The 121896-nt window shown below is 32.3% G+C and overlaps 10 protein-coding genes, 2 long non-coding RNA genes and 1 pseudogene across 17 annotated transcripts; 7 read left to right on the top strand and 6 right to left on the bottom strand.

Moving 5' to 3' along the window:
• Positions 1 to 989: 989 nt before the first annotated feature.
• On the bottom strand, positions 990 to 6655 carry LOC110621985 (leucine-rich repeat receptor protein kinase HPCA1). Of its 2 annotated transcripts, none has more exons than XM_021766306.2 (19): positions 6266 to 6655; positions 5749 to 5869; positions 5570 to 5641; positions 5348 to 5422; positions 5177 to 5248; positions 4922 to 5083; positions 4755 to 4829; positions 4568 to 4639; positions 4387 to 4458; positions 4219 to 4287; positions 4048 to 4122; positions 3880 to 3951; positions 3653 to 3787; positions 3106 to 3575; positions 2869 to 3021; positions 2631 to 2770; positions 2322 to 2541; positions 1868 to 2103; positions 990 to 1778 (listed from the first exon to the last, which is right to left on the bottom strand). In XM_021766306.2, the coding sequence occupies exons 1-19, from the start codon at positions 6348 to 6350 to the stop codon at positions 1272 to 1274; spliced, it is 2883 nt and encodes a 960-aa protein (XP_021621998.1). In that variant the 5' UTR covers positions 6351 to 6655; the 3' UTR covers positions 990 to 1271. The 2 variants fall into 2 exon arrangements, with proteins under 2 accessions (XP_021621998.1, XP_043816392.1); XM_043960457.1 differs by having other exon boundaries at positions 6422 to 6654.
• Positions 6656 to 10263: 3608 nt separating this feature from the next.
• Positions 10264 to 15437, top strand: LOC110623381. 2 transcript variants are annotated; one of them, XM_021768299.1, is made up of 4 exons: positions 10267 to 10690; positions 11099 to 11152; positions 12481 to 12606; positions 14889 to 15437. In XM_021768299.1, exons 1-4 carry the CDS (start codon positions 10352 to 10354, stop codon positions 15072 to 15074), a joined length of 705 nt encoding a protein of 234 aa, XP_021623991.1. In that variant the 5' UTR covers positions 10267 to 10351; the 3' UTR covers positions 15075 to 15437. The 2 variants fall into 2 exon arrangements, with proteins under 2 accessions (XP_043816200.1, XP_021623991.1); XM_043960265.1 differs by lacking the exon at positions 12481 to 12606 and having other exon boundaries at positions 10264 to 10690.
• Positions 15438 to 21937: 6500 nt separating this feature from the next.
• LOC110623527 (SWR1 complex subunit 2) lies at positions 21938 to 28386 on the top strand. Of its 2 annotated transcripts, none has more exons than XM_021768509.2 (12): positions 21938 to 22323; positions 22444 to 22560; positions 22667 to 22736; positions 23019 to 23090; positions 23222 to 23265; positions 23358 to 23613; positions 25004 to 25079; positions 25189 to 25308; positions 25428 to 25493; positions 26346 to 26388; positions 27153 to 27292; positions 27883 to 28018. In XM_021768509.2, the coding sequence occupies exons 2-12, from the start codon at positions 22490 to 22492 to the stop codon at positions 27885 to 27887; spliced, it is 963 nt and encodes a 320-aa protein (XP_021624201.1). In that variant the 5' UTR covers positions 21938 to 22323; positions 22444 to 22489; the 3' UTR covers positions 27888 to 28018. The 2 variants fall into 2 exon arrangements, with proteins under 2 accessions (XP_021624201.1, XP_021624200.1); XM_021768508.2 differs by having other exon boundaries at positions 21942 to 22323; positions 27153 to 27218; positions 27883 to 28386.
• A 1809-nt stretch (positions 28387 to 30195) lies between these two features.
• On the top strand, positions 30196 to 48246 carry LOC110622768 (5'-3' exoribonuclease 2 homolog). The gene is made up of 23 exons (XM_021767393.2): positions 30196 to 30515; positions 30597 to 30699; positions 30906 to 30982; positions 31081 to 31269; positions 31343 to 31462; positions 31551 to 31613; positions 31736 to 31897; positions 32387 to 32551; positions 33047 to 33124; positions 35407 to 35484; positions 35785 to 35979; positions 36125 to 36193; positions 36288 to 36383; positions 36660 to 36730; positions 37578 to 37706; positions 37779 to 37855; positions 37936 to 37976; positions 38167 to 38241; positions 39020 to 39159; positions 44084 to 44188; positions 44271 to 44346; positions 44436 to 44512; positions 45044 to 48246. Exons 1-23 carry the CDS (start codon positions 30312 to 30314, stop codon positions 47736 to 47738), a joined length of 5085 nt encoding a protein of 1694 aa, XP_021623085.1. The 5' UTR covers positions 30196 to 30311; the 3' UTR covers positions 47739 to 48246.
• Positions 48247 to 51520: 3274 nt separating this feature from the next.
• LOC110623660 (beta-hexosaminidase 2) lies at positions 51521 to 53712 on the bottom strand. Its single transcript, XM_021768662.2, has 2 exons — positions 52785 to 53712; positions 51521 to 52674 (listed from the first exon to the last, which is right to left on the bottom strand). Exons 1-2 carry the CDS (start codon positions 53695 to 53697, stop codon positions 51722 to 51724), a joined length of 1866 nt encoding a protein of 621 aa, XP_021624354.1. The 5' UTR covers positions 53698 to 53712; the 3' UTR covers positions 51521 to 51721.
• Positions 53713 to 57478: 3766 nt separating this feature from the next.
• On the bottom strand, positions 57479 to 58394 carry LOC110623572. The gene is made up of 2 exons (XM_021768567.2): positions 58199 to 58394; positions 57479 to 58111 (listed from the first exon to the last, which is right to left on the bottom strand). Exons 1-2 carry the CDS (start codon positions 58361 to 58363, stop codon positions 57611 to 57613), a joined length of 666 nt encoding a protein of 221 aa, XP_021624259.1. The 5' UTR covers positions 58364 to 58394; the 3' UTR covers positions 57479 to 57610.
• A 3352-nt stretch (positions 58395 to 61746) lies between these two features.
• LOC110623009 (transmembrane protein 87B) lies at positions 61747 to 65506 on the top strand. Its single transcript, XM_021767816.2, has 5 exons — positions 61747 to 62168; positions 62518 to 63451; positions 63672 to 63767; positions 63913 to 64049; positions 65067 to 65506. Exons 1-5 carry the CDS (start codon positions 61927 to 61929, stop codon positions 65197 to 65199), a joined length of 1542 nt encoding a protein of 513 aa, XP_021623508.1. The 5' UTR covers positions 61747 to 61926; the 3' UTR covers positions 65200 to 65506.
• Positions 65507 to 66806: 1300 nt separating this feature from the next.
• Positions 66807 to 67679, top strand: LOC110623397. Its single transcript, XR_002489259.2, has 2 exons — positions 66807 to 67120; positions 67299 to 67679. It is a non-coding gene; the product is annotated as an uncharacterized LOC110623397 (long non-coding RNA).
• A 4567-nt stretch (positions 67680 to 72246) lies between these two features.
• Positions 72247 to 74637, bottom strand: LOC122724521. Its single transcript, XR_006351963.1, has 2 exons — positions 74484 to 74637; positions 72247 to 74336 (listed from the first exon to the last, which is right to left on the bottom strand). It is a non-coding gene; the product is annotated as an uncharacterized LOC122724521 (long non-coding RNA).
• Positions 74638 to 76645: 2008 nt separating this feature from the next.
• Positions 76646 to 82917, top strand: LOC110622745 (vacuolar-sorting receptor 1). Of its 2 annotated transcripts, none has more exons than XM_021767356.2 (12): positions 76646 to 77428; positions 78484 to 79176; positions 79603 to 79691; positions 79792 to 79861; positions 79942 to 80025; positions 80312 to 80388; positions 80472 to 80553; positions 80996 to 81078; positions 81161 to 81227; positions 81546 to 81674; positions 82234 to 82340; positions 82629 to 82917. In XM_021767356.2, exons 1-12 carry the CDS (start codon positions 77134 to 77136, stop codon positions 82728 to 82730), a joined length of 1878 nt encoding a protein of 625 aa, XP_021623048.1. In that variant the 5' UTR covers positions 76646 to 77133; the 3' UTR covers positions 82731 to 82917. The 2 variants fall into 2 exon arrangements, with proteins under 2 accessions (XP_021623048.1, XP_021623047.1); XM_021767355.2 differs by having other exon boundaries at positions 80993 to 81078.
• A 5695-nt stretch (positions 82918 to 88612) lies between these two features.
• Positions 88613 to 92500, bottom strand: LOC110623091 (protein FATTY ACID EXPORT 3, chloroplastic). Of its 2 annotated transcripts, none has more exons than XM_021767962.1 (7): positions 92137 to 92500; positions 91466 to 91859; positions 91040 to 91210; positions 90401 to 90447; positions 90261 to 90298; positions 89416 to 89521; positions 88613 to 88923 (listed from the first exon to the last, which is right to left on the bottom strand). In XM_021767962.1, exons 1-6 carry the CDS (start codon positions 92383 to 92385, stop codon positions 89431 to 89433), a joined length of 990 nt encoding a protein of 329 aa, XP_021623654.1. In that variant the 5' UTR covers positions 92386 to 92500; the 3' UTR covers positions 88613 to 88923; positions 89416 to 89430. The 2 variants fall into 2 exon arrangements, with proteins under 2 accessions (XP_021623654.1, XP_021623655.1); XM_021767963.2 differs by having other exon boundaries at positions 91466 to 91856; positions 92137 to 92483.
• A 2693-nt stretch (positions 92501 to 95193) lies between these two features.
• On the bottom strand, positions 95194 to 98698 carry LOC110623306 (annotated as a pseudogene).
• A 17257-nt stretch (positions 98699 to 115955) lies between these two features.
• Positions 115956 to 120914, top strand: LOC110622103 (leucine-rich repeat receptor-like protein kinase PXC2). Its single transcript, XM_021766490.2, has 2 exons — positions 115956 to 118503; positions 119217 to 120914. Exons 1-2 carry the CDS (start codon positions 117050 to 117052, stop codon positions 120655 to 120657), a joined length of 2895 nt encoding a protein of 964 aa, XP_021622182.1. The 5' UTR covers positions 115956 to 117049; the 3' UTR covers positions 120658 to 120914.
• The last annotated feature ends 982 nt before the right edge of the window (positions 120915 to 121896 follow it).

Raw genomic sequence — 121896 nt, 5'->3', positions numbered from 1 at the left:
ATGTATTTTTAAACGACTAATTATTTAATTACTCCTATAAATTATAAGTATTTTAATAGTTTGCATTTCAAAATTATAGGGCGTAAATTAATTATATTATGAGATAATAAAAATTAATTCAAAATAATGACAATTTAGATATTTCATACATTAATATGGCTTAAATGAATTTAGAAACCGAATAATCTGCATTTTAGATAGATAAAAAATGCAATCCAAGACTTAGCCTGGTGGAAAGTGCATCCTGTAGTCTTGAAAAGTCGAACCTTCTGTAGTCTTGAAAAGTCTAAGGTTTGACTCTCCCAACCCCTATGTCAAAAAAAAAATAGATAAAAAATGATAAATTAAAATTGCGTTGGTTTACATTGTAATTTTTTGCTTTTTATTTTTTATTTTATAAAAAAATAAAAATTTTATTCAGTCATTTTCATTTTTATTTTAAAAGTATTTTTGAAATCGAAAAATTAAAAATCACAAATATTGATTATATTTTATAAATTCTATTAAATTATTATATTTTTTTACAATTTTTATTAAATTATTAGTAATAATTTCAAATTTTTATTTTTATTGATAAATTCATTTTTTAATATATATTTATTAAATTAATTTATAAAATATATTTTTATTTTATTACTGTAAAAAAAATTACTATTTAACTTTACTAAATAAAACTCATTAATTAGCTTATTAATTTTAAAAAATATATTAAAATATATTTAGAGTCTTAATAAATCTATTAATTAATTATTTTATTAATTTTAATTTTTAAATATTTTACTATTTAATTCCTATAATATAAAAAATTTACGAATTGATCTATTAATTTTTATATATTGAAGAAAAATTTCCTATTGGAGTTTCTCTCTTATTTTCAAGGTTGTAATTACAATACAAAATCTCAAACTTAATAATATAGCTATAATTAAAGAAAAAGATTATTACATATATTCAGTGTACTATCTCATTAATTCATCCAATCAAAATCATCACAACAAATCAATAATTTTATTTAAAAAATTAAAAAAAAACCTTAAAGTTGCCTTACATTGCCATGTATCTAATAATTTATCATTAAAAAAATACATATAAGGCATACTAATTGGGCATATTGAACAAATTCAAAAACAATTTTCATGAGGAATAAAAAAAAATTATAATGAAAAGTAGACCTAATGGTAATAGGACATAGTTTTATCCTAGCACAGTAGCACACATATATGTACATATGCGCAGAAAGAAGGAAAATTTCAATGGCAAAGCATGTGATGCTACTTGGGTTCCACTCTTGTGGGAGGTGAGTAACCTCCACTGTAATCAAAGCCATAGAAATCACTAACATCCTTCTTAGTCACATCATTGTAAGGGTGGCTAGGGGCTCCTCTTGCAGTTCCAAACTCAGTTGCAGATGAAGAAGCTGAGGCTGAGTTTGTGTTCATCCCATCATTTTGTAGTATAATTTCTATTGCCTTCACCACTTCACTCATTGTTGGACGTTCTGCAGCTGATTCTTCCACACATTGCATTGCCAACTCTAGAAACCTCCCAAACGCAACAAGATTTCCAGAGTTTCTAATCACTGGATCCATCATTCCCGTCAATCCATAGTGTTCTTCGTCATTCTTGTCTATTGACTTCCGTACTTCGCGAACAATGTATTTTCCTTTCACGATCGGTTGCTTAGCAGTTATCAGTTCGAGCATTACTACGCCGAAGCTGTAGACATCACTCTTTTCTGTTAACTGTTGGGTCATGTAATACTCAGGATCCAGGTAGCCCTGCAAATAAACAACATTTTGCATACGAACATTAATGTTGCTCAAAGTAAGAATTAAAGGGTATGTTTGGAAATGTTTCATTTACTAACCAGGGTGCCCTTAACTTGTGTTGAAACATGCCCCTTTGCACTGTCAGATACCAGCTTTGACAGGCCAAAATCTGCAACTTTTGCAGTTAAATTTTCATCCAGCAGAATGTTGGAGGACTTGATATCTCTGTGGATTATAGGAGGATCTGCAAGCTCGTGGAGGTATGATAGTCCTCTAGCTGAACCGAGAGCAATGCGCAGTCTCCTCTTCCAATCAAGATGAACCCCAGATCTCCCTACAGTGCATTTTGTGCAAATAATTTCATGTTAAATGTTGAATGGTATTATCAATTCAATATATATGTGATTATTAATGGAGCATTCCTGGAAATGAAACCACCATCTCTTTTCTTTTCTATATTACATAGCAATATTGTATATGAACTGCCAAAATAATGAAAATGTAGAGCTGTGTTCTCAATTTGGGGGCACAGCTGAATCAAAGTGGATATACCTGACAGGCTTTCCCTGAGTGTTCCATTGGCCATAAATTCATAAACCAGCATTTGTTCTCCTTGTTCAAAACAAAAACCTAAAAGACCAACAAGATTCTTGTGATGGACTCTGGATAGCAACTCAATTTCAGTCTTGAACTCAAGAGCGCTGTGCATTGATCCTTGCTGAGCTCTTTTGATTGCCACTACTTGCCCTTCAGGAAGCATTCCTCTATAAACCTGCAGAGGAAGTATAAAATAGGTAAATCAACAGCAGTAACTTAGAGCTAATTTTCATTTATCATGACAAAAATCTTAGAAATTTTTACCTTGCCATAGCCTCCAGAACCTATCTCATTATTTCCAGAGAAGTTGTTAGTGCACTTCTTAAGTTCAACATAAGAGAACCATCTTGCTCCCTTCAATTGTGGTGCTCCTCCACTGGCCTTTACACTTGGAGTCCAAGATGCTGGAATCCATAATATATATGTCAAGCTATTTCCTTTGGCAGGTGCACTAGTGCAACCTGTATTAAAGGCAATAATTAAGGTCTCAAGCATCACTTACAGAATGGTCTACTCAATCCGAGTGCTTTTTCTGCGCGTTTCTTTTGCCGAATTGCATATACCCCCACTCCAACAAGGCCCAGAACTAGAAGGGCACAGCCAATACCTATTCCAGCAACTGCAATAAAGCTGATAGAGGTTCCTCTATCTTCATCTGAAACACGTTTGTGTTGTCCTTATCAATGTAATGGTAGCACATACACTACAATCATAACCGACGAAGCGATGTACAAATTACCTGGGAAAGGATAAGGAGATGCAACAAAAAAATAGGGTCCAAACTCTCTGGGAGGCTTGTAGGTTTGATTACTCAAGTCAAACCCAATCCTCATAATTTCTGTCCTATTAAAATATTTTCCACTAGGCGGAAATAGTGCAAGCTGCACCTGAAGATAGTCATCAACATTGTAAAAGGGGTCCTGAAGCAAAACAGAACCAGGTGCGAGGCCCAATTTTACCCAAAGGCTCATCTCCAGCGATTGAAACCTTTTCACATCGGATGAGTCCTTGAAGTAGGGTGCTCTGAAGTAAAATGTCCCTGCATAAGGATAGGCACATTCACATCTCTGAGGACTGAGCTTCTGTCCACCAGGACATTGTGTTTTTCCACATTCAGCCAGGCTAGTGGAATAAGCCTTAGCAATTGGCTGCTGGAATTGACAGTAATTAGTATCTGGGAGAGCAGAGCACACTGGATTTCCTTCAAGTCTGATTACAGGATCTTGGTAAGTGGAAGACACAAACAGAAAAATTATTGCAAATTTTAGGTCCATGAGCTTTCTTACATTAGTTTACTCGTGTATTTAGTAGTTATTGTCACAGAGGAAATGTTATTGTTCTGCAGATCTACAAGTTGAAGTTTTGGACCAATGATTTCACCCATGTCTAGTTGGCCACTGAATGCATTGTTTTTCAGCAACCTGCCAAGGTTTTAAAATAAATTTATTTTTGCTACACTGAAATTTTGTTTAGCAAGCTCAATTAAATGCATTGTGCTCAAGATTAAACTCACACTTGCTCTATCTGCTGGTAACTGAAGATTGTTGATGGTAAAGGCCCTTGAAGGTTTCCGTGTTTTATAACCCTGCACACCATTTTGATAGCAGAATTTCTAAATGAGACTAAACATAACCTTACCATGTTTTTGGATGTTTCACTTTCTGACCTAATGAAGACTTACAATGTGGTCAGAAATGGTAAGGTTGAGAACCATGCAGGAGCTTCTGATGTGACAAAAAAGTTACTGCTAAGGTCTCTGAGAAGATGGTGTATTGAGCAAGATTCATTAATATGACAATGAATAAGTCGAAGACAATTAAACCGGAAGGTAACTTCTATGGTATTTACTCACACATAATTAAGCATATTCATTCCAGTTAAGTCCGGTAAAGGGCCTATCAGCTGATTATGTGCTAAATTCCTGGTAGAAAACATATTATATCAAGGGAGAAGTTAACCACAAACCAACCAAAATCCATGTCTTGTGCTAATGTGTATGCACTTTTGCACAAGTACTCACAATTCAACAAGGTTTGTGAGATGATTTAAATTTGTTGGAGCTTCTCCTGTTAAAGAATTCCTATCAAGTCGACTGCAGTAAATCAGATTAGTCAGCATCCCAGTAAATTCTATGGAAAATATAACTACTTGAAGAAAACGTTTAGCCAATGAAAGATGAAACCGGGGCTTATTTCACTCACAGAACCTCAAGGGTCTGAACTTCTCCTAATGAATCTGGGATAGTTCCATTAAGTTGATTTCCATCAAATAATCTGTTATTATAGAATCATAACAAATTTCAAAGTTAGAGCATACCCCCCTCCCTCCGGAAAAAAAAAAGGAGGAAGGGAGAGAGGAAAACAAAAATCTCTGGGTAGTCAAACTTACACATGTATTAGTATCATATCATGGCTGAAAAGTTCGGGGGGAATGGGGCCTGAAAGCTTGTTCTTGTTGAAATGGCTGCAAGTTCACAAAACTTTAGCTATTCATATGGTGCACATGAGTACAGTTGATTGGTCTCCACTGATAAAGGGCTGCAAAAGTGTACTTACAAGTGCTTAGCCTTTCGAAGGAGGTCAAGGCCTGGGGTGAAGGGCGTTGAAACTGGGATAGGTCCTGTCAATTGATTGTCTGCCAAGTCTAGCCAGTAGACTTTGGAGAGCTTTCCCAAAGATGGAGGGATATTGCCTGTGAAGTTGTTAGAGTTGAGGGCCCTGTAAAAAGTGGTGGTGTTAAATCAAACGAATTAAGCATAAAAATTTCCCTGTTGATTCACATGATTGTTTTACTACTTCTAAAACTCTTACAAGAAGTATAACTCAGCAAGATTGCCCAACTCATTTGGAATACTGCCAGTGAAGCCACAGCCAGCAAGGATTCTGAAAGATGAAAGAAAATATGCATACAGCAGTTTTAATCATGGAAGAATTCAGGTATGTGGAAAATTAGACCAAGAATTGTAAGTAAATGGATCTTACAGGATGTTCAAATTTTGCAGATCTCCTAACCGTGGAGTTAGAGATCCTGTGAGGTTTGGGTTAAATGACAGGTCCCTGTAATAAAATAGCCTCTCAGCTTGAACTTTCAGACAGAATATTGCTCAGTCATATAATAATCTAATTCAATTAAAGCCTGGAATCCTTCAACTTGTTCCTGTTATGTAATTTTTCAGTTCAAGGAAAAAGTAGAAAGGAACTCACAATGATATCAACTCGGTCAATCCCCCAATATCACCAGTTAGCTTCCCTTTAAGACCCATGGTTGACAACCCCCTAAAAGAGGAGGAAGAAAACATGATAATTATAGTGAAAATGATGAAAGAGAATGAGATCAAGAAGATCATGATTGATGAGAAAAATTTGAATTCTGTAAAACTCACAATGCAGTGACCCTTGAATCCTTGCATTTAACTCCTTCCCAGGGTGTTCCACATGGATCTCCACTGTCCCAGCTCGGTGGAACATTTTGCCAAGCATTTTTCAGAGACTGGAGAGCTGCAGCTGCATCACCAGAAAGAAAAAGAAATAAGGATCATGTAGATTTTCAAACAATCTGAAAATTTGTTAGTACTCCACATAAATATCCATTTTCAATGTGCCCCATGTCTGATGATGCTCTGTAAAAACAGAAAAATATTTTGATTTGGATAGTTTTCATAGAACACACAAGACCACCATAGCTTTCTCCTCCAAGTTACTGCAAGCCTGCAAAAGGCCATAGCTACGCCTACAAGACTATCACACTACCACGCTATTCATCAAAATTAAACTTTCCTGGGAAAATGCAATCACTCATAATAACAACAACAACAACGATGCACTCTTTTTATTCGGGTAAATTCCCAGTTGAGAAAAGAAAGCTACATTTGATTAAAACAAAGAAGATAGATCAACTACCGTCACGAGGGTCCGTAGATGAAAAGATGATATGAAACGCAGCAAAGAAAACTAGAAAGAATAGCAACAGGAAGGCTGTAGCCATAGCAGCAGGAATTTAGCTGCAGAATGCTAAAGGCACTCAACAAGCTAGAGACAGTGAAGCCAAAAAAGGACCTTTTACTCAAAGACTTGAACAAGAAATGCCAGCCCGCCTCATTTTCGTGGAAAATCTAGGTGGGTGAAGAAGGGAACAGGATTACTTGCAGGGTAATGAATTTGTTTTGTGTGTAAAGACAAATGTGTAAACGAACCAAAACGAACGTAAGTCTTGACTTGACCTGCTTGAGCTTCTTGCAATCAATGTTTCTTGTCTTAGAGGTGACTATAATAGCTATCCATTACCACTAATGCCACAATTAGCAAACTCACAACCACCATTGTTATTATTGTGGCCCTCATTATCATTAATCTCTTTTTGTCTTAATCAGACTTCACATACTTGAAAATATCATTGAGTTAAAATGTTAAAATGCTCATTTTTATTTACCATTAACTATATTATTTCCTATAATTTAATTACTCGATTGATCTGAAATACGAGATTAATTACATTTCGAAAATAACATATCAAATCGATTTGATTTAATTTTAATTTAATAGTTAAATTTTAAATTTTATTTTATTAATTATTAATAATTAATCTATACAATTATTATTTTTAAATAAATACATACGACTTTATGATTAAAAGTTGGCAAGATTAAAAATTTAAATGATAAAACTAAAATTTTCTTGAAAATAATTGGGTGCACTAAAAATAATGCTACACATGGGCACGCTATACATATGTTTCACACATAAAAGAATAAAAACATAATAATCAATTAAAAGTAAATCTTGAAATTGAGGAAGTAGGGCATGACAAAAATGAAAAAGCAAACAATAGGATCTATGCTGTAATGATCATTACCATTTACATGCAAAAAACAGAAATGGAATTGTTTTGTTCTATACTCCGTTCCAAAAAATATGTAGCAGACAAATCGGATTGATGAGATACTAGTTTAATTAATTCACTACAATAATATATTAAATGAGCAGCAGAATATGAATTTTGAAATAATATTATTAAGTTAGTTAATAATTATTTTTAAGAATTCGATATAAATTAACTAATAGCTAAAGAATTTTATGATTTCTATGAACACTTTTAAACCGGTTTTTGTTGAACCGGATTTATTAGGTAATATTATTTTGATTTTGTGATCAAATTAAAACCTTTGAGTATTTTAATTATGATAATGATGTGAACCAACAATAAATGCTAATATGTGATTTCAAGAGGTTTAATTAAAAAACAAATCGAGGAATCAGATTCGATCCGAAAGTAGGAAACGAAGGTAATAAATAAGAGTAAAGAAATCAACGTTTGGAGAGATTAAAGGTATTATGGCTGCAAACTGATGTTTTAAAGAGATGAAAAAAGATGATCATTCAGTTTGGTTTAGCAAAACTATGTATTTGATGCTGTACAAGGTAAATCTGTAGCATGTTCTATCAAATAAGATAAAATTGCTTTGATTTTGGACGGACGCAAAGATAATTAACTAATAAATGTTGAGTTAATTAAGTCACACTACACTCGATATATTATAACAACACTTACAACACGTCGAGATTATTGATATTCGATCTAATTTTTTATAGGTCATGTTCAATGGAAACCGATCATAATAAAAAAATTTTATTGAATCGAAATTAAATAATCGAGAACATATATTCAAATTTGAGCATAATTTATGTTTTATATGATATCAAAAATAAATAATATAAAATAAAATTTCAAATCCTTACTTTTAATGAAATTATTTACATAATTATTAAATTTCGAATTTTGAATCTCATTAAAATCGGTGCTGACCAAAAGAAAATTATTCACAAGCAAATTTGATGAGTAAGAAAAAAGAGAGATTTTTGAAAGTTTAAAACCTTTTTATAAATTTTACTTCCTTAAAAACCTCCCTTTCAAGCAACCCAAGTACTTTACAACCTCATATCTTATCATAAAAGAATTTCATCCCAAGTGTGAACATCTAAAGAACACTTTTTTTGAAAAAAAACAATAGCTAAAATTATGTTTTTTCATAAATATATTTTTCTATTTCAAATTCGGACTCATAATATAAATTACATTTTAAAAATTTAAAAATAAAATAATTATATTAGAGATTTAAAAACTTAAAAATTAAAATGAATTGATTAATAATTTATTTATTGTAAAAATTAAAAATTTAATTTTATAAAATATAGAAACATTTTAATTAAATAATATTGAAATAAAAATAAATTATTATTTTTTTAAAAATTTTAAGTACTTAAACAGTAATTCTCCTAATAAAGTTTGACAAAGATGGGCCAACTTCTTCACCTTGTACGATGTCAACATAAGCAAATCAGGTTGCTTCTCATTCACTTATCTTCTTCAAGCTGTCATCATGTCTGCAGGAATATATCCTTTTTCTTTCAAAACATGCAATTGTAAGTGCCAGTGTGCAACTGCCTCTGCTCGTTGGTGGACAACGGAAATAATAATAATAATAATAATAATAAAGAAAATCTTTTGAGATATTTTGATACGGTGAGTATCGATGTTCGGTTAAAATCAAATTGAATTATGTTAAATAAATTAAAAATTAAAATTTTAATATTTATAAAAATAAATTGAATTAATTTTAATTAAAAATTAAATTAAATTGAATCGATCTGATTTAATTTGATTCAGTTAAATTTAAATTTTTAATAAATTTTTTATTCTTTATATTTTATTTTAATATTTTAAAATTTAATTAAAATATTTTAATTTTAATATAATATAATCTTTATACTATTAAAAATAATATATTATTATTACTGATCGATTTGATTTGATTTTTTTAATTTTTTTTTATTAAAATTAAATTAAATCAAAATAATTGAAATTTTTTAAAATTAAAAATCAAACCGAATTAAAATAAATAAAAAATTAAATTAAAATTTTAAATTAATTCAGTTCGATTAATTTTTTTTATTTAAACCAAATACTGCACACTCTAACCTTTTATAATTTAGGTTGCATATGTAAATTCTCAAGCGAGAAATTGTATAATAAAATTGTGATAACATGCAAATTAACAAGATGAAGATATTCGTATAAAATAATTTTTTTATTAAAAAATTGTTAGTTATATTTTTCTTTAGAATTCATTGATTTACTTGTAGAATATATTATTTATTTATATATGCTATGATTATTGATTTGCTATTTTATGTAAAAATTACTCATATGAAATCACAATAATATAGTATAATTTAGATTCTGTTTGTTTTATAAAAAATAAAAAAATATTTTAAATATTTTTTTATATTCAGAATATTTAAAAAATTTAGTTAATAAAAAATAATTTTTTAATAAAAAATAAAATATTTTAAGAAAAATCACTTCATCTGTTATAAAGAGGATTCCGAGTGGTGCTTGCCTGCTTGGACATGAAAACTGATAGATAATTTAATGGGCCAAAACTTCGTGGATCAAGTTCAAGTTGACCAACGCTGGGGTCTGATCTAGGCCCGATTCAAATAGTCCATACAGTCTAAATAGAGGGCCTGGACTTGGACCTGGTTAAACACTTTAGATAATTTCTTATTAGATCCACATATTTTATTAAAATTAATTAATTAGTCTCTGTCTTTTATAATATAAATATTTTTTATTTTATAAAATTAAAAATTTTAATACTTTTTCAGATAAAAAATCAACCAACTTATTTTAATTTTAATTATTTTTACCATTCAATATTTTATAACAATGTTAAAAAATTAATTAATATTTGTTTTGATAAATATTTGACGAAGGAGCTAAACGTTAATTTTGTAAAATAATTTTTTTAATTGAATTTTTAAGAAATATTGATTTAAATAATTTTAATAAAACACAGACGGTCATTAATAAAGTTGGTTTTTATTTCCTTTTTATTTTTCTAAAAATCTTGAAAAGCAAAAACTAAAGAAGGCTCTTGCTTTAGCTTCGTGCTATCTCGGTTGTTTACTGTAACTTTTCCTGTGGTCATGACCACAACTCTGCCGTGGCGGCAGCCACTGCTCCCCTTGCGCCTCCATAGGCGCCCAATCCCCCTGTGTAACGCTGTCACTGTTCGTGCCTTTCAGCGCAGCGACTTCGACAGGTTCGCTAGAAATGCCTGGCGCACCGCTAACGACGGCTTCGAGCAGTTTATATTTGAGGCCAAGAAGACTGCAGAGCGTATTGATCGCAGATACTCCGTCTCCCGCCGCCTTAATTCTGTAGCACAATCTGCCGCTGACCGCTTCCGTGAGGTTGATAGGGAGATGGAGATTAGTGTTCGATGGCGCACATTTTCCATGGACTTTGTTAGAAATTGGCCTAGGGTTTGTTCTTTATGCTCTATGCTTTTGGTTTTAATACTGATTCCCTAAATTGTCTAAAATGTGGAATTTCTACTTAGGATTACGAGTTTTTTCTTGTTTTCTGAGAAAGGAAGTTAATTTTCATCCAATATCCATATAAAACTCATTCCTGATGATTTGCTATTGTGAATTTCTTCTTTATCCCAGAGATTCATTCCTCAATACTCTGCTGACTTTACAGGATTTCAAATTTGGTTTCCGTATATTATTATTTAAGAAAAAACAATTGTTTCTTACTCCTGGTGTTGCCAATTTATTGCGAAGTTCATTTCACCACCAAATGAAAGCAAAAGCAGAAATACTATTGCTTGAAAATTTAATACTCTATAGATGTCGTTTATCTTAACTTCATTGTTGTTATTCATGCAGTACAGGAGGCAGCTTAATGATTTTCTCGATACCCCATTAGGAAGGAGCTTTGCCGTGAGTATACGCTTTCTATAAGCTTCTGAAGAAAAAAGTTGCTCTCATTGGATATATCTTCATGATTGTGCATGATGTGTACTCTCATTTCTGAACTGTTCTAATGCCCGTCTGAACTATTGGTTAAATGATACGTTAACAAGCAACCTCAGCAGCATTTTCATAGTTGTGTATGAGTGTAACTAGTTTGTGTGAATTTCAAGATGGGAGCGTAGTGAATATAGATGTGACTTAGTGTTGCATCTTCTCTTATATGAATTTCATATAAATAATTTTGGTTTCAAAGTAGAAATAGTGCGTAACTGGTTTACAAAATCATGGATAAATTAAATTCTCAGAGGAAATGACAGGGAAACTATAGAGACCAATGGTGTGGAGTTTGATGTTCAAAATGACATTCCATGAAATGGTTAATTTCTTGCACCTCTATGATAAAACAAGAAGCTCGCAAAATTGAGAAAGTTGGAGTAAGATATTTCCTATGTTTCTGGTAGTAACTCTCATGTCAACAAATATATCACATGATTAAGACAAACCATTTTGGTGATCAAATTATGCCTGAGTTGCAGTATTATAGATACTTTGAATCTTTAGCTTTCTCATATGAGATAGAATATAATCATCAAAAAAATATTGTTACCTTTTTCTCCCATTTTGATACTTCCTACTCCAAAGCATAAAGGCAGTTATATGGTCACAGGAATGTGTTTTTGGAATGCTAATGAAGTCAAAAGCTAATTCGGAAGATGTTGGATTTCTGTATGACCTTGAAGATAAGGAGCATTATTGTAGAGGAGAAAATTTATTGCCTAAATGCTGATATTATAAGTAAAAAATTTTATCCTGTGCTAGGTAAAATTTGTCTGTTAATAGATGCATCATAGGTCAAATGAAGTTCTAGGATAGAGAACTAATGAATGGTTCTAAGATTGCTTATGTGGTTTAATAAGGTGATGCTCTCCAAATACTACATGAAATCTTGTATTTTATTGGAATTTGACTTAGGATTATGTATTTGGTTTTAGAGAAAAGGTCAGTGAGATGCAGACTGTCACAAGACTAAAGTTCCATCCATATCTTCAGTTGATTCTGATGTGCTAAGATTTACCTTCCTTTAATGGTTGTCACAGAGCATCTCATAATGTGAAATGATAGTTGTTTCACTTCTTAGACTTTAGCCACTTCTCTTTTGTGAATGCACTTTTTCTGGTATCTCCATGACGATCCAATGTAAAATGTTTTATTGATAAAGTTAGTAATTAATACCTTTAGTAGTCATATTAGCACCTGTTATGCGATTTAAGTTACCTGTTTATTTGCCTTTGTAGACTATTTTTTTCCTTTGGTTTGCGTTATCTGGGTGGTTGTTTCGCTTCTTGATATATGCTACGTGGATTCTACCATTTGCTGCACCTCTTCTCATCGGGACTGTGGCAAATAATCTTGTCATTAAGGTATACCCTTTTATTTGTACTTTGATGTGTTTTACTTTATTATGTTATATTAGTTTACCTTTTCTATTTATTTACATTGCTTGTGGATATGAGCTGTGTGGCAAATGGTATTGAAGTATTTGACTGTGTCGGAATGTGTGTAGATGCTTTTTTTCTTCTCTTTATCTGATTGGAGGTGCAATGGGCTTGGCTACAGAATGGATTGTAGGCCAATCCTTTTCCCCAACCCCGAACGTGTTCTTGTCCAATAATGCCACCAATATCTGGTGGATGGATGGACTTAAAACTCGGGATCCTCACCCGCCATAGTCTATAGAAGTGGGGAGATCAACTGAATCTGCTGTCAATAGAAATTTTAGAGAAGGTTATATTATTGTTTTATATGTATTTTAAATGATGGTATTAATGTCCATGTATATATTTCACACCCGTGGGAAAGTAATTTATCACTTTCCTCGCCTTTTATGGCATGTGAAAGTACTTTCTCATGTAGACAGGGAAGGTTAAGGTGGGACCTATAGATTTGAAATTAAGGGCCTACTCGCTTGTGGAAAATTGGAGCAATTTTTTGGAGAAGTTTTCTAAGAGACCTTGAACAGAAAGGAATCAAGTTGGAAGAGATATGAAAAAAAATAACACAAGCAAACTGAAATTATAGATTATAGGATGATGAATTGAAACTATATACAATCAACACGCTCCCTAAAAAGCAACTGGTGAGGACTAGAGGAGACCTTAGGAGATGGTGAAGTCATATTTCTGTCTTCAAGAACAATTGCAGCACATAAAAGGAGTTGAGCAGCACACAAGCAGCAGCAGCATTAGCAACAGTAAGTGACATGCAAGCAATGGCAACAAGAGAAGGAGGCAACTTAAGTATTTTGGCATTTCCCAGGCTCATTAGGCATGTATGGAGGGCTATAAGAACTGGCAACTCAGAGGGGATGACAAAGGTGAGTGGTGGAGTACGAGGAAGGGCTGAAGAGGAAGAGGGGAAGAAGAGCTCAAACCTAGCTGAGAGTGGAGGAGGCAAGATCGGAAGCAACTGATGGAGCATTTTGGGACTTAGGGTCTGTCAAATATGTGAACTGCAAAAATCAGAGCATGAAGCAGTGAACTGCAGTGAAAAATGTTAGGATTATATGGGAATGGAATATCACATTATAAATGTCAATAATTTGGTTGGTTGGTTCAGTTAAAAGAACCGAAAATTCTGAATTTGAATGGTTCGGTTTGGCTTCTTCGATTATGATAAAAAATTGTGTAGCCCTACCTCCAAGTAAAGTAATCCTTAAGCAACAAGAATTTTAAATAAGATTAATGAAGAAAACTGGACCTCTCCAGCAAGAATGTAGTTACAAAAATACCCTTGTGACTTAAATAGAGGACTAGTAGCCAGTAATAGACACATAAGTAAAACTAAAAAAGAACCATGAGTGTTCCATAATTTCCCTTGAAAACTCTTCAGTAAAATTGAACCATAACCCTAAGCTTCTCAAGTATTTGACTATGAAATTTACTGAATTCCTTGGCTGCATCATTAGTGCATAAGAAGAGAGTGAATGATGAACTATGCTTGATAGGATGTATACTTGTGGAGTTTTCAATTTTGTTCCATAAGCTGATAGCACAAGGACCTTGTTCAACTTTTTTTGCACATTTTCTTAAGGTCTGAAACTTTTTTTTCTCCATTGTTTACCTTTGATTACCACCTGTTACATTTCTCTCTCTCTCTCTCTCTCTCTCTCAACTTGAGTGGAAGTAGGTGAAAATGGAAGCTGAATTTTTGTGTTTCTTTCTCTTCTTTTTCATGGTAAATTAGTTTCTTAATTTCTGATTTTTGTGAAATATGCTTTTGATTTGGTTATATATATATATATATATACAGAGAGAGAGAGAGAGAGATGTAATGTCGTTTTATTTCTAGAAAATAAACATGGTATGATGTAAGTACCCTGAATCTGAAATTTAAATAATTCTGAAGTTTCATTTTTTTCTATTCTTCTCATGAGTTGGATGTTCTAGACCATCAAATTCCTCAGAACTTTTCTGGAGTCATAAGCACCTTTGAGATTGATATATATTGTGGAAGGATTTCACCTGCTACTTATTTCTGAATCAGATGGCTTAGTTTGATGGATGGATTGTTAAATTATGTTGAGAATACTGATGTTATCCTACAAATATATGTTCATATGTCTGCTGAGCGATGAGCTGCTTTATGCATCAACTTCTTTCAGTTTCTTATTGACAAATTGGCCTTTTACATTGAAATTTGGCAGGGGGCTTGTCCAGCATGTAAGAGGCAGTTTGTTGGTTACAAGAACCAAATAATTCGCTGTGGTAGCTGCGGTAACATTGTGTGGCAGCCAGAAGGAGACTTCTTCTCAAGAGGTGGTAGAGGTAGAGGGAGCTCTTCTTCGAAATCCGATCGTGATATTATTGATGTTGAATTTGAGGAGAAATGAACTGAGATGCTAGATCGAAAATGATGGTTCACCTCATGCAGACTCTGCACGGCATGCGGAAAATTAAAGAAGATAATGGGTGGTCTGAGGGGAGAGGAGGGATGGTGTTTGAGTGATGTGTAGACCTAAAAGTTAGTTTTATTCAAAGTTTGGTTTTCTCCAAATTGCGCCTGTCAGAATAGTTATCTTATACTATCTTTGTTACACTCAGTTTAGAAATGTACAATACCCTTTGTCCATAAATCGTAACAGAATAAATTTTTGCTAACACTGCAATGTGTGGCAAATTAGATAATAAACTCGGGAAATTCGTTGTATGCTAGTGTTTATATGGCATTAAGACGACTTGTTTTTCCCCCTGAAGCTATTTTTGATCCGATCATGTCAAATCTACATTAAAATTTCGCTTGTTTTAAAGAAAAATATTTTTAGGAAAAATATGTATGTATGTATTTTAGTTTTAAACGTTTGCATAACTTGATTAATAAAAGATGTTTTCTAGATGAAAAGAGAAAATTAAGTTGTGGTTTTGCATACTGGAAATTAAGTTGATTAATATAGATTTGAGAACTCATTAAACTTAATTTAATTGGTTTTGCATACTGAATTTCAATTTATAATTGATGCACCTAATATATCTAAAAGTTCTAAATTTCATTTTAATTTATATCTAAATTATTATTAATATACCAAAATAAATTTATCACTTATCCAGACTTAAAATAAACTAAATAATATGAATAATTAAAATTATATAAAAAAAAAAGAAATAATGAAAATTATAATAACTAAATAATATAAATATATAAATGGACGATAGAAAAAATCTAAAAATTCTAAACTTTTTTACTTTTAATAATTAAAATCAAACTATTTTTTTATAAATAAATTTATACTAAGTGTATTCTGCTGCTAATTTTTTATATTAAACTTAACACTTTTGCTATATAAACGTCCTAATTAATAAATTCTAATTTATTATAACTACAAATTAAACATTCTAACCCATATTATGTCGATTTTTTTAATTTTATTTTTTAGGCATATAAACATATATATTATTCAGATTTTTATTTTCATTTGTCAACGGTTTAAATGATTTAACTATTAGAAAAATTCTCATGAAATTAATATTAATAAATTTAAATTCTACTATAAGTATTTTTAAAATATAGATATTTACTGTGGGATTATAGTGTTTAATTCGAATTTTACAGTCTATGGTTGAAGCAGACTGAACTAATCGGGATCCAAACTCATCCGAGAGAACTCAACTCATTTGACGTGATGGAGAGTAGGAGAGTAATTGGCTACGCCATGACTCTATTAGTACGAGCATGATAAAAAAAATTAAATGATCGTCTGACGATAGTGTTATGCGCCATTAAAGTATAAAAAATTAATAATAATAAAAGAGAAAAATTAAAAACCATCACAGCCAAATTTATTTAATCATATCAAAATTTTACTTCTTTCTCAATCTCAAATTATCATGGAGCAAATATGTTAACTTTAACGTAAAAAAAAAAAGAACTTCAATTAAATATTTACCGTAATTTAAAGTAGATTTAGTTTAACATTTAGGTTCAAATTATTAAAGTGGGAAATTTTATTTTCACCATTATTCCATACTTAAGATTAAAACAAATGGATTAAAATAATATTTAATAGAGTTATTAAAGAGTTGAAATTTACAAAATAAATAAATTTTTTAGTACGAATTTTTAAAAAAATTAAATAATTAATTTTGACACATCACAACTTAGATATTAATTTACCCTTCCAAAATTTTTTTTTTCAACGATTTTTAAAATATTATGTCAAAATAAACAAAACCCAGATAGAAAAATAAAATTCACAATCTCAACCAAATCTTGTTGTAAAATAGATTATGGTATTTACAGTTTTGCTGAAAATATTTACTATAAACTAAATAATTTAAATTTTAAAATAAAGAGGCTGAATTATTATAGGTAATAAAATTTATTGATGAAATTAGTCGTGAGTATTCGATCGGTTTGATTTTTAACTAAACCGAATAAATTGAAAATTAAAATTTTAGTATTTATAAAAATCGAACTGATTTTAGTCAGAAATATAATTGAATTAAATCAAATCGGTATGATTCGATTCGGTTCGATTTGATCAATTTAAATTTTTTATTTTTTACATTTTATTTTTAATATTTTTAAATTTAATTAAAATATTTTAACTTTAATATATCTAATTATTTTTAATATTTTAAAATTTAATTGAAATATTTTAACTTTAATATATATAATATTTTTATATTATTGAAAATAATATACTATTATCATTAATCAATTTTTTCTGATTAAAATCAAACCGAACCGAAATAACTAAAATTTTTAAAATTAAAAACTGAACCGAATCAAAATGAATAAAAAAATCAAACTAAAAATTTAAATTAATTCAGTTCAATCGATTTTTTTCGATTTAAACCGAAACTCACGCATGAATGAAATAATAAAATTGCTTAGGTTAATATAAAATAAATTTATTTTTTGAGAAGTATAACAATAATAATTTTTCATTTCAAAAATAATAATAATAATAATTTAATAAAATTGCTCACTCTTATAATGCATGTTTTGGTCTCTATGTCCCTTTGCTCGGGATCGTTGGTTGCATACTGAGATAGGCCGGAACAGTTTAACTATATTTGAGTGGCTTTCCCTTGTGTTAGTTACAGCATTGTTGGAGCAAACTTGTGTGATTTTGATCACCCTTTTGACTATTTGGACACAACGTAACCAATTGATTTGGGAACGAGTATGAAAGTCTCATTTGCAAGTGATCTCCTTTCTTCCACATTTTCTTCAAGATTGGACTGTGGTACGAGCAAAGTCAACAAGTTTAAATGGAGACAACAAGTTTAAATGGAGACGTGACTTTAATACTGAATTGGGAAAAGTCTCATAGAGGTGTTTTAAAAATAAATAATATCAATATTGTGTACGGTGACTTGCAATAAGAGTTTATTTGTGCTAAGCAAATAGTGGTTTTTGTTGATGTTGAAGCAAAAATTGCAGAAATTTTAACCATTATAGAAGCTCTTAACATTGCAGAAATTTTAACCATTATAGAAGCTCTTAACTGGATTAAAAGTGAGGGATGATTCAATGTGATTGTAGAGTCAATGCTCAATTTAGCATTTTCACTATTAATTCAAGTTACATAGATTACTCGACTTTTGGTTCAATTATCTATGATTATAAATTTTTAATTGATGAGTCGAATAGTGTTAGTATTCGTTATATTTCTGAATCTCTACTAATAGCGTAGCACATGTATTTGTTAAGACTGTTCATTTTTGACAGATCAAATCAGGTGAAATAGGCGGTTTCACCTTCTATTTGTATTTTTTCTCTATTGAGACTTGACAGTGTTTAATAAAACTTATTTATATTTATTTAATGTATATATATATATATAATTTAATTATAATTAAAAATATATAACAAGTTTATTAATTTATTTAATACAATGTTTATAATAATTATTACGAGTAAAGATTTAAAGTATGCAACCCAAACGATCCTATTTATTATTAGCATATGCAAAATTGAAAAGGAAAAAAAAAAGGTTTAAATAAGTTTATTTCTAAAGTTTATTTAAATTTATTTATACTCTATTTCACCTCAATAACTTAATATTGGAAATAATATATCTCTTATTTTTAATAATAATATAAACTATTTTTAAAAAAATAAAGTCTATATATTTTAAGTAATTAATTAAAGATAAAAAAAATATTTTTTTATAGCACTACATGAGTTAGGACTTAGTTTTAAAAAACACAATAAAATATTTTTAAAATTTAAAACATAATCATATTGCTATTTTTTGTTAAGAATTAGAATTAGAAATCAAACCTTCAATTCTTTTATTTTTAGAAATTATATTTAAAATTAAATTTCATATGATTATAGGACGGTATAATTTTGATTTGATTTTCATTCTTATTTTAATATTTTTAACTTTAATTTTAATTTTAATTTAAATGTTGATTTTTGCAACTAAAATTGTAATACTATTACATTGATTTTAAAATATTAAATAATTAATATTGAAATAATAATAAAAATAATAAAATTAATATTTAAATAATAATAATATCAATATTAATATATATATTCTATATAATTTTCAATAAAAATATTATATTATTTTATATATAATCATTAATTATATATTTTTAATGCAAAAATAATGTATAATTAATATATAAAAATATATTATATTACTAATATATGATTCACTCATATAATATAATTAAAAATTATAAAGTGATTAATATATTTAAATTGAAATAATATATATATTTATATATAATATATTTAGATAGAATAAACTATAATTAACTAATTAAACTATTTAAATTATATTGTTATAAAATTTTCATCATTAATTAGATTATTTAATTATTTTTAAATATTTTTAATAACTATTTAATAGTTAAAAAAATTATATTTAAATTATATAAATAATTTAATTTATAAAAGTAATTAAATAATATTAAATATAAAAATAATCAAAAAATTGTGCATATACATAATAAAACATAATAAATTAAAATTTTATAAAATTTAGAATAATCATTATGTTTATATCTTTATTTATTTATAAAATTAAAATTAAAATTTATAATCTTATAATTTTAATAATATAAATTATAAGTAAAATTATATAATATAATCACAATATCATTAAAATTATTTAAAAAATATATATATAATATTAATTTTTTAGTAAATCGGTATAATTTTTATGATAAATTAAAATTAAATAATTAAATAAATTTAATTATTAAATAAATTCAATTTGATACAGTTAGATTGATTCTTTTTTATTTCGGTTCTTTAAATCAGTTCAATATCTTTAAAAATTATACACGATTTTAATTTTAATTAATAATTTATGATGACTTATTTATTCTATAAACATAAAATTTCTTTACATATCATTAACTAAACTCAATTTTTTTATCTTCTTCACACATGATAACTATTATTACTGTTATCATGACCAGGGGTGAGCAGTATTCGGTTCAAACTGAAAAAATCGATCGAATCGAATTGATTTAAAAATTTAGTTCGATTTTTTTATATATTTCGGTTTGGTTCGGTTCGGTTTTTAATTTTAGAAATTTTAGTTATTTCGGTTCGGTTCAATTTTGATAAAAAAAGATCGAAAAAACTGAACCGAACCAATTAGTGATAATAATATTTTTTTTAATAATATAGAGAAATTAAATCATATTAAGATTAAAAAATTTTAATTAAATTTTAAAATACTAAAAATAAAGTGTAAAAAATAAAAAAATTATTAAAAATCGAAACCGAACAAATCGAACCGAATCAGACCGGTTCGATTCGATTCGGTTTCTGATCAAAATCGGTTCAGTTCGGTTTTCATAAACATTAAAATTTCGGTTTTTGATTTATTCGATTCGATTCGATTTTGAACCGAACCAACCGAATGCTCGCCCCTAATCATGACATTGCAGTTTCAATTGAATTACTATATAATAGCGCAATAAAATTATTGATATAGTAACTAAAATTTCTTTTGTGAAATATTTTAGCTTTGACTATTCTTTGTTTTATAATTAGATTTATAGAAAAAAAATATTTATCATTTTTCAAATTTATATCCTAAATTTAAAATTTTAAATAATAAAATCAATTATTTTATATTTATTTTAATTTTAACCATTTACTTTAATTAATTTTAATAAAAAAAATTTAGTACAAATATTATAAGATTATTCTTAAAAGACCTGTTGAATAAAAAAATTAAAACGTTTATATTAATTTATATTAAACTTTCATTTTGTTTCGATTATAATAAAAAATAAAAAATTATAAAAAAATTAGAATATAGTCTTTAAAATTTTATTTAACTGATAAAATAATTTTTAAAATAAATATTTTTATTTCAACAATATTTTTTTTATTAATTTTATTATTTACTTTTTTATTATATAAAAATTTATAGTATAAAATATATAATATTTAATTTTATTTAATGCTATTAATACTATTTATAGTTTTTAATTAGATGAGTCAATAAATTAATATATGTCAACGTTTAGGTGAACGAAATAATTCATATGTTAAAATAATATATATTATGAGTATAAATATTTAATAAAATATTTTAATATATAATAATTATATGTGATATTTTATATATAAAAAATTATTTATAATAAATATTTATTTAATATTATATAGGATTAATATAAATTGACTTTCAATATAAAATTTAAATTAAAAAAATATATATTTATTAATATAAAATTTTATCGATTACATTATAGTTTATTATTAATTTTTTCAAATTCAATTTAATTTTTTTTATTATAATAGATAAATTAAAAAAATTAATTTTATTATTTAAACTTGAAATTTTTTTATATAAATATAAATTAACCTAAAAAATTTAAATTTTTTTATTTAATATTTCTTTTCAATAATAATTTTACTTGACTGGCATGATACATTGATTATAATTTTTTAATCAAAATTAATTAAAATAAACAGTTAAAATTAAAGAAAATATAAAAAATTAAAATATAAATATAAAAAATATTAAATATTTATTGTTTAAGATTAAAATATAAATGTAAACAAATATTAAATATTTAATTTTTTTTTATTGAATAGATCTTATAATTATTGTGGCGCTTTTTTTGCCTTCATAACTCATACAATTCATTCTTATAATGTTAAAAAATTTTTTTCTAAAAGTTGTAAAAATAATTTAATATATCTTCTAAAATGGGAAACAATTAATAGGTTTTTTATATCATACTAATTTTTCCTTAATTAAAAAGACAAATGATAAAATTAAAATAAATCAAACGCATAAAAATGAAGAACACCGATCCAGAAATCAGGAATCCAACTACAGAGCCACAGTTCCACAAACACTGGTTTGCACCGATTGAAATTCTGGGACTATCGGGTTCTTCCCAACGACAGATCAACACGTTTCGTGGTCCTTTGCAAAAACCCTTCTCTCTCCTGAGTTTCGGGTTTCGTTTGCATCGAAAGTGAAAGGTCACGTATACAAAACAAGCTTGATTGGTATCTGCATTTTGTTTTTAACATTTTTTATCACCGAGGGAAGTTGCTCTTCGACATCTGTTCAAGATCTAGGGTTCTTGTTCTTGTTCTTTCTGAGACGCTTACGACGCTGACGCCGGGGAGACGGCAAGAGAGTGAGCTTTATTACCTGATTTCTCACCTTTTTTTCCTCAAGATTTTCTCTTGTGTCGAAAATTAGGGTTTTGATTTTAGTCATAAGCATGTAGTTATTTGTTGTTAATTCCTTGGTACAGGGAAGCCGCTGGGCGTTTCAATTTCAGAAGAGAGAAGGTAGCAGCCATGGAGAGCTCTAAAGAAGAGGCACCGGTTGTGTTTCTCGATCGACTCTCTAGGTCAACCAGAGGAAAACGGTAAGCATGTTGAATGTACTGATTTTGTCCCAATTTATGTGTATTCTTAAAGGTGACATTTTTTAATGTACGTAAGAAACATCATTTTGTACCCCTTCTCTTATAGAATGAACAAGTTGCTTGGTGATGAAATTGAAGAGGACGACTTGTTCTGGAATCAGGATGCTCTGAAAGAGGTTCCTACTTTAATAGCCTGTATTTCATTTCTGTTTCTGGTTCACATTTATATTTCTAGTGCTGTGTATATATCCTTTTCTGGGGTTTGGTCTGAAGTTTGTCCTTTGTATAGTGTGCATTATTATTGTTATTTTTATGATTTTTAAAAAATTTTTAATATCACCTTTGCTTGGAAAATTATGTGGCTCATATTTTTGTCGAAAAAAAAAAATCAGATTAACAAATAAGATTATATTAACCATGTTCTGCTTCTTCTTCTCTTCTTGTTTATATCTTTCTAGGAAGAAAATGATAATAATTATGAAGAAGAGCCAGAAGTTGCTGATGAGTTTGATAGTGATTTTGACGATGATGTGAGTATTTTTGCCATTAGTATTTGCTTTTGTTTATACAATTATGCCTTCATCCCATGATCATCTTTTTAATGCGATGATTACTATTTCCAACTTTAGTAAGCGTGAATACCACCTTCTGTTGGTGCTAGGAGCCTGAACCGGAGGAAGAAGCGGAAACTGTTGCTGATGAAAGGTTTAGCATCTCTCATCTAAACCAAACTCTATCAGTTCATTTTATTTCGTTTTATTTCTTTTGCTTTTTTCTAATTATTGAGCTGTCTTTAGGACGCAGACAAAGAAACGGCTTATATTTCCTGGAAAGCCTTCAACGAAGAAGAAAAAGAAGAAGAAAGTCCTTTCCAAATTAGATAGGCCTTCCAGTGATGAAAAATCAGCTGAACAGTCTACTGCCCCAGAGCAACATGATGCCCCTGATGATGTTGAAGCAGAGAGAATAGTAAGGAAATCTACGAGAACATCAGTTATTGTTAGGCAAGCTGAGAGAGATGCAATACGCGCAGCTCTGCAGGCTACAATGAAGGTTAGTTCTTGTTTAGATAATAATAGTTCTTGCACTGAGGATTTGATCTTTTATTTTGCTTCTCATCATCAGTTTCTGGTTTTCATATGATTAAGATTAATTTATGCGAAGAAAGACTAGATTTGAGGACTTCATGATTTGGTAGTATACAATTTTGAGGACAGGAACACTGAGAGCTTGATTTACTCGATCTAGCTCTTGAGGAGTCTCCAGAACATGCAGTTTAAGGAGTCTTTTAGTTTTTGGTTGACTATCTCTTTTCTAGTAGTACACAGATAAGTATTTATTGGATTGCGAATTCTAATTATGCTTGGTCAAGTTTATTTAAATAGTATTAGCGTATAAGTACTAAGTGCTCATAAGTTATTTGAAGCTTATAAACATTTAAAAATTTTAAGTAATTATGTTGGTTAAAATGCTCATAAGTAGCTGATAAGCAATTCACATGTTTGGTAATAAATAGCTTATAATTACACTTATTATTAAAATTACTAAAAAAGGATATTAAATAAGATATTTGTTGAAGTTTTAAAATTAAAGGAGGGCAGTATAGTAACTTAGTTGGTCAAACCATCTTATAAGCACCAAAATGAAAAGTGGGTAACTCCCTGCTTATTCTTTTTAGCTTATAATATGAACTTATAAGCCCACAAAATGTTATAAAGAAATAGGTTATTTTATTTTTATGGCTTATAATCTAGTATTTTTAGTTTAAACAAACATCCCTTAAATTATTTAAATTGCTACTGTTACAAATTCTGTTATGACTTATAATAATAACACTATAACTATAATAAGTTTGTAGGGGCCCTGTATTACCCTGGTTGACGTATCTAGCTACCTTAATCTTTAATTGTTTTCAAAATTTTGCTACTATATATTTGTATGAATGATAAAACCTCTAAAATGAAAGTAGAAAATTCAAGGAAAATTAACTATTTAGTCCTTAGGATATGGCAAAACTTATTAGTTGGTCTCTCTATTTTGAAAAATGTATTGAAACGTTCTTGACATTTAAAAAATTTACGAATAGTTCATTCGTTAACTTTTGCCGTTAAGTATTATAAAATATTCTAACATGTCCCTATCACGGAGGGACTAATTAATAGATTTTTTTATAATCTGAAGGACTAAGTAATGAATTTTTTAAAATCATAAGAACTACATAGTAAAATATTTAACGGCTAAAATTAACGAAGGAATTAATTAGTTACTTTTTAAAATGTTAAGGATGTTTTAATGTATCTTTCACAATAGAGGGACCGACTAGTGGGTTTTGCCTTACCATAGGGACTAACAATTCTCCCAAAATTCAACCAAGTAGCTATCATTCATTTTTAAAACATTCAGTTCTGTTATGTAGTCAAACATTTGTTTGATCTTTCATCAGCCAATAAAGAGGAAAAAAGAAGGTGAAGAGAAGAGGATGACACAAGAAGAAATGCTTCTAGAAGCTGCTCAAACAGGTGCAGGCTGCTATGTTGACTGAAATTGTTATTACAGTTGTTTGAAGTTACAGTCTGGTTTCCTACTGAATTAGTTTCATGCTAAATGCTACATGTCATAATTCTGCAGAAATCATGAATTTGAGAAATTTAGAGCGTGTTTTGGCAAGGGAAGAGGAAGTTAAGAAAAGAGCAATTGTGCATAAAGCTGTCTACAATGGCCCTCAGATACGATATTTCTCTAAAGATGGTAAACTATTGTTCATAAGGGACTCGAGTCACCTTTTAGACCCCCAAGGATGGAGTGAGATCTATAACAGTGTTCATTGTTGTCTGGAACTGTTCATTTTATGGTTAAGTTTCTTGCAGGTTTGTCATATCTAGAATTCAGAGGAGTGTCATTTCAGTCAGAGATTTCAACCGCATCTGTTCCATGTAAGTTAAGCTTTAACTTATGTGCTTTCAGGTTTTCTCCCTGACAATGGTGATGGTTTCTGGAGAAAATCAGTTCAGACAATCATTACCCTCCAAGTTGATGGTCAATAGTTATTTTCTTTTTTCATTTTTATTTTAAAATTTTATCTTTAGGAATCAGTAATGAGCTTCTTGGTGTTAATACATCCTCTGGATGTAATCTTTGTTCCCGCTGCCACAGTATTTACTTGATCTGGTATGCATGAGCTTAATCAGTTAAAAGATGAAGATTTTATGAATAGGCAGTTGTATATGGACAGCAAGCTACATAAATTTTTGCAGCATTTAATGCATGTGTGCATGGTCTGGTATTATGTTTGTGCGTGATATGGAGAATTTCTATGTAATTGGCATTAACATCTTTCTGAATTTACATAAGCATGAGAAGAAACAAATCCTGTTAGTTGAATTGACTTTTTATACAAGGAATATAAGTTTTGAAGTTAGCAGTTCAAGCGAGCTGCAAACTATGATCAAGGTGCAAATAAAGGGTTCAGTACCACCCTTTCAAATTGTGCCCTATCTAGATTATTCATTAGGGCCTTGCCTGTTATATATAATTGGAAAATGAATGAGATATCATTGGGAGTTAGATTCATGAATCATGTCCCTGTTTTGTGGTCTTCAAAAGCTTTACCTTGTAAATTTTATAGGCTACAGGTTTAGACACGTTAAATTTTCTGTTTGAAGGTTTTGGCGTTCATTCATTTATATATGCTTAACATTTTTTTCTTGTAAATCCGGAGAGTTTTCTTGGCTAATTGTTCTTTACTACTTATTATGATTTTGATTTTTCATATTTATCTGTTACAGATCCAGAGAAAGCTGTGTGTGCTGTAACAGGTTTGCCTGCCAAGTAAGATTTATTTCATTTTGTTGGTGGTTGGTCATTGTATTCTTGAAATATCTGTTTAAGAAAACAATATGCTGAGAGGAAAAGAAACAAAGCTCTCAAATTTATTAATTCAAGTTGTCATATAATAAAACTCCGGAAAAAGACCTATTTATATAGTTATTTGTGGGTAACGAGTTGAATTTTCCTCGGCTGCATTAATGTGATACAGTTGCAGTTTTTGAATTGAGATGATATTTTATAAGCAACTGTAGTTTGTGAGTAAGTGGTTTCAGTTGGGTGCGCAAGTCCTTGAGTTTTGGCATGTGTGGTAATTAGTTAAATTAAATTAAATTAAATAAGAACAAATTAGAAGTTGATCAAGTTAACTATTGATCTATCTTGTCTTTGAACATTCTAGTTGAATTCAATAAAAACGGTGCCTGGTAGAAGAATGTATGAGTGGTAAACCAGAATTCTTTTCTTAAGTAAAGGAACATTTACTTCAATTGAGTGGTTGTTACACATCTTTGGTTATTTGCAACGTTCAGAAAATAAAAATTGGTTGTTTAGGCATTATTTCTTGCTAATGCACTAATAAGTAAGATTCAACTTAATAAAGTTACTGGAATTGGTTTCTTGCTGACGTGCTAAGCAGCCTTTCCATGTTGTCAATTTGTTTTCTCGTATTGAATTTAATGGTTGATATTTATTCTGACAAGTATACTTGCACTAACGCAACTATGCTTGATAGGTAACTTTTGTGTTTAAATTATTAATTGCTGTAGGTATCGTGATCCAAAGACAGGGCTACCTTATGCAACCAAGGAAGCTTTCGAAATTATTCGCCAGCGGTATTGCTTTTTTCTCTCTTTGGACTTCGTGGCTGATAACTTGGGAATTCATTGGTCATTTTGCATAAATCTAGGTCATATCTACATTATCCCCTCTTATCTGTTTTGTGAATAGTTTTAAGATTTGTATGAAGGTCATTTGAATTCAGTGGCAAAGTATCTAGTAGGTTCGTCATTTTTTAACAGTTCCACTTTCTCGATCTTTTATTGTTTCAAATCACTTAGTTTATTGAACTGCCTACATTTGTGTCATCTGGAGTAAAACCTATATGTAATGGTTTAGTTAATAGGAGTTCTCTTGCTTTCTTTCCCTAGCTTGTCATGGGGAGGGTACTTTCCTCTTATTAGGTCTGAAGGGGAGTCTAGCAGTGTTGGATGCTTGAAATTTTTCTTTAGGTGCTAGGTTCAAATCTTGATCACATCAAAAGATATTTTTTTGGGCACTCGACCATGTGTGCATGTAGAGCGTTGCTATGACTTCACATCATAATCAGTTAAACATACAGTATAAAGCATACTAGTGGCTAGATATTTGCATATATGACCTGCTATTCTTTTTATCTGCTTTTTCCTTCTTTTTGTTTTTGTTTTTGTTAATTAAAAAAAAAAAACGAGAAAAAGAAATGCTAAACCTAATGCTGTTTGTGGTTGGCTGATATTGCAGCTTAGCCGATGAAAATAACATGAAAAAGGAAATGGACATGGGGGCGTTATTTGATTCACTTAACGGGAAAGGATTCATGGGTAGAAGGAAGAGATCCCCTATATCCAATAGAAGCAAAATGCCAAATTTCTCCTACTTGTCTCAGTTTGGCAGGATTTCTAGTTCTACTATAGAAATTGACTCTTCGGACTAGGATTTTAATCTATAGCCTTGTACAACATTATCTTAGAAAAGGGTAAATTTTTTATTTTTTGAAAAAATTAATTTAAACTTTGCATTGATTGATTAGTGAGATGATGTTATTATCACATTAATCTAGGGCATAGTCCTTATTGTCTGTCCCAATTTTGTTGGTCATTTTTGCATAAGTAGTTGCTTCCATTGAAATCCTACTTCATGGAGGTAAAACATTATTTGGATAGGTCTCTTGTTCGTATGAGAGGTGTGCTTTCTTGTTCTTTATGAAGGTGTTTTGAGTATAATTACTTAGAGGAGAAACAAAAAGGACTGCATTCATTTCCGTTTTTATTTTATTTTTTATCTGCAATTAATATTGCATTAAAAGCCCAAACACACGGGCAAAGAGTTGCAAACAAAATACAGCCCAACCCTACTGAAAAAGTAAACATTGTTCTCCAAAAAAACAAATGCAGAGGAGTTGAACAGAACACGCTGCCTTCAAGTTGAGCAAGCGCATCAACGAAACCACCGGAGAAGAGAAGCTTCAAATCAAGAAATCTTTGCATGTCTGGAAAGAATCAGACTTAAAAACTCAGTCACCTATGGAAAGAAGAAACCAACAAAGAACCGCAAAAAGCAAACTCTAGCTTCAACAAAACATCACATGAAACCCCCAAGCACATGAACCCTGAAACCAAACAAACAACAACAGGAGAAGTGAAACTTGGCCATGGCAATCTCATTCTCACAATAGCCATGGAGGGGCCTTTTAACTGCTTTCGAGCATCGACCCTTTTGCCACCAGCCTTTGTAGGCCTCCTGTCATGGATGTCTAGAAAGAAAAAGTACGTCAGATTTTAAAAGAAAACCCTCACTGTTAACACCCAGATCTGGAAAATACAACACCACCAAACATATATATACATCAATCCATGATGATGGGGCCATTCAACACAAATGAGGAGCCAAAAAGGAGTCTTGCCCTGTTCTTTAGGACAGAAGAAGCAAAATAGACGAGACTCCACGACACTGAGAGAACGTAGAAAAGAGAAAGATCGAGAGAAAAATCTCCCTCTAGAAAAGTTAGAGAGAGATTAAAACGTGTTGTTGTTATTGTGTTTTTATGTTTTTACGGTGCTATGGATTGAATATAATCGAATTAAGTTTATGTCACTCACAAAAGTTAAATGGAAGAACAAAATAAAAAAAAACTTGTAAATTCATATATAACTTTAATTTATTTTAAAATGAGTTTTTTAAATTAAAGAAATTCAATTTATTTTTCATCTCATATATAAAATTTTAAAAAATTAATTGAATTAAATTTTTATGAATGTTTTTATTTTAATTAAAGCTATGAAAAAATTATAAAAAGAAATTTAGAATTTAATCTGCTTTATAGTCGTTTTCACCTTTTTCCTTCGATAAAGAAGAGATAATGATTAAACATTATAATTTTTTAAATCAAAATCTTCATTCGTTTTTTTTTTTTTTAATTTCATTTATTTTTTAAAATTTTAATTATTAAATTTTATTTTTTAACTGTTATATACAATTGATAATCGATTATACCTAATTTATATATAATATAAAAACATGATTGTTAATAAAATGAAATTTAATTTTTATGTTATATCTATTTTAATATAAAAAATAAATAAACATTATACCTAATATAGCAATTTTTATAATATTTACATTTATTTTATAAATACAAATAATTTATTAATATATATTAAAATTTAAGTTAATATGAAATTTTGTAATTAATAAATACTAAAAAAACATGATTTAAATAATAAATAAAGTCTCATTAATTATGATTTAATGAAAAAAAATATTTAAAATTGAGTTGATGTGTCTATCAATTATCAATTTTTTTTAATCACCTGAAAGAAAAATTAAACCAAACACCATCCTAGTTATTAATGGTTATTGATGAATTTATAATTACTGTTTATATTCATTATTAACAATTAAAAATTATTTAATTAAACATCAAGATTTTTAGCACTTTTTAATTAGTGACCATTAGTACTTAATCATAATAAAAATAAAAAACTAAAAAACAGTTTACCGGAGCTGACACGTCGGCCTTGGAGAACCGGCCTATTTAAGACGGCTACCTTCTATAGATGTTCCTCTTACGAAATCTGTTGTTCCAAGAACCCTAGCAACTAGCCGCACTCTACTACAGTTAATACTGCGATACTTGCACCTACTCATACTGGATTATCTTTGATTAGAGAATGGGAATTCCTTCTTTCTACAAATGGTTGACGGATAAGTATCCGGAGACGGTGGTGGACGCCATTGAAGAATCTCCGAGAGTGGTGAACGGCGTTGCTCTCCCAATCGACGTCTCTCGTCCCAATCCAAACGGCATGGAATTCGATAACCTCTATCTTGACATGAACGGCATCATCCACCCTTGCTTCCACCCTGAAGACCTGGTGTGTTTGTGTGTTTGTTTTTAATTTCTTATTTTGATTGATTATTATGTCTTCTCTGAGTTCTTTAGTTTCATGTCACAGCCAGCTCCCAAGACCTATGAGCAAGTCTTCAAATCCATTTTCAAGTACATTGATAAGATCTTCTCCGTAGTTAGGCCTCGCAAGCTTTTATTCTTGGCAATTGGTGAGTTTCTAGTATTTTCAACCTTTTTTTTAATATGTTGAACTGTTTGTATCTCTTTCTCATGAAATATGGAATCCGAGATGTTTGGGCTGTTTGGAGAAATACTGACCGACTTGCTTAGATGTGTCAGTTAATTGGGCATCAGTTGGCTTAGTTAAATCTTTCTTCCTTTTGCTGTCTTTTTCTTTTACCTTATTTTTTCACAGATGGTGTTGCTCCGCGAGCTAAGATGAATCAACAACGGTCAAGGCGTTTCAGGGCTGCTAAAGAAGCAGCTGAGAAAGTGAGTTTTACAGATTCTATATATATATATATATATATATATATATATATTTCCCTTTTGAAGATAAAGGAGAAGATTGAGATTCTGAGTGTTCTCAGGCCTTGAAAATGGAAGGTCTTAGTTGCGTTTCTGAATCAGAAGAAAAATCTACCCTTTCAGAGCAACTTAAGGAGATGGACTCCAATGTAATCACACCTGGAACTGAGTTCATGGCGTTATTGTCCTCTGCACTTAGATACTACATACGATTGAGGATGAATGGGGATTCAGCCTGGAGGGGAATAAAGGTAAAATGATAATTTTGAAGCATGGATCTTCCTTCTCTCTATCTTTTAATGTGTATGAATGTGGGTTTCTTAGGTAATTCTCTCTGATGCCAATGTACCTGGTGAAGGGGAGCACAAGATAATGTCTTACATTCGCTTGCAAAGAGATTTGCCAGGATTTGATCCAAATACACGGCATTGCTTGTATGGATTGGTAGATGCCTTTCCAATTCAATGTTCATACATAGTTCAAATCTAGGTATGGATAGTCTTCTAATGTTGTGATGAATATGTTACGATAGGATGCAGATCTTATCATGCTTGCATTGGCTGCCCATGAAGCACATTTCTCAATTCTAAGAGAGGTTTGTGTATAGAGAATGTAAATTAGCCTTCAACAAAGCTTGTTTCACTGGTCGCAAGCATTTGAATTAGAACATTCTTACTGTAACCTCTCTCTCTCACTCTCACTCTCTCTGCTACACAGTATGTCGACTGGGGAGGGAAAAAGGGTAAATTGAAGACTCAGTTTTTGAAGAATGGAAAAGCAAATCGGACTTGGAATTGGAAAAAGAGAAATGTAAATTTAGAGAAGAAGGGAAGGGTAGCTCAGAATCTAGATGATTACATCACGTGGTTGAATTTTCAGGTAATTTTCCCTGTTCTTTATAATTTCATTTATGATTTCTCATATTTTGTGATTTTATCCATTATATATGCAATCGTTTAACTGAAGTTGGTAATTCAATTAGAATTCAGTATTGAACAATGAACAATAAAATAATATCATTGTCACAGTCTGTTATATGATAATTTTCCCACAATTGATGTTCGTGCTTATAATATTTTAATATCCCTTCTCTATTTTGTTGATTTACTCTTTTTTATGTGTTGCAATTCAATCTGTGTGTGGATAATTATATTAGCTGGATCTCTTTTTTTTTTTTTTTGGGGGGAGTGGGGGTGGGGTTGTTGAAATTGTATAAATTTTATGGCCAAAAAGATTCTAGAAAGTTCTACTTCTGTGGCATTTTTTAAAAAAAATTTTATGGTGTCTGTTGTCTATTTAATGAGCAACAATCTAATGCTATGTACTGTCAATCACAAAATTAACTTATTAAACGTGCTGCATTTGCAGTTTCTCAACATATGGGTTTTGAGGGAGTATTTAGAGTATGATATGAGAATCCCAGGCTTAACATTTGAGGCAGACCTGGAGCGCCTGATTGATGATTTTGTCTTAATGTGCTTGTTTGTTGGGAATGATTTTCTGCCACATATACCAACTCTGTCAATATCTGAGGTATTCTCTCTCACTCTCTCTCTCTCTCTCTCATACATATATATTTATTTATTTATTTATTTTTTATCTCCGCAAGAAACAAACATCTATATAAATGATATCACTCTCTTTCTGCTGCTATATTTGTGTTGGAATTCAATTATGCTTTATGGTGTTTTATCTACTTCAGATGCGGTTTCTCCAATCCTCGTCACGCTATGTTCTTTCATATTGGTGGGGAAGATCATTTTTTTTTCTGCTTCTTTGTCACTGTCATTGGGGAATCATATATTTGACTTCTTATCACCACACTAGCAAGCAAACTCATTTATTCTAGAACTTGTCAATTACCCTAGCATAGTTATTCAGATTGTGGTTGAACATTCTTTGAGTTTTATTTAGTAAGGAATATGATGAAATGGTAAGTTCTTATTTTCATGTTGTATTCCATATATAGACTATAACATGATGTTATGTAATGGTTGCAAATCTGATGCTTATCCATCCCTATTGAAGGGGGCCATTGATTTGCTAATGATGGTGTACAAGAAGGAATTTGTGAAAATGGGTGGTTACTTGACAGACTCTTTTCAGGTGAGTAATTGAACTTTTCATTTGTTTCATATGACATGTTGAACGGGGCAAATTTCATAGCCTTTTGACTTGTATTTAGTTTTTCATTATAATAGATGTATACTTGATACATTAAGTAATATCATAATGTCATTTGCACCAGGAAATTTTTTTAAAAAATTCTTTTATTCTTTCATTAGTTGTTGTTAAATGCCCTATAGGTGATAGAAACCTAACTACATGGGAAGTATAACAACGCTGAATAAAGAAGTGAAAGAAAGAAAATAAAAGTCAGATCCTCTTCTCAAAAAAAGAAAAAAAAGTCAGGTCCTCGGTGAAACAATTCAGGACATCTATGAAATGCAACAAAGTATCAATGGAAGCAGTTTAAAATAACAATCCTATAAATATTCATCAATATCTCTGGAAGGATTTTTCTTTTCAACCTTGAAGTCTAGAGGCCTCTACTTTTTCTATGAACTAAAAAAATTTAAGCCTTTGGAAAAAGAAAAATTGAAGGACCTGACTATAGGGTATAGTTATTCTGTTCTATTATTTTTGAATCTGATATTCTGAGGTACAGCAGATGTTGCTTAGATTGATAGTTAGGATAGATTCCAGTGACGATATTTTCTAGGGTATTGCTTGGTGACCCTATTTGAGTTGTGGAGTCTACTCAGTGCTTCCAGCAATTTACTATACTTTTCAGTTTTATATGTCTGACCATTCTTTGAGTGTCTATCTTTCATTGACTGTAAGCTATCTTCTTTAGGTTTTTTCTTGATAGAGTGTGGAAAAGGTACAGAAATTTGAATGCTTGTATCTTGTAGGAAACTCGCATCTAGAATCAGCATTATTGTAGTGAAGTCCTCAAATTTTCCTTCAGGCCATTCATTTTAGTGGAAACAAAAATATAGAGATTCTCCAAAAGTTCTAGTTGTGAGAAGGGACTCCTAAAGAGTAATGGTGCTGAGTTAAATACATGCATTGGAAGTCTAGATTTTGTAGAAGGAATGAAGGGAGACTCAATTGGCTAAAATTTTAGCTCCAAAATGGAGCCAATTCATGTATTTATTTTCTATTATCTAGAAGAATGGAGTACTAGATGAGAATGTAACTCCTGTGATCAAAATAAGGTGGATGAAATGGAGGAGTGTGAGAGGTGTGCTGTAATATAGGAGATGATAAAGTGAAAGGTAAGTTCTATAAAATTATGGTTAAACGAGCTGTGTGTCATATGAGGGTGAATATTGTGCCTCTAAGTTACAACATACCCATGAATAAGATAGAAATGACATATGAGTGCGTATAGCACTCATTTGAGATAAAATTGGAGGGTTAATTAAGATGATCTAGTCATGTCAAAATGGAAGTGTTGTAAGTCATTGGTGGAAGCAGTGAGATACTGAGAATTTGTGGATGTTAATGTAGAATTAACGATGCTATTGGCAAAAAAAGGATTCTCATTGCTGACATTAACTAGTTTGAGATTAAGGCTTAATTATTATTGTTCTTTCTTTAAGAATATCAATCCAATAAAACCATTGGGCCTTAGCTTTTTTGTGTTTACTTTTTGCCATTAGTTTTCACAGTATTCTTAATACCTCAATGACTTTAGCATCTTTGTCCTTATTGTTTTCTTTTTCTTTCCCTTTTTCTTTTTTGGGATAAAAAATTGTTAGAGAGGTGGGGAGGTTTCAGGGTTTGGGTGAGGAAGGCAGGGTTTGAACTCCTAACAATTCGTACCATGAGTGGGGGAATTCAATCAATGGGCTATACTTTTTCATATTGTCAATCATGTCTGCACACACTTATTAAACCTGTCTATGAGCTTGTAAATACATATTACTGTTAGGAACTCTTAATATAAGTGCAATAACTATGTTAGTCTATGCTCTGCATTGCTAGCACAAACTATCTGAAAAAACTATACCTTTTTGTATATAAACCATTCATATAAACATCTAGCCTATGATCCTTTTTATAATATGTTACTTCTTTTGAGTCGTTTTCTTGATATAACTGATTGGATTCACAAGACTATAATGATATTTAGCAAATTCTTAATTTCTTTTTGACTATTTTGTTAATTTTGTAAAACCATTCACATAGCGTCTGATCTGTTAGTCTGTTTCCATTGTTGTTTAATGCAGTGATTCCTAGATATGTATCTTGTGTTTCATGTTCGTCAATCCAGTCACAATATCTATACTTGTTTGTATCGTCTGCACATTTGGCAAGCATTTAGTATTCTAGCTTAGGTATTTTTCTGTGTCCTATTGTTTTTCTCATTTAATGGGCAGATAAATTTTGCACGTGTGGAGCATTTTATACAAGCTCTGAGTTCACATGAAGGTGCCATCTTTAGGAAAAGGAACCAGGTATCCTATGTCATATTGCATTCTTTGTGTGATTTGAATTTTTTCCATTTGGATTCCATATTGGTTGCCATAACTTGTTATGTACTATTTGGTCACTTCATTTTCATTTCTGAAATATCCCTTCTGATGTTTGCCATTTTTAAATGGTAATAAGAGCTGTAAGAGTTATTGTAGTTAGATCAAAGTGGCTGGTGAGCCTAGCGGTAGGAGAGTATCTAGCTTGGTTCAGAGCAGCAATTGTTGTGCTTGATGGGTTGGATCTTGGGATTGTTTCTGTAAGTACTATCCATTGTTTCTCAGATAATGAAAGAGAAGAAACATTGCTCTTTAAAAAGGAAGCTTGCAAAATTGCTGCAGAATGATCCTAATACACATTCCACAAGTCATGGATCTTCTCTTTCAGTGGAAGAAGTACGGCACAAGCTTGCAGAATTGCTGCAGAATGATCCTAATATACATTCCACGAGTCATGGATCTTCTCTTTCATTGGAAGAAGTACGTCTCTGCCAACTTGCAGAAAATTTAAGTGCTTCATTTAGTCGGTCAAATTTTATTTGGTAATTTCATTGTAGTGTCTTGTTGAACATATTTTGAATAAGGAAACTGGAATTTACTTTTTTTTTAATCATCATCGAGGTAGGCTGGAGGCGTGGGTTTTGAAGGCTCGATCCGCCGTTTATACAAGGAAGCTGATATTTTAGCTGAGAAGGTTTGTTATTAGGTTTATGCATATCTCACTTTTAGCATTCAAGGTGAAAGCTTTTCTGCTTATCCTGTTAGGAACTTGTTTTACTTTTTAACAGATTAAACTGGGAGAAGATGATTGGAAAGAAAGATACTATGAAAAAAAGTTTGAGGCCAAGACCAAAGATGAGCAAGAGAGAGTTCGGAGGCATGCGGTGGGGATATCTAGTTATCATTTATGTTATCTGAGCAATATGGCTGGGATATGTTGTTTAACACATTGATATTTCTCTCTACATGTTAGCTAAAAATCTGTAAGCCAAAATTAACTTCAGTGTGACATTAGGAAAAATGAAAATGTAATGACACCAAGTGTGTTTTTGAAGTATTTCTAGCCTTTGAATAAGATGTCTTTTTTCTGCATGGATGTTATACATTGTAATCAAGTACTTCCTAAGATTTTGGTGCATCTCTCTTGCAAATTTATGCAGGTTGTTAAATACATAGAAGGGATTTGTTGGGTCATGAGGTACTACTATTTTGGAGTGTGCTCTTGGCAATGGTATGTGCTCTTTTTGTGCTTGTTATCCCTAAACATTGTCAGTGATGAGTCTAGAGAACCATACTTAATCTTGGTGTTTAATCTTGTTGGATGAAGAATAATGTCGTGGCAAGTTATCTTTATTTCTATTCGTTTGCAAAATTGAAAGAAAACACACCAAAAATGTCTTCTGTGAGAATTGAAATCTCATCTCTTTTCTGGAGGATTAATCGGAGATCTAGTTTTTATCAAATAGTTTCTTTCCCACAAAATTCTTTTTCTAGAAACAGTAACCAGCTTTTAGAGGGACTCAAAATAGCTTTGAAGGTTTGGAAGGATTCTACAATTTTGCTATTGTCTGCCAACATACAAATATGATTGTCACCTTTGAATAGAAGTCCTTAGTTTCTAAGAAATTTAGTTGACTGAAATCTAGGTGAGCGAACATTCTTGAAATGTCTTATTAACATTCAGGAGGTCCTTAGTTTCTAAGAAATTTAGTTGACTGAAATCTAGGTGAGCGAACATTCTTGAAATGTCTTATTAACATTCAGGAGGAGAGAGTGAACTGTTGTATGTGACATGGAAATGAATATTTAAGTTTATCGTATACATCTACTCTTAGTATGTGCCTGCTTGTGTGCACAGGTGCATGTGTTTACTCACAATCACACCTCTATTTTCAAAATCATTGACATAATTTTCATAATTTCACTTGAGATCAACTGTTGTTTTTTAGATTGAAATGCTGATGTTATAATTTAAATTTCGGAAATGGAATTTTACAGCTTCTTTTCTTTAGGTCTTCTTTCCCTGTAACATGTATATGTTGGATTGCTATTAATTGCATCAATAATTTTATGTGTAGGTTCTACCCTTATCATTATGCACCATTTGCATCAGATTTCTGTGGTCTTGATCAGTTGGAAATTCACTTCACACTTGGAGAACCTTTCAAGCCATTTGACCAATTAATGGCTGTATTGCCTGCTGCAAGGTTTTCTATCTGAACTTACTCCTGTTAATTATCTTTGTTAAAAAATGCTCGAGCTGATTTGTGTCCATGCAGTGCATCTGCTCTTCCTCCATTTTACAGGAAATTGATGACAGATGAATCGTCACCTATACTGGACTTCTATCCTTCTGGTACAGTTATTATCAGATGTGTAAGCTGACATTGTCTGTTCATTTTCTAGATGGTATCTGATTATTGAATTTACTGGCAGATTTTAGGCTTGATATGAATGGAAAACGTCGTAAGTGGCAGGTAGTGGTGGTTGATTCTTGATCCTCTGTCAACATGCATAAGCAAACCATTTGTTTTCTTATTCTCAAAATCCGGTTTGAATGCACAAAACTGGGTGAATTTTGCATGTTTATGAATTGCCTCTTCCCCACCCCCCCGCTGCGCTTCACAAATGTTTACTTGGGTTGAGCATTTTTCTTCTGATTTTCAGGCAATTTGCATTTTACCCTTCATTGAGGAGTCCCGTCTTCTTTCAGCAGTTGCTCAAGTTGAGCACACATTGACGGTAATATCAATGTCATATGTGGTTTGTTACGACAAGTCCTCGGTGGCATCTTTGTGTGTCTTTGTGTTTGATGGGGAGAGAGAGAGAAATGGAGATTTCCCATTTCTCCTTCAACTTCCATATCTTTAATACATATAATTATTAGTGTTTAAAACTAGTGTCTCAATTCCTTCCTAATTGTACTTGCATGGCCCAAATTAAATAAAACAAATTGAATCCAATTAAACAATTGAAATGCAACATGATAGTTAAGAGTTCTTATCTTAAATCATGTGGCATCATAATATTATTACATAGATTTGATGAGATAATGATGTGCATGGTTTACAGTTATGACTGGTTAAATCCACTAACTTTTGTGTGTGTGCGCGCGCGTGCATGTGTTGTATTGCAAAAGATGTTGAGAACATATTTCCCTTTAGGAACCCATTTTAGGTGGGTCTTGGCAACTTAACTAGCTAAACAGGTTACACATGGTGTGTCGTGTGTGCGGTCGGTGTTTTAGTCCAACATTATATGCAAATAACCGATCTTGTTGTGTTGGTGTTGTTAGACACTCTTATACTATCAGCATAGAACTAACAAGATATACTTACCTGAGTTGCCACCACTAGGTAAAGTAACATTAGAACTCCTGTCCCATTTATTTGACACGCTTGTTCTCGGGTGGAAGAATAGACATGTCTTTCAAGTTCTGTTCCATGTTATGTGGTGTAGATTTAATTTAAATAATGTTCCAAATTACTCCTGTCCCATTTATTTTTTTTTTACTTGACAGGATGAGGAAAAAAGAAGAAACAGTTTGGTTGTGGATATCCTATTTGTTCATGTTTCACATCCTCTGGCAGACATTGTAATTCCTTTCTCTAAGCAGAACTCTCATCCTAATATGTTGTTGGAAATTGACCCAAAAATCAGGTGCGTAATTTGGGCCTGATGAAATTTGTTTTTTATGATTATCATCATAGTCATCACCCTGATGTAAAGGTATTGTTGTATGTTTTTGGTATTCTTCATCGATAGTCTGGCATTGTCTCAACTTCATTATCATCCTTGTCTCCATCATAATCATTTGCTGCATCATTTTGGCCTATCCAATCCAATTTTGTTAGCTAATGATTGCCTTTTGTTCAAAGTTAAAGAAAAGATGGTATGGATACTTGAGTTATTCACAAGAGAAAATATGCGTTGATTCATTTTGCAATGGAGTGGTATATCAGTAATGGGGTAGCGCTTAAGAGGGAGAGAATCAACAAATTCCTCTTGGGGAGCAACCCATTCTTCGCAACCGCAGCATACAACTCTTCATTGTAATGCGCTCTCCAATTGTGCTTGTGTTATGCTTCCTTACCACAGAAAGTCTTTTTGAAATGGCTTCAATGAGAAGAAAAACAAGGTCTTAAGAGATCCTGCTAGCTCACCTTAGACACTTTAAAGGGGGGTTCTCTTAGTTCTTGGTTTGTGAAGATATGTGGTTAGGTGCTCCATCTTATTTTTCCCATTGAGGCTGAACCTAAACATTTGCTCAAGAGATAGTTGTCTAGACAACCAACCAACCTAGGAAAAGGTCTTTTCTTAACATCAAACATGTTGATACTAGATAAAATGTTAACTTCAACAGTTTCTTTGTCTTCAATCCTCATTAATTTATAGGAATTAGTCATTTCAACATGGATTTTTGTTGTTCCAATGGTCCAACCATTCCTCTTAGTCACAGTCGCAATAAAGAAAGGGATAATTTCTATCAAAATCCTTGCATTGATGTCTCCTAAGCATAGTGAGTAAAATAGGATCGTTCGTCTTTGATTATACTATGGCCACAAATTGGATGTTTAAACCATTAGTCTTTATTTTGTATTGGATGGAGAATTTTTGGAATCCAAATTGGTAATGATGTATATATTAACAAAATGTTCCATTTTCTTTTAAGATGGGAGTTCAATTTATTCAAATGATAATTATTTTAAATTAAATTTCATTGAACATCACCTATAATAACAAACCTTGTTTAACATACAAAACAAGTAGTAGTTAGGTAACGAGTAAACTATAGTTATGGAGAGATACAAGGAGAGGGATGGATGGTATGATATTGATTTAGGTTTAATGCTTTGATATTGTATGGCATGTGCATTGCAAGTGGTGTTATACAACTTTTTCTCTTTTGAGAGTGCACATATGTTGCAAAGAATAAAAGCAATGATGGAACTTCTGTTCTTTTCAAAAAGAATTATCTTGACTAGAGTTATAAGTGACAATTGATGCAAATATAGGCATTAAGATAAATTGTTTGCTATCCATCCATTAAATTTTAGTTATATTTTCTCGATCTTTGGATACTATTCTTTATTTTCCACTACTAACTTATCATGCTTCTATGTTGAGGAATTTATTTGTGTTGGATATGACTAAACCATCGTAATCTACTCTGTCTTATCTTATCCCTATTGATGTCTGTGGTCATTCCCAATTTTATGCATTATCATATTACTAATCCACATTTCTACAACACTCTTTTTATGGATATGTATATAGTACACTTGTCGCAGTCCACCATTTCATCCCTCTTTTTCAATCCTATAAGTTACATTGTCAAGTGTTACTTTTTTTGGATAATGGAACAAATGATTGAAATCACAGTCGCAGCCATGTTTGCAGTCACGATCGCTTATAGTGGAAACAAGCATGTAACAGGCATAATATAATGATAATGGTCTATCCATGCAATTTTTTCATAAAAATGCAAAGTTCATGTAACGAAGAGATAGTTAAAGATACAAGTACAACTAAGATACCCAATTAACTCAAATATTACAAGGTATAGATGTGTGGAATTAGAAAGATAGTTGATGATCTTAACTTGAGAGAAAAGAAGTGACATTTGTATATAGATATTTAACTAGAAAGTGAGATACAACAACTTAAGACCACCCAATCCAGGAAAAAAATGAGTTGTTGCCTCCATTTGGCTTTAAAAAAAAGTGAGGTAGCAGTCTGTTACTATTAGTTAATGGTAAATAATGGCTGATATCGTTATGTAATGAGTATAATGACTGTTATCATTATGTATAGGCATAATGGCCGTTAACAGGAACAAATTTTTATTCACCTATAAACAGCAATCTGTATATACTGTAACGGCCTTTATTTAAAACCATGAATAGAACTTAAATATTTGAAGTTATTGCATTAAACTCAATCTTGTGAACCTCACCTTCCTTCTGCGAGTGTTGAACTCACAATGCATGTATTCTGCCTTACTCCTAGCCTAAAAACTTTACTGTGAAGACTCAAGAGTTCTCCATAACTTTATTTTTTATCAACTTCTTTACTAGTTTCATCTGCTAAACATCATTATTTACAAATAATATGCACCACGGAACATCATCTTGAATGTACCTAGTTAGTTTATCCATATATTTATGAACTTAAAGTTGATCGTTAATGTAAAGCCACATATTGAAGTTGGATTAACAGTAATATGAGTGGCAGTGTTGGAACCTTGAAAAAAATCATGTGGCAATGAACACGTTGACCTGTGCCATGCTTGAATTTATATCCTATATTTTCTTTAGCAAGAGCTAGGCTTATATTTTGTAGGAAGAAAGAATCAACCTTTAACACTTTTTTTAATTGACCAAGTAAATTTTTGTTATTAATTACGTTTTTAATATTTTTTTGTAATAGTTCAAATTAGATTTTCATTTCTCAACAAGAAGAGAATCTTTAACACAGATAATTTTCCAGTAAATGATCAACTAAATCTTATCGTTAGTTCGGTTTTCTTTTAATATTTTCTGTTTTAATTTTTTCTATAGAAGTTCAAATTAGATTTTTCAGTTTTTATTTTGTTCATCTACAGCACCTAATAATTGTGCCCAAACTCCACAGCCACATCATCTTACTTTTTTGCAAGAGTGTATTTTGTGGCTTGGTACCATAGACTCACTGTACTCGGTTCCAGTTAGGATAATAGGATACACTGAAATAATACCTTTCTCAGTCAACTCCTCCTTTCTTTCTCTTCTGGAAACTAAAAGTTGCCTGTCCTTTACCCATAGGGTTTTGTTATAGGTGATTAGCCATGAGGAGTCATCGAACTTGAATGAAGTCCATTAAAAGGAAGTCCAGATAGAAAAGGTGGCCGAAGCTTGTGTCATACTCTGCGAATGGAATGTTGAAATTTAGAATAAAGAAAAAGATAAAAATAAATAACAAAAGGAGGATATTACATGGTTTTGATACTGACATCCTTGGTCCTCTGACACAGTCTCATAGCACTTCATTTTATTCACTTGTATTACATAATAAAGAACAGTCTATATTTATAATGGAAGATACGGGATATATATGGCATTCCATAAACCATTACTTAGTACAAGGACTAGTCAAGCCAATGATTTTGCTATTCAATCTCATGATTTTGTCATATCATATCCCATGAAATAACGCCATCATTTTCAATCCTCCCATTTGATGAGTTTTTTTTTTTTTGCTGAAGTTAAGGATCCACAGGCAAGCTCCCTTGTTTTGATCTTAATAATAATAATAATTAGTTAGATACCATGTAGAAGAAGATTTTGGGAGAGTACGTTTGGGATTCAAACCCTAGACTGAAAGGAGAATATCAGAGAGAATTGGCTTTGGGACTTAAAACCCTAGATTAAAGTGGTTAAGTGAAATATGGGATACAAATAGCTTGAGACTCAAAACCTTGGCTAAAATAGAGGGGGAAATGTGGGAGAGAAATAGGGCGAAGTTGAGGAGTGGCTTTTGGCGTTCACATGCGCTGTTTCTGATGTCAAGGTTCTATTAGGGCAGTCGCTGCCTGATGGGTCTCCTTTTAGGGTGGGGGCTCTGGCTCAAAGATCAACATACAAGATAGGCCTTCTCTTCAAGTCTTATGTTCTCATACCAAGGATTGTATTTATCAAATATGACAGAAGAGGAAAAAACAGAGAAAAAGACTTGAAATCCTAGGCTCTGTTACCATGTAAAATTCCAACTTGAAAAAATATGCATAACAGTCGGTGAAGTTCTGTGTTGAGCTTGGAGTTGCTTTACCAAAATGGCTTGAACCAGTTTGGCATGGCTTTGCCCTGCTATCTACTCTCTCGCTTTTTTCTTTTCTGTTCTTTTCTTTTCTTTTTTAATACCAATGTGACATCCAACACTCCTCAAGTGCACTGGACTCAAGTTGGCCTATCCACTAGGGTTTAGGCTGTTGTTTTTGGCTCGATCCTTGCATTTATCTCTTTTTATGAGCTGATGCATCCACTTGGGTCTAGCTTCTTGTGGATTGCCCACCATGATTTTGGCTTTTAAAATGTGACATGCTCTAATACCATGAGAAACTCGAAGAGATGGGAGAGAATTTGTGGAATAATTGCTTGATTATTCCCTCAAGCTATGGGCCATGTAAATACGTAATTTTAGTAACCCTGTAAATGAATATATACTATAAAATCTAAGTTAGGGATTTGAACTTCTTACTCACAGCCATATATATATCTTTGTTGTCTATCAAAGGCATTGACATGATTCCAACTTTTTATTTGCTAGTAGGAATCTTCTAATAGAGAATGCAATAATTATTTTAATGTAATTTTGTGGATATAAGAATAAAAAATCCTTGTGTTTCCATTCAAGTTCTCAAAATTGTTTGAAATGTGATTCAGTAATTTCAAACTCCCTCAATAATTTTAGCAGTAACAGTCCAACTGTACCTATCATGTTTTATGATGGGTTATTTGCTTATTGATGGAAAATGTGACTTGTGATTATTCAAATTGATGGTTTTCAAAACTGTAATACTGACTGGATCCTTCTCATGATTATGAAGTGGTGGAATGAATGGATTTGTTTGCCATTCCGATGAATCAATCTGGTCTGAGGAAGTTTATTCACCAATTGACGGCATGCAGATGATCACAAATAATGAAGTCATGTAAGTTGCTGGATTTGGTGCTTCCCTGCAGAACTGACTTTATTTTTAAAATTTTTTGGATTTTTTCTTACATTTCTTGCAGATCTATCATGTACAAATATCCACTGTTTCATTTCCATATCTCAAGACTGCCACAAGGGGTGATCTTGCCTGGCAAGGCATGTGCTTCTTCTTTTTCTTTTTCTTCTTTTTTCTTTTTTGGTTCTGACATTTCGTGAATGAATCTTGCTTTGTTTTCCCCTGCCAGTCTGTGAGAGAACAGGAAATTTCACCACCACACATCTGGCATGAGACGGTTGTTTCCAGAGGTACATCTTCTAGAAGGTATGTAGTTCCAATCATATAAATGTGGTCATCTACTAGTCAAATAACTCCTGTGGGTAATTAGCATTAATGAGAACTATGGAAATTTTAGAGAATGTATGAATTGATACCTGTAGGACCTTTATCCAAGTCCTTAAAGAAATATAGGACAGTGGAAGTTCCATAAGCACTTCATTTCAACACATATATAGATCATGGTCCATATTTTTTAAGAAGTGAGGTGATGTCTGACTTGCATGTTTATTTATGAAAATTATTAATTATGTTCCTTGCCACTTTTGGTTAGCTCAATTGGGGAGGAAAATGGTAGTAGTTTGACTAGAGATCACAGGTTTGGGCCATAGTGCTATCTTGCTGCACTTAAAAAGTCAAATAAATAGAAGATCCATTTTAGCAACAACAAACAACAATGAGAACGGAGATTTAAACCTAAACTAGTTCGGAAGATATTTTTTTGGAACATTTTGTTATTTACTATTTTCTGTGCTGCTTGTTACTTGCTAAATGTTGGTGTGTTTTCCTTCCTGGTAGGCCAATTCCCAAGTCCATTGCAGGTTCTCATCTGGCAAATTTGTCTCATCGACTTGTGTCTTTGTGTAATCCCACCAAACAAGAATATAAACATGGATACAAGGGACCTGGTTTCCGTGTAGATGCATCTAGATTGGGGGGGAGTGGAAGAAAAGTTATTGCTGGGAAATGGAACAAGGATAACAGGAACTCCATTGGTGACAGATATAAAAGAAGGGAAAATGGTGAAGGCGAAGGCATCCCACACAATGCAGGGAAATTGAAGCAGAGCATTACCAGTGAACAGAGAGAGGGTAATCATGCTGGTGCTGATGGAATCAAGGAAATAAAAATAGAAATTCTTTCTAAAAAAGCGAAAAGGAAATTAAGAAGAGAACAGAATGAAGGTTTTGGTGTCCCAGATAAAGATGTTGTAGAATTGGAGCATAGGAATCAAACAAAATGTGATAATGAGAAAATGGACAGTTACACCAGTATTGAGAAACTAGAGGGTTGCATTGCTGGGAACAAGAGGCAAGGTTATGATGCTCCTGTAGTTGCAGAAGAGGCGGTGGGAATAAAAACACAGGTAAATTCCAGTAAAAGAAAACGAAGGTCTCGTAAAAGGAGACAGATTGAAGCTGCTGATAGCTGTTCTTTTAAGGAAGAAAGGAACCATGCAAATGCGTGTGCACTCTGGGAAGCTAAAAGTGCTGAACTAAGTGATGAGAAACTCGACAGTTCTGGTGTTATACAGCAGATAGATGGCAATGCTCACCAGGTAGGAGCTAATGGACAGGAAATACAGACTTCAAATGAACGGGAAACACAAGCACAAATCAATACCAAGAAGAAGAAACGGAGATCAAAAGCAAGAAGTTCCCTAAACTGCACTGTGGAGCCATTTGATTCTTGTGGTCATATCCAACAGGTTCGATGTGATGGTAACTTTGCTGGTGCAAGTGGACTGGTGGTCCCCTCCAAGGGAATAGAAATGAAACAAATTGATGGCAGCCAAAATAACAGTCTTGATGGTGGTGTTTCCAGGGAACAGGGAGGTGGTTCTGGTGATCATGTTGGTGTGAGCGCAGCTTTGGAAATTAATACAGTAGTCAAATCCAGGAAGAGGAAGCCGAGATCCAAGAAAAGGAGAAAAATTGAAGATGCTCTCCCCATGGTGGAGTCTGGTGTTCTGAGCAAGGAGGTTGGTTGTGATGGTAACATTGTAGGTGCAAGTATACTGGTGGCCCCCATCTCGAGGTCAGAAAAGAAACAAGTAGATGGCCTCCTAAGTAACGGTCTTGAGGAAGTTGGGGCTATTGTTTTGAGGGAACAGGGAGGTGGTTCAGGTGACCCTGTTGGTGCAAGTGCAACAGCAGAAATTAATACTGATGTCAAATCCAGGAAAAGGAAATCAAGATCCAAGAAGAGGTTTAAAATTGAAAATCTTGTTCTCCCAGTATCAGATTCTGGTGTTCTGGGCAAGCAGGTTGGCTGCGATGCTAACATTTTAGGTGCAAGTGGACTGGTGGGCACCCCCAAGGGGTCAGTAAAGGAACAACCTGATGTTATCCCAAATAAGAGTCATGAGAAAGTTGGGACTGGTGCTCTCAGGGAAGGAGGAGATGGTTATGGGGACCATATTGGTGTTGGTGCAGCAGCAGAAATTAATGCAGTTGTCAAATCCAGGAAGCGGAAACCAAGATCCAAGAGGAGAAAAATTGAAGATCATTCTATCCCCACACTAGATTCTGATGCTTTGAGCAAGCAGGTGGTCTGTGATGGTAATATTGTATGTGCAAGTGGACTGGAGGCCTCATCCAAGAGCTTGGAAAATAAACAACTTGATGGCATCCCGAATAACAGTGTTGAGAGAATTGGAGATGGTATTTTCAGGGAACAGGGAGGTGGTTCTGGTGACCATGTTGGTGTAGGTGCAGCAGCAGAAATTAATACATGTATCAAGTCTAGGAAGAGGAAATCAAGATCCAAGAGGAGGAGAAAAAATGAAGATCATGCTCTTCCCATATTGGAGTCTGATGTTCTGAGCAAGCCGGTGGGCTGTGATGGTAAAATTTTAGGTGCAAGTGGACTGGTGGCCCCTTCCAAGGGGTTAGAAAAGGAACAACTCGATGGCAACTTGAATAACATTCTTAAGAAAGTGGAGGCTGGTGTTCTCAGGGAACAGGGAGGTGGTTCTGGTGATCATGCTGGTGTAGATGCAGCAGTGGAAACTAATTCAGAAGGCAAATCCAAGAAGAGGAGATCGAGATCCAAGAAAAGGAGAAAAATTGCGGATCAGGCTCCCCCAGCATTGGAGTCTTGTATTCTGCACAAGCAGGCAGGCCGAGAGGATAACATTGTAGTTACAAGTGGACTGGTGGTGCCTCCCTCTGCAGGGTTGGAGAAGAGACAACTCGATCGCATACCAATTAACAGGCTTGAGGAAGTGGAGGCTGCTGTTTTGGGGGGAGAGGGAGTTGGTTCTGGTGACCATGTTGGTGTAGGTGAAGCAGTGGAAGTAAATACAGAAGTCAAACCAAAGAAGAGGAAACCGAGATCCAAGAAAAGGAGACAAAGTGGAGACAATGCTCTCCCCGTATTGGAGTCTGGTGTTTTGAGCAACCAAATCAGCTATGATGGTAACATTGCAGGTGCAAGTGGTCCGGTTGGCCACCTCCAAGATGGCGAAAAAGAAACTTTGATGGTATCCTGAATGTTGGTCTTGAGGAAGTGGAGGCTAGCGTTGGCAGGAAACTGGGAGGTGGTTCTGGTGATAATGTCGGTGCAGGTGCAGCAGCAGAAATTGATACAGAAGTCAAATCCAGGATGATGAAAGAGAGATCCAAGAGGAGAATTGAAGATGATGCCTCTCCCAAATATGGCATCTAGAAGTTGTAAGGTCTTGTGCTTGTGAGATGAGAAGGTAATGTCGGGTTTACAGTTTTGAGTTTGAGAGATGGATTGCTTGTAGAATTATAGGCGTGGCTCTGCACTGTAGAGCAGTGTGGTTTAGAAGAATGTTATGCTGCAGAATCGAGGTCCGAGTTTTAAAAGCATGTGCATCCAGAGTCTGTGATATGGGAAGCCAATTCTGTTGGATTCAGAAATTTTGTAGAGTTTAATTTAAGTGATGTTTCTTTTTATAATATTTTCATACTAAGTAGAGGGTTACAAATTTTTTTTAATTAAAGAATTATTTTTAAAAAAAATCGTGTTGAATATATTTGAAAATCTAATCTTTTTTTTTCCTTTTAACATATGGTTTATTTGCCATTATAAGTACACAAAAAAGGAAACTGTACTTGCATGCTTGTCAATGCAGTGAGCTGAATGATCTTCGAGATTAAGCAGCCACTGGGGGCCTCTCTCTAGCGAGTTCTAGAGAGACTTTTCTCTCTAATAATTACTTTTCTCTGGAAGCAAGTCTCTCTTTTCCTGTAGATTTTGTTGGTTTTCCTCGGTCTCGTCTAGGCAAGAGAAGATCTTTCTGACTTCTTTTCGCCCAAAGTGCTGGTCTCCCTAGCATGCAGATGGTTGTATATATTTTTTTGCTTTGATGGCAGATCTAGTGGAGTTTTTTTAGGAATGTTGTAGATATGCTTTTTATATGTCCTTCAGTGATTTTTGGTATTAATCCGGTGGAGGAAACCAACTAAAACCTTTGATCTGCTATTTTTCTTTGTTTTCTTTTTGTTGTACTTCTTTGTGTCTGCAAGCAGTGATGGCTTGAGGGTTGATGCTCCACATTTGTTTTAAAGAAGCGGTGGTTTGGATGGTTTCTCGCCGAACACAGATTCGGTGGTTCCGTTCATGACAGAGTATGCCTGTTCCACCGTCACTAATGCCTTTCTTCAACTTGTGGCCTTTCTTTCGCACGATCTTGGTCGGCTGTCTCGGTGATGCTTGGTGGGTTGCTTCGGTCGCAGAGTTCTGCCTTCGTTCTCATCTTTGTGAGCTTGTCAAGGTGTTGAGAATCAAATCCTGCCGCCCTGTTAGTGTTGATGTTAAGATCTGAGTTTTCTCCGTCTACAGTGGTCGGACGATTCTCTGCTCCATTACAGTTTATTGGGGACTTTTTCTTTGGGCTTGCATAGGGTTTTTTCTCTTTTTTAGATTTTGATGGACCAGCAGTGTTGAGATCTGCTTTTAGTTGCCGGTGGGGATTTCTTTAGGCCTGCAATGTTGGGTTTTCCTCCTGAGAGCTGTTTCTAGACGAACGATGCCCCCGCTGCAAGCTTTTATCTTCATCAGGGTTCAGGTTGCCCAACTCGTTAGGGTTTCTGTTGGATTTGTCTTTAAACTTTGAGCTTATCTATGGGGCTGCGTTAGGGCTTATTTAGGAGTTATTTTCTCTTTGGTCTTGTATATCTGCTAGCCTTTATAGCTTAAACATGTTGTACCAGGTTTTTATGCCCCTACTTAATTAAACTCTCTGTATCTTTGAGAAAAAAAATTTGAATGATCTTTTAGGTGACATTATATTACTACTTGAATGCATGCTATTATTTATTATACTTTCCTTTATCAATCAAAGAAAAATTTTTTATTTTTAGAAAGTAAAAAAAAAATTTAATTAAATAAATACAATTATACTTTTTGAAAATTTTAAGCAAGTTACTCACAATTAAATAAAGTCCAAATATTTAATTAAAAATGTTTAAAAGAAAATCAAAATGATTTCTCGTCTAAAGTTTTGAAAATGCCTTTATGATAATTTAACATCCATATTAGTAACGTTACTTAAAAGTAGTGATATGGCATAGTAAAGGATTTTAATATTTTATTTATTAGTTTAATTAATTATTTAATACTAAATTAATATTTTGATTTTTGTAACTACTATTTAAATATTTTTTGAATTTCTTAATTTAAAAATTCACTTCAATTTCTTTAAATTATTGAGCATTTTTATTCATCTTAAAAATTAGTTTTTATTTTTATAAAATCATTATCACTAAAATGACTACAAACATTTTCAAAGACTATAGTTATATAAACTTAAAATTTTATAATTTGATATATTATAATTATTTTTAAATATCAATAATAAAAATATTTGAAATTTTTTAGTAAATATAAAAAACTTTATTAATAAGCATAAAATATTTAATTAATTCTAAATATTTATTAATACATACGGAAATTAATAGTTTTACTGATACGTTTTTAAAACTAATTAAATGAAGATAATTATCAATAACTAAAACTAGTAAAGTAACTTAAAAAGAATTATCTTCCGAAAAAAAAAATAGAGGAATACAAGTTGAAGATACATTAAATAAAATAAAATTTAAATCATTTTAATAATACTAACTACAACTTTTAAATTCATATCAAGTAACTTTAATTTTATCTTTAGGGGAAAAAGAATAATATAAAAACACATCATTTTCATTTAATCTAATAAAATAAATGCACAACTACTTCTAATATTCCCAAGTGAAATAAACATATAGCTTCTTTTTCTTCCTTCTTCATCATAGATTTGGCATTCAAAATGAGTAGGAATTTTAAGGGAAAAAACACAACTTTTCGTAATAAAATGAATGGAATGACTTTTCTCCCTCAAAATTTTCTACTTCTGCGTCATCACTTTTACCATGAAAACTCGTATTTTTATGAAGAAAAAGAAAATTTTCAGAAGAAGAGAAATCCAAAGAAAAAAATAATCAGAAGAAAAAGAAGGAGCAAAGAAACTGTCTTATAATTCATTTAATCTGGAAATTGGTTATTATGTAAGTGAAAAGTAATTCTCCATTATTTTAACATCACAAATTAATCCTTGTCTTTAAATTAAAAAAAAAAAAGAAGAGAATATCTATAAAAATCTCAAATTTTATTTTTTTTTACAATTATACCCTTAATTTTTTTTCAACTAATATATTTTTATTTTAATTTTTTTTTATAATTATACTATCTTTTCATATTTTTATTAAAAATTAATAAAAAATTCTTATCCAGGCTCAAAATTTCGAATTAAATATTAAAAATTTCCATTAAATTAATTAAGAAATATTAATAAAAATAGCAACTCTTCTAAAACCTTTTCCAAAATGGCATTCTCCATCTGCTTCTTTCCACTAACTCCAAATCCCAGGTGTCATGTTTGAAGCCTGATGTTATGTTAGGTGTCCATAGTTTTTTATCATTCTGAATTAGGAACGTGCTTCGTCCACCAAGCTACTATGGGCACACACTAAAATCACCAAGAAATGGAACATCATCGGCCTTAGTCTCTCTCATATGTATCTGATCAAAAAGCTCCAAAGCAACACTAACATTGCCACTCAAATCTGTAACCCAAAATTAAATAGCTCCAAGAAAACAATCTTTCAGTCATTTTGTCGAAAACATTGTGTGCATAAGCTAGTGGTGCACATTTAACATACATATTGACTGCAAACGTCAAGCAGTTTCTAAGAGACCATCCTTGAAGAAATCACATTTTACATATGTAAGAATGTACGAATGTTAAAGAAATCACAAAAAATAAAATAAAATAAAATAAAAATAAAAATATATTATTAAATACATGAAATTTTGAACATACAACTGTAAGAATGTTAAAGAAATCACGACATGGGTTAAGATTTCTCTGTATCCTTTCTCTTTTGGGCATATGTTACAGGGTAACAAGGTCATTGTCTGGAAAGGTTCTTAATTTCCCCATGAATTTTACAGACAAAACTTTTCCAACTAAACAAATGGATTAACAGTATTACACATGCCTGGGTTCTTAATGCACCAAAGTGGCTGAAGAGGTTCAGCTCGAATTCCTCTGCTAACCATTCTATATCTCCACTCGTTTAAACGATCCATTGCCTCAGCATATCTCTTCATGCCTGACTCATCTCTGTTCCCTGACCACAACGTCTCCGCCATTGCTGAAGCTCTAGGCCAAATCCTCGCATCAAGGACTGTTGGATCTGCTTGCTCTGACCATAATGCCACCTCTCCCCCAAGGACCAATTTGGTTTCTTCTTGGCTCAGCCCATATGTTATGTCATAATTATATATTGCTTGCCATGTTTTGAATGGTCCACACCATGATCCGTTCCCAGAATCGCCACTCGTGGGTGGCTGATTATATTGACTGTCGTTCCCAATAAAGTCGCCATGCCCACAATCCAAATAATAGAATTCTGAAGATGACACAATAGCCCTGTAACCAGCAGAAACGATGAGTTTTGTGTTGTTTGGACCATTGTTCCATGTTTGAAGGATTGTCTGCTCAGGTGGAAGAAATGAGGCGTCCACTTTGACATTGTCGTCCAATAAAATATCCTCCCAGTACACCACAGTGCGATTGAGTGATACAATGTAAGGGAAGGTCGAATTGACAAAGATCTCTAGGAGTTGACTAAGGGTTCCATTATCAGATAAGAAAGATTGAATTGCTGGGTCAGCTTTCCAACAACCTGGGATGATCTCATCAGCTCCAGCATGGTAAAATGGTTCAGGGAATAAGGTAACTATGTCGGAAATTACATTTTTTACGACTTCATATGTCTTGGGGTTCAGTGGGTTTAGATGGCCAGTTCCTGGTTCTGATGCAAGCCGGTCAGCCCATTCACTTCCGGCCGGCCACCAGAACATATTTGCGCATGTCACAATATCTGGGTATGCTTCAGCCCACGATCCTGTGTGTCCTGAAATTACAAACAAGGTTGACTCGCTAAACTGTCTTTATACTATAATTTGTACAGATAAAAAATGCTTTTTTAATTAAGTTGAATTTAGAAACTCTGTATATACTGACCTGGAGAGTCGATTTCTGGTAGAACTCTAACCCCGTGTTCCAAACCAAACCGAACAATGGCTGCAACATCCGCCGGAGAGTACTGCATGGTTGGCCCATAAGAGCCCTTGGCTGCAAGTTCAGGCATAGATGGCAGCACCAAAGGAAAGGAATGAGAATCTGTAATGTGCCAGTGGAACACATTGAGTTTATTGGCACTCATGGCCCCAATAGTTCTCAACAAGTCCTTCACCGGATAATAATTCCTGGAGGTATCCAACATAATCCCTCTGTGAGGAAAGAGCGGCGAGTCCCACAAGTAGAGCCCCACCGGCACGCGAGAAGGGTTGCCCCACACCAGCTGGGAGAACGTCTCCAGACCCCTCATGGCTCCCCATACCGTCTCAGCCGTCAGATTAGCAGTGTCCCCATCACTAGGGATGAAAAGGCTGTAAGATTCATTGACACCATGATGGAGTGGGGCGGAAAGATCAGCAACGATGATGGCAAGAGTCTGTAAGGGAGGAGCTGAGGCAGAGAGATTAACAGAGGGCTCGACAACAGGTTGGTAGTGCTCGGTTAGAATTTGAAGGAGGTAGCGATTAACAGCGGGGGAAAGGTAAGGGTGGTTGGGGGAGGAGATGTAGAAACCAGGGGAGAGAAGAGCGGCCTGTGGATGCGGCCATGAGAGAGAGGTAGGCTTTGGCCAGACGTTGATCTCTGCAGACGCATACGTCGGCGTCAGGGAGGAAAAGATGCCCCATATCAAAAACGTGTAGCTTAAGGAGAAGATGATTAACCTCATCCTTTCCGTGTGACGCTTATAGTGAATAGTGATCGACTTGTAATGGGCTTCATATAGGCATTTCGGAAGCAAAAGCATGGCCGGCTTTCTACGTCTGTCCGTCTGTCTCACGTCATCCACTATTATCATGTACGAAGTCCTATGTATGTAATTAATTAATGACCTTATTGTTCAAACAAATACATAGATTCTTCCAAACCAGACGATGCCAAATGTCGTAACTGTTGGATATTTCTTCAAGTGTTTATTACATTTCTTATGTACAAATATTGGCCGTCTAATTAATTAATGGAATATTATTTAAAAATTATTGTATATATAATATATTTCCAAATTAAACAGTGCCAAATTTCATAAGCATGTAATAATATCTTGGGCTTTTGATAAGATTTGAGTATATCTACTCAATCTTTAGATGAATCATCAAAGTATTATGGGTAGGGGTGAGTATTTGATCGATCCAGTTTAAAATTATAGTAAATTAAATAAATTAAAAATGTAAATTTTGATATTTATATAAATTGAATTAAATTGATTTTGATTAGAAATCGAATTGAACTGAATCGGTCTAATTTAGTTTGATTTGATTCGATTTGATCGATTTGAATTTTTAATAATTTTTTTATTTTTTATTTTTTATTTTTAATATTTAAAATTTAATTTGAATATTTTAACTTTAATATGATATAATCTTTATATTATTAAAAATAATATATTATTATCACTAATCAGTTTGATTTAATTTTTTCTTTTTTTTTTCTGATTAAAACCGAATTGAAATAACTAAAATTTTTAAAATTAAAAATTAAATTAAAATAAATAAAAAATCAAACTGAATTTTTAAATTAATTCAATTCGATCGATTTTTTCGATTTAAATCGAATACCAAATTTACTTTTGTATTCTATAATTAAAAATATGCTTTAACCAGAGCATTTGTTATGGCTAATTATAGCCATTTCTTAAGGCTTTTGTGCATGTGGTGAAAAGTGTGTACCATATTTTTCATAGAAATGAGTTTGTGTAAGTGTAGTTGGCCAATGTATATTTTATTTATGATTTTTACTTTTTTTTTATTTTACTTTTAACACTTTATAAAAAATAAATATTAAATTCTTAAATTACAAATCTTAGAGTTTAAATCAACTATTAAAATGATAAAAGTTAAGTTCTTTTAAAATATGTGATTAATTAGGATTAAATAATTGTTTATACAGTGATGTTCTGAGATTGAAAAAGTAAATTTACCGCGTGAATATAGACTTAAATGAGGGGAAAATCCTCATTTCCTTTTATTTATTTTTCTTTTATTTATTAGTGACGTCCAATGGCCTCTGTGCTATAGTGCCACTTGTTTCTGTCACACAGATTCGTAAGTGATTAGACCAATTACTCTCTTTCACATCACACTGGATCATTTTTCATTGGTCTTGGGCCTGCGATCAATTTAGCCTGCCTCGCGCATTTGGATTGGGACTTGAAACGTTGGACCGGTCAACGAAATGAAAACTTCATGAACTTTGAACCTGCGTTATTTTTTGGGGTCTGGTATTGTTCAAAATAGAAAGGTTTCACGATCATCACATAGTTTTAACTAGTATTTAAAATAGATAAAAATATAATGTATAATATGATTCATGCATCGACTTAAAATGTATTAAAATCATTTTAAAAATTAATTATAATTATAAAAAAATTTAAAAATTTTAATAAAAATTGAAAGTTTTAACTATATCTAAACTTTTAGATTTTTATATTCAATTGGATAAATTATTTAAGTGATTCATTATAATTGTAATAAATTTAAAAAATATAATTTTTTTAAAAATTAAAATTTTTATTCATAATGTAAAATTTTATTCTTGTATCAATTGGGGTTATAGGTATTATTTAAACATATTCCTCATAAAAAAAATTATTTTTTATTTGGAGATATGAACTAGATTCTCCAAATATATTGGAGAGGAGATGGAGCCATAAGCCGTTCCAATTAATTATAGAAAAAATTATTATTTAAACTTTGTGGTATAGATAAATTTGTTAATTAATTTTTTAATTTTAAAAAGTATATTATAACGTATTTAATGATTTTAAAAGTATATTAATTAGTAAATTTTATAAAACATTTAATCTCTTAATTTTAAAAATATATTAAAATATTTCTAATGTTTTATAAAATTTACTAATTAAGAAATCAATTAATAGATTTTTAAAATCATTAAAACCATTGTAATATATATATATATATATATATATATATATATATATATATATATATATATATTTCATTTCAGAAAAAAAAATATTATTAAATATTTAATGATTTTAAAAGTCTATTAATTGATTTTTTAATTAGTAAATTTTATAAAATATTAGAAATATTTTAATATATTTTTAAAATTAAAAGACTAATTAGTGAGTTTTATTAATAAGTAAATAATAATTTTATCTTAATTATAAAGACAGTGATTATAAAGACAGTTTTTGGGAGGTTCAAAGAATTAGGAGGAATAATTGATGAAGGAAATGCTAACAAGAACTTGAAGAATAGAAATGGAGCTGGCACTGACCCATATCAGCTTTTGAAACCAATTTTTAAACCAGAGGTAACAGGAGACATTTCAGATGAATTATAAACATAATGCTCAGAAAATTAATTTGAATATCTTGTTATTTATAATTGTGATAAATTAAAAAATTTTAACTTTACCATTCGAATTTTAAATTATTTTATTGAATATAATTATAAATTATTATAAAAATTTAAATTTTTTTATCTCTAAAATTTCAGATATAATTTTTGAGTTTAAATCTAAGTACTTAATAGTCTATTATTAAAAAGAATGTTATTACAACATTTATAGCATGAAATTTAAAAAGCTTATATTGACCTTAAAAAAGGCACCGTTTGCCTATAAAAAAACATTTGTAGAATTTCTATATCTCAAGTAATTAAGCATAATCCTCTATGTTATTATTCCTATAAGGGAAGAATAATTCTATATATTTCTACTTTTCAAGAAATTTTTTAAACCATTCAGCTGGAAATTTGGGATATCGTTTCAATCCATTTTTGTAATCCACGTAATTAATTCCAAAGTGGACACTAGATTTTACCTCCCATTCAAAATTATCCAACAATGACTTTGCATTTCCTTCACCTTCTTTGTAAATTAACAAAAAAGACATTAGATTTTTATCTTTTTAAAAAGAAAAAAGATGAATTGGGTATGGAAATTAAAGAAAGAGAGGCTAATTAACAAAAAAGCACCGATACTCATCGACACAGCGCCACGATTTCCAAACTTCAAAACTGGACACTTGGAAAATACGTAAATCCACAGAAAAAGAAAACACATGAAGAGGTAATTCAGCGGTCTGCATGCACTGGCACCACCTCAACGGTACTGATCTCACGGACACACCGTTGCAGGCAGCGATCACAAAGGATGGGTTGGCTTGGTGTGATGGGTCAAATATAGCAGCCTGCTTTTCCTTTTTGGCAAGGTTGGTGTTTGGCGATGCTTGTTGGCAGTAAACGATTTGTGGCTGTCCAAGTTTACGTTTCAATTGGGACTAGGCTGAGCATATTGGGTTGGACTTTTGTCCCGTTGTGCTATGAATTGGGCTATGTGCGTTAATTGCTTATACAATTCATTCAAAATATTAATGTCAAAATAGATGATACTATAATTTATAAAAGCACAAATTTAGGCCAAGATTCCCATGTGATGGAAACAAACTTATGAATATTGTCACTTCATCTAACGTTGGTGATGGTGCTCTTTACCAAAACCAAATATTTTCTAGTAGTTTATAGGCATTAGGCACCTCCATGATTCATATTCCATTTCATCTTACGTCAATGAAGTTAGCTTATAGCTCATAGCTCGTAACCTCTTTTAATTCCGTATACGCAAAATGAGTTTCATTTAGTTAAAAATCATACATTTCATACAATTTTAATATAATTTCTTTCTAATTCTTCACGTATTTTTCAACTGTGATTCGATCTCGAGATGTGAAAGCACTCGAGTCGGCTCTAAAGCAAGTTTCTACTCCCAATCTTGTCATGAAAATCAAGCCCATACAACCCCCAGACAAGTGCCACAGACGACAAGGCTACAGCCACTGGACTGAGCAGCCATATCAGCAAAGGGAAAGTGATGCAAAGGACTCTGTTACCTATGAGAGACAGCAAGAACCCACGTTCAAATACTGTTTGTGTGTACGTCGGCGATGATGAGAACTCCTCGCAAATATTCAACAAGAAATTGGCTTCAACCAAGAATCCAAGGCCCATAGAGCTGCACAAGAAACTAACCAGCAGAAACAATGATGCTGAACCGAACTTTAAAACAGAGATCCTCCCGAATTGTAACCCAAAAAATGGATTGCTGAGGAGATGGATTGAGTTGAAAGCGGTGTTTGTTAAAGCTGCCAATGATAAGTTTACGAGAATGGCTATTGAAGCAGTGAAAATTGTTGACATTTGGGTGTTTCTCAAGCTCTGCACTACTAACATATTCTTCTTATCATCACCCTGCATTTGGCAAAGAAAATTATCATCATCTACCCAGAAGATTGATTAAGTCTAGTAATTAAGAGAAGTTCTTGGCTCTTGGATTACCTCTTTGATGTTGAGAAACCAACTTTTCCTCCTGAGCGAGTCGATTCCAATGGTGGTTTGAGTGGGTTTGTTCTTGAAGCAATGCCATAGATAGGCATGGTAACCCACCATAATGAAGAGACTGAGAGGGACCAATATGGTATCAAGATAAACAACTATACCCATCTTCTAATTCAGGCATAGAAGTATGACTTTGATGTAAGAAGTCACCCATTTATAGGACTGGAGTAGTTTTCTGTCCAAATCAGAAAATCAAATCGAACCGATTAAATATTGATTCCTTCATTTTTTTTTATTTGATTATTAATTTTAAGAACATACCTTTAAATCTTGTGTGATTGGAGGACTCTAATTGTGGAATACATGCAATGGACATCAAGCCCAACACCTTCTTTTAGTGCCTTACCCACTCACTCCATTATATGCTGTTCTGCAATACCAAGCCTACAAATTTCTTTCCCTTGTGAATAACTCACCATAATTTTTTTCTTTTTTCCTCAAAGGCAAAGAGTTCAGTGTTTAAAAATTAAAAGAAAAGAAGCAACCCAATGGTGTCAAGAACATTTATTTATAAAAAATGAAAAGGAGAAATATTATCATATTGAAGAGTCCAAATCAGCGACTTTCGGTGAGACTATTTTAAGTGGTGATTTATTTTTATTAATATAATTTTTGGAATATATATGGTAATATTTTCATTTCTACTCTTAATCTTTAATTTATTATTAAAATTTTTTTAAATTTAAATTTATTAAAATCTCGTTAATCGTGTGGTTCAATATTTTTTTTCCTTTTAAATGAATTTGAGTATTTTATTTTTATAAATAAATTAAATATTCACAAAAAAATATTTTATTTTCTAATAGACCGACCTTTTAATAATCTGAGCTATTATGAATGAAATTTATTCTTAAGTTAATAAGATGGAATACCTATAGAAACTTAAATATAAATTTTATATTTTTTGCTAAGTAATTTAATGAAGTTTTTTTTTTTTTGAATCAAAGTAATTTAATGAAGTTTGTTGTTAGTTTTTGTTTACTCTTATTAATCTTGAAATTATTAATTAAATTGATGAAATAAATTAATTTGGAAGTAAATAAAATTGAAAAAAACAAGTTTAATTATTCAAGTTTATCTTTAAATATTGATAATTAAATTGAATACAATAAATCAATAAATTAGAAAATAATTTTACTTACTTCAAATATCTAAACTTAATTATTATTTCAGTTTATTTTTTAAATCGAAATTAAATAAATTAATATTAATAAAATTATTAAAATAATTTATACATTTTGTTTTAAAAAAAAATAAAATAACATATAAAACGATACAATTCACGTATTGATAAAAAATTTTAAATGTTTATCATTTTTCATATTTATATTTTAATTTTAAAATTTTGAATAATAAAATTAATTTTTTTATATTCACTTTAATTTTAACTATTTATTTTAATTAATTTTAATAAAAAAATTTTAATATATATGTCATGCCATGTAAAATTATTTCTTAAAAATAAAATTAATTTTTTTATATTTACTTTAATTTTAACTATTTATTTTAATTAATTTTAATAAAAAATTTTTAATGTATATATTATACCAGGTAAAAAAATTTATTAGATAAAAAAGTATAAACGTTTATATTAATTCATATTTATCTCTAAAATTTTAAATTTTAAATAATAAAATTAATTTTTTTTAGTTTGTCATAATTATAAAAAAAAGGAATAATTAAATTTGAAAAGTTAATAATAAATTATAATATAATTTGTAAAGTTTTATTTAACTAATAAAATAATTTTTAAAATATATATTTTTTATTTCAACAATATCTTTTTTTTTAATTCCATTATTTACTTTTTTATTTTCATTTTTATAAACATATCTAGTTTAATAGAAATTTAAAATGTAAAAAAATTATAGTATAAAATATATAATATTTTATTTTATCTAATATTATTGATGTGAAATATTTTTTTTATTGGATTAATTAATAAATTAATATATATTATAAATTTATGAGTAAAATAAAAATATTAAATATTTTAAATAATTTACAATAAATATAATAAATATATTTAAATTTTTATAAAAATTATAAACGAATAACTTAACATACTAAAAAATGTAATATTTCATTTGATTTAATATTATTAATATAAAATATATATTTTTTATATATTAAAAATATATATAATTTATAATAGTGAGTATAAATTTTTAATAAAATATTTTAATATATAATATTTATATGTGATATTTTATATAGTAAAAATTTATTTATAATAATTAATTATTTAATATTACATATGATAAATATAAAATAAAAATATACTTTTAATATAAATTTTAAATTAAAAAATTATATATTTATTAATATAAAAATTTTAGAGATTATATTATAATTTATTATTAATTTTTTTAAATTAATTTAATATTTTTAGTTATAATCCTAATAAATTAAAAAAGATTTTATGTTATTATTAAATTTAAATTTAAAAGTTTGAATATAAATATGAATTAATTTAAATGTTTATATTTTTTATTCAATAAATCTTTTAAGGAGTAATTTTATGTGGCATAACACGTGTATTATAAATTTTTTTATTAAAATTAATTTTAAAAAAATAAAAATTAAGATAAATGTGAAATAATTAATTTTATTATTTAAAATTTTAAGATTAAAATATAAATATAAAAAGTGATAAATTATTTTAATTTTTTTATTTAATAAACTTATATTATTTAGATAAGTCTCAGAGTATTTTATTTCACTTATAAATTGAAAGGTTTATCTAAATATTATAGATTTACTTGATTATTTAACAATGATTAAAATATTTGTTTTCTTTTGCTTACTCAATTTATTTTCTTTTTCAACATTGTATTAAATATTAAAAACAAATTAATCAAATCAAGTAAAAATTTTCAATAATTAAAATTATCTTTTTAATTTATTTTATCAATTTAATTAATTTATAAATTTAACAAATTAAATTAAGTTGAACAGAAACAAACCCATGCCCCAAATTGAAAATTATGTTAGACCACCATTTTTTTTCTTTATTTTTTTTTCCTTATTTTCAGAAGTATTAAAGTTTTATTTTCTTTTTTTATAATTTTTAATCTTTATAATATTTTTATTATTTAAAACGAAAGAAAGGTTCTTTCTTATTGAAGTATTCAAAAATTTAAATTTTGATAATTTTTTATAGGGTGGATGAAAAGTTCTTTCAACCTTTATAGAATTTTTTAAAAAAATCAATGTTTTTTAATTTATCAATTTGGTGTATTAAAATATAAAATTAAATAATTTATAAAATCAAATTAAAATTTCAAATTAATTCGATTTTATTAATTATTTCGATATAAACCGGCTCACGCCTGTAACGAGTGCGCTTGAGTCAAGTTATAAGTCAGATTTTTAATTTATAGTAATGGGAAACTGGGTCAGGGCTGACCCACCCGAATTGGATAAATAACCAGGCTTTACAATGGCCCATTGGGCCAGACGATTATGAGCTAACACACTGCTACTGGTCTTTGAAGGCTTGTAGCACCAGCAGTGCGTCACAGTGATCGCCGTTGCCCGTGACAGAAAAGGGAAGGTAAAAAGTTAGGATTTTTTTTACTAATTTAGCAGCCATTAGCGCCGTAGAAGAAGAGACTGGACTCGGAAATACAAGGAAACAGAGAAGAACAAGAATAGAAAAATCGGCGATGGGCGAGGCAGAGATCCTGTCCTACAGGCGATGTAGGCTGAGATTTTTGGTAGGCTTACTATTATTGTGCACAACCAGAGAGGTAAGTTCATCGATTCATGAGTACCATAACGAAGCTTTTATTCCACACTCCGATGGCTTCTTCTTCCATGGCGGCAGTGAAGGCCTCTACTCTTCTAAAGTTCATGATTCCTCTTCCACTTCCCCTGACAAGCCCCTCCAAGGAAAATCCTTCATCAGGTATTTTCTTCCTTTTCTCCCTCTCCCCTTTTGCTTATTAATTTTTTTTTCCTTTAAACAATATTTGACATTAATAACTGTTTCCTTCTCTGATGGTCTTTTTATTGATTATGATGCTTAGAAAATTGCTTCCTTTTTGTTCTTTGGTTCTATTGATATGTTAATTGTTATTTTAAATTGTGATAAGGTAGATCATCATGTTAAATGTCGCTTGAATTTTAGGAATTCCTTTTGAAAAAAAAAAACATTTGAATTTTACGTATGGTTCCAAAAAAATTGAAGTAGTATTGCTGAGAACTGAAGATTTTTCTTCCCTTCCCTTTTAAATGTTGAAATTTATTGATGGCAGGTTTGAAGATGTCACCTTTGTTAGGACAAAGGAGGCAGCAAGTAAGCAGAACGAAATGCAGCAGAACACTGGATTGATAGAAGCCATCATATTTGAGGTGAAAGACAGGGAAAGAATTGGAGGGGCTTTCCTAAAAACTAATGCAATTTGTTGTCACCCTGCTCTTGCTCAGACTGGGTCATGTACCCTAGGAGAGGTAATTATCCAGAAAGACCAAGATAACCAAGAATGGCCGAAACGCATTCAAACATCCTTTGCAGGAAAAAATGAAGAAGTTGTAATGAAACCTGACACTGTGGAAATAAATACTACTGGAATGTACTACCTTTACTTTATGTTTTGCAATCCAGAACTTAAGGGCACCTTAATCAAGGGAAGGACCGTGTGGAAGAATCCTAATGGTTATTTACCTGGGAAGATGACTCCTCTCATGACATTTTATGGAATCATGTCTTTGGCTTACCTTGCACTAGGACTAATCTGGTTCTTAAGGTTTGTTCAATTCTGGAAGGATGTCATACAGCTGCACTACCACATCACAGCAGTCATTGCACTTGGAATGTGTGAAATGGCCGTTTGGTATTTTGAATATGCCAATTTTAACTCAACTGGATCAAGGCCAATGGGTGTTACACTGTGGGCTGTCACCTTTAGGACTGTGAAGAAGACCCTATCTCGCCTCCTCCTTTTGGTTGTCTCCATGGGCTATGGTGTAGTAAGACCAACGCTCGGTGGTATAACATCAAGAGTACTTCTTCTTGGTCTGATATATTTTATTGCCTCAGAGGCACTTGAGCTTGTTGAACACTTAGGAAACATCAATGACTTGTCTAAGAAAACAGAGTTATTTCTAGTGCTTCCTGTTGCTTTCCTAGATTCTTGCTTTATTGTCTGGATCTTCTCATCTCTATCAAAAACTTTAGAGAAGCTTCAGGTAATTATCTTCTTTCAAATCACCTAAATGTTTCCAGAAAGTACATGTTTTATTGATGTGGTCTCTCATACTCCGATTAATGAAGTTTACAAATGTGGCATGTAGGTCGGTGGGTTTATTCTTTTGTTGATGTTGAATAATCTTCAGCTAGCATATTGAAATGTGCTTATTTTTCTAGGACCTTACCTTTATTTTCTTTTCCCTTTCTTTGTGGGCACAGATGAGGAGAAACATGGCTAAACTAGATCTTTACCGTAAGTTTACCAATTCTCTTGCAGTCTCTGTTCTGCTCTCCATTGCCTGGATTGGCTTTGAGGTGATATTCGCTTATTCTAGTCACCAATTAGTTTATTGAGAATTAACAATTTCTGGATGGTGAAATGACAGATGAAATAGGCTTATTTTTCATTAATATTTTGTTTCAAATAATGCTCATCCTCCTTTTGCATATATTTGCATAGCTGTACTTCAATGCAACTGACCCTCTAAGTGAGCTATGGCAAGTTGCTTGGATCATTCCTGCTTTCTGGACTCTGCTTGCATACTCTTTATTGGTGGTGATTTGTGTCCTCTGGGCTCCTTCACGTAACCCAACTAGGTACTTGCTTTTACATCAACTCCTCTGTTAGGCACTAATGCTTCCACTTTTTGGTTCCTTGTGATTCATGCAAGCCTTAATTAAGTCTATTCTCAATGATAATGGATATGCCAGGATTGTAATTGATATTCTAAACCAGAATTGAAATCATACCACTTTTTGTCCAAATATCACAATTCTTTTTTCCCAAAAACCTACAATGGAATGAGTTCCTTTATAACACTTAAGCCTGAGCCATCTCCTTTTACTGGAGCATTTGAATAATTTTATAGGACTCTATTAGAAGCAGCAATGAGAAATATATCTCAGATTCCAACTTAAAGATCTTATTCTCAAAACCGATTAGGATGAGAAGAATGGATTTATTGGGATGGGAGAGAACCTACCATTTGTCAATTTTCTCTAGTGCCAATGAACTTCCTGGTGGTCCAAGAGAAAAATGACAAATATACTTACATGTGAACTATGAAGCGCAAAATTTGTATTTATGGTATTTAATGAACTTCAAAGTAATATTCTTGTGAATTTGAGTTGTACTTTCTCCAAAATGAAACCACAATGGCAAGCTGATGCTAGAATCATATTTTGTGTTTTTTATTTACCGTGATATCTTTACATACTTCAAGCTGGTCTTCTGTTATTTTTCTATTTCTTACTGTCAATTATATGCTGTTGCTATATTGATACAAGCAAGTTTCTGCTTTCTATGGTAAATAAAAGGTTTATGGCTTTCATCTGTGGATAGAGCATGAAAACATAATTAATTGTTTGTGAGGTAGGTTTTCGGGAACATGACTTATTAGTCATGGATGACACACTGTCAATACTATATTGTCTGAAAAAAAAGGAAGAAACAAACACGGAATCAAAGTGGAACCTCTAGATTACTTTCTGAGGCTAATTATCCATAGTGCATTTTCCATTTCCGGTACATAATTTCTTTTCTTCTTATGATTGAACCGAAAAGGAGGAAAATGTGGAACAATGCAGTGCTAGTATTTTGTTTTGTTGTTGTAGGTATGCATATTTGGAGGAGACAGGAGAGGACTTCGATGAGGAAGGTATCTCATTAACAAGCACTGTGGATATCGCAGCGAAACTAGAAAGGAAAGGTCTGGGAGAAGATCTTGAGGAGGATAAGCGAGAGTAGCAGATAAATATCACCCCCAGCATATAGGTGAAATTCTGTTAGTCACAGTTGCATATCCAGGAACTTATTTCAAAATTCTGGTCTGCAATTTGTGCTGTATGTACAAAGCCTTGTGGATGGAAGGTTGCTGCATAGAATAGTTTGATGTGAACTAAAGATTACAGCTAATTATTAGGCAGTGAAACAAAGAGAAGTGTCCTTTTATTCTTCTGGTGGATGGCTTCAATCCATTTTTTCTTCAAGGAGATTCCCTGAATTTATCTATACTTTGAGGTGTATGCATAATTTGCTTGTTTCTTTGGGTGAATAGTTATGCAGTCTTTGATAAATTTAATTATTTCAAGTCTGTATCTTTTAAAACGCTATTAAAATAGTGGTATTAAAGAAAATGTTTTCTTATTTTAGTATTAAAATTTTATACTAGTTAATTCTTATAATTTTAGTTATTCCTATTATTTAGTCCATACCTTATAGCAAGTTGATTGATGTATTACTTGGAAGAAAGACTAATAAATAATTTTGATAAATTGTGAAATCTGTAGCAATTTTCTCTTGTCTGTTAGCCTCTCATAAATGATACTAATGATCATTAAAATATAAATTAATTTTTAATGAAGTGAAACTGCATTTTTTGTAACTTAGCCATTAAACTATAATTTTTAATGTAGTAATTTCAGTATTTTAAATTTATCAAACTAAAAAATATATAATATTTTCAAATAATATATATATGACTTTAGAGTTTTGAAAATTGATGATCATGTCTCTATTTTTAAGATAATAAAATTTTAAAAAAATTATTGTAATTTTGATTTATGTGCATTTTCAATAACTTATTAAAACATTTTTTTTTTCATCAATAAAATAATTTTTTGTCTATTTCTATTGTTAAAAATATAGTAAAAACATTAAATTATCCTTTCATCTTTTTTCTCCTTGTTCATCAATTCTTCCTCTTTTTATTTTTCCTTAATTTTTCTTTTTATTCTTTTTGTTTAAAGAGAAAGAATAAGCGATTCTTCGTTATCTTCTTGTTCTTTTTCTCTGTTTTTCTTTTTTTTCCTCCTCATCATCTTCTTTTTCTTTTCTCTTTCTTTTCTTTCTGTTTTTGAAGAGGATAGACAAAAAATAATAATATTTTAATAAATTTTTAAAAATTTAGAAACTGATTTATTAATAATAAAATTAAATAATAAATCTATATATATATAAAATAAAAAAATAATGACATAAAATAAAAAAGGAAAATATTGTAAATGATTATTATACTATTACTAGTAGTAGATAGAGTTCTTGTTTGTTAAGTCACCTTTTTTATTTTTCTTATTTTCAACAAAACGGGGCTTAGAAGTATAGTTTCACCATATATAAAATCGCCACCATATTCAAATTGATCTTGAAATATATAAATAAATTTAAATAAATATATTTAAAATACATCCGATCTTGAAAATACTTTTCAACATCTGATTTATTATAAATTTAAAATTTAAAATATATAAATAAATGGATCTACTTACTCTATATTTTAAATTCATAATGTCTTGAATAAGACGAAAATTCCCCACAAAATAATCCATTTTTTTAAAAAATAAATAAATAACAACCCAACGCGATTAAGGAAGGGCGAGACGCGGATGCCAGTTGCATAGCCCCCCCCACTGTCAACTATAAAAACATGGAGATATCGATTTTCTAATTTATATCTAGTTCCTCTATTTTCTTCCAAGATAACTCAAATCACCTCTCACGAAATTCAAATTTTTAGTTTCGGTTTTGAATTCTCCGCCAATTTGATCATCCAATTATCCAAACAAAAAGCCCTAAACCCCAATTCACTTCTCATCCTTCCACTCTTCTCGTAGCTGAAGATTCTTGTCCAGCGTCAACTGAGAGTTTGTTCTTGCTACAAATTTACGAGGTTCGATCTTCCTTCTTAACAGATTATACTCATTGATTTTTCATCTCGACTGTTCTAATTAAAATCCGCCTCTAATTTATATGAATTCTTCCCGTAAATTTTCTGCATAACATCGTTTAAATAGGAATTTAGGCGATAGATTTGATTTGAGTAATAGGCATATTATTTGTTGAATTAGTTAAGAGAAGAACATATATGGGTCATCACCATCACCACCACCATCATCATGGAGATAGTCCATACGACGATCCCTTCTTGGCTTGTTGTTGCTGTCCTTGCTTCCTTGTATGTTCCATATTCAGAGGAATTGGAGGATGCTTATACGCTGCTTGTTACCCTTTCTTGAGGTGCTTTGGATTGGACGAGATCGGACACCACCATCATCACCACCACCACCACTGCCATTGATCCTAAGGTTCAAGGATTCTGTTTTCTCATAAATTCTGTCAATTTGGGAAAGAAAACAAGTCCAAAGTAAAATTTCATTGCACGCAAATGAAGACTCGTGTATTGTGTATTATTCTGTGGCTGGTTCAAGATGAATTTTCATTTTTCTGGATTTCCTTTTGCAGCATCTCATTCATTAAGAAAAAATTATTTGAAAAAGATATTTTAATCTAAAAAAATATTGTTGTGTAAGTTTTATGAAATTTATTTTAAATTTCATATAGAAATTAGTTTTAATTATAATCGATTCATAAAATTAAATTCTAATTTTTATTTAAATCAAACACACAAAATATAAAATTCAATTAAATTTTATGAAATTTTAAAATTGAAATTAATTCAAACATAATGATAAATTTATTTGTAGTTTATTATTTAAATCTTATATTTTATCATTAATAAACGATGTGGTTCGTTCATTGTTTTTATTTTTATCAAGTATTTTAAGTCATTTTATTATTTTTATTCGTTATCATTACAAAATGAAATATTATTTAATATTTAAATATTATAATTATTTACCGTTGTATCTCATAATTTTATGGTGATTGATAATTTTAGGCCAAAAATCCTTTTAAATCTCTGTAAAATAGTTCAATTAGTAACTTAAATGCTGATTAATCTTTTTAGACAATTCAAAACCCTTAACAACTGTCAAGTTAGCGTGGCGCGTAAATTTACAGATAAATCATCCATTACCATTTACTCATTCTAAAATCCTAAGGGACCTCTTACTCAATAATCTCATTTCTCTTGTTCAGCAAGCCATGAGCAAACAACTTTCAAGTCTATTGGATTATTGTAAAATAGATATATGAGCTCTTCCTCTCTAAAGTTATTGCAAAATGAATATTGATATTGGGAATTGGATTTGCTTCTTTTGTAAATGTTCTTTCCTTTTTTAAAAATTTTTGTTTATTGAACTCAAGGAAGCTTCTTTGCTTTGGTAGTTATGGTTGGTTGTATTGCTATAGGAACAATTGCACTACATTTTCTTGAGAGCTTGAGTTGGATTGATGCTTTTCATCTCTCTATTACTTTTGTAATAACTGGTGGTTATGGAGATTTTGCTTTCACCATAGTAATAGGAAAATATTTTGCCATTATTAGGCTTTTGATCAACACATCGGCAGTTGTTAGGAATTTTATACATGGCTGAGTTCTATATTGACAAAATGAATTGTAGGATAGTGAAATGGGTTCTTTAAAAGATCACCCTTGTGCAGATCTTGGTTACGATGGATCTTGAGAACGGAGCTGCAAGTTGTTTTCTCCATGCTACTTTTGCCTCTGACGAAGACCTACTTAAGGGTCTATTGGTCTTTTATGTTCTGGATAGATGCTTCAGTTACCTCTGTGTTCATATATTGCCATCCTTTTGCCATTAAGTTCTCTTTCTTTTGAAACAAAGCACATAGTGTTGAGAAAGAATCCAAAAAAATTCAGGCACGACATAAACAATTCAAACAATAATAATTTATTAAGCACAAAAGCAATCAACCACAAACACACCAACTTTATGTAGAAAATTCTTAATGCGAAGAAAAATCCACGGATCAAGTGCAGCTCAAATCTTCTATTAATAAATTAATGGGTACACAAATAATACTCTCTAATCCAATTAGAACCTCAAAGATAACTTTTTTGACTCACACAAAATAACTCTTCATCCAATTGGCGAATTTTAATAATAAAAAAAAATTAAGGGTGTAGATCTAACTAACAGAGAGAATCAAACCAAAAATCAAAATTATTCACCTTGAAAAACTAGATGAATAAAGTATTATACTGAAATTTCATTAACATCAAGTGAAAAACTAGGTAAATAAAGTATCATACTGAAATTTTATTAAGATTAAATGAGAATCGACCGTCCAATCAAGGCTTCAAAGTTACAACACCAATCTTTTCATTCTCTTCTATTTTTTCAAAAATAACCATTGTATACTTTTTCAATTTGTGTTTCTTGTCTATTTATACCACACGCACACACTGCACTCTTTTTTTTTAATTATTTTTTTTTTTTAATAGAGTATGATGGGCCACACTGCCAACACAGAGACTCATTTATACTTATTCAAGTCAACCAATTCTGCAAATTTTCTCTCCTTTTTCAAAGCCTCTTCCCTTTCAAACACAACTTCATCCTACTACCTCATGTACTTGTATCACTTCTTGATTACCTAGAATTAGAGAGAAAAGGAACATGTATCACGTGAAAGAAGGTGGAAGAGTACCTCAATAAGAAGGCAAATTTAGCAACTAATCATTCTTTGTTTTTCATTTAACTAAAAAAAAAAATACAAAGAAAATCTACTTATATAACAACGTCTCTCATGTGATCGTTAAAAAGCTAATATGGTTTAATATTCAAATAATTTAAGTTTTATTGCTATATTTTCAAATTGTAAAGATTTAAATGACTTTAAAAAATATGATTAATGTTCAACGAACCGATGAACTATTTTATAGGGTTTAAAAAAATGTTTTGCTATAATTTTATTTTTTCATCTATGTTCCCTTTTGAAAGAGAAAGAAAAACAAAGAGAGGGATAGACAAATATATGAATATAAAAAATGAAGTTCTAACTAATTATAGAATTGAGTGATACAATTATAAATCATTATAATATGTAATAATTAAATAGTAAAAAAATAAATAAGTCAAAGTACAATAATAAATAATTTAATTTAAAAAAAATAAGAATCAAATTATTATGTGCTATTTTTTTTAACTTGTACATAGAATAATTTCAACAACTTAATTGCTCTCTTTTCTTTTTATTTGGATTGAATTGGTATTCTTTTTATTTGGATTGAATTGTAGATACCGTCAAGCCTTTCCGTTGCTTTCCTTTTTTTTTCTTCTCTTTTTCTTTTTTACCAAGAGTCATAAAATTGTTTTTAGAAAAATATTAACAATTTCTAGAATTAAACTATCCAAGGGGAATGTAGGTTTTTTTTTTCCTTTTTGCATTACAATTTTGAATTGTAGTCAGTGCGTTAATATTTTCATCATCATTATTATTATTATTATTATTATTATTATTATTATTTCCTTTTCTTGACAAAAGTAATAAGGGTTTTGATCAATACATATCATTTAGCATTACTTCAAGGTGTTGAAGATAAATATACAAAGTGTGCTCAATTACAAACAGAAAGTTCAACCCAAATTATAATAAATCAGACTATCGAAAATAAATAAAAAAATAAAATCCAAGACCAGAAAGCCCATATATACTCTTCCACCACCTGCCAACTGTCCCAGATCCTCCGGTGGCTGACACACCACAATCAATTTTCAACAAGCAGCCACAACAGCCATCACAAAGCCACGAACCAAAGCAGAAAGCAAGAGACATACTATTTCAATTCGCAACACAAAAAAAAGACATACTATTTCAATTCGCAACACAAAAAAAAAAACTTGGCAGATCCAGGAAAACTAAAAATTCAAACCTCATGCATGCAGTCGGAATACTGAAAAATGGTGCAAGCGGTAATGAGAATGCTTATCGACATCTCATTCTCCTATAGTCTGAGAGATAAAAGGCGCGGTCACGAAATCATCAAAGCAAACTACCACCGAATAAAACAGATTCTCCACCGCACCATCGCAAGAACCACACACAACAACAAATCAGTATAATCCCTCAATATACAAGCACAGATTTGAAGAGAAAAAGAAAAAAACAAACAAACAAAAAAAGATTAGATCGGCGGTATGAGGAAACTATCGCCAGAAATACATATCAAAAGAAAACAAATCCTTCCCCTACCCAAAAGTAGAGAAAGAGAAATGAAAGATCGGAAAAAAAAAAAAAAACAAGCAACAAACAACAAAAAATAATCAAAAATACAAGAGATAAAACTCTTTAGATTATTTGGTTACAGTCCTCTTTACCTTCGCATTCTTTCATTTCCCTGTTTTTTTTTAGAGAATTCTTCACTCTGACTTTATTTTGTTATCATAATCAAGACTTAACAAAAATGGTAAGGTTGTTTTTTAAAAAATATAGTAAAATATCATGTCACCTTTTATTTTTCTATTTAGAATATCTTTTTTGTTTTTCATGACATTGTAATACTTTATACTAGTGTGTATTTAGCATTTTTTTTATTAGATGAAAATTGCATTAATAGGTTATAAGGCTCAAGCTCAACAAATTATAAACTCAGCTGCTGTAAATTAAGATTCATCTTAAATCCAGCAACACAAATCTAATGGATAAAATAGGCTGAAGCCACATATGATTCAATCCACCGATGCAATCCAAATTTGGACCTCTGCATCTACACAGAATCTCAATATCAAGAAAACTCATTTTTCTCCAACTCAAAACCATTCAAAGAAAACTAAAACAATCTCAACCTAGAGAGTGAGATACATAAATCTCTCTTTTCGATATATTAAACTAGAGGTAGAGCTAGCAAATGACCATATTTGAAAATCGGTATTTAGATAGTTTTACATAAAACATTAAAATTACCATTAGATTTCTATATATTTTAAAAAAATTATTCTTACTTAAATTCATAAATTGCCAACCAAATATAGATTTCATCTCCTACAAAGTAAGCAATGACTTATTTTTCTTGCTTTGTTAGGAATGGAAATTCTACTAAACATAAAAAAAATGAAAAACAAAAATAAGTGATACCACCGCATTTGTTTTTGTGGAAGTTAACATTTCATTGATATGAAAAAAAGGCACAAAGCCTACAACATATAAATATAGAAAGCTTTTAAGGGTTCATAAGCAATACAAAAGCCAACCCAAGATCAAAACTCAAGGGACAACTCTGACCCGCTATCTAACCAGCACAAAACTATCTACCCTAGATCTGTGGATCACCACCACCAAAGAAAACAACGGAATTATCGGTAGAATATCCTTCAACAGTAGCAAAAAGCCATAAAGAAAAAACTAACTAAAGCACAAGGAGATGAAAAGGGCACATGAATAATCAAAGTAACCCAGATTTAAAGCAAGGGCAGCTTGTAACGCCATCTGATCGCACTAGAAGCACTGCAAGAAACAGGTAAAAAATTTGAAGACCACACTAACATCAAGATCGAGTATCCACCGCAGACCAAAAAAGCCGTTGACAAAGGCAATGGGGATATGTTCTTTGTTCACTTGTGCCTTTCGAGACTAAGCTCTCGAAGCTATTACCACACAATTGATTGACCTCAACAATGGAGAATCATTGATCTAGGGTAGAACAGCTTGCATACAAAGATCATGGCTCGGAGAAGACCAAGCACCAAAGAAAAACATGGCAAAATAATAAAACCCTAACCATTAACCATAAATTTGCCAAAAAATACAAAGAAAGAAAAAACAAAAGAAAAACTCAAAACCAACCACCCGAAGGTAGGGAGGGAACCCACGGTCCGGATAGCAGGAGAGGAAGTTTTCCCGCCATTAACCGATTGGACTGTGAGTCAACATTCAATTAGTTCGATTTTAAACTGAATTAAAATAAAAAAATCAAATTCATAAAAAATACAATCAAAACCTAACCGAAACTAGACAAAATCGAATTGTCGCTAGAAGAACTTCTCGAAAGAAAATTCCCCCATCCAGAGGTAGAGGAAGAGAAACGAGAGATCGAACAAAGAAACCAACAACAAACAACAACAAAAAATAATAAAAAATACTATGTAAAGAGGAAACAAAATCCTTCAGATTCTTTAGTTCTGGTCCTCTTCCCCTTCACGTTCTTTTCTTTTTCCCTTTTTCGAGATAATTCTTCACCTAACTTTATTTTGTTATCATAATCAAAACTTAACAAAAGTTGTTTTTAGAAAAATATGGTAAAATATCATGTCACCTTTTGTTTTTTATTTAGAATATATTGTTTTCTTTTTTGTGAGATTATAATATTTTATATTAGTGTATATTAACATTTTTTTATTAGATGAAAATTCCATTAATAGATTATAAGGCTCAAGCTCAATAAATTATAAACTCAGCTGTAAACTAAGATTCATTTTAAATCCAGCAACACAAATCTAATGGACAAGATAGACAGAAGCCATATATGATTCAATCCACTGATGCAATCTAAATTTGCGCCCTGCATATATGCAGAATCTCAATATAAGAAAATTCATTTCCTTCCAACTTTAAACTACTAAAAGAAAACTAAAACAATCTCAGCCTAGAGAATATGGTACTGAAATCTCGCAGAATTTTGACTATTGGTATTTAGATAGTTTTACATAAAACAGAAAAAAAATACCATTAGTTTTTTGTATATTTAAAAAATTGATAAATTACACTGTAGTCCCCACGTGCCAAAAATGTAGCAAGCCTACAACCCAAGTATTTGGCAATAAATGGAAGTTTATAAAGAGTGTTAGAAAAATTACAGAAGAATTCAAAACATTAGCAGACGTCGATTGGCAAGTGTTGCTACCTCGTTCAAGAAGTGACAAATGACTCCCACCCCCCTCTCTCTCTCTTGTCAACCCTCTACATTAACATGATCATCTCACAAACCCTAAACAATTCGCTATAGTAATCCACAACTGGAAATGAAGTAGAAAACAAAACCAAATCAGAATCCAATGGGGGAGGGGGGACTTAACGCATTAACGATTCATTATAAAATCTGACCTAGATGGTATCTAAGCCACCAAGAGCTCGGTCCAGAATCCAAAATGCGAGAGAAATCAGTGTTAACTTGGATCGGAATCAGCAAGGACTGGTTCAAACTCAACTTACCATCAAATAGGAAGAATGCAGAATGACAGCTTCTAGTCCCTCGTTCAATTAACCAGCAAATAGAAAATAAAGCTATCAGAACTCCACAAAATACAAATCAAATGGAAACAATAAACAAAACTAATGCCAACAGAAAGTTTCCGCAATTCAAAATGTAATCGAAATAACAAAGTTAATACCTCGATTACGTTTCTGAAATCCAGCTAGCAACGAAAGGATCTGAGAGATGAATAAATTTATGGCGATAGAGAAGGAAAGCAATAGAGAGAGGGAAACTGGAGAGAAAGGGATGGGCAGAACGAATTGTCTAATTTGGAATCCTTAGTTCTTAAAATTTTTAATTTAAATTTAAAGATAGACATATTTTTTCACTAGTAACAGAGAATAAGAGAAATAAATAGAAGAATGGTATATTTAAACAGGATAAAATAAAAAATTAAAGTGTTTAATTTTAAAAATATTAATTATAATATAATTTAGAGATTATAGTATAATTTATTCTTACTTAAATTTATAAATTGTCAATCAAACATACACTTCATCGTGTACAATAATTTTAAAAATATTAATTATAAGGAATGACTTCTTTTTCTTGCTTTGTTAAGAATGAATATTCTACTAAACATTAATAAAAATATGAAAAACAAAAATAAGTTACACCGCTGCATTTTTTATCTGTTAAAGTTAACATTTCATTGATATGATAAAAAAGCACAAAGTTTTACAACAAATAAATAGAGAAAGCCTCCCGTAAGAAAAATACAAAAGCCAATCCAAGATTAAAATTCAAGAGACAGCTCCGACCCAACAACACAAAACTATACACTCTAAATTCGTGGATTGCTACCATCAAGGAAAACAAACAGTGGAATTACCGGTAGAATCTCCTTCAAAAGTAGCAAAAAGCCATAAAAAACTCACTTAAGCACAAGGAGATGAAAAGGGCACATGCAGAATCAAAGTAACCAAGATCTAGAGCAAAAGCAGCTTGTAACGCTATCTAATTGCACTAGAAACACTGCATGAAATAGGTAAAAATTTTGAAGATCACACTAACACTAAAATAGAGGATCCATCACAAACCGAAAAAGCCACTGACAAAGGCAATGGAAATACGCTATTCGGCGACTTATTCGCGCCTTCTGAGGCTAAGCTCCACAAGCTATCACCCATACTAACCATTCTGGAAGCCTGGATCGATGTAGAGATGCCTTTAGTTTATATGGGTGCTGGGTCAGTAGAGACATTAAGGTGTTGCTGGGTTGTAGTGTCAGTTTTGATTACTTGTTTAAGCATTTTTGCGCTTACGTTTTCTCTGCGTTTGATTTGCTTGTTTTCTTCTCCGATTATGGTAAATTTAGTTGGGCAGTTTCGACTTTGTGCATAGTTCTTGAAGTTCTCTGATATGACGACGGTGCAGTGAGTCTGGACATCTATAGCGGTGAAACACCTACATGTTTGCAACGATCCAGTCTGGATGTTGGGCTGTGGACTTTGTGGGTTTCTTATGTTTTTTTCGGCTTTTCTTATATTTCAATTGTTGCATGTAACTAGCTTTCTAATGCAATTTTATTTGCATGATAAAGATAATAATAATAAAATAAAAATTGAAAAGTAGATTATTGTAGTCTAAATCAAATTGATTTACAAGTTTGAAATTAAATCCAAATAATAAGTTCGGTTGGATTTTAATCAATTCTTTAATTGAGCAAAACCAAATACAAAATTGACCTACTAAACTTCCAGAGCTTTTAACAATCAGAAAGAAAATCTAACCTTCAAATTTCAACTCAAATTACCTACTTTAGATTTTCTCCAACAAAACCAAAATTCAACTTTAAATTTCTTCCAAATATTTTAATAACCAAAATACAAATTTCAACTCCAGATTTTATCAAAATAACTCAATCAAATATAAATATAAAACTTAAATTTCACCAAACAAATTCAAATCTCTAAATCAATCTCAATCACTCTACCCTGGATTTATATAGATGAGTTCAATATAGATGACATCCATACTTCACATTAAATAAGATATAATAATAATAATTTCTTTTTAAATACAAAGGGACGGAGAGTAGAACTTAAAATTTTTTTGTGGACCCCTGATAAGGAAGCCCATCCCACGTGTGCACTACTTGGCACTTCCCTTGAGAACACGTGGATTTCATGCAGAAATATCGCCATAATTGGTCCCACATTTTAATCTGATTCAATCTCCGCCGTGAAAAAATGGTTACTGGACATCAAAAACTAAAAAAATAAAAATCTAAAAAAGACGTCGGAGATTTCTGATTAAAGTAAAACTGGTGTTGCGTGTTATCGCGATCCGCGAGAAAAGTAACAAAACACTGTTAATTAATTAGTACTAATCATCGATTAGGACTCGATCAATGAAGGCCCTGCCCCACTTCTGCTTCCAGGAGACGGGTCGTTGAAGCAAACGCAATATTAGAGTCCCTTCCCAGGAATAAAAGAGCCCCATCAGTGTTTATCTGTTGAGAATTCAGCGCAAGACCCAGGAACGTTGAACCCAAAAAAGAAAGATTTTCCATGATCAAAATCTTCGTTTTTACCATCTGGGTTTTTTAAATTATTGAGCTTTCATCTATTTTGGAAGAGCTCGGTTCATTGGATTTGTCGCTTTCACATTTGTCCTTTTCTTTTTTCCCCCTCAATGCTTAACCTTTAAGATTCTAGTCCTATTTCCAATTTACTATTTCACTGCCGGATTTTTCGAGGCAGATGCTTTAAAACTAGCTTTGGCATTTTTATTCTTTCAATCGGTTGAATTTGATCGGAAGAGAGAATTAGTTGCGTGGAAGGATGAGGGAAAAACTAGGGTTTTTCCTCTGTGTTTGGCTTTTGCTTTGTGGGTCTTGCTTTGGTAGGTTTGTTGTTGAGAAGAATAGCTTGAAAGTGACTTCGCCTGAATCAGTTAAGGGGGTGTATGAATGTGCGATTGGGAATTTTGGGGTTCCTCAGTATGGAGGGACTTTAGTTGGGACTGTAGTTTATCCAAAAGCCAATCAGAAGGCGTGCAAGGCATTCGATGAGGTTGATATCTCCTTCAAATCAAAGTCTGGAGGTCTACCCACTTTTCTTCTTGCCGATCGAGGAGGTGAGCATCTCCTATTTTCTGTCTTTAAATCTTTCTGCATATGGATAGATACTTGTGATTCGTTTGGATAGCTTTGACTTTTGGATTTAGTAGTTTCTATGTCATATGCGCTCATTACTTTATTTGCTATAATTTATTTGAGTTTCAGCGGTGCTGTAATTATGCCATATATGGCATGTTATGATTCACTGGTGTGTTTGATTTTGCAGCCATATACTTCACTGCTAGACCGCCAAATCTCTTTTGAAGAAATATTCGAGAAAATTGTCTTAATTTTTTTAATTATTAGAGGAGGTGTAGCTAAATATTTTCCTACTTTAAATTGTAGTCCAGATTCCTCCTCCCCCCCAACTATAATGTGTGAGGTATTACGTGCTATAGTGAAAGGAGTTAAATTGTTTTTGGTGAATTATGGTTGTAAATAAATTTGATAAATAAACTTAAGTTAGTTGTAATACGCATTACATTAATAGCTCTATTTTTGGCAAATATAAGCTGACATTATTAGTTATATTACAAAGAATTATTTCTTGAGATACTATGAAAAATGTTGGCAAAAGAAAAATGTCTTAGAAATGTTCTGACATCATGAATTAGGCAGAGAAAAAAAGACAAAGCAAAGGGATGGATCTTTCAGGAGATGCTAAAAGTGACAATTTTCTTGTAGTATCCTTATTCACTCTGTACATGTTCTCATTAATTGATGGAAGTAGTGTGCAAATTGAACAAGTTTTAGTGATGCAAGTAAGAAATTCAACTTCCATTTAATGTTGTAATTGATCGGATTAAATATAATCAATTCCACTACATTAACATAGGAATGGAATGTTTCATCCTATTGTACACCTCATTTCTTTCTCTTTGAATATTCTGCAATATGCCAAATATGACAATTGTATGACCTTTCATCATTACATGGATTCAAGGCTGTCATCTATAGTTGATATTCCAGGTGCCAGCTATTTCTTTTGGTTTAGGACGTCCCTGGAAGTAATTAAATTAGTACGCCTGCTTTCAAATATATCTTCTCATTGCTGAAATATCTTTAATTGTAGATTGTTACTTCACCATGAAGGCCTGGAATGCACAGAATGGTGGAGCTGCAGCTATTCTGGTTTCAGATGACAAGGATGAACCATTGATTACAATGGACAGCCCTGAAGAAGAAAATGCAGATGCTGATTATCTGCAAAAGATCAACATTCCATCAGCCCTTATCAGCAAGTCCTTGGGAGACAGTATCAAGAAGGCTCTATCTAATGGGGAGATGGTGAACATAAATCTGGATTGGACAGAGGCTCTTCCACACCCTGATGATCGTGTTGAATACGAGTTCTGGACAAATAGCAATGATGAATGTGGGCCAAAGTGTGACAGCCAGATAGAGTTTGTCAGGAATTTCAAAGGTGCAGCTCAGATACTTGAGCAGAAGGGTTACACTCAATTCACCCCACATTATATAACATGGTATTGCCCGGAAGCATTCATTCTGAGCAAACAATGCAAATCCCAGTGCATAAACCATGGTAGGTACTGTGCTCCAGATCCTGAGCAGGACTTTAGTAGAGGATATGATGGAAAAGATGTTGTGGTTCAAAATCTTCGTCAAGCTTGCTTCTTCAAGGTGGCCAATGAAAGCGGAAAGCCATGGCTTTGGTGGGATTATGTCACTGACTTTGCAATCCGCTGCCCTATGAAAGACAAGAAGTACACAAAAGAGTGTGCAGATCAAGTCATCCAATCTCTTGGTAGGTCATTGGTTCTATCACTAGTTTTGATCATGATTATGCTGAATAACCTTTGAGATCTCACTGTGAGCTTATCTATTCTGAATATTTGACAGTTTACAGACTCCAGAGGGCCATGATTATACATAATACTGCTACCATCATTTTGATACCCTTCTTCATGTTATTTATTTTTACTACTGATCATTATTTCTACTGTTTGTCCTTGCTGATAAATGACAAAGTTTCCTACTTTGCATTTGTGGGCTCTTTTAATGTCTGAAAATTGCATGATTTTCTCTTTAGCAGGTGCCTTGTTGCATTTGTTCTTGAGAAGAAAAATGTAGTTATTTGATTTGTTACTGAGTTCTTGACTTCTCATGCATCCTGGGACCGAGGAAGGTTCTGCATTAGTATCTAATATCTGTTTTTCATATTTTACATTAGGTGTGGACCTCAAGAAGGTAGACAAGTGTATAGGTGACCCTGAGGCAGATATGGAAAACCCGGTTCTAAAAACTGAACAAGATGCCCAGGTTAAACTTAGAAAATCTGGCTTTCTTTGTGAAGATAAGTTTGATTCTTTTGGGTACTCTTTTAATCTTTGTATATTTGGTTTAATGATTCTGACTTCAGATTGGAAAAGGCCCTCGAGGAGATGTGACTATACTGCCAACTCTTGTTGTAAACAACAGACAATATAGAGGTTTGAAGCATATATAAATTTTCTGGCCAGTTATTTAATTGCATGAATTTGCATTGTGATCTGTCTGTTGCCGGTTTCAGGTAAGATGGATAAAGGGCCAGTTCTTAAAGCTATTTGTGCAGGATTTGAAGAGACCACAGAGCCAGCGATATGCTTAAGCGAAGGTTATTATCTTTTGGACTTTGATCTATTAAGTTTAACTTTGTAATATGTTTATAAATGCAAGGTTGGTAGTTGATGACTGGCTATTCCAGCACGGCATAGGATTCTCCCTTTTTTTTCCAGCTCAGAAAAAGTATTACATTGCTGTGTACCCCTTTAATAGTGATCTTCCCTTTTGGAATGTATGACGGCAACTAAATTGTAGTCATAAAATGTCACAGCTGATTTGTTAGATGGAGATTGTTGTACAAAATTTTTAATCTTTTCATTATGATTGATTATTTGCAGATATAGAAACCAACGAGTGTTTGGAGAACAATGGAGGGTGCTGGCAGGACAAGGCCGCAAACCTTACTGCATGCAGGGTATTAGATATCTCAAACCCTGGCATTTATTATGCTTGTGGGATTTGTTAATTCCAACCTTTTGTTTTGGTTGGGGCCTACAGGATACTTTTCGAGGAAGAGTATGTGAATGTCCTGTGGTACATGGAGTGAAGTTTGTTGGTGATGGTTATACCCATTGTGAAGGTAAATATAATGCAGTTCAAATTTAAAATTTGACTTAAAAATTCATGGGCTTTCAAATCACATAACCTGCAGGGGTTGACATGCAAAAGAGTTGTTTAGTAATGTGCTATGTCCTTAAAGAAAAGAATGGGGGATATGGTTTTTTTTTTTTTTTTTTTTTGTTGATTTGTAATGTTTTATTTGTATGTTTTGGAAGTTAAATACCCCACCTTATGAATGCAAGCAGTTTCTGAAACACTTTCTTTCTAAAGACATAGGAAACTACTGGTTTTAACCACTTTTTGTTATGGAATTCTTGAGATACAACTTGCCGGAAAATTCACTCAAAGGTTTACTATAAGTGTCATAGAAAATTTTCAGGCTTTTTGAATCTCACTTGCACTTTAGAACCATATACTTTTCATTGCTAAACGTATCATGTTTTTCTTGTTTGATTCAGCAGCCTCAGGTTTTTTACGTTGTGAAATTAACAATGGTGGATGCTGGAAGAAATCCCAAGATGGCAGGACTTTTTCTGCTTGTGTTGTAAGTTGTCCAATTGAATTACTTCTACTTAAAAGCACTCACTTAGAAAGGTTTATTTAACAGTTTCTCTAATTTCTTTTAGGAGGATCATTCACAAGGTTGCAAGTGTCCTCCAGGATTCAAGGGTGATGGAGTCAACTCCTGCGAGGGTACTCTTTCCTCCACTTTGTTTTTAAACTTGCTGTGTTAACCATTTTGCTTTCTGGTGTGTCATTTCTCCATCAATCCAAATTATACACATAATAAGCTTAGGTGTGAGAATTTCTGCACCATCCAAATTGTACACATCATACTCCTTGTCGTGAGAATTTCTGCTTATATGCATGAGAATGATTTCTTCCAAAAGATATGTGGGCCTACCCATTGGGCCTATGCAATGTTCATCTCTAAATTCTTGGCAAATGTTAGAAGAAGTTTAAATCCTCCGAGGAAGTATGACCATTTTTTTGAATTTTCTAAATTTTCAGATGTGGATGAATGCAAAGAGAGGACAGCCTGCCAATGTTCAGAATGCAAATGCAAGAATACATGGGGCAGTTATGAGTGCAGCTGCGGTAGTGGTTTATTATACATGCGAGAACATGACACATGCATAAGTGAGTATTTTCAAAGCAATTTCATTACTCTTGGCGACCAATAGAATTAATCATTCTTGTTTTTTGTGCAAATAAAAACTTACTGGAAGGATGGTTAACAGTGTGGTGTGTTTTTGCACCTCCCTTGTGGATACTATTACTTTAAAACTGCGGCAGCAATTTTTCATACTATGTTCGGTTGCTTTGGAAGCGCATGGTTATTAGGGAGTACAATTGTATTATTGTATGGATATGATTTTACTTTATGTTGTCAATACTAATTCTCTTTTAATGTTTGATGAAGATGTAATGATAGGAAGTAGATGATCCTCTACTAATCAAGCATATGTTCTTTACTTGCACCAAACACCACCTATAATATTCTGCTACAAAATAATTAATGGATAGGCCATAGTTATCTTGGATAGAATCCATGTAAACGTTATGATTTTAGGTTATATTGGTATTGGGACCTCTTCTTTTCTGTGCTGTTTTAATCTTTTGATATTACTTGGGTACTGCAAGTAAAAAAGTTGGTTCTCTTTTGTTTGCACACTGAATCTTTATTGCAATAATTCAGGAAAAGATGCCAATACAGAGGTTGGCTGGAGCTTTGTTTGGATGATTATTCTTGGCTTGGCTGCTGCTGGATTTGCTGGATATGCTATTTACAAGTACAGAATCCGGGTATGATACATAGAATTACCCTTATATATATATATATATATAAGATTATTCAGCAATAAAGTGCCAACTATCAACATTAAGATGAATTCATTGGCATGATAATGAAACAGAGTCCCACTCTTTCGTCTTTCTGGGGTTGGTAGGAATAGTTTGTTGGAGCATAATGTGATGGAATTATGAATGAGAGCTAGATTTGAAGCTAGCACTGAATCATTATTTAAGCATTTATCCCCGCCCTGTTTTAGGTCAACTGAAATTGAATTTATGGTTTTTGAACAATATTTACAGAGGTACATGGATTCAGAGATAAGAGCTATCATGGCGCAATATATGCCCTTGGATAATCAAGGAGATATACCTGTACACCACGCTTCCCGTGGCGACATCTGATGGAAGAAGATTCAGAGGTGCTTTGATTAGCATATTTATTGCAGGGTATGTATGGTTGAGTAAAAGGGTGTTTTTTATCATGTAGCCTCTCACAAACTTTGTCTCTGTTATACGTACAAAATGGCACACATAATTCCAGGACCACTGTAAATTTCCCATCTCATATTAAAACCAGTTTAATTGTTCAGTGTTTGCATAATTTGCCATGTTGTATCTTTTGCATTGCTTCTCAAGGATTGGCCCATTCCTGCTAAATTTGCCCTGTGGACCAAAAATTGCTAAAATTTATGTTTCTTAAAATAACAGACGGTGGATCTCCTTCAGTAATGGCGGACCTTGAGAATTTTTAAATCTTCCTCATCTTGCCCATTTGAATTTGTTGCAGTAGACTTCATTCAAAAATAAATTAAATGGATCATTATGTTTTTGTTTATTTATTATTTATTAAAAAATGTTTTTATTTGTTAAAAAACGTTTTTCAAATTAAAATTTTAAAAACTGAAAACTTACATATCCTATCATTTTTTGATCGTATTATTATTAACAATTTTAAGATTTTATTTTTATTAATTATTTTTTTAAATATATATATATATATTCATTTAATTAATTTATAAAGTATAATTTTATTTTATTATTATAAAAAAATTAGCATCAAGAAATTTCTTAATTAGTTCTATAATTTTAAAAATATATTAAAACATTAAAACGTTTTGAGGTTTTAAACGATTTATTAATTATTAAAATATTATTCAATTAATAACGAGTGTTCAGTAACGCAGTTCAAGTTTTAAAATGTTAAGAAAGACTAAGCTTAAAATTGCCGATAAGGTCACAAATTTAAATTTTAATCATGAGCTTGAACCATGATATCGCTAGTATGACTCGGACCACGAGTCTGAATTTTATTTTAAAAATCGCGGCTTGACTTTTTCAAAAAAAAAAAGCCGAGTTCGAACTCACATTTTAAACTCGTTTAATAAACGAGTCAAATTTAAACTTATCAGTATTCAACTTGTTTAAACTCTCGAGTTCGATTCGTTTTTAAGTTTATGAACAAACTTGCAAGTAGTCTTCAGAATAAGCTCGTAGCAAACTCGTTTGCCAACACCAATCCTATATCAAAAGTTGAAAGGATATTGAGAATTGTGACTATTTTATAAAAGGATAACACTTGTATTTTTTTTTATTAGTTTTGGATTTAAAAGATATAAATTAAATAAAATTTAATTTAAAGATCTCTTAACGAAATAATTTAAATTTTATTTTTAATTTAAATTTATTTATAATTTAAATTAATTTGAATTATATTGAACTTGTTTATAATATAATCGAACTCAAATTCGAATTTAAATGAGTTCAAATTCGAGTTTTTTGCATGGAGTTTGAGTTGACTCGTTAATGTGATAAACAAGCTTATTACAAATTAAGTTCGAACTGAACTCGAGTTTAATATTTATTTTATGAATCGAATTCGAGGTTATAAATGAAACTCGAGTTGATCACGAGCTCGACCTTTTAAATTTATTTTCTAATCGAGCTTGACCTTATCAAAATTCAGTTCGACTCGGTTCGTTTACAGTCCTAAGTAAGGCCACCAGCCTGAATCTCGAAATCTCTAGTAAGGCCATGAGTCTGAATATTAAAATCGCCAATAAGATCACGAGCTTGACTATAAAAAAATAGTCAATAAAGCCACAAGACTGAATCTCATATATAAATTGGAATCTCCAATAAAGCCATGAGCTTGAATTTCTGAAACGTTAACAAAGCGAAGAGCCCAAATTATGAAACTAAGTATCTTGTATGATATAATGTTCATTAGTAAATGATATTCAATTAACAATAAGCATTCTCACTATATATACTCTATGCACGAGCCTGAATTTCTGAAACGTTAACAAAGGCGAAGAGCCCAAATTATGAAACTAAGTATCTTGTATGATATAATGTTCATTAGTAAATGATATACAATTAACAATAAGCATTCTCACTATATATACTCTATGCAGACTTTTATTTTGCAGATGAATTTTATAAATAAAAGAAAGACCATGAGACTGAGTCATGAAATCGCCAATAAAGCTAACAGCTGGAATCCTCAGAGAAAGAATCAGGACTAAAGAAGCCCGAAAACTAATCAGAAAGACAGAGTTCAGAATGGAAAATCAGGGCTAAGAGCTCAAAAGATGCAAAAGAGCAAACGCTTGGAAAGGGTAAAAAGCTTGAAAAATGTAGGAGAAGCAAAACGGTCCAAAGCAGAGTAAGGGCAAAAAGTCGAAAGATGCACGAAAGTAAAATGCTCGGAACAGATGAAGGGTAAAAGAGTGCCCAGAAGGCGCGAAAGAGCAAGAGTGCTCGAAAGCTAATTAAGGGCAAAAGAGCCTGAAGGCAAACCCAGGGCTAATTGCCCAAAGGAAGTGAAAGAGTAAAAATGCTTGAAAGCTGACTAAGGGCAAAGGAGTCCCGGGGCAGGCTCAGGCTCAAAAGACGCGAAAGAGCAAAAAGTTCGAAAGCTAACTCAAGACAAAGCGTCCAGAAAGCGCTCCAGAGCATTTGCTCGGAAGCAGACTAATAGCTAAAAAGCCCAGAAGATGCGCAAGAGCAAAGTGCTCAAAAGTAGACTAAGAACAAAAAAAAAGGCTTGAAAGATAATACACCAAAAGTGTTCAGACGAAGGCTCAGGGCTAAGAGCCCACCAAAGTATAATAGCTAAAAGCACTCCGAAAAAAAATTAAGGGCAAAAAGCCCAGAAAATGCACAAGAGCCTAAAAGAGCTCGGACAAGAAATCAGGCTTGAGAGCTCATAAAATATAAACAGCAAAAGTGCTCGAATAAAAATCAACACTAAATAGTTCAGAAGCCGACTAGAGAGCCAAAAAGATCAGATGAAAACTCAAAGCTACGTGCCCGGAATAAAACAGAGAGCCTAAAGAGCTCAGACAAAAGTCAACACTAAGAGCCCAGAAAATATAAAAAACAAAAACCTGGACGAAAAATTTAGGCTAAGAGCTTGAAATATATACAATGGCAAAAATGCTCGAAAGACGCTTAAGAACAAAAAGGCCGAAAGTTGTACAAGAGCAAAAATGCTCGGACAAAGAATCGGGGTTAAAGAGCTTGAAATAATATACAGAGTTGAAGAGCTCAAACAAAAAATTAAGCAAAAAACCCGGTAAAGAGCTGAAATTTTTATAATAATAATAAGAATGAAGGGTCCGCTAAGGAAGCTGAAATGCTCATAAAAAATACCCAGGAAAAAAAAAACTCCAAAGATAATATAAGTGCTAAAAACTCGGAAAAATAACTTAGCTATTGAAAAGCTTAAAAGGTTTTTTTCTAAAAGGAGTACGAATTAACAACACTGACAGAAAAAGTGAAATATACCATGACCTTTCGAAATTCTCAAAACATAAACCAAAGGTCCTATACAACAACTTATAATAATTATGCTACAACCTTTATCAAATAAGTTTGTTTATCACTCTTTTCGTTTACATGAATTTTAAGTCTCGTTATTTCGCTAGGCTATCAAGACTAAAACAAGTCGTAAATAGCCTTCCGACCTAACGAGACATTAAAATTTCACACAAACAATAGGGCTGAGCCCCATAAGAAACATAAGAAAAAAACAAAATTTAAGAGCAAAATGCTCAGACTAAGGTCTAGGGAAAAAAACTCGAAAAATCCTTGAGCAAAATGCCCAGAAAAAAATCAAGGTTGAGTGCCCAAAAAATGCCTAAAAAAGCCAACATGTTAGGATGGAAACCCAAGGCGAAGAGCCCAGAAGATGACAAAGCAAAAGTACTCGAATAACGAGTCAGAGCTAAAGAGCTCGAAAGGACAAAGAGCCTAATAGAAGCACGCGAGCAACAATATTCAGAAGTAAAATAATGGCAGAAGAGTCTAGAACACGACAAGAGCAAGAGCTCGAATAACGAGACAAGATGCAAAGAGCCCGATAACTGCACAAGAGCAAAGATGCTCAAAAAAAGAATCAAGACTAAAAGCCCCAAAAACGACAAGGGCAAAAGAGATCAGACAAAGAATCAGGGCTAAAAAGCCCAGAGTAATACATAAAGAGCCAATAGAGTTCGAGCGAAAAATCAAGGCTAAAGAGCCCGAAAGCTGAGCATGAGCCAAAAGAGCTCAGATAGAGAATCAGGGCTAAAAACCCGGAAGACGTTTAAGGGCAAAAATGCTCAAAAATGAGCCGAGATTAAAAGCTCCAAAAAAGCACAAGAGCAAAAATGCTTCAAAAACACTTAAAAGTATAAAAGTTTGACAGACGCGTAAGAGCAAAAATACTAGACAGACGCGTAAGAGCGAAAAAATGCCTAAAAGATGCGCAAAAGCAAAAATACATAGAAGCACACAAAGAGCAAAAAGCCTGAAAGATGTTCAAGAGCAAGAATGCTCAGACTAAGGTCCATGGCAAAAGCTCGGGATATCCTTAGGAGCCTAAGAGCTCAGACTAAGATTCAAGGTAAAAAGCCCGGAAGAGGCAAACAAGCAAAATGCTCAGAAACAAACCTAGGACCAAGAACCTGGAAGGAATCCAATAGTAAAATACTCGGAAGAATGATGGAAAAAAGCCCGGAAGAAAACAGGCAAGCAAAAATACTTGAAAGGAGAAGAACAAAAAGAAGAAGAAGAAGAAGAAAAAGAAGAAAAAGAAGAAGAAAAAGAAGAAGAAGAAGAAGAAGGAGAAGGAGAAGGAGAAGGAGGAGGAAGCATTGATGAAGAAGAAAAGGAAGGAGGAGGAAGAAGAAGAGGAGGAAAATAATGAGGGGTAATTTAGTCTTTTACTATATTTTTAACGGCAAAAATAAACGGAAGGACTATTTTGTTGACGGAGAGAAAAGATAAAGACGTTTTAATAAGTTTCTAAAAATACAGGGACTGACTTGTTAATAATGACAATACTCAGAAATTAAATTATAAATCTCTCTAAAAGAATGATTTAAATAATTAAAAAAAAAATAAGAGACGAAAAGAATTAGTAATATAAATGAAAAGAAAATGGTAAAAAGTAATTTTAGAAATTTTCTCTCTTTTTAACTTAGAAATCATGACATGATTCAAATGAAACGAAGTTGACCACTTAAAAACATAGAAAATTTTTTATGTAAATATATATAAATAATTTAAAAGTTTAATTTAATATAATTAAATTAAATGATTAGATAATATTACTTTTAATGGTATTAAATTAGACGATTAAATTAAATTAATTTTCAAAATTTTTAATTATTAATTAAAAAATATAATTAAGTTGACCACTTAAAACATAGAAAAATTAAAAATTAAATTTTATAAAAAAAATAAAATGTTAAAATCAAATAATTTAAAATTTTAAAAATTAATTTTTAAAATGATTAAATTTAATAATTAATTAAATTATATTAATTTTAAATGATTAGATTAAATTAGAATTTAAAATTTATTAATTATTACTAAGCAATAAAAATACAGAATTTTTTTTAAAAAATTCAAATTTTCTGAAAAATATGGAATATCGATCGAACTCTCTCGTTTCAACTTAATAGTCAAACTCAGATTTATTGAAATCAGAATTTAGATTTGGCCTAGCTAGTTTGTTTTTCGGATAGAAACGAAAATTTGAGGAGTCTGAACTGGAAAAGGGTGGGGTTTGGTTTTGCCGATCTTTTAAATTTAATTTGTGTTAATAAAAATTTGTATCTATTGTAATAATAATAATAATAATAATAAAGAATCGATATTTATATGTTAACAGTCATAGCTGAACTGAAACACCCGACTTATGTTTTCAGACTTTGAAGGATAACATATTCTTAATAAGATTTAAATACTTTATTTGGAATTTTGCTCCTCTGTACCATCACCCATTACAACGTCAATGAAAATAAACGTAGTCAATTATTAGAAAAGCTCTGAGCTTCTGGAGCATGGAGGTTTTCTGCATTTACTTGCTAATAATTAACAGCAAAAACTGGATAAGCAACCCTCAACAGATGAACACCTATAGTATGTATATAAAAGCCAGTCAAAAAACAGCATCAACTCTACGCCCACATAGAGGAAAATTATTCTATCTTTTTCCATGCCCCAGTACATGAACCTTCAGCATTCTACTGCTCCAAAACCAAGCTATATTCTCCAAAATCTCACATTGTTTCTTCAAACCTACCATAATCTTCTGGCCTTTCATCTGGAGGAGGAACTAAGATGTTAATTTGAAATAAGGGGCATATGATATTACCAATTTATGGTATTATTGTTTTGTTCAAGTGTGTTGGTGACAGCTAGTTGAGCAATTCTCACCTTCTTCATACAGGAAAAGGAGGAAATGTTGTTCTCTTTTCCTGTTCTTTTTTATTGTTATTTTCAGATTTGTGGTGTGTTTGCAATGAAAGATAAACATTGTTTTCATATATATCAACATAGGCCTGGTCCAGCTTTGGACACATATCCATCAAACTCATATTTGACCGTCTCGAACTGAACCAAAACCAGACCAATTATGATTCCAGGTCGAAAGCAATTTTAAAATTTTTGAAAAATTTAAAATTTAGACAATTTTGACCATTTGATTTGATCAAAATAGATGAACTAAATCAAAACAGAACAAAACCAAAACTGAATTAAATGGGACACCTCGTTCTGGTCCAGGTTCCCAATCCTTCATGTGAATCCAACTAACCTGGAACAAAATGAATCAATTTTCAGCTCGTTGTCCCATGTCTGATCCTCTGTTCTGCTGACCATTCACTATGATTCTATATATAAAGAATGCAAGCATTGCACCACTGCAAAGGAAAGCAAGGTATTAGATATCCAAGCAACGGACAAGCTATTGAGAACATGTGTTTGCAATGACATTATGCTTTTATTGGCAAAAATATGCGAGCATGTGCATGCCCACACTGAATGAGTCAAAATTCATTGATCATGAAGTTGCATAAATATGAATCAATTCTATATACAGAATAAAACATCCATCACAAAGACAATTTCTGCAATCTCAACTTTAAGTTGAATGTCCAAGGAGCAAACTCTTAAAACTTCTTCCTCTTACTTCCCTGATCTAAAAACTCCTGCATTTAGTCCTCATCAAACCTTATAACCAGACTAGGTAATGGCTATTTTGTACTTGAAAATCCCACTTCTATAACTACAAGCCAAACGTTCCATCAGCCATCCAAACGCATCTGAAGAAAATGGATCAAACCTAATTCACCAACTAATTCTAGCTAGGGGAGGACAAATGCTCAAAACTTTATGAGGGGCACATTACCCCTATTCCAAATCAATATGAGAATTTAACACACCTTCCTCATGCCAAGAATTAAACACTTAGAACGTGAAAAAATCATACAACTAAAAGCTAGCTCACAGGGAGAGGAGTGCCCATGGTTGTAGAAGGGGCACATCACCCCTTCTCCAAGCCAATGTGGGAATTTAGCACATCAAACACATTTTCCTGTTTCAAGGTAGTCAATTGAATACAAGAATACAAAAGTTATGAAACATGAGAACATTATGAACCTGATGACGGTTGAGAAAAAGGTCAATAAAGAAGCTTTCTGCCAAGAAAGAAAGAAATAGAGGTTACAAAAAAATTACTACACCACAAAATCAAGTGCCAAAGGAAACAAATGATACAATTACTCATGAAGAAATCTTACCTGAAACAGCAATCGGAACTCCCTAAGAAAGATTATAGCTGCTATTCCTGTAGAAGGGGAAAAAACCGTAAGAGAACTTTTAGTCAAATCTACAATAAAAGAAATAAATAGAGATCACTGAAACAAAAAAATAATACCAAGCCAAGTTTCATTTTAATTTATAACATAAAACCACATAACATAATAAGAATATATTGTTCTATAGTATAAAGGCATTCTTATCAAAATATATTATTATGATAATTCTTTTAGTAATTTATTTTTAATTAATTTTGATGGAATATTTTATTCAATTCCCAAATCTCGAAATTCAGATTCAAATCTCAATTTGACAACTATAATTCTAAGCACTAGTCAGAGATCTCAGAGGTGCTTCACGCATTTTTCTCAACATTTTAATAACATTAACCACCTTTTAACATAAGAAGTATATAATCCAATGGCAAATGAAGGAATTCAAAACTCATCACAAAACATTTAACTCATGATGAAACAAAACTAGACTATCCAGCAGAAACAGTTCAGAAGCAGTCATCAGTCATTAAAGAAATTTATAATAAAAAAAAAAAAAAAAAAGAGCAAATAATAGCCAAACATTTTTCCTTCATGACGTAAAATAGAAACAAGCAATGTTCTAACCTGTCTCTCCTTTCAAGAGTGAAAGAGATGGTTGCCCTTCTTTTTTGTATGATTTTAAATTTAATACGCTTAAAGCCAAAAGAGCACCACCTAGAATGATACCAAACCTAACAGCAGAAATGCTGCCCGTCAACATAAAGGAAAGAAAGCCACCAACGGAAAGCAGAAAACCTGCAGAGCAAAAGGAACGCCATGAAAATGCATTCATTTGAAGGGAAAAATCCCTACATTATTCATTTTAAAGTTGTAACACCATCTGCACAGGAGTTTGGATATGCCTGTGAGACCCAAACAGATGGGTCTCGGTATGCTTTACAAGGCCATCATCTACATGAGATATGTGGTAGGCCTAATGGCTTCCAATTCCTCACATGCTAACAAATTTGCGAGACTAGTATAAGAAGATATTAGAATTTGTCCACATACCGTAAGGTATTCCAAGATGAAAGTCATGAAATTGAGAAAAATCAACCAAATCATCAGTTGTGGAAACCAACGTTTCCACGACCTCCTTCACAGGCTCCGGATAATTGTCAGCAGCTACTGAGAGGAATTCTTTAGTCTCCCCAGTAACATCCTTTGCTAACACAGCTAGATCACTTCTAGCTTTGTCCGCTTGAATTTTTAACTGCTCTGATGTTTCTTTCAAAATGACCATTGCTTTCTTGGAGTATACCTCGTATGCTTCTTGCGATATACTTTGCATCTTCAAGGCTTCTTCTTTGAAAGAAGCCAGAGTCTCTTTCCAAGCTTCTTGTGATTCTTCAGCTCCCAACTCTTCAACATTGTTTTCCTTCTCCAGTTCAATTTCTGAATGCTTCTAAAAAAATCAATTGAAAACACAAAAAAAAGACATAAAATTATTGGGAAATTGGGGAAATTCCAGCAAAAAAAATGCTTATTCATAGAATCGACTAAATTGCTTCCAAACAATCTCAGTCCAAATTCTAACAACCTTTCCCGAAAAAGTAATTTGATGAATTCACTGAACTTTCAAATGGGCCAATATAATTTCACTTAACCTAAAAAATAAGCACAAGCAGCTACCCAGGCACAAAAAAGTGTACGCAGAAGCAAAAACAGAAGTAAGAGCATACCGATTCTTCATGTGATGCAGCAGACGCCACAATCGGTCGGCTCAACGAAATCCTTCGCTCCAGAGAAGGAAAACCAGTCCCACTCCGAATCCCAAGACCTTTAGGAGTAAAAACAGCAGGAGACTCAATCGAAACTCGACAACACCTAGGTTTTAGCAAAGATTCAAGCTTTAAAGAGGATGAAGAAGGCCTCCTTAACCGAAAATAGTTGGGATTTTGAATAGCTAACAAATCCACTGCAACACTCATTCTGTTTCCTCTTCCTCAGAGAGCCGATGAGCGAAGGGAAGAGAGAAGCGAGGCGAAGGTGTGCAAAAAGAGTTTAGGGCTTTAGTCTATTAAAATGATATAAGGCTTGCTAAATGGAGCCGGGTGGGTAACATGCGCACTGATAACTCTTTGCCGGTTGCCTCGGAAGTGGAGCGAAGAGGAACCTTGTATTGCTTTGATGACACGTCACTAATACAGTTTGTGCTTGCGACCCCACTGAATCCTTGGATAGTGTGGGTCAATTGTTTCAATTCTATTTTCTTTTTGGCAATTTATACTTTACAGGGAAAAATATATTATTTACTTTTTCTGTTTTAATATAATTAATTACTTAAAATGTTTTTATTTTAAAAATATATTTGTTAGTTTTTTTATAATTTGTATTCAAAAGCCAAAAAAATTATGAATACAAGACAAAACTCAGAAATGATTGACCATACCCAACAAATAACACACAAATCAATTAAAAAAACTAACTCCACAAATCAACCAAATCAGTCAATTCGCCACCTCAACTCAAAGTGAGCAGTGCAATTGATGAGTGAATGCAGATGACTGCAGAGCCATTGGTATTTGAATCCCAGTCGACTCTTTAAGCTGAATTCAACATTTATCAAAATTTACTGTGAATGTTAATCCGTTAGCACATAATTCCGGAATTAAATTGAAGCTTTTGATAACAGTTAAATTTTAAATATTTTTATTTTTATTAAACTCACAAGAGAAAGAGAAAAGTGGGTGGGTTGATAATTGAGTGCATTTAACTCTGGTGAGATATTAAAACTCGATCTACTCGATTGATATATCGCTAAAAAACTTTAAAAAAAAAGATATCTAGAGAAAAAAAAATCATCCTTTTTCTATAAATATAAAATTTCTAATTTTTTTTAATTTCAAATCATCAAATGTTATCATGTTTATGATATAAAATTGAATTAAACCCATCGGACTACACCATCACAAAGGCATCCTCCAACAACTATGAAATGTATTGATGAGCGCTTGGAGAGCTCACGCTGATAACCAAATCGGAAATGACACCAGAAAAACGAACCAACAATATACAGAAAAAGCAACATACGTCAGAAGCCCATAAAAGAAAATCAAATAACCAATAAGAGAAGAACCAACTCCAAAATCTAGAAACGGTGAGTAGACCAAACGAGAGCACCGTATGTGTACTTCTGGTAATTATGTAATTTTGTATGGTCAATTCTATAGTCTCTCTACTTTTTATGCATTCATTTAAATTCATTTTAGTTTCTATAATTTAAAAATATAATTATATACTTTTTTATTTTTAGATAATGATAAAAATGAAACTTTTTCAGTTTTTTTATAATTTTATCCTAAATAATTTTTTTTGGATTAAGCTTAGTTTTTTTTTAATTATGTAAATATTTTTGTATTAAGGTAGCGATTATTTCATAAATATATTTTCTAAAAAAATATTTTTCATATTCTTTAATATTTTAAACACTCAAAAAATTTGCTTAAATAAAAAATATTTTTATAATCAAAAGAAAAAATAAATCATTTAAAAAAATAACTTTCCTTTTAAAAAAGAGAATATTTTTCGCTTAATAACTTTATTAAAGTTTATATATATAAATTTTTAATAAATTTTATTTTTTAAATTAAAATATAAATTATTTTTTTAAAACAAACAGAGTCTGAAAAGTAAATAAGGAAGAATAGACTACCATAATCACCTAAACTCGCAGCCCAACCTCTTACCTCAAATTTTGCTGTTGGAGACCTCAAATTTCGCTGCCACTTCCACCACAGCCACTATCAAAAAAGGAGATGAAAAACTCCGAAATCATGCTAAAAAAAAAAAGGAAAAAGCAATCTATTAACAAATAACAAATCAGAGACATGTAAAACACTGCCCAACAAAATGATAACACAACCAATATAGAAAAGCAAACTGCAAAATAGAGCGTGTAAACTATTCGCCAACAATCAAACAATCCAAAACCATCATTGAAAAGAAGTTTGAGACTGAAAATACACACCACTCACATGAAGGAGACGCGATAGAATTCACTTCTTTTAATAACCTATAAAAGCATGATTGCGGCACGATGCTTAAGTTGCCATCATCAACTAGTAAAAATTCTAAAACCATTCATAAAATAAAATTTAGTCAAATATCTTTAAAATATATTAAAAAATAAATATTCACTAAAATAAATACTAATATGTTTGAACATTAATAAAATTATACACCGCTAAATAAATAAAAAGTTAGGCCATTTACAACTTTACGCATCATTTTTTATATTATTTTAATGCAAAACATCATAGTGGTATAATAATATCTCTAACTTTCTATACCACTTTTCACAAAAAAAATATTTTATTTATATTCTTTTCTTTTTAATATTATATTATTTATTTTACTTTAATTTTATTTATTCATTTCACTCAAAAATTTCATATAATTTTATATATCTATCTTAAATATTTATATATTTTACATTTGTATTCAATATTTAAATATTCAATTACATTATAGATAAATAAAAATATATTAATTATAAACATGAATTAATTAAATATTAATTATAAACACACATTAATTAAACATTAATTATAAATATACATTAATTAAACATTAATTAGCAAATTGAAAATAAAATAGACTCATACATATTAAATTATCAATAAAAAAATACAAGCTAATTTAGATGATCATTTGAATTCGTATATTGTTCCTACAAATGCTCTATTAATATATTACGAAGTACAAAATGAACATCTTTATCCTTAATTTTTTTTATGTCAAACCAAAAATTGTTCAAATCGGATAGTTTTATCGACAATCATTTCAACAGTTGAAGCTGAAAATTCTCTACCGTCTTCGATAAGTGCACTAAAGTCACGTTTATTCTCGATTATCATATTATGCATGATAATACATGCAGTTAATATATTATGCAATACTTCTTTTTTCCAAAAATGGGAAACCCTGCAACTATTGCAAAATGTGATTGCAATACTCCGAAAGCACATTCAACATCTTTTCAACATGATTCTTGTTTCATTTCAAAATACTTTTTCTTCCTTATTTGTGGTTCACGAATAGTTTGCACAATAGTTGATCATTTCTCATATATACCATCAACTAAATAATAACCCATATTATATATTTTTCCTTGAATAACATAATGAGCGGGAGGAGTAATACCTTTAGCAAGGTCGAAAAATAAATGCGATGACTCTAGAATATTAATATCATTATTGGAGCCAGGCATTCCAAAATATGAATGTCATATCTGTAATACCCGGCTAGAGTCCGACATCGGAATTCTACTTTCCGGTGGAGTTCAGGATGCCGAAAAGTCTCTAGAAGGGTTAGATTTATGTTTTTCTATCATATTTTGATATGTTCATAGTTTTAAAGCTTAAGGAAATGTGTTTGTGAAAGAAATGAACCAAGGCAGAAAAGCCAGGTTCGGCCGCCGAAGTTGAGGTTCGGCCGCCGAACATGCATGGCTTTCGGTTTCACGTGTGGTCGCCGAAGGTGGTCTGGCCAGCCACCTATAAAAGGCCCTCAGTCGGTTGAAACGATAAGATCACCGTTTCTTTGACCTGCTGAGGTGAGACCCTGTCCTTTTGAGAGTTTTCTTCATGTTTTCATTAAGTCATGCAAATATTTTATTGATTTTTATGTTTCTTTGAAGGTTTTGAGTGAGAAACTTGAATTTTGAAGTGTGGAGAGTTTGAAGGAAAGTTGCTTCAAAACTCCACGTTAGGATCGATCAGCTTCTTGGTTTCAAGAGGTAAGTGAAGATCATGAGCTTGTTTTTATGTTTTCTGAAGGTTTTATGAGGTTATGGGAGAGAGTTGCATGAATAGGGTTAGTTTTGAGGTTTTGGTGATTTTGTGAGAGAAGCTTGTATATGTGTTGTATGTTTGTGTTGTTGGGGTTTTAAGGTAGTTTTTGACCCCTTTGAGCATATACTTGGGTATATGCAAGTTGAGGGATTGAAGTGTTTGAGAGTGGGAGATGTTTTGTGCTTTTGGCGAGAGGCAGAGCACATTTCTGCCTTGCGGATGAACTCAGGTTCGGCCGCCGAAGGTACATTCGGCCGCCGAACCCATGAGGAGGTGGCTTCGGCTGCCCAAGCTTGCCCCCGAGCTTTTGGACTTTCGGCTCTGGAGGGGAGTTCGGCCGCCGAAGGTGCTGCCAAAGGTTAGAGACTTTCATCTCTGGAGTGCCTTTCAGCCTCCGAAACTTGCCCCCGAAAGGGTTCGGCTGCCGAAAGTTGAGATTCGGCCGCCGAAGGTGCATGAGTTTCGTCTCTGGAGAGGACTTTCGGCCGCCGAATCTGCCGCCGAAAGTGTCCTGTCCAGCCTTCCTTTGCATGCTTTGCATGGATGCTTAGAGTGAGTTTAAGGGGATTCTTGGGGAGTTTCTTAGAGTTGCTCATAAGCTAGTTTGGTCCCTCATTTGAGTCTATCTGTATAGGTACAGACCAGAGGAACCAGAGAGAGCAGCAGTGAGTTCTGCTCCAGAGTTTTCAGAGCCTGCAGAGTCAGTCCAAGGTGAGTGGAACTAAACTTAATACTTTTAATTGAGAAATGAAATGTTTGTAGCATAATTCATGCATCATGAGTATATAGTAGGTTGTTTGCATTAGACTCCACGAATATGTTGCATTGCATAGTTATTTATTGCTGTGGGTGAATGCTGAATGATCCAATAGTATCTGAGAGAAGTCCAGGAGCCTTTGACTACGCCCTGACAGGTATAGAGAAGTCCAGGAGCCTTTGACTACGCCCTGGCACGTATAGCAAAGTCCAGGAGCCTTTGACTACGCCCTGGCAATGGTAAGTACAGAGGTGTTATATACACATATGTATACATACATGACAGGAAGACCAGGTGCTCGATTCTACGCCCTGGCACGGCAGAGTTACCGGGACTATGTGGTGACAGGTTTACCCTTGATGTGGATTGTCTGTGGTTTGATGCATTCCATCAGAGCATGTGTTAATGACTATTTTACTGTTCTACTCACTGGGCTATAGAGCTCATCCCACTCCCTTAACCCCAGTTTTGCAGGTTCAGTGTATAGTGTACAGAGGAGATCCACAGAGTACAGAAAGAGTAAAGAGATTTGTAATAGCTTAGAGTGGACATGTAATATAAAAGAGATGTAATCGTTGTGTAATAGTTAGAAATGTGCTTGACTTAGTGATGTTTGTGTTGTAAATCTTTTGTTATGTACATGATCTGTATATATATATGTTTTACAGAGTATGTGAATAACCAGGCTTAACAGGTATGAGTTAACCCATCTAGAGCAAGCTGTAGTCAGGGGTATAGAGTACAGAGTACAGAGTACAGAGTACAGAGTACAGAATACAGAGATAGTGCATGCACAGGTTAAGCCTTGGTACAGAAAAGAGTTTTTATTTTCACAGAAAATGTATGATCATGTATGAGATTTACAGGTACACAGAGAGTATAGCAGGCTTGCTACGGGTTCTGGCGGCCTTAAGCCGACCTGAATCCTAGCGCCGGTGACGGTCCATTTTGGGGTCGTTACAATATCCAAATGTCATAATCAGCTATAGCTTCTAAAATAATTGTTGGTGATCCACTACAACCCGTATATTGGTCAGCCCATACAGTACGACAATTTTTCCATTTTCAATGCATGCAATCGAGACTACCTAATATTCCAGGAAAGTCACGTTGCTCACCTATATAAAAAAGTCTTGCAACATCCTCGGCAGTCAGTGATCTCAGATACTACTTACCAAATACCTCAACAGTAGCTCGACAAAATCTCTTTAGACTTTCAACTGCAGTGGGCTCCCCAATTTTCACATATTTGTCGGTAGCATTCGTCGGTAAACTATACGCTAACATTTGAAACAAAGCTGTGATTTTTTGAAGAGTAGATAATCCAATTTTACCTACTGCATCTCTTTGTTGTTTGAAATACGTATCATGCGCTTTTATTGCATCGACAATACAAATGAACAAATTTCGAGACATTCTATATTGTCAACGAAACATTATATCATTGAATCGTAGATTATTTGAAAAATAATCCAGAAATAAATTATGATCAGCCGCTTCACTATCTCGATTGATTACTAGATGACCTGGAACAGAGCCACCTCTAGAAACTTGGTGTTGATATTGTATTTGCTGCAAAACCATCTTATTTCTAAGAAATTGTTGATTAACTGCTTGTGTTTCCACTGCAAACTCATTATCATCTGAAATATAATCATCATTATTTGATGTATCTCCAACATAGAAATCCATTTTAAGTAACAATCCGTATAAATTTTTTTACTCGGATTTAAGAGAAGCTAAAAAAATATGAGTTATGTTTATATCTTTAAAGAATACATTATTTAATAGGAAAATGTGGGGATAGGGATGCATACTATCTGAAGGTGAAGATCAAGATGAAATCTATTAAACAGTCGATTTTAAGATGAAATCTATCAGGATACTGTTAGTTTAATTATTGTTTAAGATTCCATATGACTTTTGTAACGCCCCGGAAATCCGGACCGCTACCGGCCCTAGGATCCGGGTCGACTTAAGGCCGCCGGGACCCGTAGCAAGCCTGACATATAACCTGTAAACCTGTATAACATGCATGCGTTTTGGAGGCACGTTAGGCCCCCGAAAGCATGAGTGAGGGCAGTCCAGGTTCGGCCGCCGAAAGTCAAGTTCGGCCGCCGAACATTGCATGGATGCAGAGGCACATTCGGCCCCCGAACGTGGCCTGACCAGCCACCTATAAAAGGGGCACTTAGCCGAAATGGGTGAGCTTTCTCCCATTTTCGGCCACAGCAAGCTTCCGACCTTCCCTTTGCAAATCTTGTGTTTTTCCTCCAAATCCCCACCATTTTTCTTGAGTTTTAAGCTTGCATTGAAGGTTTTGAGCTTTTAAACCAAGTTTTGGAGCTTTGGGAACTCAGGAGCTCATTTTCGTGGATCTCCAAGTTTGGGTCGTCTTCCTCTCGATCTTCAAGAGGTGAGGGCCGATCTTAAGCTCCTTATATGTTTTAAAGAAGTTTTAAGAAGTTTTATGGGGTAGAAATGCATGTTTAAGTTAGTTGAGCTATGTTAGGTTTTATGTGATTTTTGAGCAATGTGGCATGTTTGAGTATGTTTGAAGTGTTGTAGTTGGGGTATATGCTTGTTTGAGGCCCCTAAGAACTTGTATGCTTGATTTGGTTGAGATATATGCATGATTGGTGAGTTTGGAGGCGAAAATGCACAAAGGAGCCAAGTTTCTGCCCTTTGGCAGAAACCAGGTTCGGCAGCCGAAGGCACTTTCGGCCGCCGAACATGGCTGGGGAGGCAGGCTTTTCGGCTGCCGAAGTTGCCCCCGAAAAGAGACTTTCGTCTCTGTCTGGCACTTTCGGCCGCCGAAGGTGCCGCCGAACCTACCTGAGTTTCGTCTCTGTCCAGGACTTTCGGCCGCCGAAGGTGCCGCCGAAAGTGCCCTGTTCAGCCACTTCATGCATATCTCTATGTGATATTCTCAGGATGTTTTAGGGGGTTTTTGGGGAATGTATTAGAGTTATGTTTATGTATGTTTGGTCCCTCATTGGAGTCCACCTGTGTAGGTTCGGACCCGAGGAACCAAGGACCCCAGCAGTGAGCCAGCTGCTACAGAGTTTGTCAGAGTCAGCCAGAGGTGAGTGGAACTAAACTTAACCTTTTAAATTAAGAAATGAAATGCTTTTATCATGCTTCATGCATCATGATCATATTATAGGTTGTTTGCATTAGAATTCACGACTATGCCGCATTGTATTGTTGTGATAGATGATAGTGGATGGACATTAGGATGATTCGTTAGCCTTCTATATACGAAGTCCTGTGGTGCCCATAATAGGGCCGGGCAATACGAAGACCTGTGGTGCCCATAATAGGGCCGGGCAATAACTCCGAGTACGAAGTCCTGTGGTGCCCATAATAGGGTCGGGCAATACGAAGTCTTGTGGTGCCCATAATAGGGCCGGGCATGGAGTTGAGGGATTTTTGAATCGGTCCATCCGTGGTGTGATTTGTTTGTGCAGTGACGCATTTCATGATAGCATGTTTTAAATATTATTTTTATAGTTCTACTCACTGGGCTTTGTAGCTCACCCCTCTCCCCTAACCCCAGATTTGCAGGTACGGGATAGATAGAGAAGGCAAGAAGAAAAAGTCATATGTATGTAATAGTTAGTTTGTGGACATGACAATTGTATTATGACGAAATGTAAAAATATTCAGAATGTTATGTAATGAGGTTATTGAGGATAGAGTTGTGCTTGACCATAATGTATTGTTAATCCCTTTTGTATATACATGATCTTATGTTATGATGTTTATGTAAACTAACTCAACACAGGTTGTTTTGCCTTTAAGGCTTGATGAGATCCCACAGAGGGACTATGTTATGAATATGTTCAGAGTATGCACAGGTTGAGTTAGTTGATGACAGTATGTATGAGGAAAAGTTTTAATTTTTATGCATGTTGTTGATCATGTATGGGATTATACAGGTTTACAGGTTATATGTCAGGCTTGCTACGGGTCCCGGCGGCCTTAAGTCGACCCGGATCCTAGCGCCGGTAGCGGTCCGGATTTCCGGGGCGTTACAACTTTATTGAAAAATGTGGGGATAGGGATGCATACTATCCGAAGGTGGAGATCGAAATGAAATCCATCCAACAATCGATGGATACTGTTGGTTTAATTATTATTTAAGATTCCATCTGACTTTATTGAAACTATAGGGATAGAGATGCATACTATTCGAAGGTGGATATTGAGATGAAATCTATTCAACGGTATATTTTAAGATGAAATCTATCAAGATACTATTGGTTTAATTATTGTTTAAGATTCTATCTTACTTTATTGAAAACTGTGGGATAGGGATGCATACTATCCGAGGAGATCGAAATGAAATTCATCCAACGTTCGATTTTAAGATAAAATCTATTAGAATACTGTTGGTTTAATCATTGTTTAAGATTTTATATGACTTTATTAAAACTGTGGAGATAGGGATGCATACTATCTGAAGGTGGAGATCGAAATGAAATCTATCCAACGGTCGATTTTAAAATGAAATCTATCAGAATACTGTTAGTTTAATTATTGTTTAAGATTTCATCTGACTTATATATATTTGAATACCAACATCTATAACTTACCATAAGTTAGCCATACCCTTCAATATTTAATCGCTTTGTAAATTATGACTTCAAGATCTGCAGGATATTCTACCAACGAAGATGTGTTATTATGCAGAATTTATCTAGATGTTTCACAAGATCTCATTATAAGTAAACAACAATCTAGTCAACGTTTTTGGAGTCAGATAGCATAAGCATATGAAGTATCAAAGAATGAGTTTTGGGAGTCCCGCAACCAACGACCTTTGTAATGTCGAATGCAAGTTATTGAGAAGGCTATAAGAAAATTGAATGGTTGTTATCGACAAGTTGAAAACTTACATCCCAGTAGTACTTCAGAGCAAGATTTTGTGAGTATTTTTTTGGTAATTATTTTGTACATAAACCTTAGAATTTTCCTTAACATTTTTCAAATTATACAGTTCAATCAAGCCCAAACTACAAAAAGGGATTCAAATTTAATTTGATGAAAGATGCTAAGAAGTTTAAAGATAGTAGCTCTACAAAAAAATAGTTCAAAATCAAAGTTCGTCATTAGAGTCAGACAATTCTACTCCTGACTCACCTATGATACCATCTTCAAATTTATCAACATTTTTAATTCATTTAAATGAGGATATTGCAGGAGATTATACATTATCAAATCAACCTTTTGGCGTCAAAAAAGCAAAATTGAAGAAAAAACTTAATAAATATTTTTCATCCGCTCTGAAATACTTATATACTGATAATAAAAAACTTGTAGAATTTAAAGAAAATAAAATTTTACTGCTCGATTTAAATTTTATTTCTGATCCAATTGCTCGTGAAACGTTTTGCCAAAAAAAAATTTGAATATCAGAGAAAATAGTTCAACGTCAACAACCACCACCACCGTCATCCGTCTTTAATGTATATGGTCGATATCCTAATGATATTGCTGGATCCGAGTCTGATCTACTGGAATATTAAATATTTAGTGTATTGTTACTGATTGTATTTTCAATTAATATATATTGTTCAATTATAATATATGTGCCACTCCACTTATTTTATATAATATATTATAAATAAATTAATTTATTATAAATACTATTTATAATTGAGAATATATTAATTTAAATTAATTTTTTATAATTATAAAAATATAAAATAAATTAAAAATATAATAAATTACGAAAGTGAAAAAAATAAGGATCGAATTGAAAAATTTTAAATACTAAAATAGTAAAGAAAGAAAAAAAAGTAAATAGTACTGCTACAATAATACTGTAACACAACATTAAAATTCCGTTAAATTTTAATACTGCGTTGGGGAGTATTTTCAATGCTAAAATAAAATTTAATAGAAGGAGATAGCCTTAAGATCAAAACCTCCCGTCTACTGACTATCAATAAAGTCTCGAATTTGTACTTTTACTGCTATCTCTCTTTCTTTCACCTTCTAAAAGAAATATTTTTATTAGATTTGAATAATTAAGTTTAATCTAAACTATGTTAATAGAGCTCTTTTTTCGTAAGTCTTGTGCTTCACGTTTTTCGTTCAAAGTCTAGGGTTTTCCTAGGGTTTCTGCATTTTTCTTCTCCCATGGCGGATAATTTACAGCATCTTTCCTTATCTGATGAGGAGGATCAAGCCCTGGAGGTTGTACCCTTGGTGGATACTTCCTCTTTTTCCTATGATCTGTGCTTTGTGGGTATGTTTTTGACATATAGTAGGATCAATTTTAATTCAATGCGGGACGTTCTTGCTGAGCTTTGGCATCCTCTTGGGGGAGTTAGTATTACTGATCTTGGTGCTAAAAGATTTTTGTTTCGGTTCTATACCCCTGTTGATTTTGAACGTGTTTGGAATGGCACTCCTTGGCTTTTCAATAACCATCTCTTGATTTTACACCCTCTTCAACCTGGGGAGGTTCCATTATTGGTTCCATTAATTTACGTTAGTGAATGGGTTCAGATTCATGACCTCAAAGCGGGATTTTTTTCTGAATCAGTTGCACGTTCCTTGGCTAATTTTATTGGGGATTACCTGGACCATGATTTGACCAGGGTTTATACTGTTGAATCGGAATCTTATGTTAGGGTTCATGTCAGGATGGATGTGCGAAATCCTCTGAAAAGGCGTCGTCGACTAGTTGCCCCTGATGGTACCTCTTTCTTTGCCTGTTTTGCATATGAACACTTTCAGGTTTTTTGTTTTCTGTGTGGACGGTTGGGCCATACAGATTCTTTTTGTGACCTTTTGCTACATCATAAGAAGGAGTCTTTGACGCCTCACTGGGGTCCTGAGTTAAAAGCTGTTCAGCGTAGGTACCAACGTCCAACTAGCTCTTGGCTGCGGTTTGAAAATTTGAGTTTACACTCACAGACTCCTGCTTCTGGTGGGAACTCTTCTTTCCAGAACCAGTTGCCTTCACAGGTTTTCCTTAATTCTTTTTTGGGAGCGCTTGCTACGGATGGTGAAAATGATTTTAGTGCTGGTTCTATGGAGACTGATTGTAATGGGGATAAGCAGGATGCAGGAGAGAATGATCCTTTATACAAGCCTGATGATGGTAAGAAGCGTCAACGGGTTGTTTCTACTGGCATTGTTTCTGATACTATGGATTCAAGGTCAGGCTCTTCTTCTCTATCGGCCGAACCCGTTGAGCGGGTCGCCCGTCAACAATAAGGATAATTTGCTGGAACTGCCGAGGTGTGGGCAATCCTCAGGTAGTAAATGCTATGGTGGATATTGTACAGTATTATAAACCATCTATTCTTTTTCTTATGGAAACAAAAGCTAATGGTGTAAGGATGGAACAAATAAAGTCTTTATTACGTTTTTCTCATTGTTTTTCCGTTGATTGTGTTGGTATTGGGGGTGGTCTCTGTCTTATGTGGAAAGATGATGTCAAGCTAGCATTATAGGTTATTGCTCTAATTTTATTGATTCTACAATTGGAGACGGTTCTAATTGTTGGAGGTTTACTGGGTTCTATGGTTGCCCTGAGTCGGGTCGTCGCCGAACTTCGTGGAATTTGTTGAGGGATTTGGCGGATAGGAGTCAGCTTCCTTGGTTATGTAGTAGTGACTATAATGATATTGCTGATCCGTTGGAAAAAGTTGGTGGTCCTCTTCGTTGTATTTCTTTGATTAATGGGTTTCGTAATGCTCTTGTTGATGCCAATTTAAATGATATTCAGGCTGTGGGGTCTTTTTTGTCTTATACATATAGAGAGGGTACTGATCAGTGTTCGAAGGAGAGGTTGGATCGTGCTTGTTCTAATACAACCTGGGATGCTCGTTTTCCTGATGCGATTTCGTCTAATTTAGTTGCTCCAGTTTCTGATCATACTCCTTTATTGATTGAAACTGTTGGAACTCAAGTTAGGGAGGATAATCAACGTTTTCGTTTTGACAATTCATGGCTTGAGGATGATGAGTTAGGGGAAGTGGTTTTGACGTCTTGGCAGCAAGGTTTGGGGTTGGATTTTATTCAACGTAAAGACCAGCTTGTGAAGCGTGTTCAGTATTGGGGGAAGAATAGAAACCGCATGCGTTGGCTTAAAAAAGAACGAATTAAGAAGAGATTGGGGGAGTGTTCTGAATCGCTTGATACAAGGGAAGTGCGGCAACTGAAGGATGTTTGGAATCAAATTTTGGCAGAGGAGGATATTAGACTACGCCAACAAGCAAAAAAGTTCTGATTTCGACATGGGGATAGGAACTCAAAATATTTCCATAATAGTATCAAAGCTCGGCGCAGATGTAATCGGATTCAGCAAATTGTGACATCGGATGGTTCATTATCTTCAGATGTGGGTACTATTCAGGATGCATTTTTGCAATATTTTTCGGGTTTATTTTCCAATTCGCCTACTGATTTTGCGGAGCTTCTCCCTCTGGTTCAGCCTAGAATTGGGGCCGAAGATAATGTTGAGTTATTGGCAGATTTTACAGATGAAGAATTTCGTTCAGCGCTCTTTCAAATGGACCCGAATAAAGCTTCTGGGTTGGATGGTCTTAATTCGGCTTTTTTCCAGAAATATTGGCCAATTATTGGGGTGGATGTTTGCAATATTTGTCGGTTGTGGCTTGCAAAAGGTACTATCCCTTCTGAAATCTCCAGTGCTTTAATTGTTCTTATTCCGAAATGTGTGAATCCTGTTGATGTGAAGGATTTTAGGCCTATTTCTCTCTGTAATGTGATTTATAAGATCTTGTCTAAGGCCTTAGCCAATAGATTGAAGAGGGTCCTGCATAAAATTATTTCACCAAATCAGTCTTCTTTCATTCCCGGGAGACTAATTACGGATAATTTTATTGTTGCTTTTGAGACCATGCATGGTTTGAAATTACAAAATAGAGGTAGTGTGGGGTCGTGTGCTCTGAAAATTGATATTGCTAAGGCCTATGATAGAGTTGAATGGTCATATTTGTTTGCGATGTTATCTGCATTGGGCTTTTCTGATACTTGGGCTTTTCTAAGGCCTTAGCCAATAGATTGAAGAGGGTCCTGCATAAAATTATTTCACCAAATCAGTCTTCTTTCATTCCCGGGAGACTAATTACGGATAATTTTATTGTTGCTTTTGAGACCATGCATGGTTTGAAATTACAAAATAGAGGTAGTGTGGGGTCGTGTGCTCTGAAAATTGATATTGCTAAGGCCTATGATAGAGTTGAATGGTCATATTTGTTTGCGATGTTATCTGCATTGGGCTTTTCTGATACTTGGGTTGGATGGATGCGTATGTGTTTTTCAAACATGAGCTACTACCTTGCTGTTAACGGAGCAGAGATTGGTCCTGTGGTTCCAAGTCGGGGTCTCCGGCAGGGGGATCCCATTTCTCCCTATTTATTCTTAATTGTTGCTGAAGGACTGTCTTTGTTGATTCAGGATAGTGAAAATAGGGGCCTTTTGCATGGGTGTTGCGCGAAAGTTGGTTGCCCCCGGGTTTCTCACCTTTTCTTTGCAGATGATTCCTTACTATTTTTTGATGGTACAGTGGAGGAAGCTATATGGATTAAGCAAATTCTTGGTGTTTATGAGAAGGCTTCAGGTCAGGCTGTAAATTTTGATAAATCTGGTATCATGTTTAGTCCGTGTGTGTCTGAGGAAAACCGGTTGACCATCTCTGGTATACTTGATGTTCATCTTCCTTTGGGTAGCGGTAATTATTTGGGGTTACTATCTCTTATTGGCCGTAGTAAAAAGCAAATTTTCTCTTTCTTGAGGGATCGCATTTGGAAACGTATTTGTAGTTGGAGTAATCGTTTTCTTTCTCGTGCAGGCAGAGAAGTATTAATTAAATCTGTATTACAGGCAATTCCAACATATTGCATGAATGTTTTTTTATTACCTGTTTCCACTTGCCGACAGCTACAGGTCATGATGAATAAATTTTGGTGGGGTGGTTGTCGTGAGGATGGGAGAGGGATGAATTGGCTCTCGTGGGATCGAATGTGCGGCCGTAAATCGGAAGGTGGGATGGGCTTTCGGGATTTGGCTAGTTTTAATACTACCTTATTGGGAAAGCAAGGTTGGCATTTGTTGGTTGACACCAATTCTCTTCTATATAGAGTGCTCAAAGCTAAATATTTTCCGAATGGGGATTTTTTATCAGCTCGGTTAGGTTCTAACTATAGCTTCGTTTGGAAGAGTATTTTGTCTTCTCAACAAATGTTGCAACGTGGGGTAAGGTGGCGAATTGGTGATGGTAAGCAGGTTTTTGTTGTTAATTGCCCTTGGATTCCTCGGGATATTGGTTTTATGCCTTTAGATGAGGCGATGTTTGTTTCTGAAGCCATGAGAGTATGTGATTTGTTTGTTGAAGGTGAGCTGCGTTGGGATGTAGAGAAGCTAATGAATATTTTTAGTGTTGCTGATATGAGAGCTATTCTTACTATTCCATTGCCTCTATTCCCAAAACCGGATAAATTAATTTGGCACTTGCATAAGAAGAGTGTGTACTCAGTTAAATCTGCCTATTTTTGTGCCTTAGAATTGTCGGGTAGGACTGGTGTGCTGGGTTATAATGATGGGTGGAATCGTCTTTGGTCTCTTGATGTTCCTCCCAAAGTTCGGGATTTTCTTTGGCGTACTTGTCGTGGAGTGCTTCCTACTCGGGATATTCTTTTGAGGCGTGGGATACATGTACCTGCTGCATGTCTTTTTTGTGATCATGATGAATCTATTTCACATGTTTTTTTGCATTGTCCAATGGCTGTTGAGTTATGGAGACTTGCTGGTTTTTCTACTGCTGTTGATTTTTCTATATTCATGGATTTCTTTATTCATATTTATAATACTTTTGGCAGAGAAAGGACTGCACGTATGACTATACATGCATGGAAGTTATGGCATGCCAGGAATGAAAGATTGTGGGTCAATAAAGTTTTGTCACCCAGTGAGGTTCATCATGCTGCTAGTTCCTATTTTAATGATTATGTGGCTTCACTTGTGTCTCGACCAAGGACGTTATCCCACCCATCTGTTCCTCGTGTGCTCCCATTGGTTGAGGCTACCACTCTTGAAGTTGATTGGATTGCATTCATTGATTGTGCAGTCTTTGCTAGTGCTGATTTGTTCGGTTTTGCAGCAGTATTTGAGGACTTGGAAGGCTTCTTTTCCATTGCAATTTCGGGTTTCTATGAGGGGGGTGGGCAACCTGTTATTGCTGAAGTTTTGGCCTTGCGTCAATGTTTATCTTATGCTAGAGATTGTTTTCTTCAGGCGGGTTGTATTTTTACGGATAACCAATCCTTAGCCTTGGCTATTCGCTCTCCTCTGGATGACTTTTCAGAGTTTGGATTAGTTGTTTCTGATTGCAAAGATGTTATGCGGTCTCAGGGTAACATTCATGTTTGTTGGATACGGCGTTCAGAAAATAGAGCCGCCCATTTATTAGCTAGAGAGTCTATTCATCATGGTAAATTCAAGATTTGGATTGACATTCCTGATTGTCTCTTGGATTATTATTCTACAAGATAAATAAAGTCTTTTTTGATTCAAAAAAAAAAAAAATCTAAACTATGTTATTTAAATAAATCATACCAACATTAATTTTTTTTATTAAATTTATCGGTTATTCCACATAAAAGTTTTTTAATAAACAAATTAAATATAACATCCAAATTTAAACACCATGATCACTTACAATATGCGTTTATATATTGAAAATCTTTCAACAAAGAAGAAACATTAAAGTCTAGATTCATAATATTGATTAAATGAGCATTTATCTGACAGTTAAATCATTTAAATCATTCACATATGAAAATAAAAATCTTAAAAGTGCGAATATTCTTGAACCGGCTAAAATATAAAAAGAAAGGATCACTACAATATAGAGTTATAGTTTTCGATTTGAAATTAAAATAAAATAGTATTTTTTTAAAGCAAAATAAATTAGTATTTATTGTTTAGGATATTTATTAAGCAAGAATATTAAAATTAATATAAAATTTTAACAATTGACACAACTAAACTAAGTGTCACAATTTAAGGAAAAATTATTAAAATTCTAATAGTTTGGAATTTTTTTACTATTATTATTTTTTATATTATTTAATTTTTAACAACATGAGGGCTAAAAAATAAGTGGGTTAAAATATGTAAACTAATTAATATTTTTCAAAATAAAGAATTATTTATTTAAAATTACATAATTAAAAAACAATTTTCATATATTATAATCTAGAAATCAGACGTCCACGTGGCATTGAATAGTTAATCTGTACAATAAAAAATAAGTGAATAATTTTAATTATAATTATTCTGATACTTAAATTAATAAATAATTAATAAATAATAAAATGTATAAATACTTAAGAGTTTGAATAAATAGATGAGTGTAAAAATACTTTTGTATAATCTCGATCAAATTTTATCCTAATTTTGGAATTCAATCCGACTTAAATATATCATTTTTAAAATTTAAATAAAATTTCAACCAAAAAATTAAATAAATATATTTATAACTATAATTTATAAGACATATTTAAAAACTAATAAAAGGTGGATTAGATTTCATATCTCTTAAAAATACGTTATTTTTTCAAATGGCAGTTTTTTCTTTTTCTTTTATAACTCTATTTTTTTATCATTATTCTAAATATTTTTCTTAAATAATTTTATCCTAATAGTAATAAAGGCAGAATTAAGTAGGCGAAACATTTATATCTATAATTGAGCCCGAAGGCCCAATAATTACAATCCAAATCAAAATTCAAGCCCCGAAGGCACAAGAACCCTAATACCAGAAAAAGAATTAATGCTCATCTTTGAGAAGTTGTGTCAAAGTTATAATGATATTTTTTTTAGTTTACTAGTAAATTTTTCAAAATTGCACATTTCACAAATCTGTAGTTTCATTGAAGCCATTGCTAATTAATCTCTTTACATGACATGATTCCCAATACCGCTCCAAAAATATTTATTTATTATTTTTTTTAATATAATTAAAGTTGATTATTCGGTAATGTTAAATTTAAAATTGAATTGAATTAAAATTTTAATATTTATAAAAATTAAATTAATTTTAAATAAAAATTAATTTAAATTAGATCGATATAATTTGATTCGTTTTAATTTATTTGTTCAGTTAAACTTCTTAATTATTTTTTATGTTATAAAATATTTTAAAATTTAATTAAAATATTTTAATTTTATTTATAGTCTAATTTTTTTATATTATAAAAAAATAATATACTATTATTATTAATTGATTTAATTTTATCAATTTTTTATTAAAATTAAATTGAAATAATTAAAATTTTTAAAAATAAAAAAATAAAAATTAAATTAAAATTTTAAATTAATTCAATTTAATCAATTTTTTAATTTAAAAAAGTACCGCTGATCTAAATAATAATCGTCTCTAATATTTTTGAACATAGCAAATTAAAATTTTCACGAGAATTAAATTTATTTTTTATTATAAATAAAATAATATTTTTGGACATTTCATTTTCATTTGATTCTAAATAACTTTCAAACCTTAAACTATTTAATATAAAAATAATTAATTAAGGATATTATATATGGCAGTTGACACCAAAGTTATATAATAATGCCCTATCATCTGCTTTATCTCACACCGAAGGTTACGGCCCAAATTAAATTGAACCGCTAGGCTAAATCACCGAATAATCCTGGGAAAAAAGGAGCTACATCTTTAAAGTGATAAAAATTCTAGATTAAGTAGGTAGATCCTAAATTCAGATTTATTTAAAAATATTAAATTTTATCTTTAAATTAACATTAAAAAACTAAATAAATTTAAATAAAACTAAATACACACGCTTTAAAATTCTAATAAGTAATAATATTATCTAACTTTTATTAATCATAAATTTAAATTAAAATATAAAATTTGATATTTTATCTTTATTATATAAGTTAAGAATAAATTTAATAATTTTACAGTATAAATATAACCAATTGAATTTCACTTTAATTTTTAAATTTAATCTGTCTATTATTGGCCTCTTATTTAGTATGGATTATTAAAAAAAATATACTATTATAAAATTATGTGTGGTTTTAATTTTTTTTTTAAATAAAAAATTGTAAAATTAAAAAAATATTTTTTTAAATAAAAAATATTAAAAGAGAAATCAATGGAATTAAGTTATTCCGAAATTCTTGATTTCCCCTTATAATATCTAAAAGAATGAAGGAAATATAAGATCTTGGGCTAAATCTGAACTTGGAGACTTTTATTAACAATAAAAAAAGTCTTAGATATAACGGGGGAGCGCCATTTATGCCAAACATCTGCCATCCGACAAGCTCAATTTTAATTTTAAAAAAATAACTATTTAATTTTTATAATATAAAAAAAATTCATTAATTAATTTTTAAATTTAAAATGCTTGATATAAAGATATTAATTAATAAATTTTTTAAAAAATTTAAAAGATTAATTAATATTTTTTTAAAATTATAAAAAATTAAATAATAAAATATTTAACGATAAAAATAATTAAAAAAATTAATTAAATTTTTTTAAATATAATTTCTCCTTTTAATTTTAACACACTAAGTTTCAACGCATAAAATTATATTAAAACAAATCACATTGATAGAGGAATTATAAAATAGTGATTAAAATAAATTTAAAAAAAAGCAATAGTTATATTTATTAAAACCATAAGTCAGGATCTCGAAAGTCATAGAAATCTCATCTGGGCAACAGCTTGAAATAAGTAGTAGGTGTTGTCCTTTCTGATTTTACATGCAGTTTATGCATTACGATAAACAACAGAAGCTAAAAGACAACAAGAATTTGGCCTCATTCCACCATCCACAAAATCAAGGGTACAGCTTCAATATGCCATTTTGCCTTTTTCTTACCTATTTATTTTGTTTAAAAGTTTCTTTTGGTTTACGCCTCTCCAACCACGGCAGAACAGGGTAAAAGAGGTGCAATGCAAGGCGTTGTCGTTTTACTGCTTTCTTATAATAGTATTCCTAAGTTTTCTTATAATCATTACTGTTACAACAATTCAATAATTATAATTTTATAATTAATAGAAGGAACGCAAACATCTCCTATTATGCGTGCCACCGTACTCAGGTTGCAATGTTTCTGATCAACAGCAAATCAAAGCAATTTTGATAGGGCGATGGGAAAATTTGCTGGCCTTATACTCTAGAGTCTAAGAAAAACTAACCTCGAGACAAATTAACCGATCACTCTCGGCGTAGCACGCCTGCAAGGAGCTCGCATCGGTGGACATACTTGAGCGAAAAGTACAACGACCGGAGCCACAAAACAATTCAACAATCCTTCTTCTAGTGAAGGCGCAAAACTACAAGACGACAAAACCTTCATTCGTATAATGAAGAGGAAATGGCACAAACAGAGTAAATCACCATCAGATCTAACAAAAACCTCTCTTTCTTTAAATATATTAAAAATCCTTTTGGGCTTTGCACAGAGGATGTACCTCGTGAGAAAGGCACTTATCTCTATCGGCAATAGGGATGAATGGCACCTTCCTTATTTTTATCATTTCCCTGACCTAATCAGGAATAATTTGACCAAAAAAACTCATCGGGAATAAATCATCCAAGTTTCTGTGAAGGATAGTTTATTTTATTTTTCATATTTTTCATTGTAACATTTCCTTTAATATTAATCACACTAAAATTCAAAACAAACATATTTACATTTAAATCATTAAACATAATTTATTAGTTGTTTTTCTTTTCCCATCAGGTCTCCACACAATCATATGGAATATATATATATATATATATATATATATATATATAACTTAAGTGTTAATTTAAATATCTAGTTTGATACAAATCATAAATATTAATATTTTAGGGTGCATTGATACTATTGAAAAATAATTTTATCTAAGGTCAATGAACATTATATTCTTAATCTAAAAAGAAAATAATGATGAGAAAAAAAAACTATAATTGACTCAATTTTATAAGATAGAAGGGATTAATAATTTTTAAATTAAATATTTATAGCCAAATTTATGCAATTATTATAATTAGTTGTATATTGTGTTTGTTCTTCTATAATCTAACTAGTATTATATATATATTTATAAAAATTAAAAAAAAAAATTTATGTAAAAATATAAAACAGAATAGAATTTATATATCTGATCCATCATGACCAAAAAATAAGTCCAAATAATATTAAAACAATCCATTATAGTTTACCAATAACTAGTCTCCAATTCAAATACAGCTTACTAATAGCTAGTCTCCAATTCAAAAGCAAGAAAATTTGAAATTTGCCAATCTAGAAACTACTACGACTATGAGCACGATCGTTCACTGATTATCACCGAGTATAAAATCAATTTTTGTTCATAATATTGACAAAACAGATCGCTCACTGATTATCACAGACTATAGAATCAATCTTTGTTCATAATACTGACAAAACAGACAAGACGGATAATTGAAAAAGAAAAACAATATAGTCTCAAACACAATAGTCAATGCCAAATCAAGAAAACATCTGGCCAGTGAAAAAAACCATAGAAGTACACAGAAGTCCTAAGCACAACCATACAATGTTTATCACCAAAAATCATAGGAGGCAACACACCTTATGGTGTCTATTTCACATGTATCTGACGGTAAATGACTAAGAAGGAGAAGCTGTGTTAACAACCTCACAACAAAAAGCCACCCTCACTGAACAACAAACCTGCAATTAAAATCAAGCAAACAATAGAAAAAAAAAAAAAAACCATGTAACCATGAAAAATACAAGTGAAACAGTTATACAATCTCTAAATTGAACAAAATCAAGTAGAGGTCATATTTGAAAGGAGCAAAATCAGACTTTCATTATTAAAAAGACAAAAAAAGCCGATATTAATAAACTCCTTTTTTCTCTTAAAAAAGTTATTTATTCAATAATAAATATGAAATAACATATGAAATTTTGCTATTGTACTAATATCACTAAAATAAAGTTGATTAGTATTAAGTTAATATTAAATGAAATTAAATCATTAATAAATGGATTTTTTTTTTGCTAAAGTTAAAAGTATTATAAAAAAAAAGTACGTTACAGATTTGACTCAAAACATACTGTTCAAAAATAAACATAGGCCTTTGAGTGAAGAACACAAAATTGAACACCTCACACCCTAGTACACAACTTATCCCTCTAAAAAAACTAGCTAATTGGAGGTTCTGACCTATAGCAATGGACTTCAAAAAAAGAAGCAACAGCGCTGCAAGTTCCCTTTTGCCCAAGCCTGCTTGTTTAACCTAAGGGAAGGAATGGGTGTACAGCAAACCAAATCAAGAAAATATAGTAAACAATTACTATGGATAGGATTTTAGCGCAAACAAACAAGAGGGAGAAGAGGCAAAATAGTCAGAGATGTAGGCCAGCAGCTGGACGAAACTCAAGCCGTCTCATTCTTCTATCGGCAAAAAAAACGAGAAGCCAAATTATAAGTGGCACCATAAACGAGAAGCCAATTAAACAATCCAAGAGCAACATTTAAGGTCTCTATCTTCCTTAAAAGACTTATTATTTTATATTAATTTATTAAATATTTAAATTAAAAGTATAACATATCAAACGTTTAAATTTATAAAAATTATAATAATTAAATATAAATTAATTATATTATTATTATTTTTAAAAAATAAAAAATAGTGACTCATCGTTAAATATGGTCAATATTTTACTAATTAGACTATAATTTTCATAAAATTATAAAATTATTTTTATTTTAACTTTATTTATTAAAAATTAGTAAAATTTAAAGTACAATAAAAAAATTATTAATAATATATCTAATTTATATTTAATTATTATAATTTTTATAAATTCAACTCTCATAGCTTGAAATTCTAGTTTAGATGACTAGTATAAAGACATAAGTATTTTTCTAATAAGTTTTAGTTTTTATTTATTGATTTTTAAGAACATAAAAAGGCCATTTAAATGATAAATGGTAAAAAATAGAAAAATATCGTGTATATACCCAACTGATAAACAATTAAAAATATTATATTTCATATTAAAATCTACAGTAGAATAAATTATATAATAAAACAGTGATATCAATGATACACAATTATTTATTATTAAATATATAAAAAATAATAAAAAATGAGCTGTTTTTAGAAAATAGAAAATTTTCCAAAAATATCACCTTACTAAAACAAACAATGATCTTAAATATGAGCATTGGCTTAAAACTCTTTATTTCACTCACTCCCTCTGTTTTTTTATTTATTATTTAAAGTTTTTATACACGAATTAAAAAAATATTAAATTTTAATAAAATAAAAAATTATTATATTACTAATTAATTAAAATATACATAAAAAATAATAAACATAATTAATATTTTAAAAATGCTCCGTAAGAAAATAAAATGTTTAACAAAATATTGAAATTATAAAAGCATACTCATTAGTTTTTTTTTTCTAAAACCACATATAACAGAATGTACATAACATTAATTTGAAAAAATTACTATTTAATTTTTATAATATGAAAAATTTTTTAATTAATTTTTTAATTTTAAAAAATATATTAAAATATATTTTATATTTTAAAAAATTTATTAGACTTCATTAACTTAATCGTTAAATATTTTAATATTTAATTTTTATAATTTTAAAAATTTTTTAATTAATTTTTTAAATTTTTAAAAAATCTATTAATTATTTTTTTTGGAAAAATATTTTAAATTTTTTTATAATATTTATTATCTAAAATTAATGGAGAAATTGGTGAGTAAATTTTTATAAATGTGAAAAATATTTTAATAATTCTTTAAAATCTAAAGATGAATTACTAAATTTTAGTGAGTAACTTTCTATATTAATTTTGTAAGTTTGTTTTATTCTCCATATAAAGCTGCGAAGCAAAACATATTGTAAGCGGGCGCTCACCTGCCTGCATAAAATAACCGAGCTTTACTATATAATTTCTCCTTTCACAAAGGTTTTAAATGCTCGTCGTGCCGCTTGGGTCTCAATTTGCCCTCTTGCCCACTACTCTTGCTCCTGCGACTGCTGCTATCCATCATCAACCGCAACCATTGCCATTCCTTCTTCTCCTTCTTCTTCGCACTCCATCATTAATTGCTCCTAGAACTCCCCATATCTAAATTTTCTCGCTGTTTTTTTCTGTCGATCCCAACTCCCCTTCCGATTCCTCACCATTATCCATCGCTTCAACTTTTAACTTGGTTGTTCCCAGTTTTAATTTGAAAACAAAAGGGAAAATGGAAACTATTTGGTGGGTGTTGTGGGGTTTCTCTTCTTTTCATTAATGTGAGTTTCTGTTGGAGATCAAGGAGCTGTAGTCTCTGTGCGTATTCCATTTTTTTTTTTCTTGTTCGAGGTTTTTTTCCCCAAAAACGAAAGTACAGAACAAGAAACTGAAACCGTAAACAAACATTTGAAAAGAGGAAATTGGGTTCCTGGTGGATTTTGTTTGTTTTCTTCCTTAGTTCCAAAGCAGCGAACCGCATTGTCTTTTTGAAAATCTCTCTCTGGGGTTGTTGGGCCTGCTGGAGACTTTGATATTCAATCATTTGAATTTTTTTTACACCTTTATTTTTAAAAGCTCTGTTTTGTGTCATCTTACTGCCGGGTTGCTGCTGCAGCTTCAATGTCCCACCAACTTCAGCCTCTACCATTTGTTTGTACGGACACAAACTCAGCTCTCTTTCTCTCTTAGAGGTATCCTCGAAGTTAGAAAGTAGGATATGAAAATAAATTTTTTTTCTTTTCACCCATTGTTAGTTGTAACCTCCGTATCATTTTGCAAGTGAAGTTTCCTTTTTCTTGGTTGCGATTCTTTTGATACAACAAGCGATTGTTGCATCATGGGTTGTCCAAATAGCTATGCCTTTATATGCCATGTCTATGGCGTTTTTTCTCGAAGTGTTAGTTTCGCTTATTTGAATTCTTTCATGAAAGCTTTGCATTTTTGACTGATCGTTTTATTGGGAAATTTTGAATTTGAAATTGAAGATGTTATTCGACCTCTGCCTTTTTCTTCTTTTGGTTCCTGCTTTCGTACAGTCTTTGGACTCAACATTCAACGATGATGTTCTTGGGTTGATAGTCTTCAAGGCCGGTCTTCATGACCCGGAGTCTAAACTAGCGTCATGGAGTGAAGATGATGAGAATCCCTGCAACTGGGTCGGTGTCAAGTGCGACCCTAAAACGCAGCGAGTTGCCGAGCTGGTTCTCGATGGCTTCTCTCTTTCTGGGCACATTGGCCGCGGTCTTCTACGGCTGCAGTTTCTTCAGATTCTGTCACTATCAAACAACAACTTCACTGGCACCATAAACCCTGATCTTTCTCAGCTTGGGGTTTTACAAGTTGTCGACTTGAGTCAGAACAACCTCTCTGGGTTGATCCCTGATGGATTTTTTAAGAAATGTGAATCCTTGAGATCGGTTTCATTTGCTAGGAATAAGCTTACTGGACAAATTCCTGAATCTTTGAGCTGGTGCACGTCATTGGCGGCAGTTAATTTCTCATCCAATCAGCTTTCTGGGGAATTGCCATCTGGATTATGGTTTTTGAAGGGGCTTCAATCCCTTGATTTATCTGATAATTTGCTGGAGGGAGAGATTCCTGAAGGGATCGCAAATGTATATGGTTTGACAGCCATTAATTTGCAGAAGAACAGCTTCTCTGGACAGCTTCCATTGGATATTGGAGGTTGTTTGCTTTTGAAAATGCTTGATTTTAGTGAGAATTCTCTATCTGGAATACTTCCAGAGTCATTAGGGAGACTTAGGGCGTGCACTTCTCTTAGATTGCGAGGAAATTCATTTGCAGGGGAAATTCCTGGTTGGATTGGCGAATTAACAAATCTGGAAAGTTTAGATCTTTCTTCCAATGAATTTTTTGGTCGGATTCCAACATCAATAGGAAACCTTAATCTGGTGAAAGAATTAAATCTGTCTAGGAATCGTCTTACAGGAGGGTTGCCCCAGTCAATGGCAAATTGTCTTAACCTTTTGGTTCTAGATATCAGCCAGAATGGATTAGCAGGAAGTCTTCCACCATGGATTTTCAAGATGGGCCTAAAAAGTATCTCACTTTCTGGAAACGGACACAGTAACAGTATGCAATATCCTTCAGTTGCCTCTCTCACAGCCTCTCTTCAAGGGCTTAAGCTCTTGGACCTATCTTCAAATGGCTTATCTGGTGAAATTCCATCTGATATTGGGGTGCTTAGCAGCTTGCTGTTATTGAATGTATCCAGAAACCGATTATTTGGTTCTATTCCTTCCAGCATTGGAGAATTGAAGACGATCCAAGTTCTCGATTTAAGTAATAATAAGCTACATGGAAAAGTTCCTTCTGAAATTGGAGGAGCAGTGTCACTTGTGGAGCTGATATTGGAAAAGAACTTCATAACTGGGAATATTCCAACTCAATTACAAAACTGCTCATCTTTAGCATCTTTGTAAGTGCTTTCTTGCTCATGTGATTGTTGATCTTTGAAAGTTATGTTTCACTGATTCTCTCTAGTGCTATTAACTGTTTGATAAATTATTCTCATATTATTCTTGTGCAAGGTTCATGTGTGAATGGCATGCACACTTAAGACAAATGGAAATGGTTATATGAAACATTTAACTGTGTTATGTCTGGGGTTGTTTGAAAATTCTCAAATTTGTTATTTGGAACTGCTGAATTGCCTAAAGCTTATGTGTGCTCTTAGTTGAATACTTGAATTAACTGCATATTTGGCATTTGATTTGAACACCTGTGGCTCAACTTTATAGCAGTAGGACTTCACTGAGAAGGGTTTGTTATACACTCGTGGGTGCCTGTGGTCATTATGATCAGTATTGCTCGTTATTGTATTGAGAATGAATCTTGAATTGAGAAAAAGCAGTTCTGCAATTGCGACAATTTAATATTTATTTATTTTGGATAGTTAAAAGTTTGTAACCTCAGCTAAACGGTTGAAGTTGTAAAAGAATAGTGAAGGAATATGACACTAAAATTCAGGTGCTATGGCATTCCCATGACTATTTCTTTGTTTTTTTTCTTCTCATTTTATGAATGAATAGTATTGTACTGGTTATATTTTCAACCCATATTTTAGGGATCCTGCACAGTTTTAACAAATTCTCTCTTCTGTTTTTTTTTTTTCCCTTGAAAATTGGTCAGAATGCTATCTCAGAACAACCTGAGTGGTCCGGTGCCAGCAGCTATTGCAGACATTGGCAACCTCCAATATGTGGACTTGTCTTTCAACAGCCTCTCTGGAAGCTTGCCAAAGGAGCTAACAAATCTTTCCTACCTTGTGTCATTCAATGTTTCCCATAACAACCTACAAGGTGAGCTACCAGTTGGGGGTTTCTTCAACACCATTTCCCCATCAGCTGTCTCTGGAAATCCGTCGCTGTGTGGTTCTGTTGTCAACCGCTCTTGCCCTTCTGTCCATCCAAAGCCCATTGTTCTAAACCCCAACTCTTCTGCCTCCTCCAATGGCTCCTCTTTAAATTACAACCATCGAAAATTTGCTCTCAGCATCTCTTCCCTCATTGCTATTGGTGCAGCTGCTTTCATCGCCATTGGTGTGGTAGCTGTGTCTCTCCTCAACATCCATGTACGATCTTCCATGACACGAACTCCTGCTGCATTCACTTTATCAGGTGGGGAAGATTTCAATTGCTCCCCAACTAATGATCCAAACTACGGCAAACTTGTAATGTTTTCGGGTGATGCTGATTTTGTTGCTGGTACTCATGCATTACTGAACAAGGACTCTGAACTTGGTCGTGGTGGTTTTGGAGTTGTTTACCGAGCAATACTTCAAGATGGGCGTTCAGTTGCCATAAAGAAACTAACAATATCAAGTTTGATAAAGTCCCAAGATGAATTTGAGAGAGAAGTGAAGAGACTTGGAAAGATTAGGCACCATAATCTTGTGGCACTAGAAGGTTATTACTGGACTTCATCCTTGCAGCTCCTTATTTATGAATACATATCCAATGGGAGTTTGTATAAGCATCTCCATAATGGACTCAACACAAACTGCCTGTCCTGGCGACAGAGGTTCAACATAATTATGGGGATGGCAAAAGGTTTGGCTCATTTGCATCATATGAACATAATTCACTACAATCTAAAATCAACCAATATTCTGATAGATGATTGTGGTGAGCCAAAGGTTGCAGACTTTGGCCTGGCAAGACTATTGCCAATGTTTGACCGTTGTATCCTAAGCAGCAAAATCCACAGTGCATTAGGTTATATGGCTCCTGAGTTTGCTTGTCGAACTGTGAAGATAACTGAGAAATGTGATGTTTATGGGTTTGGAATCTTAGTTTTGGAGGTGGTGACAGGTAAGAGACCGGTGGAGTATATGGAGGATGATGTGGTGGTGCTTTGTGATTTGGTGAGGGGAGCTCTAGAGGATGGCAGGGTGGAGGAGTGTCTTGATGGAAGGCTTGGGGGAAATTTTCCGGCAGATGAGGCGATTCCAGTGATAAAACTTGGTTTAATATGTGCATCTCAAGTGCCATCAAATAGACCAGACATGGAGGAAGTGATCAACATTTTAGAGCTGATCCAATGTCCTGCAGAGAGCCAAGAGTTGGAATGAATTAAACCTCTGGTGTTCAAGAAAAGATACAAAAGTATGTGTTCTCCGGCGAAGAAGAATCCGGTTTTGATATATTGTTGAATCCACTTTTTCCGCCTCAAATGCTTATTTACTGTCATTGTAATTTTGTTTGTATCCTTTTTTTTATTTTCCATCAAGAGTTCGTCCCGGATTCTTTTTCATCGGCTGGATATAGAGTCCTTCAAATATTGCATCAATTATACATCTTCCTTACAGATCGTATATACTTGACTGAATCTGCCTTTTGTTTTTATTACAATGTCTGTTTCAAGTTTCATGTTCCAGGTGGGTCTCTAGTCTCTACTCTCCACATCTTATTTTGAATTTAAACAAATGGAAAACCTCCAGTAGCCAAGCCCCACATGAAGACTTAACTTAGATGATAAATTAACCAAGGAATTAACAGTTTTGAATTGCCTGGCATTTTTCCTTTTTGACTTTTCTTTGTTGGTCTTTGGGAAGAAAGTCTGAATACAAGAAAATTAAAGGATAATAGAATAATAAGGTTAGCAAGAGCTCAAAGTCTGACAAGTTGTTAGCTGTTGAAAAAAAAAAGCATTATCTTGCTTTATTCACACTTCTAAGCTTGAATTTGAGCAACCCTTTTGCTTTTCTTGAGAATACTTTGCATTCCCTTGTGGGTTGTTCTCATTTTAAACAAGAGTAATGCTCACACTTGTGTCTACTAAGTACACCTGCTCATGCTAATTATGCTGTGTATAAAAAGAAGTGCTCATAATAAATTATTAAAAAAATTACTATTTCAAAGTTACTTGAGGGATGGTGTCATGTTTGCTATTATCATATGAGCAACAGACACTTGTGTATGTGCAAGTAGGGTTAATTATTAAACCTTTGATGTGAAGTTAGGTCTAATCAAATGGTGTTTGGACCAAGAAGGACATCAAAATTAAAAATGGGTTTGAACATCATCAAAGCAAGTCACATGGGTGTCCTACAAAAAGCAACCATGCTGCCATACATGCCTCTTTTGAGTGGCTATGGCTATTGCTATTATGTTGTGTTTTTAACAATGGCAACTTTTCATGATTTTCACTTGCTTATTGCTTCTGGCATTGTGAGGGGGGAAAAGTTTGACCACCTTCTCCTCTTAATAATGGACAAACAGTGAAACAAAGGGTAGCTTTTGAATCCATGGGATGAATGAATGTTCCCTCTTGTTATCTGTTATTTCTCTTTTTCGTTTACTGAAATTTC

Source organism: Manihot esculenta, chromosome 9 (assembly GCF_001659605.2).
Source record: "Manihot esculenta cultivar AM560-2 chromosome 9, M.esculenta_v8, whole genome shotgun sequence".
Lineage (NCBI taxonomy): Eukaryota > Viridiplantae > Streptophyta > Magnoliopsida > Malpighiales > Euphorbiaceae > Manihot > Manihot esculenta.
The sequence above is the reverse complement of the archived record's forward strand: the minus strand, read 5'-3'. Positions and strand labels throughout refer to the sequence as shown.

Coding starts and splice junctions, on each gene's coding strand:
- LOC110621985 (XM_021766306.2), bottom strand. CDS start 6,350: ATGGCTACAGCCTTCCTGTTGCTATTCTTTCTAGTTTTCTTTGCTGCG. Junction 3,952..4,047: donor TTACCATTTCTGACCACATT/GTAAGTCTTCAT, acceptor AATGGTGTGCAG/GGTTATAAAACACGGAAACC. Junction 1,779..1,867: donor CACAAGTTAAGGGCACCCTG/GTTAGTAAATGA, acceptor GTTTATTTGCAG/GGCTACCTGGATCCTGAGTA.
- LOC110623527 (XM_021768508.2), top strand. CDS start 22,490: ATGGAGAGCTCTAAAGAAGAGGCACCGGTTGTGTTTCTCGATCGACTC. Junction 22,561..22,666: donor AGGTCAACCAGAGGAAAACG/GTAAGCATGTTG, acceptor CTTCTCTTATAG/AATGAACAAGTTGCTTGGTG. Junction 23,614..25,003: donor CTCTGCAGGCTACAATGAAG/GTTAGTTCTTGT, acceptor ATCTTTCATCAG/CCAATAAAGAGGAAAAAAGA.
- LOC110622768 (XM_021767393.2), top strand. CDS start 30,312: ATGGGAATTCCTTCTTTCTACAAATGGTTGACGGATAAGTATCCGGAG. Junction 31,463..31,550: donor GGCATTGCTTGTATGGATTG/GTAGATGCCTTT, acceptor ATGTTACGATAG/GATGCAGATCTTATCATGCT. Junction 37,977..38,166: donor GAAAACGTCGTAAGTGGCAG/GTAGTGGTGGTT, acceptor TCTGATTTTCAG/GCAATTTGCATTTTACCCTT.
- LOC110623091 (XM_021767962.1), bottom strand. CDS start 92,385: ATGAGTGTTGCAGTGGATTTGTTAGCTATTCAAAATCCCAACTATTTT. Junction 91,860..92,136: donor CTGCATCACATGAAGAATCG/GTATGCTCTTAC, acceptor TGATTTTTTTAG/AAGCATTCAGAAATTGAACT. Junction 91,211..91,465: donor TCATCTTGGAATACCTTACG/GTATGTGGACAA, acceptor TTTGCTCTGCAG/GTTTTCTGCTTTCCGTTGGT.
- LOC110622103 (XM_021766490.2), top strand. CDS start 117,050: ATGTTATTCGACCTCTGCCTTTTTCTTCTTTTGGTTCCTGCTTTCGTA. Junction 118,504..119,216: donor TGCTCATCTTTAGCATCTTT/GTAAGTGCTTTC, acceptor AAAATTGGTCAG/AATGCTATCTCAGAACAACC.
- LOC110623009 (XM_021767816.2), top strand. CDS start 61,927: ATGGGCGAGGCAGAGATCCTGTCCTACAGGCGATGTAGGCTGAGATTT. Junction 63,452..63,671: donor AAACTTTAGAGAAGCTTCAG/GTAATTATCTTC, acceptor TTGTGGGCACAG/ATGAGGAGAAACATGGCTAA. Junction 63,768..63,912: donor TTGCCTGGATTGGCTTTGAG/GTGATATTCGCT, acceptor ATATTTGCATAG/CTGTACTTCAATGCAACTGA.
- LOC110622745 (XM_021767355.2), top strand. CDS start 77,134: ATGAGGGAAAAACTAGGGTTTTTCCTCTGTGTTTGGCTTTTGCTTTGT. Junction 81,228..81,545: donor TGGAGTCAACTCCTGCGAGG/GTACTCTTTCCT, acceptor CTAAATTTTCAG/ATGTGGATGAATGCAAAGAG. Junction 81,675..82,233: donor AGAACATGACACATGCATAA/GTGAGTATTTTC, acceptor GCAATAATTCAG/GAAAAGATGCCAATACAGAG.
- LOC110623381 (XM_021768299.1), top strand. CDS start 10,352: ATGACCACAACTCTGCCGTGGCGGCAGCCACTGCTCCCCTTGCGCCTC. Junction 10,691..11,098: donor TTGTTAGAAATTGGCCTAGG/GTTTGTTCTTTA, acceptor TTATTCATGCAG/TACAGGAGGCAGCTTAATGA. Junction 11,153..12,480: donor CATTAGGAAGGAGCTTTGCC/GTGAGTATACGC, acceptor TTGCCTTTGTAG/ACTATTTTTTTCCTTTGGTT.
- LOC110623572 (XM_021768567.2), bottom strand. CDS start 58,363: ATGGGTATAGTTGTTTATCTTGATACCATATTGGTCCCTCTCAGTCTC. Junction 58,112..58,198: donor GGTTTCTCAACATCAAAGAG/GTAATCCAAGAG, acceptor TGCCAAATGCAG/GGTGATGATAAGAAGAATAT.
- LOC110623660 (XM_021768662.2), bottom strand. CDS start 53,697: ATGATAATAGTGGATGACGTGAGACAGACGGACAGACGTAGAAAGCCG. Junction 52,675..52,784: donor ACCAGAAATCGACTCTCCAG/GTCAGTATATAC, acceptor TTGTAATTTCAG/GACACACAGGATCGTGGGCT.